The 143,574-nt window shown below is 49.1% G+C and overlaps 2 protein-coding genes and 1 long non-coding RNA gene across 4 annotated transcripts in view; 1 reads left to right on the top strand and 2 right to left on the bottom strand.

Moving 5' to 3' along the window:
- KCNE1 (potassium voltage-gated channel subfamily E regulatory subunit 1) overlaps positions 1-4,788 on the bottom strand; it is a 10,406-nt gene extending 5,618 nt beyond the window's left edge. The window contains exon 1 of the mRNA XM_058661230.1: positions 4,520-4,788. The gene's annotated coding sequence lies outside the window, so the exon portion shown is untranslated. The remainder of the gene's footprint in view (positions 1-4,519) is intronic.
- A 37,745-nt stretch (positions 4,789-42,533) lies between these two features.
- RCAN1 (regulator of calcineurin 1) lies at positions 42,534-121,456 on the bottom strand. 2 transcript variants are annotated; one of them, XM_004594122.3, is made up of 4 exons: positions 120,716-121,456; positions 48,150-48,323; positions 46,538-46,697; positions 42,534-44,284 (listed from the first exon to the last, which is right to left on the bottom strand). In XM_004594122.3, the coding sequence occupies exons 1-4, from the start codon at positions 120,953-120,955 to the stop codon at positions 44,112-44,114; spliced, it is 747 nt and encodes a 248-aa protein (XP_004594179.2). In that variant the 5' UTR covers positions 120,956-121,456; the 3' UTR covers positions 42,534-44,111. The 2 variants fall into 2 exon arrangements, with proteins under 2 accessions (XP_004594179.2, XP_012784965.1); XM_012929511.2 differs by lacking the exon at positions 120,716-121,456 and adding an exon at positions 50,336-50,624.
- Positions 121,457-123,465: 2,009 nt separating this feature from the next.
- LOC131479802 (uncharacterized) lies at positions 123,466-125,864 on the top strand. Its single transcript, XR_009245101.1, has 3 exons — positions 123,466-123,684; positions 124,302-124,380; positions 125,698-125,864. It is a non-coding gene; the product is annotated as an uncharacterized LOC131479802 (long non-coding RNA).
- Positions 125,865-143,574: the final 17,710 nt, after the last annotated feature.

Here is a 143,574-nt window from a genome sequence, read left to right as displayed (position 1 = left end):
TGAAGAGAAGCTGCAGAGAATGGTCAGACTTCTGCTGGGACCTGGGATGCCAACACCCCTAGTTAGGCGGGCAGCTCATTGTCTCTCAACTAACACTACTGCAGCTTTAAAGAACAGCAGTTTCTGACATTTAATTTATGGTGTGGTTTTTGTTAAATGCCCTGTGTGCCCCTAAGGTCTGTAGGCTAGTGTGTGTGTGTGTGTGTGTGTGTGTGTAAGTGTGTAATGAGCCTCAAAATGAACCAGCCAGTCCTCTTAATGATCAGCATAGTGAAAATGACCTTGAGTTTCATCTGCAGCTTAATTGGGAGTTCAGGGCAGACTCTAGCTGCACTCCCACTGCAATGCCCGGGGGCTGCATGCCCAGTGGCGAGGGTTTGATACTGTTGGGTTCACTTGGATTTAGGGAGCAAATGATACAGTAACCTTCAAGTACAGACCACCAACTCCCCTGAGATGAAGTCCTTTGACAAAGGGCATCTCCTATCAACAAATACACAAAAAATGTAATCTTTCAGCCACTGATTCACATTTTACTGGAAAAGAAAAGGAAATACCTAGGACTTGGTAGCAAGGCAACAATCCCTCTGTTTAAGCTGAATGACACTGAGGAACTGGTCACTTTCACCAGGTAGAATTGGGTTTATGTAAATGAGGATTGTCTTCCTACAACTTCCTGGAGCTTACCATCAAGTAGAGGGCTGGGTAAGCTGTGTCCACCTCCAAGTAAATCCAGTTGCTGATTAGCCTGAGCACAATGTTCTCCAATGAGGCTTTGCTAGATCCAGAGAGAGAAATATTTCTAGAAGTTTCCTGGGTTTGAGGCAGGGATGCTTACCCAAGTCTAGGTTGGTGTATTTTTTTTTCTCCTGTTCTTTAAAACTTGGACCTGGCATACAGAGCTCTGGGAAACTGAAATCAGCCAAGCAGCTGCAAATGGAGCCCTGTTTGAACTCTGGCACCCAAGGGTTCCATAAAACCTTGGCTAAACAAAGAGAAGAAGAGATAGTGGGTGAAGCCTGGCTGATCCCAGTGAGCACCTCTCCTCTGCATTTCACCCACTCCCTTGGGTGTGCTGTCACCACTGATAACAGCAGGGGCGCTTTCTGAACAGCAGCACGGCCAGCATTAGCAACTCCCCGTTCTTTCACAGGCACATACTTCTGGGTAAGGCTTTGGTAGGCAACTCCCAGCTTTCCTCCAAGAAGTCTGGATTCTGCAGCATGCCTATGTCAGAGCTCAGGGACCTGAACCCCCATTCAGTGCTCAGTGAAATCCCACTGCCGCCCACAGCCTCAGCTAAGCATCCAGGTGGGAATGATATTAACACTCTCAGTGTTATTACCAGCATTGCTGAAATATTTCCTCAGAAGAGCCTTCCTTAACCAAGATGCAAGAGATCCAGTCTTGAAATAGTCATCTAGGGTGCCAGCTCTGTGATATAGTAAGTAAGCCATGCCCTACGATGCAAACATCCCATATGAATGCTGGTTCCAGTCCTGGTTGCTCCACTTCTGATCCAGCTTCCTGCTAATGCATCTAAGAAAGCAGCAGAGGATGGCCCAAGTTACTTGGTATGCCACACGTGTGGATGGAGTTCCAGGCTCCTGGCTTCAGCGTGGCTCAGCCCCCAGCCTTTGAGGTACGAGCCAATGGATAGAAGATATCTCTGTCTTTTCTCTCTCTCTGTAAATTTGCCTTTCAGATAAATAAATAAGCCTTAAAGACAGAACGAGAGAGAGAGAGAGAGAGAGAGAGAGAGAGAGAGAGAAGAAATAGTTGTCTGGTCCTATCTGCTCTAGGAAGCAGAATTAGGGTAAAGGCAATGTGACTAAACTTAATTTGGGTGAATATGATCCTACAGAGTCAACAATTCTAAAACTTAATTTTCCCAGGAAGCAATTGTGTATTGGTGTCATATTTATTGCAACTCCATAGCCAAATCCTAGAAACACAACAGAAAAGAGCCCTGTGAGACCATCAGAACCTTCCAGGCAGAGAACTGGCTTTGTCTTGGTTTGCAATTCATCTCTCCTGCTTGGAGTAATTGGCCCTCTTAAGGGGACCATGGTCTTCCAAGGAGTCAGGATGTAGTCATGCAGAGCCAGAGTCAGTTTTCCCATAAAATGGGAAAAGAGCTTCTACCACCTGCCAGCTGCATGTTGGGTGTAGCCTTTGAGTCAGACACTCTTACCAGAGCTTCCCAGGAAGGTTGGTATTTGAAGAGTGGAGAGACAAAAATATTGACTGTTCAGATCATTGAGTCAGCTCAACTCAGTGTGGCAAAACGGGAAGGAGCTTTGGAAGAGAGAATGGATGACAGCTGAAGTCCCCTAGAAGGAAGGCAGAAGAAAACCTACCTTAGTGTAAGAAATAAGTCCAGGGCACCTGATGTTCTCTTCTGAGGACTGGGACAGGTGGGGCATAATATGAATGCACACTATGGGGTCTGTGCCTGAAAGAAGATCTCCACCTTCCTGGCCGTCAGCGCTCTCTGCAGCGGCAGCACCTGCTATACCTGCTTGCTGAAGTGTGGATGCTCTTTGGGAACAGGCATCTATCCTGATGGTTGAGACACCAGTATCCCACATCCAAGTAACCGATTCAGTCTCCAGCTCCAGTTCCTAAGTCCAGCTCCAACTCCTAACTCCTAACCTCCTGCTAGTGCAGATTCAGGAGGCAGTGGTGATGCCTCCAGCGTTTGGGTTTCTTCCACTCACCTGCGAGACCTGGGTTCTGGGACCTGGGAGTTCCTAGCTCCTGCCATCAGCCTGGACTAGCCTCAACCACTCAGAGATTTGGAGAGTGAACCAGCAGATGGAAGCTCTTCCTGTTTTTCTGCCCCTTAAATAAATTCAGGATTTTTTTTAAACTTATGCTGGCCCTTCAGAAACCAGATAATATTTGTCACTCAAGGGCTGTGTCTAGATTTTTTTTTTACAACAGTATTTGCCTTACAAGGGTGTGTAGAGAGGTCTGCCCATCTTCCCGAAGCTTGGGAGGGTCACCAACCACCTGGGTTTTGGTTTTGCCTCTCCTCCAGTCTCTAGAATATTTCAGTAAAAATTTGCTGAGCTCAATGAGATTGTGAAGCCATCAACTGAACTCCATATTAATGGAACTAGAGTGAATAATTGAGAAAACATGCTACATTCTGGAAAAAGGTTGTTGAATAATCAAAGGAAAGCTTCTTGCAACCTACTTGGCTTCTGTATGTTGACTTTCATCTTCTTTCTCTTCATTTATACATTAAAGCATTTTCCCCCACATACTAATGTATGTGTCTGCAGCACATTTTATTCCCTTGAAGGCAGGAGGGAGTCATTGTTAATTCCATCCCTTCCCCTGACTACCAGGAACACTTCCCTTGGCCTCCCCTTCCCTTTCTTCCGTTGGACTTACCACTTGCTAACATAATATGGCTTCCTTGCATAGCATGTTCATAGCTTCATGCTTATCTTTCCCACCAAAATGCAAGCTCCCGAGGGAGGCGAGCCCAATGTCTGTTGTTCCTGAGTGACTAGAACACTGTTGGAGATCTGGTGTGAATGCAATAAGCATGCATGGAATGTAGGCATGCATGCATAAATGCATGAGTAAGTGTTCCACCCAAGGACCAGGCGGCCGACCCGAAACTGACACTGGAATTGTCTTGCGCTCAGTGAGTCCCTGGGATGCTCTCAACACGTGTCTTATTCTTCCCCTGACAATTCCCTTCCCAGTAACCTGTGGTTCTGGAGATTTCTCCTGCCTTCCTCCGCAATCATCTCCAGCTCACCTGTGGGGGCTCATCTGTGGGGGCCAGAGAAAGTGGACAGTTTGAGGCAGCTGCTTGAAAGCCAGGGAGGGAGCTGTCTGGGATGCTTGTTGCAAATGAATTCAAAGAACTGTGAGATCAGCAGAGTCTCCACTTTCTGGCTTATCTCTAATTGGACTAAGGGTCTCCCTTCACGGGGCTGGGAACTTCTTCATCTGAAGGTAAACCCAAATGGGTGGTTTGGTCCCCAACAGAGGTGGAAAGGGGCCATGAATAGACTGGGCTTCTTAAAAGTCCCCTTTCTCCTAGGTCACCACCGAGATCAGATACCAGCAGTGTTCTTGGCATTCCATGCCCTTAACAACGAGGGACTCCAGAGTTCCAGAATTGTCCTGGTTCTCTCTCCCCAGCTCCACCCCAGAGGTTCCCTCTGGATTCGCACCCTGTGCCCAGGCTGTCTGAAAAGACTGGGGACAGGGGTGTGATTTTAATTTTGTTTGGACGCTTTCAGGTATTTCCCCAATTTCTCTAGGACCACACCCATAACTCAGAAAGAGTGCAACAATGTTTTCGTTTAACAGATTGACTCAAGATGGGCCGAGGGGAAAGAAGCGACAGATGAAGTGCCGCGTCTCTCCCTGTTAGGGCTGATGGGCTTCTCGCCTGGGGTGCCACAGATCTGCTTCCGAGAGCCCCCTCCAGCTCGCCTAAGTCGGGCACCCGCGCGGGGAGCAGTGCTTGGCGGTTGCAGCCGTGACTTACCGGATCTGGACCGCTGGGAGAGCCAGGTGTGTAGCGGAGTCCGCGCCGGTCTAGCGCTGGGGACACGGTCAGCTGAGCCCAGGGACAGTCGTTCAGCGGGCCAGCGCCGCGCAAGGCGGGCGGGGCCTGCAGCAGCCGGTAGCTGTTCTGCCCTGCTCCGCCCGAGCGCCCCGGCGGGCTCCGGGTCCCTGGGACTACCCCAACACGCCCGGAGTCCTCCTCACCCTGCACTCCAGCCCGCCGCTGGGCTCAAAGATGCTCTCCAGTGAGGCGCGGTGAGATTGTGGCTGGCAGAAAATCTGCACTAGAATCTAACAGCCCGACCTACCTGCGGACACACAAAGCTCTCTGTAGGACCGCGGGGGTGGGGCAGGGGGAAGCGGGAGGTGGCCAAGAGAAAAATCTGGGGGATCCCCTAAGTCCTTTTTCTAAAGTGTCTGGACACAGCCACCTCCAAGAGGCCCACCAGACTCCTCTAGTTTCTCCCTGCATCCCAGCACGTGCGTGGCACTCATACCTCAAATGGTTATGGAACACCTGCTCCCAGAGGTATGAATGGCGGTCAAGGCAGAAGCAAATGCCCTTCCGCACCCTATTTTCTGCTTTTCTTTGTTCTTTATGTTTTTTTCTTGCGATGGGAGGCTTGGGTCAATGCAGCATGGGCTCTGCATCTGTATGCAGGAGTCTACCCAGTACAAGCCTACAGCTAGGAAAACAGGCTTTTGGCATCCCTCCGCAGGGGCTAAGACGCTGCTCTGGGTGCCTCCCTCTTGTGTTGGAGTAACTGATTCAAGTACTGACTCTGGTCTGATTCCAGTTTCCTGCTGACGCCCTGGGAGGCAACAGGTGACAGGACCTGGGTTCTGTCAGTCAGCGGGAGACTTGGATTGAGTTCTCAGCTTGTAGCTCTACCTTGCCCAGCCTGCTTCTGGGGAGTGAAAGAGTGGGTGGGAGAGCTTCTCTTTCTCTCTCTCTCTCTCTGGCTCCCATCCTTTTAATCAAAAATGTTTTGTTGATTTACTTTTTTTTCTCCCAAATAACTGTAACATGGTGGATCCTTGTATTACAATGTTAAGTGAAAAACACATCCCAACACGAAGAAACCATGAATGTCTGAGGAGAGAGGGATACACTAGTTATCCAAATCTGATGTTTGTTTACTGTGCAAATGTATTAAAATGACAGGTTGTTCCCTGTGAATATGCATAATTACTGTGTGTTTATTTAAAAACCTGGTTACATTAAAAAAATAACTCTTAAAAAGCATTGTCAGATTGAAATAAAATTATTTCCTTTTTTAAAAGACTTTTTTATGAGAAAGGCAGATTTCTCAGAGACAAGATAGAGAGATCTTATATTGGTTAATTCCCCCAGTTACTGCAAAGCCAGAGCTGAGCCAATACAAAGCCAGGAGCCAGGAGCCTCTTCCAGGTCTTCCATGCAGGTGCAGTGTCCCAAGGCTTTGGGCCGTCCTCAACTGCTTTGCCAGGCCACAAGCAGGGAGCTGGATGGGAAGAGAGGCAGCCAGGACATGAGCTGACACCCAAATGGGATGCCAGATCTTACAGGTGGAAGATTAGCCAGTTGAGCTACTATGCTGGCCCCAATAAAATTACTTCCTTACACACACATATGCACACACACACACACACACACACACACACACACACAGAAAAACACGTGGGCCTCAATGGTGTTACCTGGACACTTTTACATTATCTCAGAAGTCTAAGGAAACACAACATAATGTTGGTAATGTTAGTGATGGGCTTCTCTGAGATTGTTTTTCTTTTTTATGCTATTCTATGTTAGCCTTAAAAAACTCAAGAACTCAGGGTCAGTGCCCTGGCGTAGTAGGCTATAACTCCCCTGGTGGCACTGGTATCCCATATGGGTGCCGGTTTGTGTCCTGGTTGCTCTGCTTCCCATCCACTTGCCTGCTTACAGGCTGGGAAAGCCCGAAGCCCAAAGCCTCGAGACCCTGCGCTCACGTGGGAGACCTGGAAGAAGCTCCTGGCTTCAGGCCAGCACAGCTCCAGCCTTTACGGCCACTTCGGGAATGAACTGGCAGATGGAAGGTTTCCTCTCTCTCTGCCTCTCCTCTGTGTATCTGTCTTTCAAATAAAAATAAATAAATCTTAAAGAAAAAAGGCAAGCATTTAATGTGCTTTGGTATTTAGGAATAGCTACATAAACACCACCTAAAACGTGCCTGGCTTCTCTTTCCTCCAAATCTTGGTTTCCCTTCAGGTCCTCTCCATCCCGGGGGGTCGGCTATCTTGCTGTCATGGGGCTCTAGTTGGCATTTCCTTTTTGCTGGAAGATGGGACTGGATTCCAGATGGGAGTAGGTGCCTGTGTGACTCTCGGGGAACTGGAGGTGGTGTCCCTCTCTTCTCCCCTCTCTCCCTGTCTGCTCTAATTCTTACATCTCCCGTCATCCAGGTATGGCTGGTCTTCTAAAGATCCTACTAACACAACCATCACAAAACCCTAGGGTCGCCCGAATCTCTCTCTCTCTCTCTCTCTCTCTCTCTCTCTCTCTCTCTCTCCCTCCTTTTCTCCTCTCTCTGTTTTTCCTTTTCTATTAGTGATCTTTTTACTAGGGTGTGGTACTGTGGCCACTGCTTTTCCTTCTTGCAAAGATTTGAAGAGCAGAGAGAGAGAGAGAAAGAGAGAGAGAGAGAGAGCTTTCATCTGCTGGCAGTTCACCTCCAAACTGGCTACAACAGCCTGGGAAAAGCCAGTCTGAAGCCAGGAGGCAGGTATTTCATCTGGGTCTCTCAGCAGTGTTAGTTGCCCAAAGACCTGAGCTGTATTCTGCTGTTTTTTCAGGCTGCATCAGCAGGGAGCTGGATCAGAGGTGGAACAACTGGACTTGAGCCAGTGCTTCCTTATGGTTAGGCTGTGGCTTAACCCCCACTGGGCCACAACACTGGACCCTTGCCCCGTCTTTTCCAGGGTTTTAGCTTCAGCTCCATGTGCTTCAACCTCAGGGCACACGACAGGCAAAGCACAGGCCCTTGTCCTTCACTCTTAGGAGAATCACATCTTTGCCATCCTGCTTATACCCTTGTCCCTGCTCACAGGACGCCTGAGAAGGTAAGAGGACCCAGGCTTGAGCACGCGATTCTTGACCCTTCCCTCTGGCTGTTCTTAGCGGGGAGGGGGATCCAGGTACTTCCGTGTCAGCCTGGGGACATTGCCTGGCCAGTTGGCCTCTGCCTTGTTGCTTTTGGCCTGTCTACCCCACAATTCCTATTCTTGCCCTTAAGCCTGGGGCTTTTGGATCTTCCATGGTACACACTTGCCTACCTGACTCCGAAGCAGCAGAGCGTGAACTAGGAGCAAAGGCACCCACAGCCACGATGCCTCATCCACGGCAGAGTCACAGAGGAGCAAGTGTCTGTGCTGCCCATCCTGCCACCTGCTGACTGGCGATAGTGGTGGATGAGAGATGAGAACCCACTCAGCCACCTGAAACCAAATTGTCTCCTGTCACTGCCCCCATACCTCCCACCGGATGGCTTGACAGCAGCAGCCGTTGGCACTCCCAAACCTCTTCCGTTTCCTTTCATGCTCCAAGATCTTCCTGCCTCAGTTGCAAGAGGCCTACGTCAGTTTCTCCTCAGGACACCCTGTCTCTGCCTTAAATTTCTACACGTAGGAGGCCTTTGTTTCCAAACACTGCAGTCCCGTGGCATGATCCCAAGACCCCCTAGAAGGTTGTTCTTTTTGTTTGTTTTCATTTTTATTTTTAATGATGTTCACATTGTTGATCAGAGTAGGAATGATTGAGGATTAGGGGAAAGTGGGTATGATCATTGTTTCCACATTTTCCATTTCTTTTTCCTGTATCTGGGGGAAAGGGAGGAGATAAGGGGAAAAGCCATACTCAGCCTCCCAACCACCAGTACCCAGGGATAAGAAAAGGCCACTGGTATCAGCTCAGGCTCCCAATGCATCACATGCTCGAGGGTTCTGCCCAAGTGTTTTTGATAGTTCTGAAATGCTCTCAATCTCACTGATCCAAGGATGAGGAAACCCTTCCCATGTCCGTTGGCTGACATAGTTGACCTTGGAGTCTCCATTTGCCCTGATTTTTTTCTGTCATTGTTTGGTAGAGGTAGTTGTCCAATTTGATCTGTTCTCCTTCTTCTGCCATGGTACCAGATGTCCTCTGCAGGCTCCAGTGGACATGTATCCAGGCCTGCTGTCCATGCCCTGCCTCCTCCACTGAGGAGGTCAAGTCGTCGCAGAAGAGCCCAATGACCCAGGCCAGGTGATCTGGCCCTGCCAAGTGCTCTGGCCCCGGGGCTCATGGACCCAGCACCCACCTTGCAGGCAGGCTCAAGGACCCAGGCCAGAAGATGCAGGCCCCACCAGACCCCTTCCCCGTGGATCTCAAGGACCCAGCACCCACAATACAGGTGGAACTAAGGATCCCTGGCCCCTGGGACTCATGGATACGGCACCAACCATGCAGGCAGGCCCAAGGAGTCAGATAGGTGACGTAGGCCCCAACAGGCTCCCTGCCTCCAGGACTCATGGACCCGGCACTTACCATGTTCAGATTGGCATGCCTGGCCTCACCTCAGAATCCACCAATGGGTGATTCAACCTGGCTCTATCCAGCCTACCTTCAGTTCCACCTCCTGCTGATGGGTGATATAGCTTAGTCCAGTCCAGCCAGTCCCCAGTCCTAGCCCTAACGTGGACTGGTTAGTGTTGTGGCCTGACCTGGCCTGTCCTTTACCCCATCCTGGTTCTCAGATCTGCCAGTGCATGTTATGAACTGGTCTAGCCTGGCCAGGTCCTAGACCTGACCCACATGTATGTTGGTGGGTATATACCTGGCATGGTCTGGGCTACTCCTTGCCTTGTTTCTTGCGCTCACCTGCAGGAACTGCGCCCTGACAAAGGAGTTCGGTTGTTCTGGTTCTACAAGAAACCACCTACCACCTGTGCAGGACCTGCCCTCTGGCATGCTCCTCGACTGACGTTCCTCCCAAGCTTTTCAGTGTGATAAGAGGTGCCTGCAGCCTCTCTGTCACCCACCATTCCCCTGTGCAGACTCTGTCAAGGAACCACCCCATTTCCAACACTGCAAACAGCTGCCCCTCCTCTACAGAGGCTCCTGGACTTTTTCAAACCCTACATCACCTGTAAAGGCCTAAAACTGTGGGTTGTTGGCCAGCTCTGAGATTCTTGGCACAGCCTATTGACTTAATTTAGGTTTTTTTTTTTTTTTTTTTTTTGGTTTGTTTGGTTTTAAAGATTTATTTAGTTGTTTATTCGAAAGGCAGAATTACACACAGCAACACCTTCCATCTATAGGTTAATTCCCCCAAGTGGCTACAATAACCAGGGCTGGAGCAGGTCAAAGCCAGGAGCCAGGAATTCCACCCAGGTCTCCCACATGGGTGGCAGGGGACCAAGAACTTAGATTGTCTTCTGCTGCTCTCCCAGGTAGTACTAACAGGCAGCTAGACAAGCAGTCTGGATTTGATTTGGTGTTTATATGAGATGCTAGCATTGCAGGTGGTGCCTTAATCCACTGAACTACTACAATGGACTCCGCTTTTTAAACTTCTGAACTCACTTTTAGGATATAAAAAAGAAAATATGCCTTACCTCTCATATAGATTTCTGATTTCTATCACAATACTAAGGAACTGGCATTGTCATGGCCACCCCTGGCAGAGCAACAAAAATGCAGACCAGAGTTGCAGTGACACTACAAGCCACAACCCCCTAAACAGTATCCTTAGCTGGCCCACCCCAGCTTGGTGCTGCAGGGACTTGGCTGGCCCCCTGTTCCAGGCCCTTCTCTTCCAGAGCTCACTCTCTGTGGAGCCCCCTGCCCGATTCTTCCTTTACTTGGTACACCTGAGAGTTTGCTTGCTCACTGAACAGCTTGGACCTTGCAGATGCTTTGGGTCTGTGTCGGATCAGTAGGGTTTGTTTCTCATTTTAGAGCAATCATGATTCATGTTTTTCAGGTTCTTCTCGAAAATCTCAGAGAAACTATGGCTCTTCTTCTCTTCCCCCAAAATGTGTCAAGCTGCAAATTTTCACAAGGGCTACCCCGAGATGCTAGGTGACTCAGGGCTGCCACTTTAGGACCTATTAATTTAGGGTAAGAACTATCTTTTCTATTGCACAAACTCAATGGTGTAGCATGGATTCTATGGGGTCTCTGCTATGTACTGTGCTCAGTAAATGCTACGTAAAATTGCCTATTGGTGGACAACAAGACTATGCACTAAAATAGCCATTGGAATTCCCCCATGCAGGACTTGGGGGCGTTGGGACCAATTCATGGTCCCTTTAAATCATTTGAGGAAGATGAGGCAGCTGGCCACAGGCCCACAACTCACTCACCACAGCCACCCTTATGTCTGACAAATAAACACAATCTTCACAGTGTTTTTGAGAAGAACACAAATCCATTAAGAAAGATTTTCCAAAATAAATAACCATGTTCCTACACCCCTGCCTCTCCCCACGCCCTTTTTTTTTTTGTCCGAGATTAAGGCAGTGCTGATAGGAACATGGATAAATTAATTACAGCATGGAATGTTATTCATGGAAAGAACACTAAATCTACTCAGACAATGTTTGACATTTGAGTACAAACATTGCTTTTGTGTTGTTTTATAAAACCTCAATCTGTCTGGTTCGTGAAGACATAGGTCTAATCCTTTTAAACACTGTGGATTTTGAAGTGCAAAGGTAACAGTGTGATGGATGGTTTCCCTGGGCAGAGAACAGGGAGACATGGGAATGAGATTAGCATCTCGGCAGTTGTTGGTGAGTGATGTGGTTTTGGTGTTCCTCCAATGACCGATAACACAGAAGCACTGTTGTGGCTGGGGCTCCCGAGTGACAAGGACATTGGCAACCCTGAATTTTCAGCAAGGGCAGGGAAGATCTCTGGGAATACGTGTGAAGGTCACTTCTTAGACAAGGGACTGTCCACAGTCACAGTCATGATTTCTATGTTCTTTCAGCAGGACAGAAGGCATGGAAAGCACCTGCATTGAGGTGGGCATGTTTGGGTCCTCAACGGCATAGAATAAGTAAGTGAATAAGACGGAGGTGGTGTCTGGTATGACTCGAAGGAAGATGAGAAGAAATAAATCCAAATAAAATCTTTAGGAAAGCAATTTTTTAAAAAGAAAGCAACACCCTAATTATAAATGTGCAAGCTGGGCCCAGCGCAATTGCCTAATGGCTACATCTTTGACTTGCAAGCCCCAACATCTCATACGGTCACTGGTTCATGTCCCAGCTGCTCCACTTCCCTTCAGCTCCCTGCTTGTGACCTGGGAAAGCAGTAGAGGACGGCCCCAAGCCTTGGGATGCTGCATTCACGTGGGAGTCCTGGTGGAGGCTCCTGGTTCCTGGCTTCAGATCAGCTGAGCTCTGGCTGTTGGGGCCACTTGAGGAGGGAACCAGCAGATGGAAGATCTTTCTCTCTGTCTCTGTCCTTCTTCTGTAAATCTGCCTTTCCAATGAAAATAAATAAATCTTTAAAAAACTTGCAAGCAATGCAAACATTTTGATATCATGACAACCTTTTCCTTAGCATTTTCCTTTTTTTGTATGTGACTTTCTCTTTTTTTGAAAGATTTATTTATTTACTTATTTGTTTATTTTTATTGGAAAGTCAGATATACAGAGAGGAGGAGAGACAGAGAGGGAGATATTCTGTCAGTTGATTCACTCTCCAAGTGGCTACAATGGCTGGAGCTGAGCCGATCTGAAACCAGGAGCCAGAAGCTTCTTCTAGGTTTCCCGCGTGGGTGCAGGATCCCAGGACTTTGGGCCATCCTTGACTGCTTTCCCAGTTCACAAGCAGGGAGCAGGGTAGGAAACGGGGCCACCGGATTTAGAACCAGTGTCCATATGGGGGGCCTGGCACCTGCAAGGTGAGGCCTGTAGCCACTAGGCACTGTGCTGAGCCCAAGTTTGCTTCTTTTTAAAAATAGTTATATTTAATTATCTGAAAGAGTGAAAGAGAAGGATAGACATGTACATGCATGAGCACACACACACACACCCACATCTTAATCTACTGGTTCATTCTCCCAAATGGCTGCAACAACCAGAGCTGCACTAGGCTGAAGTCAAGACCCAGGGTCGCTTGCATGGGTGGCAGGAGCCCGAGCATTTGGGCCATCCTCTGTTGTCTTCCCAGGGCCATTATCTAGATCAGAAATGGAGCAGCCAGGAGTCAAATCAGTGCTCATGAAGATATGGGACACCAGAATCACAGGTGGTGACTTAACCTGCTTGATGACAATGTCTGCCTTGTTAACAGGTTTTTCAGCTGATAAATCTGCTTTGATGATGAATCAGTTCACTTTAGTAAGACTGAATCCCTACACAATTAAGGTACAGGATGCTGGCTCAAATTCACACTCGGGTTTGCCCAGTTTTCTGGGTGGACTGAAATGTTCTCCCTCTCCCCTCCCTAATACCTGCACAGACTTTCTGATGGAAGTGATCTCACCTTGCTGGGCATACATTTTCAGGCTTCAGTAACCCCTTGATCGTCCACCTTTTGACCACCACTCTCTGTCCCACAATACTTTCAGGTTATTCTCCATCCCCTTGCTTAGCTATCTACTTAAGACATGGAGACATGTGTACAGAGAGAAAGATCTCACATCCACTAGTTTGCCCCTTAAATGCCTGCAATGCCAGGGCTGGGCTAGGACTGAAGCAAGGAGCCGGGAACTCAATCCAGATCTCCCGCATGGGTGGCAGTGGTCCAACATTGGAGGCATCACCTGCTGCCTCCTAGGCTCTACATTAACAGAAGGCTGGAACTTGGAGTCAGGAAGTGAACCCTGGTACTCTGATGTGGGATGCAGGTGTCCCAGGCGGCACCTCAAATGCTTACTCCTGTTTTTCTCTTTTCATTTCTGAAGCTGATATCCAAGGTCACCTTGGATCAACTTTGGCCAAGAATCTGACAAGTTTTCAAACTGATCTTTTGGCTGTCTTCCACCTGTCTGACCTTTTTCCATTTGTCTTGGTGATGAAGGGAATCCCTTTTATCAGCTATAAATCAGTTGTTGATGATCATGCCGGCTCTGACTCTACACTGTAAACCCCCGAAGGACCCAGTCTACCCGTTGGCTTGTGATTCAGTGCTCCGCTGTGCCCAGCATAAGGAACAAGGCCTGTAGCAAAACCTTCCAAATTACTTCCTAATGGATAACTATTAACTCACCTATCCATGAGCTGGGGGATGCTTCTTCCTAAACCAAATATTAACCACTTTGTAGTGACTGGTGGTGCCGGAGCGCAATAGAACCTCAGGAAATATTCACATTGCATTCCGTGGGATGTTGGGGCTTGGAAATTTGGACTAGAAATGCAAGTAGGAGGAGTAGATGTGAATGACAGTATCTAAGTGAAAATCTGTTCCTGGGATGGCACATCCTCTGCTGCTGTTCTGCTGAAAATCATGGAATGCCCGAGGACTCCTAAGTGTGGAGCAGTCTACGGCCATACCACCCTGAACGCGTCTGATCTGGTCTAAGTGTGATGCAAAGGAGCAAGAGCACTGTCTTAAATGCCACGATTTCTCAGTGTTCTGTTTCTCTTGATAGCAGAGGTGGGCCCAAAGACTGAAGTGACAGGCAAGTGGAGCCAGTGCAGGGTTCCAGGCCCCATCAGAAGAAAGCCCTCTATAAACTAGCCCTGCGCACAAGCACTTGAGCTACTGTTTCTTGTTTAGCTCACTTGTCATAGGCAGTGATAAGAATACCTGCTCTATTTGACCTAGGACCAAGGAGACACTGCATGACAGAGTGAAATTGCTTCTTTGAAGCTCTGTGCAATGAAGCAGTGATCTGGAGAGAGTGGTTGGAGCAGACTGCTCCATGACTTTGTGATTTGATCCATCTCTTGACTCTGAACACAAAGCCATGACAGATAAGGTACAAAAATAGATAGCTAAACAGGGCATCAGGCTCAAGAGAAGCACAGGACAGATTGCCTGCAGCCCTAGAACCCTCGATTGTTTGTCTAAAGCTAGGAGAGGCTTTTTCAACCTTGCTGGGCAAACCCAGTGTTTTCCCCACAAGATAGCTAATAGCAGCAAAGTAGATGGCTTTCACTCAGGATTGGGGTAGGGGACCTGAAAGAAATGGTATCCTACCACATCCTGGGGGGCCAAGAATCGAAAAGAACAGGGCGTTTGGGAAAGTGGGCCAGAGATCCAACTACCACCAAGGACTGAAATTAGTCACAGAAACCCCTGACTTCTGCTTCAAAATCTGCTCCGGGATGGAATCCCAGCAGCCAGGTGGTAGCTATCACAATATGCTGGGCTGGGCTGGGTAGGACAGAGGGAGATTGAGAAAAAAAATGGTTAAAAAACCAACATGAACAATTTGCTTTGAAATGAGTCCAAAAGCCAAAACTCTATATAAAATGACAACATGCACCTCACAACTCAGATGTAGGAATATACTACAACTTCCCGCCCTACCCTCTCTCCTGCCACCCCCTCACTCCTACCTTATTCTTTTTCTTTTCTTTTGCTTTCCCTTTTTCTTTCTTTAATTTTATTTACAATGAGACACTTTCATTTTATTTTGCAATTACAGGCTGAACACGCCATTAGATAATTTCCACACAAAACAGACTCAAAGGGGCAGAGGGTAGATGTTATCATTTGGGTGCAGTTTCCCAACAAAGGTTTCATGTTCTGGAAGCATAGTCTTCCATGTGGCAGTGCTGGGGCCTAATGAGGGGTGATTGGGGTTACCACAGCACCGTGCTTGGAAGGGATGAAGGAAGGTTCTGTAGGAGTGACTGAGTTCTGAGCATGACGGCTACGGAGTGAGGCCACCCCACGCCTCTTCATCTCACATGCACATTCCTCTTGACCGTCGTAGGCTTGCCCTGCTCCTTCTGTACCCATTTCTGCCTCAGCATGAGGCTCTCCGTAGACAGGGCTATGCAGTTTAAACGTACTGGCCTCCAGAAGTAAAAGCCAAATTAAACATCTGTCTTTATAACTTAATCAGTATATTGTGTTAAGGTAATACAAGAGAGATTTCTTAGACAATATAGGTCTAAGAAAACTAAATAGGCCAGGAAAGTTGGAGAAAGGGGATAAGAGCATGGGGAAGGGAAGGGAGGTTCCATAGTGAAACACGGGAAGTTATTGCTGTGTCTCTCAAAGTTGGCCGCTTTTGAAGACAGGTGCCTTATGGTTTCGTTTACGTTTCAATTGCTCCTCTGAGTACTAGTTTGAAAATTGACAGAAGAACCTGAAAAAGGGTGATTTTAAAGGAAGCTAAAGAGAGACTGTGGGAACCTGGACGAATGGCAAAAAAGAAGATTCTGTACCCGATTCATATAGACTTTAAGCCATGTTTATGGAAATAGAATTTGCATTTGGTGAAATTTTTCTCTGTGGGGTAAAACATTTACGGGAGTGGCAAACATAGGGTTGGGACATGCCCTGGTTTCGCCTTTTCCAGGATGCAATGTGAATAGAATAGACTTCAGAAGCCGCCTTACACGCCTGTTGTCTGTAATGTGGGAATTAGAGATAAGTGTTGGTCTAACTCAAGATCACTATTATTTTCTTCTACCTTTTTTTTTTAGCATTTTCATAATATTAGATTGCACATTTATTAAATTCCTGGGCCAAACCAAGTTAAATTTTTCTATAGAATATAAAGGTTTAGTATTATGTTTTTGCATAGGATTATACAGTAGTTCCAGTAGAATATGTTGAAAAGATCACCCTTTCTCCCTTGAGTTACTTTGGGCTTAGTATATCACAACAGGGTAACCTAGTTCAGCTAAAGCAAATGAAGAGATAATTGGAGTTTTTAGTGGGATCAGGAAGAAGATGGAAATTATTGAGGAACTAGAGACTGTAGGGAAAGAACTGAATTCGTGGCTTATTAAATATGCCAACATGTAATAATGAAAAGGAGAAAATAAGTGAAGTTGCAAAAGTGCAAAAATATATTCCATTATTTAAGTGCAAATGAGTAAAGAGAACTCTATGACAAATCAGGAAAAATGCTTTAAGAAGGGCCAGAGCTGTGGTGTAGTGGGTAAGGCCACTGCCTATGGCACCAGCATCCCTTATGGGTGACGACTTGAATACATGAATGAATCTTAAGGAACTGTATCCAATGAATTTTTAAAATGAAAAGGGATGGAAAATAAATTTAAATGTAAATAACAATGAAATAAACTAATGGAAGTAGGCTAAACAGAAAAACTGAAAAACAAAAAACTAACAAAAGTAAAAATGAAGAAAAATATAATCAAATAAATAAAAAGCCACCAAGAAAAAATTGGGTATTTGGATACATGTGTTGTTTTCCAGGAAATTTGCAAATTATGAAAAGAGATTTTTAACCATAGAATTGAAGTCCAAGGGAAGTGTCGACTCAATAAGTGAATTTAATAACGCATTGAACTCAGCTGAAGAAAGAATAAATGAAGAACAAGGGAAGTTAGCTTAAAAATATGGAAAACACAGTAGGGTAAGAGGTGCAGGAGAAGGGACAATAAGAGTGTGTTTAGAGTCTCAAAAGCAGAGAGGGAAGTGATAATATTAAATCAATATTGGAAGAGACAGAGACTGAGAATTCTGCAAAGCCTGTCTTAAAAAAGAGAAACCACCAGTTAAGAAGAATTTAAAACTTCGGGAAAAATTGCTTGAGAGTGAGTCACATCACGGCACATCATATGAAAATGCTGAAAACAAAACACAAAGAGAAAAGTCTGAAAACCATGAGGGAAAATGACATATGAGTTGGAAGAATCCTATTTCTCCCGAGAAAGGATAGAAAGCAATAAAAACAGGAGAATATTTGTGAAGCACTCCTAGAAAACACCTGCCAACTAGGACCTCCAGCTCCAGTGAAGGTAGCCTTTAAAAACCAAGCCACACTAAAGACCCGAACAACCCCAGCTGCAGGTGATCCCTGCCACTGTCACTACAATAATAAAAGAATGTACAGATATTAAATTGATTGAGAACTACGAAACGAAGTAATTCATTAATAAAAAAAGCAAAAAGAAAATACACGTGTAATAAATGAAAGCAGGTAGGATGGTGAAGAGAAATGGATGAATTCCCCATTCAACCCTTGTCCAGTAGGAACAGGCAGATATAGAATGCAAAGTCAGGGAGGACATAGTTGAACTTAATTGCACCGTTGATCAACTGGAACTAACTGACTTCTATCAGTGGCTTTATCCAACTTCAGCAAAATACACGTTGTTCTCAAGCTCACAGGGAACAGTCACCCAGATCAACCATACTCTGGCAGTAGAACACGACACATTTCAATGAGCAGAAGTCATATGAGTACAGCGAGACTAGAAACCAACAGCATCAATGACTATGGGAAATGTCACAATATTTCAGGATTAAGTAGCATTGTTTTAAACAAATAGAAGACTATTCAAAGAAGAAATATCAAGAGAAATTTTCAAATGTTTTGAAACTAGCTAATCCTCTGTCTGCAGTGACAATATCCCATAAGGGTTCAGATTCATGTCCTGGTTGCTCCACTTCCCGGTTCAGCTCCCTGTTTATGGCTTGGGAAAGAAACAGAGAACAGCCAAAGTCCTTGTGACCCTGCACCCGTGGGGGAGATGAGGCGAGGGGGAAGCTCCTGGCTCCCAGCTTCGGGTCCGTTCAACGAACTGGTCATTTGTGGCCATTTGGGGAGTGATCCAGCAGATGAATCACTTACTCTGTCTTTCCTTCTCTCTACTTGCAACTTCGACTTTCAAGTAAAATAAACAAATCTTCAAAACTATTTTGAAAAACTTTGAACTAAATAGGAGTGAAATACAGGCTGCCAACAGCAGTCAGATGCAGCAAAAGCAGAATGTACCAATGTTTACAGGGTTTAGTGCATCCACAAAAAGAAAGATCTAAAATTAAACTTCCAGCTTCAGAAACTAGAGAAAGAAAAGCAATTCAAAGAGAAGATTACCCGTAGGAAAATTAGAGCAAAAATCACTATATTAACACCTGGAAATACAGAAAATCAGCAAAATCAAATGCAGACTTGTTGAGAAAGTAAACAGCTTGAAAAACTTCTAGTTAGGTTAACTAAGAAAAAAAGAAAACCACAATTACTAAAATGATTCAAGATATTGAATCAGTCATTAACTTTCCATCAAGAAAATAGCTCTCTGGTGGATTCTACCACACATTTAAGGAAACAAAGATACTAATTCTGTAAGATCTCTTCTACAGGCAGAAAGAATATTCGGTATCAATATCAAATGAATTTGATTTCAATATCAAATAATTTCAATATCAAATGAAGACATCACAAGAAAGGAAAACTACAGGGGGATATCCTTCATGAAGGCAGGTGCAATGATTTTCAATAAAATTAACAAATTAAGACCAACAGTGTATTAAAAGAATCATACAATGCAAGTGATGAAATTCATCAGGTATGGAAGGTTGGTTCAACACTCAAAAATCCATTGATGAATTGCACTGTATTCACATGTTAAAGGAAAAAAACCTCTCATGATCATATCAACTATTCCAAAAGAAAAAGATAGGACAAAATCCAAGTTCACTGAAGGAAGAGAACACTCAGGAACGGGTGTATTGTGGTGTGGGGCATGGAGCTACCACCTATGACACCAGTGTCCCCAGCTGCAGTGTTGGTTTGACTTTTGGCGGCTTCTGCTTCTGGTCCAGCTCTTTGCTAAGGCACTTGGGATACAACAGATGATAAACCAAGAGCTTGGGCTTCCCCCACCCACACAGGGGCCCAGATGGAATTCTTAGTTTTCAGGTTCAACCTGCCAGGTCCCTGCTGTTGCAACTCTTTGAGGAGTGATCCAGTGGATGAAAGATCTCTCTCTTTCTCTTTCTCTGTCTCTTTCTCTGTCTCTCTCTCTCTCTCTCTCTCTCGGTGTCCATCACTTTGCCTTTTAAATAAGTAGATAAATACATATTTATTTTAAAAAGGAAAAGAAAACCTTTACGACAAATAGGAATTCAGCCTTATGAAGAGCTCTACCAAAATCCAGTATCATCCTTGATGGTGACAGCCTCAAGATGCCCCTCTCGACCCTAGGGTCTGACCAAAGACAAGAAAAGGAAATGATAGGTAGGCAGGTTGGAAAGGAAAAAATAAACCTATCTTTGTTCACAAAAGATATTGATATAGAAATTCTAAGAATTGAGAAGTTTTTTTGAAATAAATGATTGCATTGGCTTGCAATGACTGCCACAACAAGGCACTAAAAATAGGGTGGCTTACATAATGCGTTTTCTCATCTGGAAGTAGTTTTGTTGGTATGGAGGGCTCACTCTTAAATTTGACAGCCATCTTCCCATGGTGGTTTCACACTGTCTTGGCTTTATAAGCAGGCATTTCTGGTATTCCACTGCCCTAACCATGTCCTCTTACAAGGCTATCAGTCAGCTTGGATTAGGGCCTATCCTAATGGACTCATTTCAACTTAATTATCTATGTAAAGTCTGTATCTTTAAATACGATCATACCTTCGGGGTACTGGAGATAAGGGACATTTTGTGGGGGAAGGAGGATTAGTCTGTAACAGGGATTATAGAAAGGTTGTAATTATAAGGTTGATGCACAAAAATCAGTTTTCTGAATGCTATCAATGACTAAATGGAAATTAAAGCTTAAAAACTCTATATTGCCTACAATAGCACCACCAAAGAGAAATGTTTAGGTATAAATCTGAAGCAAAAAAAAAAGAACACAACATATATGTAAACACAATAAAGCCCTAATGAAATAAAAGAAGGTAAAAACCGATGGAAAGATATTGCAAGATCACAGTTGGGAAACTCCACATTGCTAACAAGATGATTCTTTTTCAAGCTTGATCTATAGTTTTGATAAAGCTCTTCCAAGTCTCAGCAATTTATTTTGTGCCTATCAACAACAACAACAACAAAAAGACACAGCATGGCCAAGAAAATCTTGAATAAGAAAGTTGGAGGACTGGGACCAGAAATGTGGCACATCACTTAAGCCATAGCCTGAAATGTCAGCATCCTACACCTACTTGGAAAGCAGCAGCAGCAGAAGGCTCAGGTGATTGGTCCCTTGCCATCCATGTGGGAGCCCCAGGTGGAGGGTCTGCTCTTCCCATTTGTCTGTCCTATCCCTGCCTATTCTGGCTGTTGTGGCCATTATGGGAGAGAATCTGCAGATGGAAGATTGTATGTGTGTGTGTAACTCTTTCAAATAGATGAATCATCAAAAACAGGTTAGAGGGCTGACATTACCAACTTACTGACTTTAAGACTTAACTTGAAGTCTTAACTTTAAGACAACATAGTTGACCAGTGCTGTGGCGTAGCAAGTCTCATGCCTGCAGCACCAGCATCCCATACCAGTTCCAGTCCTGGGTGCTCTGCTGCTGATTCAGTTTTCTGCTAATGTGTCTGGAATTTCAGTGGAAGATGGCTCAGTGCTTGGGACCTGACACCAACATGGGAGACCAAGGGGAAGTTCCAGGCTCCTGGCTCCGGCCTGGTCCAACCGTGGCCATTGCAGCCATGTGTGGAGTGAACCATCTAATGGAAGATTCTCTCTCTAGAGGTCTGTCCTTCTATATGCGAGTTAAACGTAGGCCAAGATCTGAACAGGCAGAGCACCGAAGAAAACACATGATGACAAACAGGCACATTGAAAGACATCTGCCATAACTTGTCTGGTGAATCCTAAGTTAAAACGAAGCAAGGCATTTATTAAAACAGTTAAATTTCTCAAACTGACAACACCAAGTTGTGACAAGTACACAGAGCAGAAGGAGCTTTAACCGATCGCCGGTGGGATTCGCAAGACTGCACAGGAGTTGGACTACCTCTAACAAAGCTTGCTACAAGCATTGTTCAAATCCATCATGTGGGTTCCCAGACATTCACCTCACTTAACTGAAAATCTGCATGTGAATTTAAAATATATATGGCTGTGTTTATTTTCAATGAAGAGCATTCTGTGGGACAAGAATAATTTTTTTCTTTCCTTTTTTAAAAGACTTGTTTATTTATTTGAAAGGCAGAAAGACAAAAAGCAGAGAGAGACAGAGTCAGGTTTCTTCCAGCCACTGGTTCAATCCCTGGATCTGAACAAAATGCCAATCTGAGCCAGGCCAAACCCAGAAGCCAGGAACCCCATTCTGATCCCCCACACATATCATTAGACCCCAAATAATACCACTCCTTCCAGTTGCATTGCAGAGAACCATAACAGAAGCCAGGTGTCTGGAACTTGAACCTGCACTCTGAGGTAGGATGCCAGCATTGCAGGTTGGACCTCCTGGGCCACAACTCCAACCCTTGAGTGTGAATGGTTATGATAGATTTATTCATAATTGCCCAAACTAGAAGCAACCAAGACATTCTTACATAGCTAAGTGAATAAGCAAACTGAGGGATAGCTCTACCATGTTCAACATGAATAAAAAGTATAAGACAGGAAGAATGTAAGTACATATTAGATTTTAAAAAATATGTACTGTATGATTCTCATTGTATGACAGTTTAGAAAATGTCAAATTATAGAGATGATAAGAGATCAGGAGGTACCAGGGTTGACGGAGGATGGATAGGTGGAGCAAAGAGGAGTTTTAGGGCCATCAATTTATTGTGACACAGCGGTTAAGCTGTTGCCTGCAACACAGGTATGCCATATGAGCACCAGTCATTGTGGTCATTTGGGAAATGAACGAGTAGAAGATTCTCTCTCTAATTCTGCCTTTCAAATGAATCAAATTAATCTTTAAAAAAGTATTGTTGTGTGCATGTTTAAGAAGTCAAATTACTGTACTGGTGGACACATGAGATTGTGGGCTTGTCAATATTCACACAACACAGAGTGAATCTCAATGGGTAGAAATTTAAAATACTGTGTATGGATTTGGAGAATACCAGGAGGGAGCGCAAAGTGACCAGAGACTGCAACGGAATTATAGATGAGAGAAGCAGTTGCCTAGGAAGGTAAGGCAGGGCTGGGGAGGAACGGCGGATGCTGACATGGGATCCTTGGATACCTTCCTTTAAGGCTAAAGGAAAAGGGAGCTATGTGAGCAGGGCACAGTGGCAGATACAACTGTTTCCCATGTGGGCACTGGAGAACAATTCTGATCCTGTGGAATGTGTAGGGGTTGGCTACAGGCTCAGCTCGAACCCAGAGAACATAGTGTTCTAGTCCCCCATATAACATGACATAGTATTTGCATATGAATATGAATCAAACCCATAATCTCCTTCTAAAACTCAAAATCATTTTTGGATTACTTAGCATAGGTATTATAGTAATGCTAGGCAATTAGTTGCTAAGTTGCATTGCTTAGGGAATACTGAAAAAAATCTGTGCCTGTTCATAACTTTTTAAAAGGTTTTCCATTTGCAATTGGTTCAATTTGCAGATACAGATCCCCTGGATAGGGAGGGTTGACTGGGTAGGTACCAGGGTCTTCGGGAAGATGAGAAATGCATTTGTTGTAAGTTTGGGGGAAGTGCATATCACAAACTGCAAGGATATCAAACGTTTTTGCAGCAAAATAAACATTTCAATATTTATTTATTTGAGAGGCAGCATGACACAGAGAGAGAAAGAGAGAGCACAACAGAGAGGAGAGACAGCAGAAAAGAGGGAAAGAATTTTTTATCCTCTGGTTCACTCCCTAAATGGCCCTCAGGGCTGTGCCATGTTGAAGCCAGGAGCCTGGAACTCCATATGGGTATCCCACATGAGTGATAGGTACCCAAGCATTTGAATCCTCTTCTGCTGCTTTCCCAGGTGTGTTAGCAGCAAGCCGGATGAGGACTCAAACCAACACTAACATGGGAGGCAGGTGTGGTCTAACCCAGTGTGCCACAATGCCGACTCCCAAAACGAACTCTTACTAACTTGTTACAGTATATCTCAACAGATCGTAGTTTGAAGCATTAAAAAGGGTAAGACATACATTTTAAGTCATGGGCCAGGCACAGTAGCCTAGCAGATAAAGTCCTCTTTTTACATGTACTGGGGTCCCATATTGGTGCTGGTTCTAATCCAAGCACTCTTGCTTCCCATTCAGCTCCCTGCTTTCAGCCTGGGAAAGCAGTTGAGGACAGCTCAAAGTTTTGGGTTCCTGCACCCACATGGGAGACCCAAAGTAGGCTACTGGCTCCTGGCTTCAGATTGGGTCAACTCCGGCCATTGCCGCTACTTAGGGAGTGAATCAGTGGATGGAAGATCTTCCTCTCTGTCTTTTCCCTTCTCTGTATATCTGCTTTTCAATAAAAATAAATGAATATTTTTTTTAAAAAGTCTTTACCAGAGCAGCACGACTTCTACTAAAATTAAAGCAAACACAAACACTCAACAGTGGTGAAGTAGGGGAGGAGGAATGGTGAACTTACTGACAATTACAAGTTTATGTGGACAATCCTCCCTTTATATCATCAGTCTACCAACTGACGACTCATCTTAAGAAGAAATGAGGTGGTGTTGAAGATGCAGCGCTCAGTGGAAGACCAACCACAAAGATCTTTGAGGAAGAAATTGATCTTGTTCATTTAAGAGCCTGACAATTAACAGCAGAAACAATAGCTAACACCAATGTCTCAGCTGGTGAAGTTTACACAATTTTGGCTAACTGAAGTGGAGCAAACGTCCTGCTTAATGGGTGCCAAATGCTTCTCCCAGAGCAGCTGCAGAGGAGGGAGCAGAGCTAATCAAGTGGAGGAATCCTGATCCTTCCTGTGAAGAACTGACACAGAAAATGAAACCTAGTGAACAGGTATGATCCTGAAGACACAACACTACCAAGAAATAGAAGTGAACCAGCGATCAAAGACAAAGATGATGGCAACGGAGTTTGAGGATGCTCAATGCATTTTGCTGCTGGCTTTCTGCAGGAGCAAAGAACCAATAATGTACTCACACTGGTTTCTTATGAGAGTGTTTGGAGAAAAGTCATCTAAAGCTGTTAACAGGAAAATGCCCAGGAAGGCTTTCATAGGATCTTGCTCCACAACAAGACCTCTGCTCATTCCTCTCATCAAAGAAGTGCCACTTGTCTAGAGTTCCAAGGTGGAATCATTACGTATTCACCTGACAGTCTGTGTTTGGCTCCTTCTGACTTATTTTGCTTCTTAAATATATATTCTTAAGATTTGCTCATTTTTAGAGAAAGAGCAAGTGTGCACCTTGGGGCTGGGGAGAGCAAGAGCAAGCAAGTGAGAGAGAGAGAGAGAGAGAGAAACAGAGAGCCCCTCCAATTGTTGGTTCATTATCCAGATGGCTACAACAATCAATGCTGAGTTAGGCCTAAAGGAGGATCCAGGAGTTTTTATAGGTCTCCCAGTCGGATGGCAGGGGCTCAAGCATGTGGGCCATCTTTTGCTGGCTTTCCCAGGCCATCATTCTGAAGCTGAATTTAGACTGGAGTCTCTGGGACCCAGATGAGCCAATATGATCTGCTGACATCACAGGTAGAGTTTTTGCCTGCTGTGTTACAATGTGGCTGCTTTCTTTTCACTTCTTAATTTTAGGAAATATTTAAAGGGCACCATTTATCCTCCTCTGTTAATAATGTAAATTTCTTATTTTTTAAAGTGCTGCATTGATATGGTTGTTTTCATGGCCCTCAGTTCTTTAAGGATGAGCTAAGTGGATAGTATTATTGCTCATAAAAATGTCCTAAACTTAACAAAGTTTGTATTGCAACATAAAGCTCATACATCTTATTTTTATCTTTTCATTAGCTTGCTGCAGACTTTTTGAAGCCTCCATCTATTCTGGAATGGAATAATTATGTAAATAGAGGACAGCTGATGGGGGCCTGATTTCTCACCATTGGCGTCGTAAGCTTTTAGGATCCATGTAGAGATGGATTTGTAGTGATGGATCTGAGGCAGGAATATCAGTTCAATATCATTTTTAGCATAATAAATGGACAGATGAGACCTATAGAAATATTTATAGATATGTATGTCATCACAACTTGGTTTATATGCATATATATGTTGTTCTGACTCTGAAAACAAACTCCCAACAACAATAGGCATGCACCACACAGCATCTGGGTTCTGCTTTTTAATCCTTTTTTTCCAATACAGGAAATCAGGGTTCCTTGGAAAAATGAGCCCAGGACTAGGGCAGGACATATGCAAGTTAAGCCTGAAACATGGATGTGTTTGTACCAGAAAGTAAAGGCACAGTAAGAAAAACACTGATGCAGGCATGTCAAAGACACACGGGAATCATTGGAAAGAGTGCCCAAGAACCCAAGGGGGGAGAAGTAGAGCAACAAATAAAGCAGTGCTGGATTAGTGTGCAATGACTTCATTCTAATGTAAATATAGGGTAATTATTAGAAATACATACTTTCTCTCTATATATGCAGAAACATGCTAAACCTGACCCCAAGCAAGTGACAAGGGCCACCATCATCCAATATTAATAGAAACTGGGTGGTTTTACATGATCTTTTAAATTTTTCTGGGAAAAAAAAAGTCTGTTGAAAAACGTGATTAATGCTGTGGCACAGTGCGGTAAGCTTCCACCTGCAATACTGGCATCCCATATGAGTGCTGGTTCAATGCTCTGTTTCTGATCCAGCACCTTGCTAATGTGTCTGCGAAGGCAGCAGAAGATGGTGCTTGGATTTCTGTTACTCACATGTGAAACCTGGACGAAGTTCCAGGTTCCTGGTTAGAGCTTGGCTCAGCCCTGACTGTTGCAGACATTTAGGAGGCCATTAGGGAATGGAGGATGTTAGAGACAGCAGTGATGGGTCACTTGGCTGGGTTTTTGCATCTAGCTCCTGGCTCCAGCTCTGGCCCAGCCCCAGACGTTACAGGCATGCAATGGGTCAGTGGGCAGGAGTGCTTACCCACTCTTTCTCCTTCTGGCCTCTGTGTCACTCAAGCTCTCACATAAATTTATTTAAAAGGTAACTGCTGCCAACTGTTTTAAATCACTTGCATGGGATTACAAATACCAAGTTGATGCTCACAGTTATCTCTGAGGAGCAGGAAGGGAAGTAGAATGATGAGCGGGAGGAATCTCTCTCTTTTACATGTAATGTTTTAAATATGAATAAGCATCTGATGCATGTACTGTAGTATGCTAAACTGTGACACAGTTAGGCTCAGCTATACAAGTAAACATCTGTTTTTCCTAGTTTTGAAGTATATATATATATATATATATATATATATATATATATATATATATTACATGAGGGCATTTGAAAAATGTGTGTAAAACAGATCTGGGTGAAAAACTTTTGAAATTCATGTAGTTTTTTCATAATCCATCTATTCCATGAACTTTTTGAAGACCTTTCCTATGCATGGATTTTGAATTACACACACACACTTACAAGGAAGAAAACACAGAGGTCTTACAAGGCCATGTAACTAACACTGCATAGAATAATAATAGTATAAGAGAACTAGTGAGCATTATGTGATCAATCTTTGTCCCTCCAAGGTTATTGATGATGAGTGGGGTCACAGACCTTCTGTAGCATGAAAGTTTGAAAACTGTCAGCCTCCTTTTCGTCAGGAGTAATTTCAGCGTAAAAATTAACGACCTCTGCATTTCACCAGCCCCTTGTTAACATCCTGTCATTGTGACATTGAATCCCAAAGTTTCCTACAAGATTTAAATAACAGTTGCTGACAAGACTCTTTCGACTGGCTGAGAACAGTTGGGTGTGTCAGATAGCAGAGTTCAATAAGAACTCAATCCAGCTGCTTAATCCTTCACTTTATTAGGTCTGTGGTGGGGTCTACATGGGGCTGGTTGCCTCAAACAAGTTGGTAAAAAGCAGAGCTATCTGAAATAGTGAAAAAGTTCTGCTTAAGACAGCAGTGTTCAAGAGGAGAGAAGAAAAATCAAGAATAGCTCAGGTGGGCTTGAGCACCATGTGTTAGAAGGCGCCATGAGCTAGAGAGAGAGTGTGTCGAGTAGAGAACCAGAACTGGTCAAGGAGTGCTCAAACCAAGAAGTGTGAACTCTGAGTCTGTGACATTTGAAATTCTTTTCTAGGCCCAAGTCCAGGAGTAGACAGCTGTGTGAGTTGCCTGGAGACAGATGTGTGACATCAGCATCTCATTGATGTTCAAAGTTGTAGGACTTGATGGGAGCCCACCTGAGAGAAAAAATGGTAAGAGAAGTCAGAGAGCCAAGTCTTGAGACATTCCAATGGTTGAAGCTTCACAGAAGAGCAGGTGGGCAAATGAATGAAGACACAAACTGAGAGAAACACACTGCTGATTCAGAGCTTGCTGGAGCAAGGCAGCCAGCCGCCATGTTGTGTCCGATAGACTTGTAGGCAGGCGGAGGAGGTTGAGAAGGCTGTGCAAGGATAAAAGGCAAAGTCTTCAGATGTGTCTCCCTTGGAGACTGCTGAGCTGGGCAAGTTGGTGGTAGGCTGCCCAGAAGTAAGGCACCACTTACAACTATATAATAATCTTCGATTTTCTCTGGTTGGTCCTATGTTGGAAGTAAGAACAAAAATTGGCTTCCCTGGCAGTTACTAACGAGATCCTGGTCATTCGAGGCCAAGAGTTTCAGGTGGCATTGTTCTGCCTTCCAAATTGTTACCAGAAATAGCAAACCTGGCTCCCTACAAGTATGCCTTAGGTTCATAGCAGGTTGACTGGCCAGGCTGTTTGCTTTGTAGATAAAAAGACTGGTGTCCCAGGAGGCTGGCTAAAGGCTGTGGGTCAGAGTTCTGTTGCATATCTGAGCTGGCCATTGTCCATGTATATTCTTTGTCACTCTGACGAACAAAGCAGAAAAGGAGAGAAGGGAGAGGAAGAGAGGAGGCCTAGGGTAGAATAAACATCAGGGAAATCAAGAAGTTGGAGTCTCAGGAGAAAGATGGGACAGTTGTTAACCATGGCAGCCATGCCAGGGAAGTGAAGGATTTACAGATGAAAAAGACATACAATCTTTTTTCTTGCTGAGCTACCCCACACTTCCCTATAGCTTCTGGAAATAATAGGAACACGAGCAGACAGGGTGGATTAAGTCAGAGAAGAAACGTTCAGTTTCTTAAGGGGACACAGTCCTCCTACTTAAGCACTGAACACACTCTGCCTATCTACTGGGAAGGAGTCATTCTCAGCCTAACACTGGATTCTGTGACGGGTTAAGACGGCGACACCAGAGGCTGCAACTGCCTGCAAAACAAGTCCCTGGTACCTGTAACTCCAACTCTGCATGTCAAATGTTTGGTTGTGTCATTTTAGGGACATCTGTTATTAACAGAATGGAAAATGGGTCTTTGTCCTTTGAAGACTACGAAGAGGAGAGAGAAAAGAAAAGAGTAAGAAAACAGTTCCTACCATGGGCCCCCAGTATGCCTTTCCAGGAACTCTGTATCAGTCACAGGAATGGTTAGCCATGGCAAAAAGTTATTTAGTGCTCATGTTTATCAATAACAACTTGGTTTTGCCTATCCAATGTATGGGATCATGCTACAAAAATACGCAAAAATCAAGAATGGGCAAAAGTCATGCAGAATCTCTCTGCCCCCACGCAGCCCTTTAGGCATTGCCTACCTGACGCTCATGGTTCATTCTGAAGTGTGATGTGAGCAGACCTTTCCATCCCTCCGTGGATGAAGGGTAGCAGGGGGACACTACCTTCGTTGATGGGTGTGAGTGCTGCCTCCTGTCCTTCTGGTGACTCCTTAAAGACAGTAGAAACTATGGGGCCAAGTGGGAAAGGATAATCTTGAGCCATGGGGAGGTTGAGTGTCCTCCTTAATCTTTCTGACTCACTCCTTGTTTCCCAGCACTTCGGCTCGCACTGTAGCCCGTATCTGGATGGCTCTCATCTGGATTAACTCAGCAATCTCCTAACAGCTTTTCCCACTTGACCCTGTTCCTCTCAACCTGCCACATAGCTAGTTGGAGGGTCTTTCAAAAACATCCCAGAAGCTTATTCTCCTTCTACTACACACAGTTTCAAAGGGTTCCCTTTCCTGGGAGGCTCCACCCAGAACTTTCCAGATACACACGCACAAAGTCTCTTAACCTTCCGCCACCCGTGGGTGGCAGATTTCCAAGTCCTTGGACCAACCTCCACTTCTTTCTCAGCATGTTAGCAGGGAGCTGGATTGGAAGCAAAGCAGCTGGAATTCAAACTGGAGTTCCAATAAGCAATGCTGGTAGTGCAGGCAGCTGTGCCACACCAGTGCCAGCCACTGGCCAGGCTGCAGATGGAGACTCTAAGAAAGGTAGTTGGACAGTTTTTTTTTGTCCATTACACCTTTCAGAACTCATGAGACAGCAGCTGCAGGACCCACCAGTAACTAAGAGGTAGAGAAGTCAGTGGACAGGAGAGGGATGGCCATTGTCCTTAAGTCATTGGAACTCTTCTAGCCCTGAATTGGGGTGCCATTCTCTGAGGCCCTGCCTCTCATGGGATGCTCACCTATTCCATAATTCTCTGAAGATCAGGGATCCCTGCAAACAAAAAGAAGTAGGATTTTAATTACTCCCTCTTTTTCTTTCAAGTTGTTACAATTAAGTCTTTAGGTGTGGGACCTATCCTGTGGCACACAGGTGAAGGGTCTGCCTATGATGCTGACATCCCATTATAGTCTCTGGTTCGAGACCCAGCTGTTCCACTTCTGGCCCAGCTCCTTGTTGAACATGCATGGGAAAACCGCAGAAAATATTCCAATTGCTTGGTTCCCTGCACCATGTGGGAGCCCCAGAAGAGACTCCTGGCTCTCAACTTTGTCCTGGCCCAGCTTGAACCAATGGACAGAAGATCTGTGTCTCTCTCTAACTCTGTTTTCAAATAAATACAGTAAATCTTAAAAGAAAGAAAGAAAAAGAGAGAAAAGAAAAAAACTGGTAGAATACACTGAATTTGAAAGACCCTCCAACTGAATTGAATAGAGTTTAACAGAGCAAGGAATAAGGCATGGATAGAGCAGCCCCCAGAACAGAGACAGGCTCAGAGCCACTCCAAGCTCTGTTGTGTGGTTAGGTCCCTTCAATAGGCAGGAAAGGGAGTGCTAGGATAGCTGCCTTGGTGACAGCATGGAGTTTGCTGGAGTGGGTGGCTGCCTGGGCTCCCGCGGTGGCCAAGCCTTTGCTACAGGTTGCAGGAGTAGGCTTCAGTCTGAACTTTCTTTCTTGGGGGGGTCTCCCAAACATCTTTGAAATGTGAATATCCATATCGGCTGGTCTCTGCAGCTTCAGCCTAGTAGGCTGGTTTCAAGTTTCTGCTTCCTGCTTATCACAGAGATACTTAAAAGTTTTCTTTTTTCCTGTGGAGGAGGTGGTTAAGACACATGTGATAGAGTGTCTCTTCCTGGCAATGCTGTTGGTCTCAGCACCCTGCTGATGTGCACCCTGGGAGGCAGCAGACCATGGCTCACGTGGGTGACTCCCTGCCACCCCTTTGGGAGAGCTGCATTGAAATCTGGGCTCCTGAGTCTGACCTGGCCCAGCCCTGGCTATTGCAAGCATTGGAGGACTGAATTCATGGGTAGGAGATCTCTTCCTTTCTCACAAATAAAATGAAAACATGAATAAAAGGATAATAATTGTCTCAAAAAAAGTTGTGCTGCCCAAGCTGCTCCTCCAGTATAAAGATCTCCCTGAGTATCACTTGAGCTCCAGCTTCTCTCCACCTAAAGCTGTAGGCTTAGTGCTGACTGCCACAGATGCCTCTGGCTTCAGCAAGGTGAAATGAAACATGTGTGTGGTGCCAGGTGTGAAGCTGCACAGGGGGCCAGACTGAATTGCCCAGTCAGGATAAAGGAGCTAATGGCCACAGCCATCCTAGATCTCAGGGTAGGCCCTGATTGTATACATTGTAGTAGAGAATAGGACCAGGTGGGTTTAGGTTGTCTGCTAGAATAAGTTACCTTCCTAAGGAAAGCCCATTTTGTTTTTGACAAATATTTAGTTTTCTTTATTTAAAGGTCAGATTGGGTATGGGAGACTGGGAGATATAGATCTTGCACTGGTTTATTCTCCCAGTGGCTGGAAGCTTTTGTTGGGTTTCCCACATGGGTATGGGAACTCAAGTACGTGGGTCTACTTTTCCAGGTGCATTAACAGGGAGCTGGACCAGAACTGGACCATCTGGGACTCGAATCGGTGCCCATATGGGATTCTGGTATCCCAGGCAAAGGCTTAACTCATTAGGCCACTACACCACCCCACTCTCCCCACTCAAAAGTTATCTTTAAAAACAGCCTCCACATTCTGAAATAGAGAAGCAGCCTGTCCAGGCAGCAGAGGAGAGCAAGTCGCCAAGTAGAGTTGGAAGAATACTCCTAGTCATACCACCAGGAATGGGGAGCGGATCGTCATGGCCCCAAGAGTGATGGGGGAGGGATTTTATGCATGGGATCAGGGACAGGGAACCTGTTGGCCTGGGAGGACACATTTGGGTTCCAACCCTTTGTATTTTTCCAATGTGGACAACCCAGTTGTCTGAGAAAGAGGATGAGGGTCATCTCTGCTGGGTTTCTGACCTACAGAGAGATGCAGGACCCTGGGTGCAGGATTGAAGTGGATGGGAGGGTACAGAATCGCGGGGCAATGGCTGATGGTCAGAAAGCAAGCAAGGGGGAGTTACTATAGAGCCAGCAGAACTGGGGACTTGAACGGTTAGTAGACAAAAGGAAATACTCAATTCTGGAGCCCCATGCCAGTGTTCACAAGCCTAACCTTAAAAACCTACCCCTGACACATGACCTCACCCTTGCCAGGTACTGACTCAGCACTTGCAATGTCCATGACTCTTGTAAGTTGAAGATGGCATCTACCAACAGGGGTCTGTAAGGCCTGAGGGAACCACTAGATCTCAATGGGCTTTGAACTTGTTATTACCAATCAGTGGCTGTACCTGGGAAAGTCCTAGACCTTAGGAGGAGTATGAATGTTGTTATGAGAGTAGAACGGTGGCCCATCTTGAATGTCTTCAGTGTAAACTTATCAGGACCCAGTCTTTCTTTCCTTAGCCTGTGGCACTGATGTCCTCACTCTGATGGTCACCAGTCAACTCTTTATTGAAGATTTAACTCACTAAATTGAGGGAGTGGTGCCTGGGTGAAGCTGGCCTGGTAATACTAGAGATTGCAAGATTCAAAACTGTTAGCACGTCTGCAGTTGATGCTGGCCTACTTCATGTCTGGGACTTTCCACAGGGATCCCAGGCTGTGACAGCAAACTAAGAACTAGTTTACCCCTGTCATCATCACAGCAGTTTCAGAAGAGAGCCGTGAGCACTGTGGATCAACCAGAGACCTGCGCGTGAGCTGACCACACATCTCCGAACCCCAACGTAACCTGGAACAGTCTGAACCATACAGGGACTACAGGAATGGAGCCACAGCAGCCTGAGTCCTTGTAAAACAAACACCTACATGCTTCCACCACCATGGTGTCAGCAACTGTCTTGCTGCATGTTGGGGGAATGATGCAAACAGATTTTGGGGTCTGCACCAGGAATGGAGGATGGAGACGATGAGCATCCCACTTCAGAGCACATCTTCGTGGTTATGACCACCATCTAAAACACCTTTCCCTTTTGGTTGTTGATGGCAGAGCACTTCCCAACTAAGAGAGCGTGTGGAAGCTTCTTCGCAGTGATGGGTAAGCTAAACGCCCCGACTTTATCACTGCACAGTGCACACAGGTACGGGAGACATTGTGCTGTGTCTCATAAATGTATGTAATCATTATGTCCCATCTGAAAGAATGTCCCAGTCCCTCCTTTGGTTCTGGTAACATCCAGTCCTGGCTGGATTACTCAGAATTTGATTCCTCTCTGTCTCTGGAACCCTCTCTGTCTCTGGGTTGGGCATTTAGTTAGTGCTCAATAACTGTCCAGAAAATGGCATTTGCTGGTGGGTGCTGTAACCTGGCACGGCTTAGTCTGCCTGCAGTTCTAGCTCATGCTGGTGGGTGCTACAGCCTAGCCAGCCTCCAGTCCTGGCCCTACTGTGAACTGGCCTGATTCTGCTTGCTCTACACCCTGTCCTGGTTCTCACATCTGCCAGTGGGTTTTATGAACTGGCCCGGCCTGGTCCACCCCCACATGTATGCTGGCAGGTACTGTAACCTAGTCTAGTCTTGGCTGCTCACAATCTTGATTCTTGCGCTCACTTGCAGGGACTGTGTCCTGACAGAGGAGTTCCCCAAACTCCTCTATTAAGTCACCTCTCAGTGGCAGATCTTGTGCGCAGCAATTGATACTTGGCCCATCTTGACTTGGCCCACCTCCTGTTCTGGCAGGTACAGTATATTTTGCCTAACTGGCTTACTCCCATTCAACCTCATACTGTTGGGTGCTAAGACCAGACCTGCCTGGTCCACCCCAGACCCAACTCTCACATGGTTCAGCTGATGCTGAGACCTAGCACAGTCAGTCCTACACCCTCCTGGCTTCCATGAGCACCAGCAGGTGCTGGAGCCTAACCCAGTCTGGCTCATCCTAGACTCAGTCCACACCCATGCCAAGGTATGCTGCATCCATGTCCAGTCCAGTTTGCCACCTCCATTTCCACTCTCGCAGTCACCAGTAGGAACCACAATCCGTCTGGGATATCCCCTTAGCACTCCAACCAGGCTGCTACAAGCCACAGATCTTGCACGTGCCGCTGGTTGCTCTGACTCATCCCAGCACAGCCGTCTTGCATCTTGGCCTTTGCCATCAGATGTGGCAGACTGACCTGGCCCAACTTTTTCCCCCTTTCCTCTACTCTCACTCACTCCAAGAAGCCATTCTATAGTAGGCATCAACAGTTGCCCTGTACCTGGAGGCAGTATCAGGTCCTGTAGTGGAGCTCCTGTGTCAGGCACTAGAAACAAGCCTCAGTTTGCAGCCTGTGTTTCTGTCTGAGAAGTTACATGCTGAGGTCCCCAACACCTGCTCCCTAGGGCTGATGAGTTTACAAGTGCACCTGGAGAACTTGGGGAGATTCCTCACTGCTGCTTACCCATTGTTATGCAACAATTATAAAGGGAGCAGATTCAGACAGATAGAAGAAATGTACCGGGCCATATATGTAGTAAGGGGACGCCCCTGCTCCCCCTAGATGTGGAACAGATTTAGGATCTGCCTCTTTACCAGGCCTTTTCTTCATACTCCCCTAAACCTCACTGTGCTACCCTATTTCTTCCATAGAAAATATTCTTCTTATGCTTTCATATTGGGTCTGATCATATGTTTTTTAAGGTTTCTGGGTTGTACGGTTGCAGAGAGAACACATGGCAGAGAAATCCAAGTCACACAACCTGTATGTATGCAGGAGAACAAATCTGGTCTGTGGAACCAGAGATAAAAATAAGACTGGGACCCACATGCCTCGGAGTTCTTTCAGAAGTGGGAGGTCAGTCGAACAAGAGAATCTTGTTGGGGGGGTGCTCATCTTACTATGCTTGATTACAAACAGGTCTGATTGTTAGCCCCTCCAACCATAGCTAGTCTTGCCAGCTACCCTCACCAAATCCATAAAATTCTTCCCATGTGGATTTTGAGTCACAGTTCCTGGTCCCCATTGCTGTCCATGGGTTTGTGTTTGTGCACAGTGGCCAAAGAAAGTACTTTATCAAGCAAAACGACCTCCCCATGTCTGCCTGTCCAGAAGCTCCCAAATTGAAGCATTTGGATCTCCAGGGAAGCTCTGAGGTGGACCATGCTTGAATACAGCACTGGCCATTGGTAGTCAACTTGCCCTCAGTTCCTCTCAACTCTATAATCAGATGAGACAAAGCTATTAGAAGGAAAACAACAGGGATTGGCACAATGACTCAACTGGCTAATCCTCCACCTGTAAGCACCAGTATCCCATATGGGTACCAGGTTGTGTCCTGGCTGCTCCACTTTCCATCCAGCTCCCTGCTTGTAAACTGGGAAAGCAGCAGAGGATGGAGCAAAGCCTTGGGATCCTGGGAGACCTGGGAGAAGCTCCTGGCTCCTGGCTTTGGATAGGCGTGGCTCTGGCTATTGCGACCATTTGAGGAGTGAACCAGTGGACGGAAGATCTCTCTGTCTGTCTCTCCTTCTCTCCGTACATCTGCCTTTCCAATAAAAACAAATAAAACTTTAAAAAAAGAAGCAAAGGAGTAGAACCAAAGATCTACTTTCTATCTTTTTTCTTTCTTGGGAGAATTGACGATAGGGCAATCCTGTGTGATCAAGAGGAGTGGGTCCTGGGAGAGGCTGGTCTTACATCATGCCCGAGGCTTCCCCTGGTTGGCAACTGTGGCTTGGAACCTTCTTACCTTGACCTTAGAACCCACTGACATTGGGTCTGACTGTGGGCATGACCTTGTGCTGTGGACTTGAGTCCTGGTGGTCCCTGCAGATTTCTCCATCTGCCCCCTCACCTGAGATAAAGCAAGTGTGTTAGGCAGGAAGTCAGAAAATAGCCTCTCTGTGAAAGGAGCCTCAGGTCAATGGTGTGTGGGGAATGAGGCCCCACTGGGAAGCAGTCCGGGGTCTCATATCTCAAAGTCCTGCCGGCACCCTGATAACCTTACAGGTAGCTCCGGTATTACCTCCAAAGGTAGGCACGCCAGGAAAACGGAGTCTGCTAACACTGGGTAACAAGCCTTGGCATGAATTTTTCACCTGCGTCATACTGAGGAAGCTCTTTGTCCAGAAGAAGGCAAAGAGAAGGAGGAATGGTAGGGTGTCCTGGACCCGGAACCAGCACAAGCTCTCATTTCTACACTGATGGCCGTTCAGCTCTTGGAGATGCCTGCCTGTCAGGAATATTTTCTCTGGTAAACTTGGTAACCTTGCTTACCATAGTCTGAATGACAGGGCTTGTTCATCTCACTGTGTCTCTCTTGGATTCATTTGACGGATGCCCTACCTCGTTACTTCTTGCTACCTTGCTGATGACGCCTCTCTGTCGCAAGCCTGAATTCTTTTGCTACTGATGACAAGACCCTCCATTCTGTGCTCTCCATGAACAAGTTCAGCTTCCCCTGCTGGGTCCAGCAGCTCCAGAGGTCAGACGGAGCCCCTGAGAAGGAGTGGGGTGGCGATGTCTTCCCTCCTCCCCGCACCAAGGGCACTCACAGCTTCCAGCTCCACACTGCCTAAGTAAGCTTTGCAGTAAGTCAGGCAATAACAAAAGGTTTTTTCACAACAGCATTCTTTTACTTAACTTTTTTTTTATAGGGTGCGATTTGGGAATCCTTTCCACATAGGCCCTTTGTCAGGTGCTTGTAGACTGCTGTACATTAAGCACACTACAATGGGGGGTTATTCCGGTCTTGCTTTCTCACTGGGAATGAATGGCTATTGTGCATTCAGAATAACTGGGTAGCAGGTCAGGACCTCAGGAAGGTCCCCTTTGTTCCAGCTCTCCAGGGCCAGCCCTGACAGACCCCAAGAGGAAAACCTTTCTGAAAAATGGCTGGATCTTCTGATCATTCACATCTTTGAACTGTTTCTCACCCCTCAGCAGCTTCCTGCTTCCATTTAACCTCACTGACCTGCGATATTGGTCAGTTACACAAAGAGCATGGCCAAAGGTGCTGAGATGGAAACCAGCCCATCCTAGCAGCACCTGGGGAGAGCCAAGCCCACGCTGCGGTCTTTGAACACATTGTCTCCAGACAGCAAACACAGCCTGTGAAAAATTTATGTGCACCAGCTACTTGGCCTTGGGGCACACCGCCTACACAAACCTGGCACTGCTCAGTAGGATTAGGGAGGGCTGTACCTATACAGACTAGGAAGAAAGAGTCCAGTTGGCTCACAGTAAATTTGTCCAGCAAATATTTACTAAATGACTGTTTCATTCCAGATGCTCTGCTAAGTGCTAAGAAATTGGAGATGGGTTGGTTGAATGTGTTGCCAAGTGGGTTGGGGAGACGGATGAGGAAGCCACATTGTAGTCAGGTGCAGCAGGTAAGAGTCACACGGCAGCGGGCAGGGGTAGCACAGGACAGGGACACAGAGGTCAGGTGGGTGGGGTGGGTAGGGGTCAGGCCAGACTTGCCAAAGGACATGATGCTTGAGAAAGGGTGTGGGGAGTGAGCGGAAGTTGGAGGGTTGGAAGAGGGCTTCACAGCCAAGGGGCAGAGGCAGGGGCAGGGAGGGGAGCAAGGAGCATCCGGAGAAGTGCAGGTGTCACTGTGGTCTCCGTGGGAGGCGGACTGGACCTGTGCCGGGAGCAGGTCATGGCCTTGCCCGTGTCCTTGAAGACTTGATGCTAGACAAGGCTTGCTCTGACACTGGAGTGGAGAATAGGTGGGGGGAGACTTTTCGAATGATGAAGTGAAAAATGATGAAGGGCTGGACTGATGAAGAGACTCTGGATATGGAGAGTCATGGTGATGACTCAAAGAGAAGGGAGAATTCCCAGTAAGGGTAGACAGACAAGGGGACACTTTTAGTTACGATCTTGAGTCACTGGGATCAGGACACATGGAGGGTACTAAGGTTTGAATGTGTTCCCCTAAGTTGTGAAAGACACCAGCCCCACCTCCCAGCACCACCCCCAGCACCACTGGAAATCAGCTGCAGCAGCCTTAGGAATGTTCCTTCTGGAGGGTTCAGTGGTGGTCAGGGGTTGGAGAGTCCAGATTTTCCCTTAGGGGGAACAGAGACAATGACAAGGACATGTTGAATGCTCACACTTAGCAGGACCATGGGAGGTGTCAAAAATGAGAGGTGGGAGGGTCCAAGAACTTGGCCACTGAGCTGTGTATCCTGTGTCAACCTGGCTTGCAGAGAGTTTTCTAGAGTTGACCCTGTACTTGATGATACCATTCGCTGGAACCACACATGGTGCATGACTGCACCTTTGGTCTCGCTTTGCCCAGCTCTTTAACTCAGGTTACTGATGTAGTAAAGAAACTGCCTGGGGCCAGTGCTGAGGCTCAGCAAGTCAGGACTCCACCTGCCACAGCAGCATCCCATACACACACCAGTTCATGTCCTGGCTTCTCTTCTTGCAATTCGTGTCCCTGCTAGTGTGCCTGCGGAAGAGGTGGAAGATGAGACCCCTGCACCCACATGCAAGACGTCAATAGAGATTCAAATTCCTGTCCAAGCCCTGGCCATTGAGGCCATCTGGGGAGTAAGCCTCTGGATAAAAGATTCATTCTCTCCCCACACAACTACCCAAGTCTGTCTTTCAGATAAATCTTAAATTTATTTAAATTTAGAAAAGAAAAAAAATCTACCTGATTTTCTCTACGAGTGAGAACACATGGTGAATCCTCGTGAACTTAAAAAAAGAGAGAGAGCCAGGGTATGGTGAAAAGAAGTTGACACCACACTGCATTTGTTTAGCCTCTCTTCACTTCTGAAGCTGCCCAAAGCTGCGGTCCCACCTGTGGCTCATAAAGGATCTTCGCAAGTTCATGGAAAACGCATAGGATGAAAAAAAAAAAAAACAACACTATGCATTTCAAATTGTTTGGCACTGAAGTAACTTCGTCTTTTTATTTCATTTTCCCAGAAATTTTTTGATCTTATGCATCTGTCCTCATTCTCAGTGCTCCTGAAGGCTTTCAAGATGGCCACTTCCGAGTTCTTCTGGAAACACCAGGAGCCTGAGCTTACTTCGTTAGTGTTCTGCCCACCACAAGCCTCAGCCCAAAGATGCAGGGTCTGTCCCACACATCCTGTCCCATCCGCAGAGCGCCTGGGCCCAGGGGTGCCTTGGTCACTGGTGAAGGAGGACACATGGCCCCTGCTGCGCCCCCTCTCGCTTCTCCTACACCTGCCCTGCCACTGCCTCTGCTGATGTCTGGCCTCCAGGCTGCGCTCAGACCCACAGGGAACCTGTGCCAGACAAAAGGTCTTCTGTTCCCTCTGCTCTGGTCACTCTCTTCCCAGACACCCAACACCTTTACCTTCCTTCCTTCCGGCTCTAGTACCTTCAAAAACCTCTTTCTGCAGCCTTCTTCCCTCCCAGCCTCTACCTGAGTGGGCAGGAGGGGGCGCTGCTGCCCTGGGTTGGGCCAGACACATCTCAGGAACAAGCGCTGGATTTCCAAGTTTTGCCATACCATGGGCTTGAGCTTAAAGGGCCCTGGTGCTGGGAGGAGCAGGCCACACAGGTGCCCTCCCTCTCTCCCTGCCAGGGGTCTCAGAAGAGGAGCCAAAACCAGCTGGGGTCGGGAGGAGGCCAGCTCTGCACTTCTCAGTGTCTGTACCTGGCTTGCCCTGGGCAGGCCATTATTGCCCCCTCCTTGCTTCCAAAGTTCCCTCAGGCACATGTGTTCATGGGAGGCTCAGGACCCTGTTGCAAATCTTAAGTGTGCTCCCAGCCTCTTCCTCCTGAACATGGTTCTCCCAAGGGGTGCTTCAGACCACATCATCCTATGCCTTTCCTGTTCCTGTAGGGGTGCGCCCCACTACAGCTTACCCAGGTCTGCAGGTGGGGCTCCCAAGACCCTTGAATTCCATTTAGCACTCTGAAGTTAGACCTGCTGGATCACCACCTGCCTGCCCTGTCCTTACCCACTGCTGGACCATAGGGCATGAGCCATGAATGAGAAGGTGCAGATTACCATGAGAGACCTAGCAGGAGTCACTGAGAATGATTCTAGGGGAAGAAGCCAACAGGTGACCTCCAGGACACATATCATGTGACAGGGGATAATTTCCATGGTCCTCATCAAGTTCTTTGTCCCAGACACTGAGATAACTGCTTGTGAGTCAGACTGCGCTGAGCAGGGCAGAGGTGGGCTGGCTCTCTTGGGGCACGCCTGATGGCTGTGGAATAAGCTGGACTGGGTGGGGCAGTGGGGTAACTGTCTACGCAGGGAGGAACATGTGTGGTGGCAGCATGGGGGCAGGAAGAACATGGAGTTGGAAATACTGAAAATTCCACTTGGCCAGAGTACGGGTGTCAGCTGGGAGTCAGCAGGGTCTGCTTCGCTCCTGTTGGCGGTGTGAACGGTCATCAGATTCCTAATCAGGCTCTGGAAGGACATAGGCACCCTATCCCAATCCCTTGCAAATAAATTCCTTTGCCTTCCAGGGATGTAAATATGATTAAAATGTCCTTTGAGCAACAATTGCAGGGAAGCAGTGCTGGAGAAAATGAGATAGGTGAGGGTAAGAATGAACCATGGTTCTACCTGGTTGCGAGTGTGTTTTGGCGAGTGGAGAGCCATGGGGGAAGAGTCCCAGGTGTGAACTGGAGTCCACCAGGAGGGGAAGGGGCAGCAGCCATGAAGGAGATTCCCCGGGGGCCCTCGTGCAGAGGGAATCTTCACGTGGCTTCCATCTGAATTGAGAACTTCAGGTGAATGGCATTTCATAGGTGCTCATCGTAGTGGGGCAGACAGTCTACAAAACACCATTAAAGCTTTGTATAAGAGGAGCTCCCCAACTGCCACTGTTTTGGGCTCTAACATGCACTGAATCCTCTGCAGTTAACTAATTCATAAACTCTATTATCTAGTGAGTTCTGGGTATTTCACCTACAAATCATGCTCTCTGAGAACCCAGCTTACCCCGGGCACTAATTCACACAGTATTCCAGAAATCTCAAATCCTGACTGCAAATGTGGTACTAAGTAAATGGCTGCAGGAGTCACTGTGCTGGTGTCCTTAGCCACCACCCCTTCTCTGGATTTAGCATCTGTTCCCAGGAGTTGCTTTCTGGTTCTTGGATGGTTCTAAGCTGCCCATGGTCAGAGTAGTCAGACCTTCTGTGGAAACCCGTTTCACAAACACTTTCATCCATGGCAACAACTGTGCTCTGTGATTCTGCCTGGTTTGTGTTTGCCATTTTGCATTTTTCAGATGAAGAGATGTGAGAGTCTTGGGCGTGCTCTAATCGGGAACCCTTTGGATTTGTCAGTCTGGTAAGGAGCAAACCCGTACCCTCAGCTGGCAACCTGGGCTGTCGTGTGTGCCTGCCATGGAGCTGCCCAGGACAGCGCATCCAAGGAGGGTGCTCTTTGACTTGGAATCCCAACTCTAGCACCCATTGGCTGCCCTGACAGTGGGACTACCAACTTGTTCCTCCTTATGCACGGGGCCCACTGGCCCTCTTCCAGTTAGGAACTAGATTCCAGCTGGACTGGCACACTTCTTAGTCCAGCAGGCTCCAAACTAATTCAAAACAATGGTAAATAATGACTGGTAGCCAATTGCTGAATCTGCTGCACATTCAGGGTCCACTGACTTCACTGAAATGTGGGGCCCTGACAGGTTTAAGCCTTGAACGGACTTTGGATACGGCTTTAGGTTACACAGACACTACTGGGAGATGATACAGGAGGGTGCTTCTCAGAAAGGCGAGAAAAAGAGAGAGGGGGAGTTGGTGTTGTGACACAGTGTGTTAAGCTGCAACTTGCGACTCTAGCTTCCCACATCAGAGCTCCAGTTCTGTGTCCTGGTTACTTTGCTCACGATCCAGATCCCTGTTAACACACCTGGGAAGGCAGCGGCCGACTATCCCGAGTGCTTGGGCCCTGCCACCCGTGTGGGAGACCCAAACCGGAGATACCGGCTTTTGGGTTTGGCCTGGCCCAGCCTTGGCTGCTGTAGCCACTTAGGTGATGAATCACTGGATGAAAGATCTCACTGTTTCTCTGCAACTTGGACTTTTAAAATAAATAAAAAACACTTCTTTAAACACACACACACAAACACAATTCCAGGGAAGAGGTTGGTGGATATTCAAACTGAGGACTTACAGGCAGACATGTGGCCTTTATAATTTGCTAATTGTCCGTGGACATGTTTTCTAAGAGAAAAGTCCTTCCTGTTGTTCAGCGGAAGTGAGAACAGGGTTTTCACGGCAGCATCAGCACCCTGCGCAAATACCCAGATGTCCCATGCCACTTTCACGCCATCCGCCCTTTCCGTAGTGAGGGTCTGTTAGTGTGGGAGACCTGTGTGAGCCAGGGCGCAGGGGTAGCAAGCACTACACTCAGACTGACACAGGCACGTGTCCTCGGCAGCTGCGGAATTCCGATATTACAGATCAGGCCTAGAAATGAGACGACCGACAGCGTTTCCCTCAGGAGCGAATTGTGCTGATTTATTAGAGAATGCAGTTAAAAAAAAATAGTTTGAGGTTCACCTCTCCAGTTTAAAAGCACTTAACTAGAAACACTTGAACAGCTATGCAACGGTCTCTTCCCATCACCGGCTCCCTCCTACTCAGGGCTGTAAACAGGGTTTTGAGAACATTCAGTGGATGTCTTGACATGAACCATCAAAGAACTCAATGCAAACGCATTTTCTTCCCAAAGAGAGAACCATCTTCCAAATTTCCAAAGCATGCATTGTTACTTGGCATTGGGCATTCAAAATGGCAAATTCTTGTTATGGTAGTGTAAGGCCAAAATATAATAGCTATTTACCAGACGTTCACATTACAACTAGAAAAGAATTACAAATGTCTATCTAGTGTAACAATTCCATCCGGAATTCATGGGAAAAGGCACTGCATCCCTCTCATGGCAACACACAGCTACGAGCCACTTGACATGCTTTGAGCTCAGACCCATTATACATTTCTATGACATACAATTCACAGGTAGGTTAATATGTCTTCTAGTCTCCCACTGCCATATATATGTATTTTTTTTCCACCCAAAGATACAACAGGCAGGAACGGATGCTCTCAGCTTTATGTACAAGTTTATATTGGTGTTTCGACTGGGGTGAAAAAAAATCAACTCTTTCAGTCAGCAGTTCCCAAGAGGGTTTTTGGCTATGATTCACGTTCACACGCCACCACATAAAAGAAACCATCAAGACTGATACCTGACCCCAAACACCTGAACTAAACTTCACACCCACTCAAAATTGGCAGTGAGACTGCTGTTGCCCTTTTACTGCAAAAGCTAAACTCTGCATGTGAATCAGATCAACTTTTTTTTTTGTTTTTGCAAAAGCACATAAATGTACTCTAGGTAGCACTCTGCATAGGAGTGCTGCTGCAAAGAGTTCAGGATCCGAAAAGGTGATGCCCTTCTCCAGTGCTTTCCCAGCTTCCCCAAAGGGTATAAAATGACAACAGCATAACTTCCTACACGGACAAGGGTTAGTCTCAAAGATCATAAAATATACATGCACAGACATTAGACCATGAGGCAGGAAATGAAACGCTACGATTCCCACATGGCATTGTGGCTGCTCTCACAACCTTTCCTGCCGAGGACACCTGGTGGTTTGGCATGGAGCTCCTTCCTGCGGGGAGGGGAGCATCTGCCCACAGGCTGCTTGGAACCAAAAGCTCCCCAGACCCAAGATCTGCCTGCCCTTGGCAAAAAACAGAACCAACCAGGAAAGAACAAGTAAAGAACACTACTGTGACCGGCTTTTTCAAGACGTCCCCAAACGTCCATGTGCGATCACCACAGACTTGGTGGGTGGCCCCAAACGCTCCTGGGTGCCACGCACACAGACTGGGGCAGCGGCACTGACACAAAGAGACAAAGCCTCGAATCTCTTCTGAGCAACATGAACTGGAATTTTCTGTGGCGGCGGTCACGGCTGCCACCTCCAAGGATGTGAGCACCGGCGACTGGCACAGTAAATGACCCTGCCCCGTTGAGTATGGCTCGGATGCATCTCTGTCCCTGCGCCGGCTCAGCCCAGGTGGATGGGCGTGTACTCGGGCCTCCTGGTCTGGATAATCTTGGGTTTGGGTCTCTTCATTCTTTCCATCTCCTCATCCTCCCCGTTCTCTTGGTCGCTCTCACATACATGGACCACCACGCTGGGGGTGGTGTCGGTGGCCGCGTGCAGTTCATACTTCCCCCCTGGGAACAGAAAAACCAGTTGCAGGGTAACTAGGACAAGCCCTGGGCAGGGAAGGAAGGGTATCCTAGCTGCCCCAAGACCTCCCCACTGTCAGCGCTTCTCAGGAGTGGAGCGTGGGCAGGCAGCTCGAGGAACAGCTGTCATGAGTGGACAAGAGTGCCTGGAGACACCTCCAGAGCCTCGCTCAGGGATGGGGTACACCCCAGGGACCTGGCGATGCCAGGAGCTCTAAGTGCAGGTGTGGTCATGGCTGCACCAATGTAGGCTGACCCCAGTGTCTCCTTTTTCTTTTTAAAACCAACTACCGACACCCTGCAAGCAGGCGCGTGCTGCTGCCCTGTGCCAGCCTTAGTTCCACCCAGTTCTGCAAGGGCGATGGGAACCATTGAGAAATCTGGCCACACTGAATGGGGGAGCTGGGCCACCACTCGGGGTGTCCCGCGTGGCTGCGGGGAGGGTTTGCCGCTTGGGTGCTGATGGGGACAGGGCAGCAGGGTGCCCAACACAGACACGTGAGCTGTGTGCCTGACCACTGGGCACCTGGTGCTCCCAGAGAGTGCTGTTTTTGCCTCCCTGGGAGCTTCAGTCTCCTATTCTGCAAAATGGTGATGACCAACAACACTGACTTCCTAGAGCTGGTCCCATGAGTGACAGGAAGCACTTGGTACCTGGCCATGGCCACGTGATCTAGAGCTATGTATTGAGACAGAAGCTGACTGATTTGAAACAGCTGGTAGAGGGATGGCTTCCGTTCTCTCCAGCTTCACAGGGGCCTGGGGTGAGTCTTAGCTCCGAGGTCCTGGGTGTGGGACTTCTGAGTTCTGGGTAAACCACCTCACTGACAACCAGATTTCATGGCAAGCGGCAGCCAGGCAGGGTCCCTAGCTCCTGCCTTGCGGGAGATCATCCCTCCTCCCAAAGGTGGAAGATACTTTGGCTTGTCAAGGTGTCTACCTTGTCCCCTGCCCATAAGACTGGAATGTTCTTGGCCTTGGATTCCCAAGGGTCAAGGAGTCTGGGCTCTTCCGAGAAAAGTCAGGTTTGGGGGTCAGGCAGGTCATTGGAAAATGCTGGCCGAGGCCTTTTTGTAAGCCCTCATCTGTCCACCCATTGGCCCTGGTCCAGACAGCTGAGGCCTCAGGGCTGTATTATCTGCACAATCTCGGCCCTGCTGCTGGCAGCGGACACAGCTGGCATGGGTACTGCCACTTGGTGCCACCAGGAAGGACAACACAGGGCAGTGTGGTTTTCAGGGCGCCTTTTATAAAGGTCTGGTGGGTGCCGGGGAGGAAGGAGTCCTCACGGACGGTGCTTCTGGGGCCTCCGGGACAGTCTGACAGCTGTGTCCACTATCCCCTTCCTCCTGCCATCTGCAGCTCTCCTCCGATTGCCATCCTCGCTTCACTAACACACCCTGCTGGGTGGGTGTGAGCAGGTGCTTCCTCAGACTGGCTGTGTCTGGAGTCTGACCTTGACACCAGGGCCAGCGGTTAAGTATCAGAATTCCCGCTTTCTACTGTAGAGGGCATTTCTGTGTGGGGTGGTATACTCAGAAACGGAACCTTTCAACAGGAAACCACTGACAAGCCGAGAAAATACACCCTCCGCCCAGCAGCGCACTCAGTAGCTTCCAAAACCGGGTGCCCAGGCCACTGTGGGAAGAGCTTCTGACTCCACAGTGACCACACCTGGGAAGACCCATTTTATGGATGAGAAGCCTGAGGCACGGGTCCCCTGCCCCTTGCTCAAACACTAACTCCTTTTCCCTGCAGAGGCTGGGACCCTTCTCCTGCCTTGGCAAGCTCTGCAGAGGACCACACATTTGGCTCTTCATTGTCCTCCTGCACCTGCTACAAAGGTCAGGTGAGAAGCTGACCAGTGGATAAAATGACTTTGAAGCAAAACAGTTCTTCTGGAAGGGAGGCCACTCTCCCTCCCTAGAGCCCAGCTGTTCATCTTCACTCTGAGTGAGGATCTGGGGCCAGGGTTTGATCCACCCACATGGGCTGGGTTCATGTGGTATCTGCCCCACAGCCTGGTGTTCACCTTGTGCACCTGTCTGGGGGACATGGGTGCCCAGCATGCATAGCAGGAAGGCAGAAGGCTGCGTGCTGAGACAAGGCACACAGAACACGCTCACACTGATGGTGTGAGAGCTAGATTCAACGATAACGACACCCCTGTTCCTGGAGGTGGATGGGGCACGCATCCCGGCCCATGGCAGAGACTCCCCACCCAGGAGAGCTGCTTACCTGGCCCCAGCTTGGAGATAGCATATAAGAGATCATAGTTTATGACTGGTGTAGCGTCCTCCACTTGCTTCCAACCGACTGGTGGAGAGGCGGGTGGAGAGATGAGGAACTGCTTGTCTGGGTTGGGCGGGGCCAGGTGTGAGCTGCCTATGTGTAGCGTCTGAGGAGAGATGAGAGAGGAGATGGTGTCAGGAGAGTCGACCTGCAGCGGAGCCGCAGCACCTTGCTGCAGCTGTAGATGCTAGCTGGGCCCAGGGCAGGGGTACCCAGGGACCATTACAGCCACGCTGGAACAGAATGAGGGACATACATAGGGCACCTGGACTTTTCCTATGGTACACACACACACACACACACACATAGCGCCCCTTACTGGGGCCCAGGACCCACAGGCACTGCCAGGAATGCTGTCTGACCCTGGGCTGAACACATGGCAGGAGCAGGTTGGGATACAACTGGAAACCACAGTTAACGGAGCTCAGAGCGGATCGCAGAACCAGTTCCTGCCAGCTCCTCACACCCCATGGGCTCAGCCCCATCTCGGAGCTGACACAGCTTTCCCCAGGCTAAAGCAGGGACAGGAGCCGGGACCCCCACTCACCCCTTCCCAGGTTTCCCTCCCCTCCAGATTTCTGGAGCAGATGCCAAATGTCAGGAAGGACCAAGTACCCACTTTCCAAAAGATTGAAAATGAAGAATGATAATATATGAAGGAGCAACAAGCTATAACCTTTGTGTGGCCTTGTGAGGCACACCAGGGCTGTCGCCAAGACCTGACCTGAAAAGCTCACCAGTTTGCATTTCCCTGAACTTTAACAGGCCCCCTACCCTGCTACCTCCCTGCGATCTTCACAATGTCCACCATCAGAAAACATCACAGGATGGCTATTTCCCTAAAGCCCCACCCACAGGGGAAGCCCTAGGGGTCCCAGTTAGGACCTACCAGCCCTGCTGCCTGAGGGTGTGCTGGGGAGACCCTACCCCAAAACAACAAGTCTGTTGACCCAGTTTGGAGGAACAACAGTCAATGGGTACTCTGTCTCTGCAAGAAGGAGCCAGGAGACTGAAGGGGAAGAACCTTGTAAAAGCTCTGTTTCCTCCCCACTGATAATCTGTCAGGTCCCTGTTACAAGGTCAAGTGGGACTTCGGGGTTGACCCTGAAGGTGGATGGGACAGCGGGATGTAGAAAAGCAACTCCATTCACAGCTTTTACTTCCTGGAGAGGGAAGGAGTCAGGATCACGCTAGGAGGTTAGCTGTCTGAGCAGCCACCTTTCCCTTTCAGGTTCTGTGTACCCACTTGTGGATGCCTGGTGCTCCACTAAGCAAGGGTGCTGCCCGCCTTGGGAACCTGCACAGGCCACGGGGCAGGCAGCTCTGTTTGGGCTGTCCAGAGCAGGCCATAACCCCACTCCCTGTGCTGCGGCCCCGCCCCTGAGCAGCCCTGCCCTCCATCACTCAAAGGAAAAATGGAAAAGGCAAATGCGCAGTCTGTCTCTCCCTCCAAAGACATTTCTCCATGTCTTCCCCCAGCGAGTGCACCATGATCAGCATGCCAACAGCTTTGGAAAGTGGGAAGAAGATGCGATGCAGCCCTATCTGCCCGACTCACCTGGGCAAAATATAGCTTCATTTCCTTCCCAAGAAACTCCGTCTTGTGCAGCTGGAGCCTGGCGTCTGCTGCCGACAAGGGGTTGCTGAAGTTTATCCGGACTCGCTTAAAGCTCTTGAAATACTGGAAGGTGATGTCCTTGTCGTAGGTCCTAAAGAGGGACTCAAATTTGGCCTGGAAGACACAAGTAGAAATTGAAGGAGTCAGCTGGTGCCTTGGCTGTGGGGTTTCTCCAGTCTCCCTCCCACGCCCCGGAGGGCAGGGTGTTTTCTCAGTCCCAGCGGAGTGCACAGGTCTCCTAGTAAGGTTAGGAGGTTGACTTGCTGAACTCATTCAATCAACAGGCCCATTACCAATACAGACGCCCACACTCAGGAAAAGCCCTGCCAAAGGACGTCCTTCCTAAAAACTCTCACCTGTTACTTTAAAAAATCCACATCTTGCCAATGGAACCTACGCTGTTGCAGGCTGGTATACAGGCTCACACACCTGGCTCTTGGGAGGAACAGCCTGCATCTGGGGGCTGGCTCAAGAAATGGCCTGTCAACCTTCCCTTGGGGGAAATATTGCTCAGAGAGTAAGGAGGGCAAGGTGGCCACTGCCCCTGGTCAGGCTTCAGTCAGAGAGGGCGCCGGAGCCCGGTGAGAGCTACCAGGTGGCTGCGCTGGCTGTAAGTGTTCCGGGAGTCTTGCTACATATTGGATGCCCTGGCCAGGTCGGGGGAACACAAGTGACCAGGAAAGAGGGGGTGGTGCAGAGCCAGGACAAGCAACTGCTGTCCCCACAGGTGAGTCCCTGGCTGTTGGTGGGAGTTGTCCCTGAGTGTCCCTGGCTGTTCTTCTGCCTGTGACTCTTGCTGTGCCCAGGAGGGGGATCTCCTGAGCCCAGTGTGCACGTGTGTGTGTGTGTGTGTGTGTGTGTGTCTGCCTGCGTGTTGGGGGACGCCTGACTAGTGGCAGTTATAAGCCCCACGACTCTTGGGTATGGTCAAGTTTCTGGCTATAGGGTACCCTGGTAAACCTGCAATTTCACATGACCTCATTGGCTGGCTCTGTGACCAATCATGTAGCTAAGAAGTTAGGATTCTGCACTGGCCAGAGATGACTTGATTGAATCGACCGAGGATATCATCAGGGCTCAGGAGACCAGAGTTGTCACAGAAATGCACGTTCCAGGTTAGATCCACAATGCTTATACACCACGTCCCTGCTAAAAGTCTTCTCTGCATTTCTAACTGGGGGCTGACTGTTAACAGCTGGTGGGCTGAAGACGACGAACCGCTTTGTACTCATAGAAGGCGAATCCAGCATTCATGGTCATGGCAGGTCATGGTCATATAGCGCCTGCCACCTGACGAGAACTGTGGCCACAGGCCACGAGGAGGGTGCAGAATTATGGACTTAAATTTTAATTTTTTTTTTAAAGACAGCTCTTTATACACCCAGCATGGCCTAGGGAACAACAGCCCAGCTGGCAAGCACAGAACCCATGTCCATTCGCTCAGTCCGAAGGTCAGCCAGACAACTGGAGAGCTCCCGGGCAGAGGTCTCATGCTTACAGTGGAGCGAAGAAGAAAAGGAGAATGAAAAAGCAACATCCATTACTGGCAGTGATGAGGGCCTGCCCCAGGAGGCACACACACTCTGTGGAAGTTAGGTACCCACTCTGTACCATATCCCCACGGCTGCACTTCCCCCGGCCAGAGAGGAAGTGTGACAACAAGCCCTGCTGTCGTTGCTAACTATGTGCAAGCACTTAGTTCTGCAGCATCTCTGTCCTGGGGTTCAAACCAAATGATTCTGAGCTGTTCATTGTTAAAAACATTCACACGGCCCACGTGTGCACGGGCAGTCAGGAGAGGTCTCCCTCTGCACAGCTAACTCACGGCGTGCACAGGAAAACAAAAATAAAAACAACCGCAAGGTGCCAAAACTCTGTCTCACTAGACCCCAGTCTCAGTTGCTGAGATGTTTACAAGTTCCTTCAGGGCTAATTCTGCAGGCAACAGCTCAGGCTGTGCGAGGCGCGGGATGCTTCAGAGGGACCTCAAAACTCAGAAAAACGAAACACTCCATGAGAGTCAACCAGATATCCACCCCCCAAGTATTTCTGTTATCAGTCTCGGTTACAATCAGCCTCTGAAAAAAAATCATGCTCCCAAATCGCGTGACATTGAGAATTCTTACCCTGGTTTCACTTTCGCTGAAGATCTCACTGTTTACCACACAGGCAACCAGGGAGCTAAAGCTGTAGTTAAAGTTTCTAAAGTGCATCTCGCTTCCTTTATGGGTAGAGACACACACACAGGTGGCTGAATGCCGGCTTCTTCCTTAGCGAGAGGGCAGTCCGTGAGTTCTTCCTGGAGCCAGCCCTTATAAAGCACCCAGGGCCAACCCCCTGGGAGGGAAGAAAAAAAAAAAAAAAACAACCGGCACAGCTTCAAGAGCATCCTGTTTGGACAGCAAATTCCTGAGTCAAGTCCCTCATGCTTGCAGGCAGACAGGGACAAAGTGTCAGCTTCTACTGGAAAGAGGTGACGTCAACACCTTAGTCATTTTCCCTATGCTAATTAACTCCCAGCTCCGGGAGGATGGAAAAAACAGCTGAGGTTGGCTTCGCAACTGCTTTATCAAGGCCTATTGCGGCATAGTTTCCATTGGTAGTAATTCCATTCAGCCAGTCAGACACCATGCTGCCTTGCTGAATGGGACAGCCCTTCCTTGAGATGGAAAATGTTACAGCAGACCAGGGACCAAGGTCCACGGCAGGAGGCGGTAAACAGCAGCTAGCGTCCCTCGGCATTCAAGGCTTTGGGAGACCTGGAAACCCAGGTCTTGGAGAGTTGCTGGGTCCCTGTGATTTCCTTGAAAACCAAAAACTTGGGGCAATGGAGGAAATATTTGGAAATCTGTTTCAGTTGATGAAGAGAGTGAAATTCATTTGAACTGTGGCACTCACACACACACACACACACACACTGAATGTCCAATTCCCACGAGGACACAGTGGTCCAGTGGGAAGAGATCCTAGGGTTTTTTCCCTTGAAAACTCCACAACTGGAATTTAAGAACCAGGACTATACAATACGTTTGATTGTTTTCTCGGGCTTCCTGAATTCAGGCAATGATAACAGAAACATTTCAGACACCTTAGCTGTGGGAACTGAGAGGAAAACGGGCAGGAAGCTCTGCTTAGCGAGCAGGGCTGTATTTAACACTGTGTGGGGTGGGCGTCTGCAGGGGCGGCTAAGACGCTGCTGGGACATCAGCACGTCCCTCTCAGAGGTAAGCTCTGGTCCTAGTGTCCTGCCTCCCCCTACACACACACACACACACACGCATTTGTGGAGTGAACCCATAAATGTGAGCTCTCTGTCCCTCTGCCTTTCAAGTTAAATGAAAATAAATACCAAGGGAGCAGCTCCTGAAACTTATTAAGTGCCTTCCCCCTTTATAGTCCCATGGAAGTCTGCTGGGAGTCCTTCTCATCAATTTAACTGACACCTAAAAGCATTCAAATTCCTTAAATATTCTTTGTTGTTGTTGTTCAGGGGCACATAGGGACAGCTCTTGGGTTTCCAAAAGTTGAATGGAACCCTATGATTTCCTTTGAGCAGGGACTTCAAAGACTCATTGAAGTCAGCCAAGAATGAGAAAAGAATATGTGCAACGGAGGAAAACGAAAAGCTGCAGCCTAGCGACGTGTTTATGCCTGCACCGAGGGAGAAGCCAGGGCAGGTGAGCATTAAGTGTTTCTTCACTTGGGCACACTGGGCCTGGCAGCCCGCTGCAGTTGTGTAAGCAACTGGCCACAAGACTTGCTTTGCTAAATTACCTGGGACCTGAAACTCGGGAAGACCTAAATGCCATGTCGGGGGAGCAGGATAAGGTCAGTCACCAACGGAGCCAATGGGGTCTCCTGCAAGGCGACTGGAGCGGGGTGGGGGGTGAGGGCGGGATGCGCTTGGAAGTGCGCATTTCCAGTGCACGCAGGTGTGGCTGGTGGTGCTGGTGGGACTGTGGTGTGGGTATGGGAGGTGGGGGCAGGTGGTGGTGGGGGCGTGGGAATGCAGCGCAGGAAGCTGGGAGTGGTTCAGGAGCACCCTCCCTCTACTCCGCTTCCCCTTTGCCTGCAGTTCCACAGGTATGAGCAGATGATTTTTGAAAAACTGTGGGTCTGAGATAACAGCATGGATTCACGGTTACCTTGATTTCATTCTATGAATGAAAGCAAAACAAAAACAAAAACAAAACAAAACAAAACAAACAAACAACAACCAAAGCAAGAGAAAGCACAGTGGCGTGTCTGGAAGCCATTGAACACTCTTTGGCGGACACGCTGCGTGGGTTTGATCTTGGCTTTGAGGTGCTGCATATGAACTGAGCCTGAGCATTTCTGATCTGAGGGCAGGGGCTGGTATCATGGGGGCTTTTGTTTGGTAGGGAGGTTGCCAAACATGGATGCTTGTCTGTCAAAAACAACAAAAAGTCATCAGGTCGCCCAAGGTGGCAGAGAGGGCCCCTGGGCTTCCCTGGCTATGGCAGGGCAGGTGTGGGGCCAGCTGGGGCTGTCAGCGTGCCACACAGAGCAGCTGGGCTCCTTCGGGGCATCCATACCCTGCTGCTGGCCCAGGACACAGGGTCTCCTGGGACCCTTGTCCCCACACTCTCAGAGGGAATGCGGCTCTGCGCTTGCCTCAGCTTCCCCTCTCCTGCTAGCGTCTGTGGTTTGAGGACAGGTCTACTGGTGTCAGACATGACCTTGGACTTGTAAAGGTCCCACGTGAAGGAACGTACACTGAGAACACAAATAGTCGATCCATGGTGCGTACCGCAAAGATGACTTTCCTACTTCCTATTCCTGATGGCTTGGAAGGCAAGGGCATTCCTGACTCATCACATGTGCTGGGGGAGCCAGGGCCCACAAAGGGCGGCCTCGCCAAGGCTCCCGTAACAAGATCACAACTCCAGGGAGGAGAACTGCAGCCACGAGTTAACAAAGAACTAAAATGCTTCCGGTCACCTGCGAGCTTTGGATGGTTTGCATTTCTTCCACTCACACCATTAAAAAGAAAAAAAAAAATCCTATAAATGAGGCTCTATAAACTGTGTCTCTTTGAACTGGCTCCCAGCAGTGAGAGAGTACATTTTCATTAAGGAGTTTCTTTACTGGGGGAGGAAAATGTGAGGTTGATGACAAATTCCATCATCGTCATTACAGGTGGAGGAGTCCCGGTGACTTCAGCATGACCAGGAGAAACCCTGGCGGCAGAGATTCATGAATGTGGTGCCAGCCAAACTTCCTGCTGAAGGAGCCCATCAGCGAGGGCTCGGCCAAGCCCAAGATGCACCCACGGCCACCTGCCTGGCATCCGGGCTGCTGGTCCTATGTCTCCCTAGGGAAGCTGATGATGGGGGCGTTCAGAGGAGTGCTGGGTGGGGGCTGGGAGCCTGATGGGGGAAGGGAGTGCTCTGGCTTTGGGACACCTTGGACATTCCTTTCTGGCTTGGGTGATGTAGCATGAGGGGTGGGGGGCACGTGGGCCTCACATGAGCACACATGGCCATGCTCAAGATCACACGTTTTCTAGCTGGGATGTTCGTGGATCTCCCATGCCCTTGTGGTGTGAGGCACACAGGGAGGACTGTAGCCCCACTACACACTTGTGTAACACAGGCCTTGGGAGGTTTTCCTGGGTCACTGCAGAGTGCTCCCACATGTCAGTTCCAGAAAGAACAAGTTCCATTTAAGACCTAAGGGGCTGGAACTGTGATGTAGTGGACATCCCGTATGGGCACTGGTTCATGTCCCCACTGCTCCACTTTGCATCCAGTTCCTTGCTTATGGCCTGGGAAAGCAGTAGAGGATGGTCCAAAGCCTTGGGACCCTGCACCTGTGCGAGAGACCTGGAAGAAATTCTTGGCTCCTGGCTTTGGATCAGCTCAGCTCTGACAGTTGTGGTCATTTGGGGGAAAAAAAATCAGTGGAAGATTCTCCCTTGTGTCTTTTCTTCTCTCTGTAAATCTGCCTTTCCAATAAAAGTAAATAACTTTTTAAAACTCAATCTACTTCTTAAAAAAAATTTATTTACTTTTATTGGAGGAGAGAGAGGAGAGACAGAGAGGAAGATCTTCCCTTCAATGATTCACTCCCCAAGTGGCTGCAACGGCCAGAGCTGCACGATCCTAAGCCAGGAGCCAGGAGCTTCTTCAGGGTCTCACACACGGATGCAAGGTCCCAAGGCTTTGGGCCGTCCTTGACTACTTTCCCATATGGGATCCTGACATGTTCAAGATGAGGACTGTAGCCGCTAGACTATGCACTGGGCCGGTAAACAAATCTTAAAAAAAAATTGCCTGTTTTGGGGCCAATGTCGTGATGTAGCAAGTTAAGCTGCTGTTTATAGCACTAGCATCCCATATGAATGCTGGTTTGAGTCCTGGCTGCTCCACTTTCAATCCAGCTCCCTGCTAATGTGCCTTGAAAAGCAGCAGAAGGCTCAAGCGCATGGGTTCCTACACGCCCATGGGAGATATGGCTGAAGCTTCAATCTTCAGCCTGGCCCCGCTCTGAATACTTTGTCTGTTTGGGGAGGGAACCAGCAGATGGAAGAACTCTGCTCTGCCTCTCCTCTCTGTAACTCTGCCTTTCAAATTAAGTAATCAAATATTTAAAAAATCAAAACAAAAAGGGTCGCGAAGCTTGACCTTGTTAATGCCCATTTTTAGGGCATGTTTGAAAAGGGTGTCCAGAGTGAAATAGAATTTAAGTAGAATTTACAAATAAAGTGCTTTGCCAGCAGATGTGTTCAAAAATTCTGTGCTTATGTGGTTGGCAGACTGTTTGCCAAGTGGCCATGTGACTGAATTCTCCACTTCCTTTAGGCTTCTTCATGAAGAACAAGTATGAGGCAGAGAACAGGGGAAAAAATATTCTTTTTGCTATTGGTAAAGGAATTGCTATTTTTTTGTCTACTTTTAGGAATAATCAGGAAACGAGTTCAAGATTGGGCTCAGGAGCTGCTGATCTTAGAACCCCAACCATGAAGAGACTGTCGGCCAGTGGATTCTGAATAGGGTTCATTGCGATTGGAACTGAGAGATTGGCAGCAATCCAGAACTGATGAACTATCAGAACTGTATGAGCAGGACCCTCAGAGCACGCCTCCCATTGGGGCTCTGGGATGGGTGGGAGGTTGGATGGGGCTTTTCCCTTTGTTTTTTTCCCTGACCCCAGATACAGGGTAAAATGATATTGATGTGGAAACAATGGTATTACCCACTTTCACCCTGTAGCCCTAATCAACTAAGTAAGATTATTAAAAAAAAAAAATTAACATTACAAAAAAAAAGAAAACCCTTTGCATGCATGGCTTTACAATTTAAGACACCAATTTAAACTTACATGTTCATTTCATTTCCCACAAACATTTTGAAATTGTTTCATTTTCTTCTCCAGGTCATGTAAACACTATCTTCCTTTGCCTGGATGCTTAAACTCTGTCCCTGGGAACTCTTCATCTGTCCATTCATTCCCGCAGGATGGGGATCTTGCGTACTAAGATCCTTAGAAGAGACACACATTCCATCGTGCAATGCTCTTCTTATTCTGACTAATGCCATCGGGTTTACTTTGTGAGAACATGAGCAGAATCTGTGTAAGCCTTTTTTGTGACTCCAGATCATATAATTGAGCTGTATGAGCGTGTTTCAAAAATTTCACAGAAATATAGAACTTAAACTTAAAAAAAAAGATTGGGCTCAGGAATTCCTATCCCTCACCTTTGTTTTATTCCAAGTAAAATTTGCTTGGCCACAGGGCAGGGCCACTATTTCAAAGGAAGTGGAAAGCAAAGCGGATGATCGCTTTCTGTATCTGACTCAAAATGGTCCGGAGCCGCATGGGGGGGTGCCTGTCTCCAAGGGCAGAGAATGAGTGTGGAGGATCCCCACCTGCAGCGAGAGACACATCCTACAAGAGCATCTGTTTTCAGTCAAGAAAGCATGTCCTCCACAGCAAGAGAGAGTTCGTGCCTAATCAGTGAGACTGACAGCCGACTTGGGCCTAGGGAAAGCAGCAGCAATGACTGGCACATGGTCGTGGCAAAATGCAAGAGCACCTGCAGGGGACACGGGCTTCTACAGGATCTGGGATTTCCGGTCCCTTCAGCCAAGGCACCAAGAGCTTAGGCGGGCAAGCCCCAGATGCAGTAGTCAGCTAGGCAATGCATATTCACACTGGGAGGGCCACAGCCCTAAACCCAGGGGTGGGCAGAAGAGCCATGGTGGGCTGTGTACTTAAGGGGTAAACAGAATGATGTCGTAATCATCCAAAAGAGAAAGCAGAGAGGGAGGGAGAAAAAAGAAGAGAAAAAGCCACCCATCTAAAGGAGGGAGAAGAGTGTGCATGTACAATACTCCTGCAGAGGTCACAGTTCACAACAGTGCATTTTGCTGGTGACACGCCATGTGTACGCAGACTTCCATGAACTTCTGCTTCCTTATTACCTCAATCTTTCCGTAGCACATAAAGGTTAACCGCCCTGCTGCTGCAACTGCTTGGAACAGGACCACTTGCAAAGCTTCAAGTGAAGAAATAGCCAGGGGCCAATCGCAGCTGCACGTACTGACCTGGAGACCAGGCTGAGGAGGATTAAGGGAGGCAACATTTATTCAGAGCTGACTGGGGCCAAAGCCACCTTCATTACTCACTCCTTCTCTGCACGATCCTTTCCAGACCCACCTTGCTTTAATCACTGGCTCTAATTTTAGCTTCAATGCCACGCCAAGCCAGGAGACAACAACCTGGGCAAGGACTGTCCCCCAGGAGCAGGCTGCGCATGGTCCCCCACCGGGGATCACACTCCTCCAACTGACCCACTGACTGAACCCCTGCCCCTAGTTGTCTCGGTTCTGGCTCTGAGAACCCTGTTTCCCCAGGTCAATCCCATTACATGCCAAAATGAGTCCTGCATCCGAGTGAGCAAACAGGAACGGCTGTGGGGGAGTCTCGTTTCTTCCATTGTCGCCTCTCAGACAGCCGGGAAGAGCTGCCGGCCACACCACACCACGCTCTGGCCTAGGAGGATGGGTCTCATTCTGGGGGGCTGGGGACAACACAAATAGCATACATGTACCTGGTGAGCCGCTGGCTCAGGTACTTGGGCAGAAGATCAAAGGTGATATGTTTCTGGGGCGGGGGTAGAGAATAGGAGAAATCTAAGTCTTTAACATTAGGCGTATCACACAGACCTCAGTCATTCTGCTAAACACTGTGTGTGTCTAAATTTATTTATCTATTTGTTTTTTCGGTGCCAAGTGCAGAGAGAAGTGCCTCCTGCACTTTTACCTCCATTTCTGTTCCCTTTCACACTGGTGCAGCTGAGAGCCAACTGCCTCTTAGCTTTCCTCCCGGACAATGAAACAAACCTTATCTACAAGGCAGTGGAGCCTAGACTCAGAAACCTACTTAAGAAGCAGCAAGCACAGGATAGGCAAGACTCCACCCTCATAGCTCAGACATGAGCAGCATTGAAAATGGGCCTGCTGGGTGTGTGGGCCTTGACCGTGCACCCCCTGCTCCAGCACTGTGCCCTAGGCTGATGAGCCCTACCTGGGCAGCTTCCTTGTTGCTCCCTCATCTCAATATGTAAAGCAAAAAAATCAGTGCCAATATTAAATATTGGTATGTTTTGCATATAAGTAAAGGTTTCTGACTTTGCCAGAGATGAGGGATAATTAACAGAAGACATGGGTAGCCGGGAGCTCTGAGTAGACATATCAAACCCCAACCACTCCATCGCTGCCTGAGGTCTCCAGCCAGCCCCTCCAAGGCTGACCGAAACTCTTGGCTGGTTGGGCTCTCAGATTATTTAGTTTTAAAATATTTTTAAATTTTTATTAGAAAGTCAGATTTATAGAGAGAAGAAGAGAAAGAGAGAAAGATCCTCCATTCTCTGGTTCGCTTCCCAAGTGGCTGTAATGGCCTGAGCTGAACCAATCTGAAGCCAAGAGCCAGAGCCTCCTTTAGGTCTTTCACATGGGTGCAAGTTCCCAAGGCTTTGGGCCATCCTCGACTGCTTTCTGAGGCCACAGGCAGGAAGCTGGATGGGAAGTGAGCAGCCGGGGCATAAACCAGAGATCATAAGGGATGCTAGCACTTGCAGGTGGAGAATTAGCCAGTTGAGCCAATGTGTCAGCCCCCTGTGCTTCCAGCCTCTTCACTTAGTGACTCATCAAATGCAGCTGTCCCCTGCTAGGTGCTGGGGTGCTTTAGGGGTGCTGCTCCATCCTGAGGGTTACACTCCCACTTCTGGCAACCGAGACATCTACAGTGCACGTCCCCTGCTCCTCACACAGCAGCTCCTACTGGGCATTTCTGCCTGGAACCACGCATTCCCACGGGCACGTGCAACACATTCTCACGCTTCTCTGAGAATTAAGGTGAAAATGCCAGGGCATGATGCCAGGCAGGCGCAGGGATGACCCCGATTCTGTCTCGATGCACATGCACATACACCATGGCTGGTTTCTTCAGTGATCACTGGTAAGAAACCATCATGGCTGACCCCGGAGGTGCACGGCAGTGCTGAGAGTCCAAACCACAACATTATTCCTGATTTCTGCAGGATTTGCATGCCATTAGTAGATGTGGGAATATTTGGTCACCAGCATCATGGGAAGAGATCCAGCTGAACTCAAAGCAAGTTTTTTGTTGTTGTTCATTCTGTTTTGATTTGCTTTTTAAAAGACCATCTTGGGAAGATAGCATTTGAAAGTGCTAACCCATCTCCCCATGGACATGTATATGTTTAGAACAGCAGGTCTAACTCTAGTCTTTCACCCTGAGCTGCCCCACACTGTGGGAGGGCATGGTAGCACTGCTGTCTCTGATGGTGGGAATGACCTGGCTTATTCAGTGTGAACAACATCCACCCCAACCGACCAGCCCCACTTGGCAGCAGTGAAAGGCCAGTGCTGGGGATGGGGAAGGGGGGGGAGGGAGTAGGCCTGGAGAGGGAGAGTGCAGCTCCACTGTGGTCCCCACAGAAGCCTCGCTGTCCCTTTGGGGAATCCTGAAGGTAGGGGTGACGCTAACTTGAATAAGAGAGTGTTAGGCTTCAGTTCTATTCCCTGGCCAGTTTGAGGGGAAGGGCTACCCAGCGAAGGTGGCAGGATCAGGGTGGGGTGTGTTTCCTTGGCTGAGCCATCACCAAAGGCCACAACTGCCTTTATCCCTGAAAGGACCTGAGGCACATCATGGCGTCCACCACCAGGCCAGCCCACTAGCCGAGCACCAACAAGACCCAAACACAAGGGGTTGAGAAAGCTCCAAAGACTCCCCACCCGAGAACAATCATCTGAAACCTCTCCCAGCAGCAAAACCGCTCCTGGGTTGGGCATAGCAAGAACATGGCTGCTTCTGCCCACAGTCACCAACTCATTAAAGAAAGTACACAAGGAAAATCAGCAGTTGGCACCACGGTCTAAACCCCCTGGATGCGTCACATCAGCCCAAACCCAGCAGCTTCATGTCTCGGCATTCATTCTAAGGAAATCCTCAGGGCTGGAGGTAAAGATGTAGCTGCAGCATGTTCCCATAGGCCTCATGGGGTATCCCATCAGCATCCAGAGAGCACTTATGCTTACAGTCCACTCAACAGCCTACAGAGCCACTCACAATGATGGGGTGAAAGTTAATGACATAAAAAGATGCTCAAGAGGAAAAAAGAAAAAAGGTATGTTACACAATCATGTTTATCTTTTAAAATGTTTCTGTTTACTTATTTTCATTTCCTTTGGAAGGTAGAGAGAGATAAGAGATTGGATAGCCAACTGGCTGAAGTCCTCGCCTTGCATGCCCAGGATCCCATATGGGTGCCAGTTCTAATCCCAGTGGCCCTGCTTCCCATCCAGCTCCCTGCTTGTGACCTCAGAAAGCAGTCGAGGACGGCCCAAAGCCTTGGGACCCTGCACTCACATGGGAGACCCAAAACAAGCTCCAGGCTCTTGGCTTCAGACTGGCTCAGCTCCAGCCATTATGGCCATTTGGGGAGTGAATCAGTAGATGGAAGATCTTCCTCTCTGTATATTTGCCTTTCCAATAAAAATTAAAAATAAATCTTTAAAAAAAGAGAGAAAGATCTTTACCCATTGGTTCAGTCCTCAAATGACTGTGACTGCTAAGGCTGGGCCGGGCTGCTTGGAACTCAGCTGGGTGGCAGGGGCCCAAGCACTGTCCTTGGGGCCATGTGTTGGCAGGGAGCTGGGAATGCAGGACAGAGCCTGGACTTGAACCAGGTACTGCTACAGGGCATGGCGCGCCAAGCCGGGGTAACCACCGTGTCAAATGCCTGGCCCTGCAGTTTACTGTTGGGACTTCATTTTGGTAAAAAGAAAGAATCTTCACTGAGAAAGATGTAAAATTTTCCTTTTTGTGTCTTTGGATTTACCAGAATTCTCCCTGTTCCATGGATGAACATCTGCTAATTTGGTTACTTTGGTAACAAAAAAAAAGGGGGGGCTTTTCTTCCTTCCCACTCCTATCTCAGTTGCTATATTTCAATGGTCAAGTACATCTGGCCCAAGGATACACTATGTAGGATTCAAAGTTAGCCAGTGAGGCAAATCTGCCCTCTTTTTTTTTTTTTTCCATGGTGTTTGGGAATCACAGCTTTCATTTGCACTGCGAATATTTGTTATGCACAATCCTCAACCTGGCATTTTTAATCCATTAATATTTAGACTGCCTAGTGTTGAAAGGGCTTCCATCTCTTGCCTCAAATGCCTCTAAATACAGATTTCACCAGAAAATATTTTTTGCTTTCCATCAACAACCTTTCTTGCCAACTGCCTTTTTCTCTAGTAGAATACCAAACTAAATGGTTGTGTTGGCTGAGCCACTCACTCTTCAGTCAGCTTGCTCCGTGCTGTGCGGGGTGGACTGAATTGCGTGTCAGCGTCAACAGAGCTCACCCACTTCCACAGGCTCCAGAATGGCCAGCAGATAGGCGATCCCCAGGCCTGTAGGAAGATTGGCAAACGTGATGCCGTCTCTGAGCAGAACTACTGAATTTGTTGTCAGCACCACATTCCTACATCTTCAGTTGTGTCTTCTTGTCTTACATTTCTTGCTGTCCTAGGTTCACACCTTGGCCTCTTCCCTTCTCCCTGGATGGGCCCCTTCTTCCGGATCTTTCTGCTAATGAGACTGGAAAGCTACCCAGCAAACTTCCCCCACTCCCATTATGGCATGAATGATGACAGCTGTTTAATGGAGGAGGCTTCCAAGGGAATTTGCATTTCATCAGCAAATTCTGTAGCTCCATCTCTCAACCCCTGAAAGGAATGCATCTCTCAAGGGAAAATTCCAGGCAGTAAGTCAGTTACAGGGGAGAATTTCCTGGGCAGGTGGGCTCTCCTGGGGCTGGGTGCTGCCTACCTACAGACACACACTGTTCAAGTACCTGTCCCGGAAATTCCTGTGTGAGCTGTTTAGGATTAGCAGCTTTCCCAAATCGAAAGGGAAATCATGAATGTGTCAGTTCATTCAACCTCCATTTATTAAGGATTTGCTGGGCCTCATGGCTGGGTCAAATTACCCCACTACCTATTCTCCTAGCACCAGGAACCTGTATTTCTTGGATTTATTGCATTTTAATTGCTTGCCTCTGTTCAAATAGGGGCAGGCCACACAAGGACCTGGAACACTCAACACCATCTATAAACATCTACGGGCCCAATGCCCACAGCTAAGCACTGTGCTCTCTCCACTGGAGACAAGAGGCCATCTTTCCAGACGCTGAAGGTCAGATCAATCATAAATTGTGCACTAAGCCATGGCCAGGTGCTGCTGCTGTGCCAGAGGCTCCAAAAGCCTAAGACTCAGTTCCTGGCGCTACATGGCTTTAGCACTGACGCTTGGTAGGCAAGACCACAACTTGAGTGGCAAGATGATATGAGTGCTGTATGTTACAGACACCCTCAACTCAGACTACTGGAGGTGGGGCGGGTATGCACAGCATGGATAAACCTGGCCAGGGATGTTCCAATCCCGACACTCAGTCAGGCACGAAGTCCTGTAGGTAAAACACTTCCGAATGGATTTAGGTGTCAAAAGAGTCAGAAGAGAATAGATCCCTGTGTTTCCCCATCTCTACCTGAGGGAGGGAAAGCGGTATCCATTCTCCACTCTCACGCAGGTCACACAGGAAGCTGCTTTCACTAAGGAATGGGCAAAATTCCTTTGACTGCTTTTATTTTTAGGCAGCAGTGGCTAAGTACTAATATTTGTTAACTGATGTAAATTTCTTAGGAAATCTTGCCTTTGCATACCTTGTTTTAAAAATAATGCATGCAAGATAAGAACATCAAAATGAATGCACTAATGAATCAGATAAAAACATTTTTATTTAAAATGTCTTTGAAAGATAGGTATCTTGTATCTGTTGGCTCACCCTCCAAATGGCCGTAACAGCCAGGGCTAAGTCGGGCCATAGCCAGGAATTGGGGACTTGGTCTGGGTCTCCCACAGGTGGAGGAGCCACTGTCGTCTGCTGCCTCGCAAGACAAACAGCAACAGGAAGTCAGGCTGGAAATGGAGGAGCCAACACTTGAGCCACGCACTCTGATATGGGATATGGGCATCCCAAGAGGTGACTTAACTGCTGTGCCAAATGCCCGCCCCTGGGCTTGAATAATGTGTCCTTCAGGAGGGCAGGATGGGGAGGACTCCGTACAGTGTGGCTGGATGCTGCAGGAAGCAGTGGTGGAGACCTTTTTAGGATGCCTGCAACACCCTCCTATGCTGCAGGCTCTGGTAGAACCTTGCCATTTCCTCATCAAGAGGCCGAGTGTGTCTCCCATCCTTGAACATGGAGTGCTTTTTGTGAATGCAACCATCCATGCCACCTTGTCTGCAAGACACTGCGTGATGCACGCACTCCTATCTGGTTCTCCTCAGGAGCCCTTCCTGTTGGGACCCTTGGGATGCAGGCACCATGGTGTCAGGAAGCCCACATGGACTGGAAAAGAAGCCCCTGGTCCAAAGCCCCCAGACGAGTCTGAGAGAGCTAGCACCGCCAGCCAGCTCTGAGCTTGACATCTGGGGTGCACAGCCTCTGGACCCAAGCAGAGTGAAACCAGCCCCTGGCTGCTTCGAACCAGTTCAGTTTGGTCATTGCAGCCATTTGGGAAGTGAAACAGCAGATGGATGATCTCTCTGCATCCCTCTCAAATAAATAAATCTTTAAAAAACAACAACAACAAAAAAGATGGGGCAGGCACCACGGAGTCTAGACCCACACTGGCTGTGGCAGTACCCAGGGTTTAGCACTAGAAAGTCCCACCCAAGTGCTATCTGTTATGACCTGTAGCAAGGTGGGCCTCAGGCTGTGAGCGGGCTGAATCGTGCCCCTCTGCCAGAAGAGGTGAGCCTGCTGTACTCCTCCAAACCCGTGAAGCTGCCACCACATACGGCAAAAGGCAATGCAGGTGCAAATTCACTGAGCAGCCTGGAACTACGTGATGATGGAGCCCCCAGAGAGGTGTGCAGGTGGAGAAGGCAGGAGGGTCAGGATCAGCAGGGGGTGGGGGTGGAGGTGGGGGAGGACAGCTGCAGACCTGCGGATCACAGAACAGAGACTCTGAGAAAGCAAGACTGGGAGGAACCAGCCTGGCGGACGCCTTGATTCAGCCCCATGGGAAATGACTGTGGCCCTCAGACCTCTGGATCCAGGAGATAACAAGCCTGCTGTTTTCAGGCCTTGCCATTGCTTTGGGATACTGTTGCAGCAACAGGAAATCAACTCTGACCAATTTTCACATGGTGAAATGTAGCATCGCAGAGCACTGGCAGATCCAACCTTCCAAAAGAAGACAGGTGTGGGTATCAACAAGCTATCGCTTTATTTCTGTCTTCTGAATTGGCCATGGCAGGAATGGCTTTTCTTTCTTTTTTTCAAATGTGGGCACTGAGAGTCTCCAGAACCCACGACCAGGGATCTGGTGCACCTCACACTGATCTGCTGTTGGCCTGTAGCTGGAATCTGTTTTTATTGGCTTGGCTGAGATCCATCCTCATTGCTCAGTACCCAAGAGCTACTGTTTATTTGGCATTTTAGATATTGCCTCTCAATACTTGGGGCCTCAGTTCCCTTCTCAGTGAACTGGCAACAATGTGTTCAGTTTGAAGGACTGATGGTGGTGTGTGTGTGGGGGGGTGGTCTTCTCACACCCACTTGCTGTGCTGGGTGGGATTCTGAGGCAGCCCCCAGGCCTGTGTCCTGCTGGTGAACAGGCTATATCCACCCGGGTCTAACCAGCACGGGATTCCACTCCCTGAGCAGGCAAGCGAGGTACTGAGAGGTGCTCTCTGTTGTGGCTGTCCAGAGGGAGGGGCCATGTGACAAGCAACCTGAGTGGCTCTGGAAACTGGTGCAGCTCCTAGCAAGGAAGCTGGGATCTGAGCATGCTTGCAAGTATAGCCTTGCCCCGAAGCTCCCATGTGGAAATCTGGCCCAGCCTTGCAGAGTCCTGAGCCCCAGCCAAACATGCAGGGCTTCTGCTCTCCAGCCCAGCCAACCAAGAAATGGTAGCTGCCATAAGCTACCAGATGTGTGGCTGTTGGAAGCACTGCACGAGTGCCCTGCCCTAAAATAATGACTGGTTCAAGGCCAGAAGGCAGCAGGAAGACAGAAGGTCACAGGTGAGGCGGATCTGCCTCCTTTCCAGGGCCTGGCCAGTCAGGTAGCACCCAGTGGACCCACGGGGATGCAGGTGATGGGAGTGAGAGCTGAAATTGCGATGGCAATAAGTATAGTTATTGTTATTTTATAGGCTAGCCTGTTTTGCAATTTTTTGGAGCATAGAAAATGTAGCTGTTTCAGCCGCTTTTATAATTTTTAGCTAGAGGAACTAAGGATGCTTTTATTAAAGAAAAATGTTTTTGATTATTGTTTTATTTATGGGGTTGCAGGGTCTATAGTTGTAGAGGGATTTAATATTTGTAATTTTTGCTTTTAGATTTATATTTTTTCCCTTGTAAACTATTTTCCCATTGAATAATGGGTAAGTTGTAGAAATAGAAATGTGGTAGGAATGTATTACTGATTAGCAGGTAATTGCATGTGCCTTGGCCTTGGAGTCCTGGCTGCTGCTCCATGGCTACTGTTGAAGAATGAATAATGGCTTGCTTTGAAGAATATGAATACAGTGTTTTAAAGAATTATCTCTGGGGACACCTGCTTAGCCTTGAAGTGCGGACAGAGTGACCGAATGTCTGTACATGCCCCCTTAGTCTTGAAGTAAAAAAATAGAACAATTAGTTGCTTGTGCAGAAGCTTGTGAGGTTTTGAGTAAATAAAAAGGACAGCTTTTTCTTGGGCTGTTGTGAGAACGCATCAAGTGTCAGTGTCTGTGTCTTTCTTTATCGCCGACTCCACGCACCCTTCCCGAGCTCCGAACTCTCGGCTGGAGCTGGACTCCGGCATGTGGCCATTTACCACCTAGTGACAGAAAGCTCAGCTGGATTCTCTGCATGAGAAGCCATGCTTTAGCAAGCCCTGCAGGTGGGCGGGAGGGACAATCCAGCTGCAGTGCAGCCGGCATGGGTACTGGCTCACCTGCATGACCGCTGCTCAGGCACCCGTGCTGGGCAGAGGGCAGCTGCTGAAGCGAAGCATTGGGCCTTACTGATCTGCAGTTTTTCACATTCAACCAGTCACGAGTCTGAGATGCCTACGCCTGCCCTGAACCAGTACACACTTCTTTCTTGTCAACTGCTCAAAATAATCCCACAGCATAACAACTGTTTACATTGCACAGGTATTGTAAGCCATCCAGGGATACCCCCAGGTGCATGGGAGGATGAGGGAGACCAGGCAAGTGCAATGCCATTTCACATGAGTGATTCAAGCACCTGTGGATTTTGGCATCCTTGGGGGTTGATTCTCTGTATTAGACATCCCTGGGGCCTTGTGCCTCCTTCATTGCACTTACAAAGGTGCTAGGATCGGACTGACCACTGGATGTTTTGGTGGACTCTGTCACAAGGGATGTCCCTGGCAACCTAAGGGTCAAGGGCAAGAGGATAAATACTGATGCATGCAGTGGTAGGAGAATGGGGTTAGCTCAAGTGGGAGGAGGGAGGGCATCTTGCAAGGTCCTGAGGCCCCCTCATGGGGCAGCACTTGACAGAGGGCACCACTTAGCACCAGTCTGGGACTCCATAAGGGCGACCCGAAGTCACCTCCCTGTCCCTTGTCTGCATCCTGTTACACCTACATCACCCAGGGCTGCTGTGAGGGTGCTCAGGGGGCAGCCTGGGTGCTGGAAGCAGCCACCCCATCTGCATCTCTGACTTGGCAATGGGACCAGGTGGGCCAGGGAACATGACAATTGGGCCCTCCTCGTTAGTAATCCAGAGAGGGTGTGAGGAACTTGGAGGGGCTTCGCCGTACTTGCAGGGGATTCGTCAGGGTCCCAGCCCCCACCCCATGCACGGCCAGCCCTGGCCACACTGCCCCAGACACAGACACTCCACTGACCCTCACTGGGCTGAGGTCTCTGCCTGGAACATCGTGGATGTCTTCTCCCAGCTCATTCCCACTCTAGGGGGATTAAAGCATCACCGCAGGTCTCTAACACGTGCAAGTCTCTGCTAAGTGCAGCTTGTCCTTCCTGGCACAGACGATGACTGCGACCATGTCTGGATGTCCCACTGGGCTCCCTAAGGTCTGGAGCCTGAGACTCATGACTTCACATCTAACTCAGTTCTGGACACCAAGGTGGGTCTGGGCTCACGCTGGCTGAATGACTGAGTGGAGCAATGATCAGGCTATTGGTACCCTCTAAACTAAGCCCCTAAAAAGAGGGCTTTGGTGGGGAAAAAAAACGATGCCACACCGATGAAATCCCTGGGAAAGGCTTAGGACAGTGCATTTCATGTGATGGGTGTCTTTTCACAGCTTTGAACACTGAAAAGACAACTTTGAATGAGCATGGGGAAAAAAATCTAAGTTTGAATGTGGTTGACTTAGCATCCTTTCCACAGGCATCTTCCAAGACTCTTCCTGGTCTCTGAGAGAGAATGAAAGATATGCACCCTGCTCTCAGTTTGTGATCACTTCAGGCGGTGTAAGAGCCGGTATATGGGGCCACTGTTCAAATCTCAGCAGACAGCATCCATGAGGCACTCCCAGGCAAGAAGTGGTGGTGGGGCAGAGGGAGATGGGAACCCGGCTGGCCTGCAGGATCTGAAGCAGGAGCAGGAGCAGCGGATGGGAGCTTTTCGGCTGACATGTGACCGCACATTTGCAAAGCTCTTATTTCAGCTGCAGCCACCCTCTGCTCCTCCCTACGGTGGGACATGCACCTCAGGGGCACTTCTGATGACCACGGCAAACTGGACAGGTCACCTTGGATTTAGTCTCCCACATGCTTATCCTGGGACGACCAAAAGACCAGCACAGAACAAAGTCACCACAGCAGGCCCCTGTCCCCTCAACTCAAAGTCATCCCAAGTTTGCTCCTTACTCTCCTGGGGAGATCATGGTGTTGCATGACAGGCAGTGAGCAATCAGTGGCACGTGACGTGTTACTCTCACTTTTACTGCCAGCCCAAGGACAATCTGACATTTTCTAACACAAAATCCTGCTGGTGTGGTAAGGGTGACTGGGTCCCCGTAAGAAACTGACTGGAACCAAGATGATGAAGGTCAAATCAGAAATGAGGAAGTGCAAGGCCCTGTTGGACTTCCTGTGGTTTCTGGTGAAAATTGCTTGAAGTGGGGCGTGTGTGAAAAAGAAGACCTAGACATGCGCATGGTACGTGGGAGGGAGGCACGGACGTGGACCCGGCGGGGGAGACGCGGATGTACACATGCAGTTGGGGGAGGGAGACATGCGTGTGCACGCCGAGTGGCCAGGGTGGGCTGGGGGCTCAGGCAGGGATCTTTGTGCTAAAGCTCCGTAGGCCAGAGACTTCTCTCAGTGTTTCTAAATGGCTGACATTGTGGATGGAGCCACTGCTCCCTGTGTGGCCTTGTCCCTTGAACCCTGCACTGTCCTCCCTGCCACCCCACTGCAGGGCCCAGGTACCAGCAACTTTCCCCCAGTCATTGCCATAGCCCCCCAAATTTCCCACAGTTCCCCTGGGAGGGTGGTGGGACCGGCTCCGTCGGGGGTTGGGGGGTGTGGAAACAGTGGGTAAGGAATGGCCCTGGGATCTAAAATTAAGCAAGTTGTTCTAAGGGCCTAAGAATAGCCCCAGCACAACAAATGCCTTCACTGAGCGTCCTGTCCCGCAGGAAAGAATGAGCTCTTTCCACACCACGCTCCTCGGAAACGCGGCATTTCCCGCAGGTCCAAGGAGGCACCCCCGCTGTCCCTGCCGGCTGGGAGAACACATGCGCAAACGCTGACGACAGACTTCGTCATGGCCCGAGTGAATGCAGTCCATGAGACGTGCTCTCGGGCCTTCTGAAAGCAGGCGCAAACGGAGCTGCTGAAATCAGGTGGACGAAAGTGAACTGTATAGTGACTTACAGCCAGAAGTCATATCAGGCCGAAGTTTTGCTTTTACTCCCTTAAATGTCGCCTCCCCCTACGTTTCTTGGCACTGGGCTGAGGATGAACTGAGCTGTGGTTCCAAGAGGAAATAGTACTGACATGCTGATGTATAGGCAGTTTCCTCCTTTCGTTAGTTTTGTTTTTTTGTTTTTGCTGTTGGTGGTGAATATGTAGATACTATTTTCTTTGTGGCAAACTGATTAGGCTCTAACTTAAAATCATTTATTGCTATCATTAAAGTATTTGAAGATTCCCAGTTGGGCTGCTGACGCACTGCTGACAGGTGTTTAACTCCCATCTGTGTAGTGACTGATGCCAAAGACAGCACGCTAGTGAACAAGCAGGGAAAATCACTGTGGATTGATGGCAGAAATGCTGCCCGAACAGCAGTACTGCTCTTCTGCACGCAGAGCTACAAGAAGTGTTCAAGAAGCGAATTTAGAAACATCTAGGCACAGTTTTCTTGCTTTCTCTCTTTTTTTTTCAATCAAAAGAAAGTTAGATTTTTTCTTTTCAAAGATTTATTTACTTAAGGGCTGGCACAGTAGCACAGCAGGCTAATACTCCACAGCAGGCCAATACTCCACTGCATAGCTCTGACATCCCATATGGGCACTGGTTCATGTCTTGGCTACTCCACTTCCCTTCCAGCTCTATGCTTATGGCTTGGGAAGGCACAGACATGAACTGAGATTTTGGGACCCTGCACCCATGTGGGAGGCCCGGGAGAAGCTCCTGGCTTTGGGTAAGCTCAGGTCTGGCTGATATGGTCATTTGGGGAGTGAACCAGTGGATAGAAGTTCTTTCTCTCTAAAGATCTGTCTTTCCAATAAAAATATGTGTCTTTTTAAGAAATAATCTTTTCCTTAAAATATTTATTTGGAAACCTGAGAGAGAGAGAGAGAGAGAGAGAGAGAGAGAGAGAGATTTTCCAACTGCTAGTTCACTCCCAAGTGGCTGCAACAGCCAGGGCTGGGTCAGATGGAAGCCAAGAGGCAGGAGCTTCACCCTAGTCTTCCATGTGGGTGGTAGGGTCCAAACACTTGGCTGTCCTAGGCCACTGGCAGGGAGACAGACTGGAAGAGGAACAGCTGGGGCATGAACCACACACCGGTGCCCCTATGAGATGCTGGTGTCAGAATGTGGCAGCTTTGCCTAATTCTTCCTCATGTTCCCACAAGCTTCCTAGAGCACTCTGTGCTGATGGTGGGATTTGCTAAGTCAGAAAGCAAGGTCCCAAAGGCACGCCCAGCAGCCACCATCCCAGGAGCACAGGATAAGAGGAAGTGGCTCAGCAGTGGGTTTTTCCTGAGAAGTAGGTTTCACAAGAAATGTTCAGTTCCACTGTAGACATGGAAAAATGATAGATTTTTCCCATTAAAAGGGGAAACAGGACAGGGATAAATAGTTTAGTACATTACTATGGCTTACCTGGGGTGGGGGGGGAAGTGGAGAAAACGATTACTCATGACTGTGTGACTTACTAAAAATGACTTTCTGGGCAGCAGGGACATACTTGCATAAATAAATATTGCCACAAACCCTATTTTGGGGTTTCTATTTTGAACGGTCCATACAGTGAGTGTCCTGGGTGGTCATTTTCAGGGGGAGACAAAGGACCACAGACCAAGTGCCTTTGAGGCTTCATCCTCCAGTGTCACCAGTGCTACCAATGAGGAACTGGGGCAGGGCTGGGACTGCCATCATATGGTGGCCCCCAGCACCCGAGTCTGGCCAGGGGCACTCATGCACCCCACCGAGGACAGTGCATTGCAATGTCCTGTCTGGCAGCCAGGTCCTCCCTGAGACCAGCTGGTCTTTCCACAGCAGCGGCTCCTCTCCCAAGCACTCCCTTGCTTGCACCTGCTCCCTGCTGCCAGTGGGGAGGATCCTGTGTTGGAGCCCTCACTCCCAGAGTGGTGGTCTGGTTTCAGATGTGTCCCCAGGAGTTCGGATGCTTAACCCTCTGGGTGATGCATTTATGAGACACAGAGGGAGCACTGCTGAGTATAGATGAGATCAGCACACAGTTAGGGACCCAGGATGTCATTGGCAACTTTGTAAAAAGAGGAAGAGGGCCCTGAGCTAGTGTACCTGCTGCCCATCACCATAGGATGCCCCACACCTAGTCGAAGCAGCCAGGAGGCCATCATTAGATGTGGGTGTCATACTGCTGGGCTTCCCAGCCTCCCCAGCAGTGACCCACACTAACATGGCTTCTGTGTAAAGCACCCAGGCCCAGGACTGGGTCCAGGACCTAGTCAAAGCAATAGGAGGTGGACTAAGATAGGTGATGGTTGGAGACGGCTGGGGAGGCCTTGAGGGCAAGGTTCTCCTGATGGTATCAGGAGAAGTGTCCTTATAAGAACTTGCTCTGTTTTTCTCTCTCTCTCTCAGTCATATGAGCAGACACTAAGAAGGCCACGCTTGTATGCCTGCAAGAGAGTCCTCACCAGGAACTAACCATGCTGGTACCCTGATCTCAGACTTCCTGACTGCCAGAGAGCCAGGAATGTTTGCTACTTAAACCACTAAGTCCAAGGCACGTTGTTATGTATGCCAAAGCTGACCCAACACGTCCACTGTCAGCTCTGGAGTGAGGACTTTGTACCACACTTACCATCTCAGGCTAAATTCTTAACAATCATAATCTATCACTGTTTGAGAAGCACTGTGCTAAGAATTCCAATGTGTCTTTATGACAGTGTACTTCTTGTTTTCAAGCTGTTGAGGAAATGTCTTTTATCTGGTCAGATACGTACCGATGATTCAGAACTCTGCAACCAACTTACATCGGCAATTACATCAGCTCTCCTGATAAGATGACATTCTTTGACTTCTGCAAGAACTCTTTTTAAAAAGGACAGATTTACTTATTTATTGGAAAAGCAGAATGATGGAAAGAGAGAAGGAAGAAAGAGAACAAGATCTTCCATTCACTGGCCCACTCTCCCCGTAGGAACACAACGGCCAACGCTGGGCCAGGCCAAAGCCAGGAGCCTGGAACTCCATCCAGAACTGCCATGTGGTTAGCTGGGGTTCAAGGCCTTGGGCCATTTTCTGCTGCTTTGCCAGGTGCATTAGCAGGGAGCAGGATGGGAAGTAGAGCAGCTGGGACTTGAACTGATATTACAATATGGGACAGTAATCGTGTTTCTAGCATTGGCATAACCCAGTCTGCCACAATGTCAGTCCCTGCAAAATAATTTCTTAAATCAAGAAAACTGGGGAAAGTGGAGCTCTCAAAGGGGTAAAACCCATAAGTAATGCTAAGGAAGTAGAAAAGAAGAACTTGAATTCTCTGAAACACTGAAAATTTTGAAATGCATGCACAGCATTTTTTAACGTAGCTAATGCTGAGATACAATCTACACACCATGTAGAACCTTGAGCATCTTTCTCTTCATGCTGTGATCAGATTAACACAGAGCTAAATTTCATGAGAATATTGTTTTCACTGAAAAAAAATAACCGCTTGATAATTTTAAAAGCTGTTATTCCCACCTACACATGTATCAGTACACCTACTAAGGTTTGATACCAATTATGCCGCAGCAGAACTTTAATTTCTATCTTAGTGCCATGTCAATAGAATCTTCTCCCTTCCAGGTCCACCTGGTAAACTCAAGCAAAGACCAGCACCACGTAGAACATGCAGACATTTCAGGCTTATTGTGGTGCACCTGCTTCATATTCACATTGATTTGATAGTTTTGTTGAACTGCTTGGCCAGTACACTAAGTTGGGGTCAGATGGTCAGAGGATTGAGGGCAGGGTTTGGTCCGACAGATACTGAGGTGTGACCAAATAATCATGTCTCAAGTCCTCCTTGGTGCCCCCCCCACCCCCCCGCCGTCACTCATGCCCTGAACTGCCTCTGGCTGGTAGGTTGAGAGAACCTGTGTCTTTGGCCCATGACTAAGGCACTGTGTCCATGCATGCTTTGCCTGGGTGTAGCAAGTCCTGACTCACACTCCTGGCGGCCCTCGAAGGCACTGAGTGAAAGCAGGAGAGAGTCTGACAGCAGTAGCCACAGCCGCGTGAAATCTGCTATGCAGGCACTTTCCAGGACGCGACCTGTGGCTTTATGTAATAAATACTTTCACTTCTTGTACAGCAGTGTTCCTTTTCCAACCTGGTGGTGGTTTAGGTGATGTTCCCATCTGCTTTGAGGTCTGAGAATGCATTCACTGGATGACTCACTTGCAGTTGTTTCAAGTCAGTATGTGGGATGAGTGTCTAAGGCCCCAAAACAGCCAGGGAAAGGTATAGTCCAGATCCAACGGGGCTCCGTAGCACCTGCACTGTGGCAGCCATGAAATGAGACAAGCTTTAACTCTCCTGGCAGCCTACAGAAACTGTTTCCAGGGACACGCCAAGGTGGACACCAAGGATGGGGGCCGGGAAGAGGTCAGCAGCCCCCAAGGCTGGCAGGAAGCAGTTTGGCCAAGGTAGTTGACCTATGCATCCATTGGATACCCACCCAAGACCAGGCACTGACTATGCCAACTGCTGGTTGGGACAGGGAGAGCCCTAAGGAGCTCCCACAGAACAGAGCTGAGAATTCCAGCTCACCCCAGAGCTACACAACTCAGATCCGAACGAGGATCTGAGGACACCTGCTGCACTGACTCCCAGATGTTCCTCTGGTGGGCGCAGTGACAAGACAGCGCATGAATGGTGAGGTGCAGCCAGAAGGGGACAGCCTCAGACCTGGCTCCCAAGGGGTAAACGTCTGTGTCATTCTCCAAGGAACATTCTGGATGATGTCTCATAGAGTGAAATCCTCTCTGGCAGCCTCAAATATAATTTAGAAGATTCTCTCAGGGCATTTTAATGTGGGCTTCTGGAGTAAAATTCCAGTTCTGTCATCTTCCCATGAAGATGAAGACAGACCATTCAGGAAAAGAAATGGGAGAACCACAAAGTAATGAATCTGAGAAACCGTTTTGCAATTTCAAAGTGGTTTCTATGAATTTGGTCATGAGTCAAATTGCAACGTCCACCCTCCCACCTCCACCAGTCTTATGCTTCAGCCTGAACCCCCAAGACCCCAGAATCTCACTGTAACTGGGGACAGGGTCCTTGAAAGGTGATGAAGTTGGGATGAGGCCATTAGAGAGGTGCTATTACAATAAGTGGCAGAGGAGACATGGGACAGGGAAGGCTACGTAAAGACAGGGCAAGGTGGTGTCACCTAGGAGCCGCAGAGCCATGGCTCAGGAGGGACCAACCCTGCTGGCCCTGTGAGTCCAGACACTAACGCCACGTGCGAGCAGGTGATGGAGCATGCCCACCTTCCCCTGGGATGAGGTCTCGACAGGAGCACACGCTCCTGGCTCTGGATCACCTGCTGCTTTCTTAAGGAGAGGTCTGTGTGAAGATGATCAGACAGGAATGTACTGCCAGAGGCAGCCCACCTCACAGGGACACACTGAGCTGCCTTCAGAGACAAAAGGACTGCCCAGGGCCTCATTACAGAACGAATGCCACTGTCCAGCGCGTGGTTGTAATATACTCAGTCACGGATGCTGAACCGCACGGGCTCACCGACACTGCCGCAGACACACAGACAGCTCTGCGATGACCACTAACTTGTCTGCAGAATCCCCGTTCCTGGCAGTCATCGGGCACGGGCCTTCCCCCTCTCAACCCGAGAGTCATGGAAAACAAACACAGGGCTTTTTATTAGTAGTAGAATTAACTGTTATTGGAAAGGCAGGTCAAATTTATGGAGAGAAAGGGAGGACAGTGAGAAAGCTCTTCCATCCACTGGTTCACTCCCCAAATGGCCACAATGGCCAGAGCTGAGCCAATCCAAAGCCAGGAGCTAGGAGCTTTTCCCAGGCCTACACATGGGTACAGGGTCCCGAAGCCTCGGGCTGCCCTCTACTGCTTTCCCAGTTCACAAGCAAGGAGCTGGATGGGAAATGGAGCAGCTGGGATGCAAACTGGTGCCCATACAGGATCTCAGTGTTTGCAAGGTGAGGACTTAGTCATTAAGCCATCCCACTGAGCTCAACAGAAAGGTTTTTAAAGGCACCCAGTCCTCTAAGAAAACACAGAGGAGGAGATCCTTGCCAATGGTCACTAGTTCTGACTCTCATGTCCTATTGCTGGTTTCTTCACAAAGGACATGCGTGAACGCCTCCTGGTTGGCCACTAGCCTGGGAAGGCACAGAGCTGCACCATTACAAAAGATATCTATGGTTGCCTCTTCCTTGGAAAAAAAGGCATGGTAAAACCCTGAATCAGATGTGCCAGGGTTTGAAAATAATGAAGTTGATTTACTGGTTGACTTGCATGGTCATAAAGTAACTGAGTGAAGACTGAATCCATTCCCAGGGCAGACAGGAGGTAGGTGATGGCTTTACCCCCTTGGCCTCACAATCTTTCCACCCTGCCCTACAACCTCAGCTCTGGCCAATGCTGCCTCGGGAACCAAGCTGCTGGCACTGGTTGGGAAGCTGGGACACCCCTGAGGCCTTTGCACCCAGATTCCCAAGCTGCTAAGATACTCCCCTGCTCCATTCAGGGCACCCTCCTTCCTGCCTACAGTGTTGAGGCTGGGCGAGAACTGCTCAGAAGGCCAACTACCAAAGAGGAGCTTGTGGATCCCCCACGAAAAGGCAGAGACCTTGTGGAAACCTTTGCCATGACCAAGGGTCCAGGCAGTGCGGAGAGGAAGAAAAGAACAGATCTCGAGGAAGCGCTGGCAGGGGTTGGTTGGGCTAGACAACCCTGCACTCGGAGGATGCATAGGGGGGTTCCAGGTACAAAGTGGGAAGATACCACTGTGCTCCTATGCTGGGCCTCCTCTCCCCAGGGTGTCCCCAGGATGGAAGTGTTTGTGTGACAGATGAAGGAAAGATAAAAGTAGTTTGAGGTTGTGGACCCAGAAGGACTGTATTAATACCAGGTTGTGTGGAGTGTGTGTTGTGGTGCAGTGAGTTAACCGACTGCCTATGACATTGACATCCTTAATGAATGCTGGTTCAAGTCCCAGCTGCTCTTTCCATCTAGCTCCCTGCTAACGCTCCTAGGAAAGCAGCGGAAGATGGTCCAAGAAGTTGGACCACCCAACATGGGAGACCCAGATGGGAGCTTTAGGCTCCTGGCTTTGGCCTAGCCCAGCCTCTGCTGGTGTGGCCACTTGGGTACTGAACCAGCAGGTGAGATCACTCTAAAAGACATGTAGTGACACAATGAGACCCTATAGAGCTGGGCTTCCTGCTAACTCTAGAGACATAGCTCCTTCTCTGGGGTGGAGTATCATTAGCTTGTCCCTAACAGGCTTCGGCATCACCTGGGAACTTGATAGGAATGCACAATCTTGTCCTCTACCCCTAGCTCTGATGAGGCAGAGTCCATATTTTAACAAGGCTTCTCCCCACGGCATAGGTCTCTGGGAGGGAGGGCAAGAAGGAACAGAACTTTCTCATTATCTGCTAAGTGAGGACGCCCTGCAAAAGGGGACCTGGAGCAGTCTGGGTGAGCTTCTGGCCTAACAATTTTCCCATGTGAAGTACGCCAGGGCACCTTGAACAGCAAACTGGGTGAAGCTAGTTCACGGCATTTCTTCAAGAGCAACTGTTGGCCAGGTTGCCACGGGCACCAGGATCAACTGGAATTCCACTGGTGTTCAGTGGAAATGAACTGCTCCCACACCCAGGCTCCAATTATAGTTGATTTGGTTATTCCCTTAGACTTGGTGGTCCAACAAAAATCACTCACACACACACACACACACACACACACACACACACATCAAGCTGCCGCCATGGAAAGGCTTACACAGCTATCAATCATAAGAGACAGGGAAGAAGCCAACTTGACTGCATTTTAACAGACCGATTTTACCAATAAAGCCATAAACCTGTTTCCTTCCATGAGCTAATTTGAGCACTTGAAAGGATTTTCAGTATTTTCTCCTAGAACTGTGGTTTCATGGACTTTATATGACTCACACATGTTTAAGTGCTTATTAGAAAGGCAGAGAACGGGGCGGGGAATGGGGGACTGGTGTGATGGTGCATCAGGCTAATCTTCTACCTTGCAGTGCCAACATCCCATATGAGCACCAGTTCTAGTCTCAGCTACTCCACTTCTGATCCAGCTCTCTGTTTATAGATTGGGAAAGCTTGGGAGAATGGCCCAAGAGCTTGGGACCCTGAATCCGAGTGGGGAAACCCAGAAAGAAGCTCCTGGATCCCAGCTTTAGAACAGCTTCAGTCATTGCAGCCATTTGGGAAGCAAACCATGGGTAATCTCTCTCTCAGAAATTAAAAGAAAAGAAAAAAAAGGTAAAAAGCAGAGATAGATAAAAAGACAGAGACCTTCCATCCACTGGTTCACTCCCCAAATGCTAATAAACAGCCTAGGCTGGACCAGGCTGAAGCCAGGAGCCTATAGCTCCATCCAGGTCATGAGGATGGACAGATTGAAGCACTCAAGCCATCCTTTGCCACCTCTTAGAACGTGTTAGTAGGAAGGCTGTATTGGAAGCGTAGAGTTGCTGGGGTTTGCATCAGCATTGCCAATAAGGGACGTAGGTGTCCCAATGTCCCGAGGGGAGGTTTGACCTGTCACACGACAATGCCCACTTCAACTCCCAACTTCTCATGAGTCTTTTCCTGCAAGTTCCTCCAGTAAGCAGCTGGTGGGAGATGGGATGGAACCTGAGTCTTGGGAGTCTCCAGCCCCGTTCCTGAAGCCCGGCGTGACACAGCATGATGCACTTCTTTCTGCAGCGTCCATGGCATGGCTTTATCAGCAGGCACATCTGGGCATGAGAAAGTGTGGGGAACTAAGGAAGGGATGTCTGGCAGAACGACGTCCGTGGCTTCGGAGGCCAGACCCAAAGGCAGAGTGAAGGACTCCTTCAGTGGTGACCAATAACTCCCCAGAGGGCTTTTGGACCCCTCCTCCAACAGCACTTGTCCATTCTCTCTTAAGAATTATAACTGGGGGCCAGCGCAGTAGCCTACCGGCTAAAGTCCTTGCCTCACATACACCAGAATCCCATGTGGACGCCGGTTCTAATCCTGGCAATCCTGCTTCCCACCCAGCTCCCTGCTTGTGGCCTGGGAAAACAGTCAAGGACAGCTCGAAGCCTTGGGATCCTGCACCCATGTGGGAGACCTGGAAGAAGCTCCTGGCTCCTGGCTTCAGATCGGCATAGCTCCAGCCGTTGCAGTCACTTGGGGGGTGAAGTAGGGGATGGAAGATCTTCCTCTCTGTCTCTCCTCCTTTCTTTTTATCTGACTTTGCAATAAAAATAAATAAATCTTAAACAAACAAACAAACAAACAAACAAAAGAATTGTAACTGGGAGGCTGATGTGATGGTTCAATGGGCTAAGCCTCCACCTTCAAGCGCCAGCATCTCATATGGGTGCTGGTTCGTGTCTCGGTGGCTCCATTTCCCATCCAGCTCCCTGACTGTGGCCTGGGGAAGCAGTGCAGGTTACGCCAAGTCCTTGGGCCCCCGCACCCACATGGGAGACCCAGAAGAAGCCCCTGGCTGTTTCGAAGCAGCTCAGCTCTAGTCATTGCAGCCATTTGGGGAATAAACCAGCAGACGGAAGAACTCTGTCTTTCTTTCTCTCTGTAAATCTGCCTTTCCAATAAAATAAATAAATCCTTTAAAAAAAGAATTATTGGAAAAGAAGAAAGTCCCAAGGAGTGTGATGCCACATGAGTTACAGTCCATAAAATCATGGAGAGTCGTACCACTTCCTGACAGCGCACGGCTTGCCTGGCGACCGGGCCCTGCTTCTGACTAATTCCTTCCAAGCTGTATTTTTCCATGGCTGACTCACAACCTTCTCCTATTTTTCTCATTTCCTGAAACGATTCTAAGAAGGTTATTCCACATGAAAAGGGGGAGTGATAGAGAAAACCCAGAAGCCTAAGCACTACTTAAATAGTCCCAAATAAACTGATTTTTTTTGGGGGGGGGTAGGCATTCCCAAGACAAACCAATGCATTTTTTTTTTTGATGGGGCGGTTAATGATGGACACACACCATTCTCCAGAGCATGAACCTGCAGCCTGGAGCTGGGCTGCCAGTCAAAACTCAGTACATTCAACAGAAGAGCCAGAGTTTTTGTGCAATGAGATGAGGAAGCTGGCAAGCGAAACTCCACTCACACTCAGAGGGACACTGGGCTGCAGACATGGCAGTCTGAGCAGGTGCATTCCCACAGCCAAGCACTGGCTGTTTTCACACTGCTTCCTAGAGGAACAGGGAGTACTCAAAGTTACTCCGTCTGTTTACTTTTTTAAAAAGTTACTTTGTGAGTTCTTTAGTTACAGAAAAAAAAAAAAAGAAAAATCTCTTGGAAAGAACATTCAATGCAAACTTTGGCTGGAATTCAGGATTAGGCAGCAAAGCGCTAACTCCTTGTGGTTATTTCTCATTCTCCTTTCTTCAGATGTAGAATTGTTTTTAGTTCTCTAGTTAACATCATGAAAAGTGTGTTTCTGTGTAGAAAAAAAGTGAAAACATTTAAAATTATGCTTTCACTTTCACCTAGGAATCATCACTTTATCAGAATCACTGTAGCTACTTCAAATGAATTTTGTTTTAATTTTAAAGAAATCTTTCTGTTAAATAGGGTGAAATAAGGGGGAGTTCTTCAAAAGGTCTGTGGAAAATATGTATCATGAAAACAATTAAGACGTGGATTTCACAAATACTCTGGCAACATCTTCTTGATTCGGCTTGGGGAGAACCTTTGTGAAGAGTGCTGGCTGCGGAAGGCTCCCATGCAGGTGTTTAGCCTCAGGCTGGGGGCAGAGCTCAGCAACAGCGGCCATACTGCAGGTGAAACAGCACATGGGGAATTCTACAAGGAGAATGAGGCTGCATCTACCAGGGGATGGCTGGATCCGAACACCAGGCCAGGAGACACAACCCGTCTTGCTGTGCGTCTCCCTGAACACCAGCGGTCAGGTCCACGTGGGCCTCTCATGTAAGGCAGTTCCTCACCAACACAGAATCTGCTGCTGACCACGCTCCCAGACCTGCAGGTTTACGCAAATCTACCAGGAATAAGAGGCTAACATGGGGCACAGGTGAAACTCCATCTTCAAATACCAACGACTAGGGCTAGAGACCTCAGGGATGAAGAGGAAGGATCAACCAGATGCAAGGCATGCATCTTCCTCCAATTCGAATTCAAACACTCATTATAAAAAGATGCTCTTGGTCCAATCAGGGGAAGGAATGCATTTTTGATGTGAAGAAATGCATGGTTCTTTTAAAAATTTCATTTTCCTTTCATTTTAAAGACAAGGAGTGAGAGGAACAGTGTTAATGGACGCTGCTGGTGCTCCAGACACAACAAGAGAACATGGGAGCTTGCCTGGGTCAGGTGAGAAGGGTATCACGGCTCTACTGACGCCGACACTGGACACGCTGAGCACCACTACACAAAGTCATGGGCCAAGGCCATGTCCACTGCGCGGGAGATGTCAGTGACACAGGGATGGCTCAGAAACACAGCTGCACAGCCCAGAACTGCTCGGGTTGGCGGAGGGTCAAAGGACAGGCCAGGAGTCTGCGCCAAGGCTGCACAGTTAGTGCCCAGCTGTCATCTGGTACTGTGTGACCTAGCCCGGGGTGAGGGGTGGGGAAGCATGAAAGCCAGTCTCATGGCAGGGTGTATGGGCCAAGAGTCTGAGATGATTTTTCAGGATGGGAACCGTGCAAACTTGACCTTGAGACATTCCACACACTTGGAGGAACAGTGTGTGATGAGGTCGGGGGCCAGAGCTGCAACGACTGACGCCTCAGATCTAGCCGCTCTAAGGCAAGTACCCGCCTGCCCATGCCTTCTCTGCCATAGTCCTAAACAGCTGCCCTGGGCAGGCACTGCTTCCTTTTGGAAGAACAAAGCCACGTGCTTTGTGCTTCGTCCCCTCAGGATGTTTGGCTTCAAACTGGGATTTGAAGCAAAGTGACAATGACACTGTACCCAGCCCAACACAGATTCTTAAAATAGTGAAGTATGATCTGTCAACCCCGTGACAAACCATGTTGGCATGTGCAAGCGGCCCCAGGAGGTGTCTGTGCTCAAATGTGCTCTGGATGGTAACAGTGCCGTGCTTCTGATGTGCCTACAGATGACACCTGGCTTCCCTGGAGTAGAGCTCAGATGGGAGAGGCTGCTCCCGGCTGTACCATGGAACCTCTGCAGGCCGGGAAGGGGCCCCTCCTCTGGGTGGTAGCCCTGCATGTGAAGAGGTGTGCATGAGAAAACCGAGGGAGGGAGGGAGTGTCTGCCTGGAGAGCAAGCCTCAGGCCCGGGCCCCACGGCACCTCCTAGCCCACACTGCCTCCACACGTGGCAGAGTACACTGACAAAGACATGGGAGGATGAAGGAGATGGAACTGTCACCAAAAGCATGTCTAAGACTCATTAAGAACAAAATTTTCACCTGAAAATTTAAAAACAAAAATGTATTTGAAATTCAAAGTCACAGAGGGCCAGAGCAAGATAAGGGTGAGTTTCCATCCACTGTTGGCACCCAAAAGGCTGCAACAGTCGGGGCCGCTAAGCCAGGAGCCAGGGACCCTATCCAAGCTTCCCATGAGGGTGGCCAATGCTTTCCCACATGGGTCAGCAGGAAGTTGGACAGGAAGTGGAACATCAGGCACTCAAACCAATGTACAATGTGGGATGCTGGCATTGAAAGAGGCTGCTTGTCCCTCTGCTCCCCAAAGCCAGTCAGAAATTTTTACCTATATTCAAACAAACAGAGGTGGGATGTCTAGTTTAGACACAATTCCAAAGGGTCAGATACTCATTTCTAACAACTGGAAGGACACTGCTCTGCAGGTCTGAAGTCCTAGTTTCAGGCCTGGGTTTTGCAATAGAAGCTGTGCTGCACTGGGCAGAAATTATGCCTCCTTGGAGGTCAGTCGCAACTGTTGCAAAATCAATGACTAAGGCCCCTTCAGCTCTAATGCTCTGAACCCAAAAAATACACAGGGATGTGACCAGGAGACACATGATCCTGTCCAATATGATTCAGCGTAGGTAACTGAACAATGTGCAGGAAAGCAAGGCAGAGCTATTAATACCGGAGTGCTTCAATATCCATGCTAATAGAGCACTATAAAAATGTTTTACCTGAACACTAAAAATACACTTCCAAGCAATAATACAAAAAAAAAAAATCCATAAATCACTGTCACTCGGAGCTGCATGAAATTCCCATTAGGCTCACTGGAAATTATGAGAATGCAAAGAGGGAAGAATGTAGCCTATTCACTCCATGAATAGCTGGAACATTCCAAACAAAGCCAGGGTTAAGGGGGGAGGGGAACCACCTCGCCTGGTGAATGAAGCTGAATCTGATTGATAGCATGGGAGTCTTCCTGTGAGATACTCCCTTGTGGATCCTGCTTCATCTGGCCCACATGTCTTTCACAGGCAAGAAGGAAGATAAAGAACTCATGTGGGGCCTGGCGGCGTAGCCTAGCGGCTAAAGTCCTTGCCTCGAACGCCCCGGGATCCCATATGGGTGCCGGTTCTAATCCCGGCAGCTCCACTTCCCATCCAGCTCCCTGCTTGTGGCGTGAGAAAAGCAGTCGAGGACGGCCCAATGCATTGGGACACTGCACCCGTGTGGGAGACCTGGAGGAGGTTCCTGGTTCCCGGCATCGGATCGGCGCGCATCGGCCCGTTGCGGCTCACTTGGGGAGTGAAACATCGGACGGAAGATCTTCCTCTCTGTCTCTCCTCCTCTCTCTGTATATCTGACTTTGTAATAAAAATAAATCTTTAAAAAAAAAAAAGTACTCATGTGTAGGGTGCTGGGACGGGTGTGATAAGCCTAGCGCATTCAGTGCCACCCCCTGAAATACCCCCGTGTGGCAGTGGATTAAGTCAGCCGAAATCCCCCTGAACCGGGTCCGTGACATTCTTTTGAATGGAGCTCATATTTTCCAGCTCACTCTGCAGGCTCTGACTGACAGTGATTCCAAGTTACAGTCCACCTACGCTTCCCAGTTCTCAAGGTCGTTCCGCATGTATTAACTCAACGGAAGGCATTCCAACAGCCACAGAGAGCCAGAGAGCTGTCTGTGAGAGAGCTCTAAGTGAGCTCAGAGAGCGCCTAGGTGAGCAGAGGCGGATTCGGGCAGCAAGCCCATGGAGTTCATCCACCTGTCCCCCCAGAACGATACCTTTTAACCACGGTTGAGTACCTCCAGCACAGACCCAGGATCTGTCTCAACCATCAGCAGAGTTTCCAAGAGTCACAAACACTGAAGGTGTTGCTGATCACCGGACCCTGCTGGCAACCCTGCCCACCAGAACCCTCCCAGGGAATGCCTGGAAGTTTTTGTGCAAAATCTCAGGACAAAGCTCCACCTGTGGACTGCTTTCCCTAAGGACACCATCTGAGCAGGCTTTGTGTTGCTGAAACAGAATCCCAGAGACCGGCTAGTGCATAGCGGAGGGACCTTTTTCAGTTCAATACTCTACAGGCGTCAGCTCAGAGTGCGTGTCTCCGGTCAGGGCCGTTGGCCGCTGAGTAGAGGGCCAGCAGGTGCAAGTGCAGGACCCCAAGCCTGAGGGGTGGCCTGGCTTCCTGCCAGTCTGCTCTCTGGTAACTAAACCCCTCTTGCAAGAATTAACTCAGCCCTCTCTGGTGACTAGTGGAGAATTAACTCAGCCCTGTGAGAAGGGTTTTAATCCTTCTCCACATTTCTTACCATCTGCAACACCATTATGCTGTGTACTAAATTCCAACCTGAGTTGTAGGAGGGACAAACTACGTCCAGATCAGAGCAGGTGCCAGCCTAGTCCTCCCAGAAGAACCCAAAGGGAAAGACTCCTTTGTCATTTCTCCATCCTTAGAGAATACAAATAATAAAAGTCGAAGAAAAAAAAAAAGAAAAATCCCAGAAGCCAACAGTGCATACCCACACTGATATTCATCTCAAGGTTGTTGACTTTGCTGGGACATCCGTTTCCTGGAAAACATGTTAATACAAGGAGGATCGCTGTAAAGCTTGAAAACAGGGCATTGGAATGGAAACTGTTTTGCAACTACTTAATAATTTTAGCACTTAATATGATTTAGGGCATACCAGAATTGGTTGAAGTGACAACAAAAGAAAATTATGTGTTAAAGGTCGGAAATATAGACATGATTTCACAAAGACATCAGAAGGACAACACATCTATTTGGGAAAGTACATTGGGAGCCCCGGGGGGAAGTTAACTGGAGAATTAGTGGTTGAATAAAGAAACAACAGAGGGCAATGCCCAGGAAAGCCGGGGTGAGCCTACTGGTTACGGAGGCAGGGAGTGTTGAAATCGTGAGTGGTGTAAAAAGATCAAAGTCCCCAATCTATGTAGTTTACTCTAGTACCAGGAAACATGTCATTTTGTTTTTCTTTTTTGGAAAGTAGTTACTTTAAAGCTCTTATTTTTAGATTCCAAAGTCTATTTGCAAGCAACAGTTGGGCAGCTTTGCATGCCAGGAACAGCGATCTGGCCTGCATTTCCTGTTGATGGTAAATATCACACGAACACTTCTCCATGTAAACTGAACGTGCGTGAGGTGCCTCTGCCCTCCTCCAAGAGCTAAACGCAATGTGGCTGGCTTTACGTGGCTGGCTTGCAACTGGAAAAGAGAAGGCGAGAAGGAACTCTCTGGAAAAGGATGCCCTCTTTCTGGATTCTTTGGCATAGAAATGAGTTTACCCTGGGAACTGGTTCATGAAAGCAAGGGAAGCAAAAAAAGGAATCCACATTCCCTTGCCAGCAATGATAAAACCTGAAGTTGGCATCGGTTTGGGTCCCATCTGAGCCACAATAGCTCCACTGAGGCACACTGGGCAGGCTCCTGCAGGCTGTACTTTCCACAGGTGCACCAAGTTCAGGCATAGGAGCCCTTGGAGCCTCAAGGAGCTTATCCCTTCTAACCCAAGGACTATCCCAGAGGGAAATTCCAGGTGCACAAGAGCCACACTCAGCTGTATGTTCTGAAATGGGGCTGCAGGAACAGTAGCAGGGATACTGCCATTCCTGCTTCCTATCTTTGGTGAGGTCATGCCGGGTAAGCCCTGCCAGAAAATCAGACCCCACGCTCTGGGCATTTCACTGTGAGAATTGGCCAGCTCCGCCTCTATCAGGAGCGATCTCATCAGCGCCGCACTTTGACTAAGTATCCAGAAAACTTCAGGTAGGACATGTTTGCCCTACAGCATCACTTTCATTCCTAGACCCCTGGGAAATCAGACCACAGTTGGTACTCTTATCTGCAGGTTCCACATCTGTGGATTCATCCAAAGGTCATAAATATTTGGGTGAGAAAAATGTTGTCTGAGACGAGTATATGCAGACACAAATTTTGTGGGAGGGTCATTATTCACTAAGAATGCAGAATAACCGCCACCTACACAGTGCCCACATCTTCCAGGCACTGAGTCGGCTGCAGGGGTGTGTGTGGGTCTGTTTCATCCCAGCAGTGCGTTTTCCCTGCAGTATGTGTCTTAGTAGTTGGTGTGCGAGCACAATGAAAACAAAAGATGGGTCCTTTCTTGTGAGCGCGTGGTTGGAGAAGCTTGGGTGGGAAGTGGGAGGGTCCACAGGTCAGGACACACAGCAGGCCTGCTGGACTCAGGCTGGGGGACTGCCCAGAGCAGCTGCCCAGGGCTGCAGCTCCATCCTTTACCCCAGCACACACTGGCGTGGGTGCTGTAGCCTGGCCGTGGGAGAAAGGAGGTTCCTGTGACACTGCTGTGTCAAGACACTGCCACACGAGACAGGGGACAATCAACTACCCTAGCCCTCCACCTGACCAACACCTGGCTTTTTGTTTTGTTTTGTTTTGTTTTGTTATTTTTTGGTCATTGTAAAGGGACAGTGTTGCGTCAATTAAAAGACCTTCTTTCTACATTCTTTCTCCAAAACCTGCAACTTACAGTAAAGAAATACTAACCACAGAGGGATACGCCTTAGGACATAACAGTATCCCAGAGATCCCTGCACCAGTGACTGTACATTGGATCAAGGCCTTGAAAGGGTGGTGCTCACACTGTGTGTATGCATGTGTGTGTGTGTGTGTGTGTGTGTGTGTGTGTGTGTGTGAGAGAGAGAGAGAGAGAGAGAGAGAGAGAGAAAGGAAGAGCGCGAGCAGGCATAGAACTGACTGGGTCACAGAACGAGTGCCTCCATCTCATGCCTGCATGACGTGTGTCTGGCTCTGGCCTTCCTTGCACAGTCTCACCTTGGCCACATCCCACCTGTGGGTCAACACGTGCTATCATGATGCTCATCCAGGAATACCTACTACCTCTCCAGAATGCATGAGGTAACAGCACGGTACAACTAGGTACATTTCTGGCTGAGGGGAAGAGGGTACTGTTTCAGAGCCAGATCAGAATGAAATGACCTATCTAGGGACAGGGGAGGCCATCTGTCCAGTGTAGGCAGGGGTCAGGTCACCATGGGCATGGGCCTAGATGGGCTGCACAGCACCAGAGGCCTCTGGGTAAAGTCTTTTTCCAATTTGGGGGCGGGGGTCTCAATTCCGCATGAAGAGCCCCGGTTGTATTCCGTCTCATGGGACACAGGTGTGCAGCCACCTGTCCTGCGTGACCAAACACAGCACCAGTCCAAGTGCTTCCGTTTCAGCACAAGACACTGCAGATAAGACACGCTCTACCTTCTGACACTGAAAAAGACATGATGACGGTGACCTGAAGGCTAGCTTCAAGTTCAGCATTCTCAAACCTCCAGGAATCTTGCTGCCCGGAAAGTAATGGAGAAGGTGCCTTCTCAGCACGCCTGCTGCACACACACGTGCAGAGGATGCTGATCTGCTTCCATGGTGTGGAGCAAGGGTCAGCCAGTGCCACTGCCCGAGGCGGCTCACAGGGCCAGTGCGACTCAGACCACATCAGAGAAGGGGGCCCGCAGAGGGCAGGCCATGCCAACAACCTCACTTTGCTTTGTTCTTTGTTATGAAGGCCTCAAGCCATGAATCTAACAACACCACAGCTTTCTCTCCCAGCTCCTCATAATCCCCACTTTGCCAGGCAAAACTTACAACCTAAGAGGCCTCTGACAACGGGGCTTCTTGAGAATGTTCAACTTGTTGGCAAAGAAACAAGTCTAACATAAGGGGGAAGGGGGAGAAGCCACCTGTCTCACTTCATATTCCAGAGTTGGTTCTCCATGTGAACAGAAGACGATCAGGGTGAAACAGGAGGTTTTCTGTGTCTCTCATGTACTCGCTGGGTCAATTTCAGACTCGGGTCCAAATTGTACCTGATGGATAAACTCACAGAACAGGTTCATCTCTGAGAAGGGCAGCTGTCGGCAGCTCTGGGTGGCAACATACCAGCCTCTGCCAGGATGCGATCTCCCATACTCCCAACTGAGCTGCAGCTTGGAGAGCACACAGCGCCCCACAGGGGGACATCACAGACACACGTATCCCAGACGGGAATGTCACAGGCAGGTCAGATGTCTGCATCTGCCTGGACTCACGCCCGTTGGCTGCATAGTCAGAGCTCAGCCTTGAGATCCATACTTTCCTGCGTTCACATTAGAATGGTGAACTACAGGCATTCCATGCTTCTGCTCCCCGACAACTCCAACCCAACCAGGCTTTGCTACAGAATCAGCTGGGTTCTTGGGGGCCCAACGCAGTATCCTAGTGGCTCGTTCTCACCTTGCACATGCTGGGATCCCACATGGGTGCCAGTTTGTGTCCCAGCAGCCCCCCTTCCCATCCAGCTTCCTGCTTATGGCCTAGAGAAGCAGTTGAGGATGGCCCAAAGCCTTAGGACTCTGTACCTGCATTGGGAGACCCAGGAAGAGGCTTCTGACTTCGGATTGGTTCAGTTCTCGCTGTTGAGGCCACTTTAGGAGTGAAGTGAAGGATGAAAGATCTTTCTCTCTGTTTCTCTTCCTCTCTGTATATCCGTCTTTCCAATAAAAATAAAATAAATCTTCAAAAAGAAGAATCAGCCAGGCTCTTGGAGCTGGAACTCAAATGTGTTGACTTTTTGGCTGACTTGAGCACGGCGGAATAGAATACTAAGTTGCTGTCCGGGACGGGGGAGTTGTGTTTGCTCATGAGGCACAGTGACAGTGTCCTGACCATGGGGTGCTGGTGTCCACATAGAACCGGAAGCACCGATGAGCATCTTATGCCAGTGGGATGCTAAATCCAGAAAGTCGGAGCCTCAAACACACAGCCTGTTTGCTTTAAGTTACTGCCAAGTCATGCAGCACAGACATTAAGGAAGCAACGCCACCTCTGTCCTGCGGCTCCTCCCAGTTATTGTAGTCCAGATGAGATCCCATGGGAAAGAACACGGTGAGCCTGGCGAGGAGCCAAGGTACAGGGCCTCTTCCTCACTCTGGCTCTGAGTTGGGGACACCCCACTGGCAGAGCTTCCGGGCGACAGCAAGCATGGAAGGCAGGCCAGGCTAGCTGGGTAGGGCCACTCATGTGAGGTGCCAGCAGCTGTGCCGAGTGTCCACACACAAAGGGGCTTCAGTGAGTTCACGGCACGTGGAACAGAAAACAAATCCATGCATAACAGAGGCCCTCAATATGTCAGTGGAAGATACCCACTGTGATACAAGGCTCAATTCCAAATGCTGTTCACACCAAAATCACTCTTCAAATGGCATCTGTGCTGTCTCTCTCTCTCTCTGTCTAACTTGAAAGGCAGAAGTTCAGAAAGGTCTTCTATCCACTGGCTCATCATTCCCCAGATGGCTGTAATGCTCAGAGATGAGCCAGGCCAAAACCAGGAACCAGCAGCTTCTCCCGGGTCTCCCACATGGGTACAGGGCCCAAGGGCTGGAACCACCCTCTGCTGCTTTCCTAAGCCATAAACAGGAAACTGGAAGTGGAACAGCTGGGACACAAACCAGTGCCGATAAAGGATGCAGATGCTGTAGGAGATGGCTGTGTTACCTGTCACAGCTCTGGCTCCATTTCTGATGTGTTAAATCAGAAACTGCAGCTAAACAGAATGTGCTGTGCACCTGCCCTGCGCTGGAGGACACCCTTCCCGCCACCTTCACCTCCAGCACATTTTCTGATGAAGAATGTCTTTTCATGATGGTGAATTTTTTTTAATACTTCTTAAAACATTTACTTATTTGAAAGGCAGAATTACAGAGAGGAGAGACAAAAAGAGAAGGATCTCCTATTTGCCATTTCACTCCCCAGATAGCTACAACATCCAGAGCTGGACCAGGCTGAAGCCAAGAACCTGAAACTTCATCTGCGTCTCCCACATGGATGGCAGGTACCCAAGTGTTTGGAGCATCTTCTGATGCTTTCCTGGGCACACTAGCGGGGAACTGGATGGGAGCAAGGAAACTGTTCAATGGCAGCTCCTTATTGAACACTTGAAACCACAGTGTCTCACACAGAGCTATGGTGAACCCAAGAACACTACTGTAAACCAGAAACAGAACGTTACCACACCCAATTTCCTCCTGTTACACTTGATGAACTTGTCCTCAGCACTGTGCGAGAAGAGTTGCAAACTGCTCTCAACCTAACATTAGAATATGCTTTTGTGTGAGGACTTATGTGACTCTGTGTGAAGCACCTGCCGCAGGATCCTCTGCCCGCCATGGATGTAGGAGGACCTCTGCTGATGGGCAAACAGTGTCTCGGCCACAGGCAGCACGAAGCAACACGTTCTGTGCTTTTCTGACACAGTTGCTACAGTACCCTAGGTAAAACAAACAAACAAAATTGCCACTTTAAAATCCACCGAGTCTATTCTGTTAAAAATAATTAAGCTCCATCCACTTCCCTAAAGCAGGTATTGTATTAAAACACGTGTATTCCTTTCACAAAAAGAACTCATGTTTTCCTAACAGTGCTGATCAATCCTCTTTAAATTAGAACTACACAGAGAACTGCAGACAGCAATTTTTAGTGCCTTTAAAATGAATCATTAAGGCAATTTGCCAGATTTGGCAAATTACAACAAACTGATTCTACTCTTGGGCCTGTCGGGGGAATCTAATGCAATCATTGCTTACATAATTAGTTGGTGACTAAGAAAAGGCAGAGAATGATTATCCTGTTGCGTGAATGGCCTTTTGTCATCACCATGGAAACAGGAATGCCCACAGGGATTGGCTTCAGGAACCTCCTCGGATGCCGAAGTCCATGGATGCTCAGGTGCCTTCGATGGTGATGTGCACTGCAAGCATCCTCCTCCACACTGTACAGAATTCCTGGATTACTTACAGTAAATAATCAATGTAAATGCCATGTGAACTGGATGTTTAGGGGATAATGACAAGAAGGATAAGTTTGTATCAATCCAGGGGCTGGCATTGTGGCATAGCACATAAAGCCACAACCTGTGATGCTGACATTCCATTGGGTACAGGTTTATGTCCACAGCCATCCCATTTCTGATCCAGCTCCCTGATAGTGGCTTGGAAAAAGCAGCTAAGACAGCCCAAATGCTTGGGCCCCTGCACCCACATGGGAGGCCCAGATGAGTCTTCTGGCTCCCAGCTTTTGCTCGGCTCAGTTCTGGCTATTGTGGTCACTCTAGTAGTGAACCAGTAGATGGAGAGCTCTCTCTCTCTGTGTAGCTCCTTCAAGCAAATGAAATATTTTTTTAAGGCATTTGACACAGTAGGCTGTAAAACCTACAGAACTCGCCTGAACTTTTATCTGTAGGGCACACCACAATGGGACAGAGACACTAGCAGGGGACCTGACAGATGTCTTAAAGCCCAAGCGGAAAAGGCCTCAGTTGGAACATCCCAAGGCTGCTCTGTGTACGGATTTGGTCCTACACCTGCCAGGCCCAGTAGCCGGGTGAGAGGATTACAGTCGCTGGCTGCGGCTCCAACCCTCCACGCCTTCTGACTTGCCCCATTTTTTCCAAAAGAAAACTGGGAGAACTTCCAGGGGTTGGGGCAGATGGCACAGTGGTGGAGGTGAGCTCTTGGGGGACTCCAAGGCTACTCTCTGCCCTCATAGCAGGGTAGCTCAGATGCAGTTCTTCCTGTATGTCTTAAGTCAGCCAAAGAATTCCTCTTCAATTGATACTTCATCCGGAATAACAACAGGAAGCAAAAAGGGAACCCATCATTTTCCAAACTACCAACTTGATGACTGCTAAGGTCTCTTCCAGCCCCAACGTCGTCGTAGGCTCAGCGAGCGTGGGCGACTTGGGCTTGTCTGCACTCTGCTACAAGACCCAAGCACACGTCAGTGGGGAACTCTGCCTGTGAGACTAAGGCACTCTCTGGGGACAGGGCTTGGTTTTACAACACTGATCCAAAGGTGCTTTGAGAAAACTGGCTGGACTGGCATGGACAGAGTTTCAGCAAACTGTCCAATGACCTCTCATTTTTCTCAGGGGATAAAATCAGCGAGACTATCACATTAACCACCAAGGGATAGCAACGGTCTGGTCTACCATGGCTGTATCCCCTCGTCCACATCCTTGCTACCATGGCTTTGCGGTGATGATTCAGTCTTCTTGGCAACAGGTTCTGACTATTTAATATCATGAAACCAAGCCAAAAACACGCCCTGTAAACCCCTGGCTGGTGAGCACAGCCCCTGTTCAAACACCCCTTCCTGGGGTTCTCCCAGCAGGCAAGTCCAGCCAGCCTCCCTCTCATCACAAAGCTCAGGTCTAAGTCAGCAACCCCACTTCTACCTGGGTCCCCTTCTCTTTGTACGCCGCTTGACTCAGACTGGCTCCCTCTTTATTGTGCCAATGAGATGTGCTCTTTCTCCTCCTCCTCTTCCCCAAAGACAAAGCCTCCTTCTGTTCTCTCAGTTGCTTACTTCATCCTGTAGTTTCTGGTACTGCTACCCCAAGACACACAGCTCTTGGAATTTTGTCAACAGAAAATTGATAAAATGATCGGCGTCACAAAAATACATAAGGCAGAAATGATAAGATAAACAGATTCCAGACTAGCAAATTCACAAACCCAGAGAGAATGTAAATGATTTTTTTTTTTTTTTAAAAAAGAGAAAAGCTTAAAGAAGGTCGCAAAGACACAAGTAGGTGAATAAAACCCCTTGGGTATAAGACGATGTGGGAGGTTAGAGTACCCTGGATAAAGACCATGGGCAGACAGCTAGTGATCATCTCAAAACACTGAAGATGAAGCTAATGTTTTAAGAGAGAGAGAGAGAGAGAAATGACTAAAAGAGGCACCTGTCCTAGCAGCAGCCAGACTGGAAGCTAGACAAGAGCTTTCCCTAAAGCAGTCCTGAGAAAACAATGCTCACTGGATGATTCCCCAGGCAGACAGCCAGGTGTGAAGGTGAACTACACATCATAGGGCAAGACGATGGGCACTGTGGCACTGTGGGTTAAACTGCTGCTTAGGATGCCCACCTCCCACATCAGCAGTACTTTGTTTCCATCCTGGCTATTCTGCCTCTGGTTCAACTTCAAGCTAACAGTGAACCAATAGACGCAAGATTCTCTCTCTCCCCCCACTCCCTCCCTCCCTAGCTCCCTGTTAACACTCTCAAATAAATAAAAACCTTTTGAAACTATTTTCAAGAAATCAGACAACAAAACTCATTCTCCTTTTTGGAAGTTGAGGTAAACACAGTCCAGAGAAATGAAGGCCTATCCACAGCTGGGGAATGTCAGGCTTATGGGCTGTCCAAAAGCCAGTGAGACCACTGAACCTGGCCCAACCAAGGCAACCACAGACAGGACTTGAAACCCAATCAATCTGTAGCAGGATCATTTTCACACTGACGATTCTGTGTGGCCCTTGGCAGGAAAAAGGTTCCCTACCATTATGCCTAAACTACAAGGAAAAGACATGGGCTTGAGGACAATTGACCTACCTGACGGCCAGATGGACAGGCCCAGAAGAAAGCTTTTCTTGTTTTTCTTAGATTTTTTTAAAAGGTTTATTTTATTTTGATTGGAAAGGCAGATTTACAGAGAGACAAATATCTTCGGTCTGCTGATTCATTCCCCAAGTGGCTGCAAAGGCTGGAGCTGAGCTGATCCGAAGCCAGGAGCCAGGAACTTATTCCAGGTCTCCCACGCAGATAGCAAGGACCCAAGTACTTGGACCATTCTCCACTTCTTTCCCAGGTACAGTAGCAGGGAACTGGATTGGAAGTGGAGCAACCAAGACTCAAACAGGTGCCCATATGGGATGGTGGTATCTCTACCTACATTGCCACAAATACCAGCCCCAGGAGATGGCTGTTGAGAAAAGGCAGTCCTGAGCAGGAACGTGACTGTGATAAAACACACAACAAAAACTCCAGGTAAAACAATAAATAAAAATGCCGTTCCCGAACATCAGATCCAGCCACAAAGTAAAGCAGTCGTGGTACAGCTGTGAGCAAAGGTGTGGCCAAACACAGAAGCGTTGTTCACTGCTGATGCCAAGGATGCCTTCTGACAGTGTCTCCTGGGCAGGGCTGGACCTGCTCAGGAGGAACCTGGGCCTCGGCAGCTGCTTGGCCCATTGTCACGGTCAGCTTTGACAGTGACCAGAGCACAAGTCTCGGGCTGGAGGGTCAAATTATGATAAAGCGTGGGCAGTGTTTACAACATGGAGTGCAGATGCTAAGCCCATCCACAGAAAAGCCCAGTGGGCAGAGGGGGGACTGGCAGGGCCCAGGGCACTGAGAAGAAAGGCAGAAGCTCCCAATTCCTGGGTCTGAGGTCTCCTGCTTGCATCCGTCCACTCAAATGAAACAGGCTTTCAGATTCTTGGGTCCCTCTTCCGCACAGGAGTTCAATATCCCCATGCTTCCCTGCGCGAGGACTTCATCCTCTCTATGAAGCAGGAGGAGGACGGAGACTTCAACGTGGTGCTTGATGTTTCAAGCAGGAGCTTGGAGGCAAGGCTGGTGCTTTTCTAAGGCACGGGGGAGGGGAAGCAGCAGCAGGGGGGTGGGGAGGCAGACTGGGCAGAAGCGATGCAGGTGTATGCATGTGCACTAAGTGGCTCTGCCACGTGGTACTCTGCACACCTCAGGATGGATGAGGCCTCAAACCTTGCACCTCCAGAATTGCGAAACCAAATAAACTTCCTCTGGTGATCAGAGATTGTATTAGAGTAACAAGAGCCGGACTGCAACAGCTGGTGGAGCTCCATGGGAGAGCAGACTCCCTGTTCTTTGCCTTTTCCCCGTCTGCAGCGGCTACACCCAACTCCTGCACTCCACATCCCTGCCACCTCCTGCTCCCTGTGGCTTCTCGCATAGACCGGGCCAGTCTTGCTTGTGTGGTGGGGGCCCCCCACAAGGAAGTTGAGCCTGAACCCAAGGATCCGTGCCTGGGAGCGGGAGAGGAAGGATCACATGTGATTGTGAAAGGCACGGAAAGAGCGGTGACCGAGATTTCCTGAGCATGATTCCATTTGTCGGAAAGACACACGGAAAAAGTCTCTATCTGACCCCCCGCAAACAGCCGGGTCAGCTGGGTTAGTGACAAACATGGGCTTCTGCATAATCCTCAGGTCAACTCTGAGCTGGGGCTTAGTTTACCTTTGAACAAACAAACTCACAAACAACTGGAGCACTACCCCCCAGGCTGGGCTCATAGCACACACCCAATGGGATCATTAATTCCCAGTTACACCAAGTAAACATACATGGAGCCTACAGCAGTCACCTGACCTGCCACGCCCCACGGGTGAGCGATCTTGGGGAGCTCACCCATGCTCATGACCTGACCCCATGATGAGAGTCTGATTCCATCTCCACAACTGTCCCTCCGGTTCTTCCGTCCTTTTCCCAGTGCTAGCACAGGGTTCTGCAGCATCCCTGTTGGGCCATGTAACAGCTGAGTCCCAGGCCCTGAGGGTTCACAACTGAACCACCCCACACTGGCCACAGGGACTTGCCAGGAGCCTCAGGTCCACCCTGAGCGTTAGCACCTGGCATACAGTGGGTATAGGGCCTCGGAGACTGCTCGCCTTCCAGCCATCTTCTCACTGATGAGTGATCCAGACTGGGTGACTGGGTGACCCCCGGCAAGGTCGTTCAGCCTTTGGGCTCCTGGTTCGTTCCTGAATAACACCAAGTACAAAAAACAGACTGACCAACAGATCAACCAAGCCAACACAAAACGAAGAGCTTTACGTGTGGATTCTTAGGTGTGGGCTGGCTGTTCAGGCACCATCTGGGGAGTTCATCAAAAATGCATTGTTAAAGCTATAGTGCCAAGGGTTGGCTCTGTGGAGCAGTGAGTAAAGGTGATGCCTGTAGTGCTAGCATCTCATATGGTACCAGTTGGAGCCCTCGCTGTTCCACTTCCGGTCCAGTTCCCTGCTATTGACCTGGAAAAAAGCAACAGAAGATGGGCCCAATGCATGGGGCCCTGCATCCACCTGAGAGACCTAGAAGCTGCTGTGGGCTCCTGGTCTTGGGCCAGCCTAGCTCCTGCTGTTGTGGCCATCAGGGGAAGGTACAGTGCTCAGATCTTTGACCCCGGACCTGGGACAGGACCAGTGTATGGGACCTTTAGTGAGCTCTCTAAGTGATTCTGATGAACGCCAGATTTGGGAACCCCTGGATTAAAGGATTATTTTAGTCCCTTCCGGGTCTTAGAACAAATGGCTAATGCACACTTTCAACAAAGGCTCACCACCGATTCTATGTGACCGTGACCCAAAACCCAGCAGGGCCCAGATGTCCTCCTCAGACATCATGTATGCCCACAGAGCAGTAATTCTTTGTGCTTTGTAGAAACAGAACCAAATCAACCAGTCAGAGGTCCTAAAATAGACCCATTGCCTATACCCTAAGTAGGTTTCCTAAAACTTCTAAAATGCCCACCTGCCTGCACTCAGGAGAGGGCAGGTCCAGGGCCACAGGCTGTAGTTCACCAGGCCCCTGGTTTGCAACTGGGGCCCAGGATGGAAGAATTTCCCCTGATCTCTTTTCAACTGCCCTCTCACTCTACAGACTGAAATCAACACCACCAACTCTCTCCCAGAGCCGTACAAAGAATTCACATAGGGTATGCTATCATTCTGGCTGGTTCCCACTGACACCAAGGGGTCAGCACACAGGGGGAGACTGTCACCTGCTTCCCCATGGGACCCCCAAATGTCTGTGCGACGAGGAGCTCAAATGCTCAACAGAAATGGTTCCCAAAAAGAACAAGGAGGAGAAAGAGAAGGGGGAGCAGAGGGGGAGCAGAGGGGAAGAAGGAGAAAGGAGGGAAGCAGTGCATTTTGCTTCCAGGCCCAAAGCAAGTGCAGCCGGAGGGCATCAAGAGCCATCTTATCTGCCCTGGCTATGGAGACAGCCCACACCACTGGCCAGCACTTGCCACTTCCTTCAGCTAAACCTGCTGGCACTCGGGCCTGACAGCAAACAGGGTCAGAGCAGTGGAAAGAATGACAGGGCATCCTTCCACCTTCCTGAGGCTCTGATGATATGGAAACTGGCTGGCGCAGGCGGCCATGGAAAGTATGAATCCTTCCTCACTCAGGCTGCATGACCAAGGAATAATGAGAGCCATGCTAAAGCACCCCTGGGCTCACTTGCATGTAGGCATGGCCTGCAAGCTCCAGCTGGGATGTGCTATGGCCAGAGGCAGCTGCAGCCACTGTGTTTGAAAAGGCAGGCATGGAATGGGCTTTGGCAGCTGCAGTTAGGAAGACAGCCAGGAGCAGGAGCTGCCACAAGCATGCCCAGCCTGGCTCCTAGGGCTATTCCTGTGCCTCCTCACCTTTATGCATGCACGCCGCGACTCTCTGAGGTGTGTAGTGTCCACCTCCCTGTGGCGGTGATGATGTCCAGTGCCAGAGAGCTCGTGGGATGGACTGGAGGCTGTACAGAGCAGGGACCTGACCACCAGGCCATATGAGTCCAACTGCATGTCCTGTGTGCACACAGATGCACGTGCTGGAAGTCAGGACAAAGCACAGAAAGCAGGCTTGAGAACAGGGACTCGGAGGCAGGAAGGAGGAAGGGCGTTTGGGGCAAAAACTTTGAAAGTGCCCTTTAGACACGTTTGGGGCAAAAACCTTGGAAGTGTCCTTTCAACAAGTACTAGAAGAGCCCAAAAAACACTCAAGCACCGAGCAGTGTGATCCAGGACCCAGAACTGCCCTAAACACACTTGGTCAGTATGGAAAGCAGCACCTTCCAGGCTAGAGAATTTAAGGACCAGGGAGTGTATACCTCCCTAATGGCTGCCTTGGTCTTTGAAATGAGATTGGGGTTTAGGGGTTGGGATGGGTCTCATGCTAAAATCTCACTGTGGCTCATGTGACCAGCTGTCCTGCAGAGTTCTGGCTGGTCAAGACGCTAACCTGCAGCAGAGGGCAACCCAGCACCTGCTGTTTGAGGGACACCTGTCCCAAGATCCTGGCTACATCAAGATGCTCACCAAGGACCCCCAACAGGGAATGGATGGGGCCCTTCAAGGTCTTTTCATTTGGAAAATCATTCCTTGTACATGAAAGGCTTGTTAAATTCAAAGAGCAGGAATAAGAGGAAGACAGGGGTGTAATGGGGAGAAAGGAGAAGGGATGGGAAGAGAAAAAAGTAGAGGAGGAAATTTTCCATCCCCAACTCTCTCTTCTCCCTTTGTTAAATGCAGGTCAGGTGCAAGAGTAAAACAGCCACCACCTGGGAAGTCAAGGAAAAAGTCGAAAAATGAAAGGTCTCTGCAGCTTTCGGGCCCTAAGAATTGCCAGATCCAGTCGTAGTCTCACTATGACAGGAGGTGACCTTGGACAGGTGTGTTTCAGGCAGGCCGTCGCCCCTGCCCCTTGGGTTGCAAATCCAAGAGCCAGCCTGCCAGGGAGCCCCAGCACTGCCCTTGCTATATCAGAGTGCCACAAGGGTGGTCCCCTTCCAGCCAGGGACCTTCACCCTCGCAAGGAGGGTCTCTTTATCCCAGGCAAGGTGTATGTGGGTGCAGGATGAGGGGTGTGGCAGGTGTCCCTTGCTCTGGACCAGATGAGGGCAGTCTGTACTTGTTCAGAAAGGTACTGCAAACTTCAGACTCACCCAGGTCACTCATCAGTTGAGCATGTATTTAGGGAGCAGTTGTTGTTCCGGGTGCTGGGAACTCGAGGGGTCTGTGGTCCAGAAGGGGACTGCCTCTCCAGAGCCAACATTGCCGCAGACAGGAAGCAACCACACACTGCGTTGTCAGCAGTGCTGTGTGTGTGTTAGTCGGGGGAGGGGACACAGGAAGGGCCTCATGAGCACTTGGCAGAACCAGGGAGACCACACGGAGTAAGCAGTGTGTGTCTGGGGCAAAGATGTTTCAGGTCTCCAGGTCCAGACAAGAGGCCCATGCTCGGCACACTGGAGCAACAGCAGGAGGCCGAGTGGAGGAGGAGACAGACCTGCAGAGGCAGGCAGGTTGGCTCATGGGTCCCCGTGTGTGAGCATCAGAGTTTGTGTTCTGTGTGCTGGGCAGCCCTGAGCCAGAAATGCCACGGGCTGCTCTGCCAGGGTCCGAGTCCCAGGGCAGTCATGGTACCCGAAGATCAGATGGCGACTTCCAGGATGGGTCTGGGTGGCAGGGGGCGCTGGCCTGGGAGAGACGAGCAAGGCTGAGGCCCAGTGACCAGAGGATGTTGTGAAGATGTGGCTCATAACCTTGCTGCTGGGCTGGACATGGGGGTTCCGGCAGGAAGTCATGCTACACCTGTGCAGCCTGGGAACAAGCTGACTTCCCAAGGAACGCCCGCAGACATTCCCCCTGCGCCTCCTGGGCTCCGACTGCCCTGGGGATGCTCCTGTGTTTGCATCCCTGCAGCTCCTGTCCATGTCCTAACCATAAAATCTGATTGTATCTGCTGTTAGAGAGGCAACTAAGTGAAAATTAAGGTCAGTGGGGTGGACACCCACCCAATCTGTCAGCTGGTTCTGAGATCTAGGACGCAGAGGGACACAGGACACATAGCCCAGAGTGCTGGCTACGTGAGATCGCGGAGAGGAGCCACCACCTGCAGCCTTGGAGCAAGGGCTCCCCGGAAGCCAGGCCTGTAGAAGCCCTGCTCCTGTACTCCCAGCTCCCAGGCCGTGAGACGACAGGCTTCTGCTGTCCACACCTTCAGCTCTGCTCTCTTCTGTCTTGGCAGGGGCAACAGATGGACACTCACAGCCACCAGCAGCGCCTGGCTTTGATCTCTCTAGGTGGATAAAATGAACCTCAGCTTACCCAGACAAGTGACCAGAGTGGTCAGCACCCAGACCTGAGGTTAATCACTGTGCTCTCTCACATGCACACACACAGCGTTCATACTGACCATAACAAAGTCTAATCAAGCGTTCACATTCACTCCCAATTACCCATTATAACTTCTTCCTTTTTTAATTTTCAAAAAGGGTATTTATTTTCTTTATTTGAAAGACAGTGAAAGAGACACGGATTCTCATTTGCTGGTTCACTCCCCACACGCCGACATCCTGAAGCTGGGGCAGGCCAAAGCCAAGAGCCTGGGACTCACTCAGTCTGGTCTCCCCTGTGAGTGGTGGGGCCCAACACTTACACTATCACTGCTGCCCCCGACTGGGGCGAGTATGAGTGGGAAGCTAGAAAGGAGGGGGGCTCCACTACGGCACGATGGCATCCCTCAAGGAGCTTCCTAACCACTGTGCCAGGATGTCTGCCTGGGACTTCTCTTTGGCCCTCTTGCTGTTGCCCCCTACTGGGCTCCTGAAGACAGGGTGGATGGAAGACCACTGGATGGGGCACTTTGGAGTCCCAGTTTTCTGTGCTGCCCCACCCTAACCCCATGTTCTAGGGGCAGAAAATCCCATCCCTTTTTCATGTCATCGCTCTCAATGCTCCCCACGTTGGCTCTCAGAAGACAGTAAGAATCCAAAGGGAAACTAGGAAATCAGTGATGCTAGAAATATGCAAATCTTCCCCTTCAGAATGAACTCACCAAGCAATCATCAAGAAAGACGCTGATGAAAACCCCACCTTCCAAGACCACACATGTCTCTTTCCCAAGGTCTCCTCCAGAAACTAAGACGTCAGAAAAAAAATAAAAATTATACCTTATAAAAAATAAAACTTGGTAATTATGGTTTGCCCTTGCAAGCACCTGCTTAAGCACTTCCTCCATACACAGGGTTTTCTCTGACCGACCTGCTCTTCCTTCACTGCTGACTGCAGGGAAAATGACATTCCGCCACGCAACACGAGCCTGGTGAGGTCCACACCTATAATGGCCCTCACCAAACTGCCAGGTGAGCTGGTATAATTAGGGACGGCCAGGAGGAAAATGACAGAGGATGCTGGTGACCGCAGTCCAGGGAGGCAAACACAGAGAAGATCTCAAGCTCCTTTCCGCCCTGGGCCAGGTGCTGACAAACCAGAAAGAGCTGATGGGTAGGGCTGCCAACCACCACAGCGCCTGTGCCCGCTCGCCTGGCGACAGTCTCTGTGGAAATAGAGGGCAGCCTCATGCATGCCCTTGCTGGGGCTGACTCCAACTCAGGAGGCATGGAGAACATGCACAGTAAGACACACACACACACACACACACAGAGTGAGACACGTGCACAGTGAGACACATGCACAGTGAGACACGCGCACAGGGACATGCACACCCAGCACTGGCTGCTGAGAGCCTCAGGTGTAGGGGACCAGCAAAGCCAGGAGCAAGAAGCAGCCAGGGACTCCCTGCGCTATGTATTTAACACACACTCTTCTCCATCTTGAAAGGATAGTTTACTTTAGTGTGCCCTCATGATGAAAATAATCTGTGGGACTGGCGTTCTGGCATAGCCAGTAAAACTGCTGCCTGCAATGCCAGCATTCCATATGGGTGCCAGTTGGAACCCCAAGCTGATTCACTTCCTATCCAGCTCCTTACTAATGTGTCTGGGAAAGCAGCAGAAGATGGCTCAAATCCTTAGTTCCCTGCACCCATGTATAACACCTGGATGAAGCTCCTGGCTCCTGGCTTCAGCCTGGCTCAGCCCCTGCACTTATGGTCATTTGTGGAGTGAAGCAGAGATCGAAGACTTCTCTCTCCCTCTCTAACTCTGTCTTTCAAATAAATAAATGTTCTTTTTTTTTTAAAAGAAAATAATGCATAAAGTTTTTTTTCCCAAAATGAAAAGTTTCTATTTTTCTAGGGAAACTAATAATGGAATTTCAAAGGAAGTTTAATACTTTCTAGGAATTCCTGGACAGTTCTGCTTCACCCTTTTAATTCACTGTGAAGGCTGTTTATAACAGCAGCTCTCAGGGTTCAGGGATCCTACAAATAAACATAAAAGAAGGATATTTATAGGCCATAGAAGCAGCACCTGCTGAGATGTCACCCCCACTTTCAACTCACATTGGATCTTAGTAAGTCAAGGACATACACTGTAATCTCCAGAATAACAGCTCAAGAAGCTTGGAAAGGAATGTCGAACAGACGAGTGAGTAGAGAGGCTCTGAAATCATTCTTAAAAATGCATCATTAACTCAAAAGACGGCATGAAAGGCAACAAAGGGGAATACGGAACGAGCGGAACAGGCAGTAAGGTGACAGAAGGCCTGAGAGTGGAAAAAGGTACACTGTTTAAATACTCAGCAGGAAAGAGAGGGCTAGCTGGTAGAGCTACCTTCCTCGCAAGCAGGATGAAAAGGTGAGAAGCATTCACTGAGGCAGTCTTAAGACACCATTCAGGATGCCTAGGTCCCATGCCGGCTTGGAGCTCTACCCTCAAGACAGCTTCCTGCTAAGCCACACCCTGGGAGGTTCAAATATTGGGGTCCCTGTCACCCACACAGGAGAACTGCATTGAGTTCCAAGTTCCTGGCTCAGCCCCCACTGTGACATGCATTTGTCACAGTGATGGAAGATTTTTGTCTAACCAAGAAAGATTTAATTAAAAAATAAAAGATATTTCCTATATAGTCATCTCTCAGTGCCCACAGGGATGGGTTTCAAGCTTCCCTAAGGGGTAGGGGTGGCTGTACAGAAGGGCACCTGCCAGTAGGTGTGCGGGCTGGAAGGTAGGTTGGTTGGGTTGAGCTGGGCTTCAATGCCCATCAAGTGTGAGAGCTAAACAGGATGTGGGACAGACTTGACAAGCCTGCGGCGTGTACTGGCAACCATGGGAACCAGGGTAGGAGGCAGAACTGGTGGGGGTTATGGGGAGCCGCCCCAACTAGGCTGCAGCTCCAACCGGTTTGCATGAGGACCAAGTATGAAGTAGGCAGGATCGAACTGTACTACAACACCCATTGGTTCACGAGGAAGACAGGGCTGGAAACAGAACGAACCCAGCAATCCCAACGACCAGCATGAGCATAAGCTGATTGGTGTGACGGATGGTGTAGGACTCTGTACTAGCAAACTCGCGCAAGAATCAGGCTTGGGATCTCTCAGATGAAGTTTCTTTGGAGATCCCTCCAACTGAACTGCTGATCTTAGAACCCCAAACATGAAGAGACTGTTAGCCAGTGGATTCTGAATAGGGTTCATTGCGATTGGAACTGAGATATTGGCAGCAATCCAGAACTGATGAACTATCAAAACTGTATGAGCAGGACCCTCAGAGCACACCTCCCGTTGGGGATCTGGGATGGGTGGGAGGTTGGGTGGGGCTTTTCCCTTTGTTTTTTTCCCTGACCCCAGATACAGGGTAAAATGATATTGATGTGGAAACAATGGTATTACCCACTTTCACCCTGTAGCCCTTGACACTTTGTTCCCTAATAGACTAAGTAAGATTAAAAAAAAAAAAAAAAAAAGAACTCTTAAAAAAAAAAAAAGATTCCCTAAGGATATCATGGTCTGTGAATACGCAAGTCCCTTATATGCAATGCTGTGGTACTGCACAGAATCCACACACACCCTCCCACACATACCAAATCATCTCCAAAACCTAACAGAGGGTCAAGGCAAAGTGTTACACTGTATCATTCTGGGATCACAAGAGAGCCTGCAGGTGTTCAATGCAGATGTAACTTTTTATGACACCTTTTTCAACCCGCAGGGCATGGAATCCCCAATATGGAGCACAAGAAAAAGGAGTGCCATCTGTGTTTAAGAAGCTTGCAATCTCACAGACACGAAAAACAATGTCACTATTGAAACACAAGGTTGATCAATTCCCACCACAGGTGACTGTCAGAGCAAGCAGAACAAGATTTGGGTGATCTGGGAGCTTCTAAGGCACCATAATCATCTATGTGTTGATGTGGGAGGTCACAGCCTTCACAGTGAATTAAAAGGGTGAATAAAGACCTCGAGACCCAGGCACAGTGGGGCCTTTAGGGTCTGGATTAGAAGTGTGCCAGGGCACACAGAGGCTACTTTCCTTAGAAAAGGCATGGGATCAAGACAAAACCAGGATCCAGCCCTCACATCTGGATGTGGCTCAGCCCCTGCCAGAGACGCATTTATGTACCTGCTGAATACCACTACTTCTAGGAGCTAGAATGTGTAAAACAGAACATGTCTGTCCACACGCTATTCACATTTCAACAGTAAAGAGACAGTCAGCAAGTAACATGAAAAACACGTGGGGTGCTTTGGAGAGAGCGGAACAGAGACCAAGTGGGCCCAGGCACAGCAAAGCGGCTCCAACTGAAACACAAAGCCAGGGCAGGCCACACCTTTGGGTCACACTTGAGCCAAGACTAGAAGGAGGTGAACCCATGAGCTGGGGTTTCCTGTGTGGAAGTGATTCCCCCGGGACAGAGGAGTGGGCACAGGATCCAAGGTACTCAAAGCACAAATGCAAGCTGCTACGGGGACAGCTCCTTACTAGAAGGGTCGGAGTGAGACACAGGGACACTGACACTGAGCCTCAAGCATAGCCCTCTGAAGACTTTTTAAAAGTTTTTACTTGAAAGGCAGAGTTACAGAAAGAAGGAGAAATGAGAAAGGTCTTCCATTGGCTGATCCACTTCTCAAATATCCATAATGACTAGAGCTGAGCTGATCTGAGGGCAGGAGCCAGGAGCCTTCTCCAGGTCTCCTACACAGGCGCAGGGGTCCAAGGACTTGAGCCACTCTCCTCTGTCTTCCCAGACCACAGAGAACTGGCCTGAAAGTGGGACAGCTGGGACGCAAACCTGGACCACTGAGCCACAGTGCTGGCCCTAGAGCTCTCTGAAGACCAGGGAGCCTGTGTCTTTAAATCAAGTCCAGCTCCAGTATCCATCTACCTAGATAAAGGGTGTTGAGATGCCACGTGGTGGAGCCTGCGACTGCTGTCCTAATAACCAAATGCCCATTACTGTGGACAGGGTCCACAGAATGTAAACAACATCCAACTGAATCATTCCTCTTCACTCAAACTACCACCTCAGTGGTTGCATGGTAAACCACAGTGTGCCTGATATTTGAGCAATAAAGAGTAACATTGAGGTGCTGTGGTAATTACCGGGGCTGTGCCAGTCACTCCCGGTGCCTGCACCCTGCAGGTGCGCCCTCAGGAGGTGGGGAGAACCACGCAAACAGAGAGGGACAAGGACGGGACACTCCTCCTCGCCGCAGCCAGAACGTCAACTCCATCTTCATCAACCCTTCTGCCACTGTGTTTAGACAGATCTGGGTTTGGGGAGGCTTGGCCTGGGGAATCACCTGCTATGGACCTGGCAGGCAACCATAAGCAAAACTTGAAATTTAGTCAATCTATGTAACAGGCCAGTTTTTAAAATGAGAACTTTGCATGGCCTGCAAATGATGTTATAAATATTCAAACAGCTTCGCCACTCCTAAGATAGGTGAAGGAAAAATGTTAGTGAGCCAGAAACATCTTGCGAAAGAAAACCCCTCAAAATTCATCCAAATGCCGGAACCTCCACTCTGAAGGGAAGCCAGCCACCTGGGCTGTCTGCACGCTCTGCTGGCGCCCCTGACCCTCACCCTCAGCTCCTAGAGACACTGTCCAGCCACATGCCCACATGATTCAGAGACTGTCCTCTGGTTGACAGCGCTAAAAACAGAAGGTTTGCTAAAATACAAGGCTGGGTGCTGAGCCGCTGCTCTTTAGAGGTCACTCACGTTCAAGGTGGGAATCCCGTCTTCCCCATGAGGGTCAGACAATGGGACAATCAGCATAGCTCTCAGCCTCCTGGATCTTCACACAAGCCAGGTTCCAAGGGGCCTTCTGGGTGCTTGCTGTCATCCTATACCAGGATTCCGAGTACAACAGAAAACTGGTCACCAAGAAGCCCATTTCAGTCTCTGCAGCCTTTGGAAATGGACACAACTCAAACACCTGCTACCAGTGTTTTCTGCTTCCTGTCAGAGCTTGGCGGGTCTCTGAGTAGACTTCCCCATAGGCCGCCTGGGTCCTCTTGTGATTAATTTGGAGACATCAAATCTACAATGGCAGGGAGATGTCTGTGGCTTTGACCCAGATGGAGCACTTGGAGGCCACACATGGCAACAGTCAGACAGTGACCTGTGTCTTCAGGTACATCTGGGGACAGGAAGGCAGAGGCTAGGGCCTGGCTCTTGGTATTAATAGAGGCTCCAGAACACAGAAGCCCCTCATAGTCAAGGCTGCAAGATATGTTTTATGTGGGTGAAGCCGCTGAGTGATGTCTCAGCCCTGTCTCCACACCGACATGCTCCTTTGGAACTGATCTCCCACAAGCATCCCAATCAGGGACAGGCCTGGCAGATGAGCCTGCGAGCTTAGGGTCAAAAACACTCAACCACGCGCCGTTCCACGTGTTAGCCGAAGCATCCATCTTCCCTCATCTAACCACCACGTGTTCTCAGAGTCCCCGTAACTGTGATGTCAGCAGGTATGGCTACTGCCTAGGCCCGCCCTTTGGATTAAAGTAAATTTTCCACTTCCTGAATCTTGAGGAACCAGCCATGGCTGTGCTACTGGCTGAGGTGCCAGTCTCGGGCATGACCTTCCTTTTGGCATTGATCCGGAGGACTGCCAAGTGAGGCTTGAGCCTCTGCTCTGGTGGTAATTTAGACAACACCCAGAGCTGTTCCCTGGGGCAGTGGGAGGGCCCAGGGCAGCCAGAACTGTCCAACTGGGTCTGCTTTCTGGGTAAAGGACAAGACTAGGGGGCTGAGGAACTGGCCCTGAGCATTCACAGGTGCAGCTGGGAGCTTGCCTCAATGTCAGAGGAGAAAACGGGTTCCTGTAAATAAGCAGAGGGACAACCAAGCCAGAACCCGTCCCTGCCTTCAAAGAATGGGTGGGTGCTCAAACCAGAGAAAGATTATGGAGTAGAAAAACTGCTGTTTTTCACTCTTGTTTTTTTTTCTTTGTTTATAATTGGGCTGGAGGGGAGAGGTGGGCATGAACTCAGTGTTACCATCCTATTTGACATGATGGAATTGTTGCCAAACAAAAAGGGACACCAATGGTCACTACTGATGCATGCTGTTAGAGGGATCTCTGTCCTGATGTCTGTGTTGGAAAGCAGCCCGAGGTGACCCACTCAGCCCCGCCACCCCAAGCACAAGGGATAGGAACCGCTGGCTCACGGGAAGTGGCAGAAACAGCAAACAGTCCAGGGAGGACACGGTGACCCCGGAGTCCAGGACAGCCACACATGTAAGAATGCAAGGCATTCCCTTAGTGGAGCCCCAAACCCCCAAAGCCAGCAAGCAGCACACCAGGCATATCATTACAGTAGAAGGGGTATGGGCTGTCGGGGGCAGGTCTGGGTGCTTGGAAATGGGTGAGAAAAGCATTTGGAATCACACCCACTAGGGTTTGTCAGGCTCCAGGGTCCTCACGGAGCGCACCTTCCAGGAAGCGTGGGTGTCCACACAGGGAGGCAGCAGGGGTGGTAGGCAGAATGCAAGTTACTCCTTCCCCCAACTTGGCCCTGCAACTCTGAGCAAGTGACATTCACCTCTGGGTGCCTCCATTACTCCATCTGGAGAATGGGAGCACAGGGAGGATGAAAGGCAGTCACATCTCTGGCACACGACAGATACTGCAACAGCATTTACAGGGTGAGCACCTGGCTCGGCAGTGGGGATACACTATTAGGCATACCCACCCCTAGACCTGAAGCCCTGGGTTCAAGGGCTCACTGTTCCACTTTCAATTCAGTTTCCTACAAAGCTGAACCCTGGGGGGCAGTAGGTCATGGCTCAAGGACTTGGGTCCCCAGCAGGTGGGAGGCCCAGCTGGACTGCCCAGCCTCTGGCTCCATCTTGGCCCAGTTCCAGCTGTTGGAGACATTTGAGAAACAAACCAGAAGATGAGATCCCTATCTGCTGTGCCTCTCAAATAAACAAAACACATTTTTAAGATGTTTTCCTTTTTTTTTTCTTTTTTCCCCAAGCACATACCCTGCCAGGAGCCGCTTGCTGTAGTGAGTGGCACACAGCAGGGCTGAATCAATGGCTGGAGAACTCGAGTGTGGCCATCTGCCCTCTCAGGCTGTGCTGGGGGCCAGGAAACGAGAGTCATCAGAGGGGGAAGACAAATGAGCTTGTTTCAGCATAGCCAGTACTTCAAGTCTTGTCCCTGACCATGAAAATCAAAGAGGGAAGGGATGGACAACGCCTGCAGGAAGAACAGAATCCTGGGCACTTAGGTTTGGATCAGCTGGCTGTGACCTTCCAGCTGATCACAGTCTCCGGAAGGAGCGCTGCAATCTGCTGGTCTCTAACCCCAGCCGTGGGGATCCTGAAGTCCAGGCCCTCACAGGTGCTGGCCGCTGGCTCAGCTGCCGTGAAGAGTGCCAGGACAGGAAACTGCAGGGTTCTTGTCCCACCAGAGGAGCCACCTGTGCACCTGCAGTTATGGTGGCTGCAAGAATGAGTAGTCTTGCTGCCCGGCCCTCGCTGACCTGCTGTCTGCCCAGCTGCTATGGAGCTCCAGCTGGGGATATGTGGTACCAGGAGCCGGGCCGCTGCAGTGTCTGACAAACCAACCAACACCCGTGATCCCTCCCAAGGCTCATGTGACCTCATTGGCCCCATCTCACAGGTGGGCAAACAGAGAAACAGAGGTGGGGGTGGGCAGGGGTGGTAGACAAGTGGCCTGTTTTCCTGACTAAGCTCTGACACATGAACCTTTGGACATGAGTAGAGAGGGGAAGGGTCTGCTAGAAAAGGCCATGATTTCTTACAGGGTCCTTCTGTCCTGCCTCATCAGAGCCAGTGGCCAGAGGTGGACCACGGGGTCCCAAGTGACTAAGCCAGGAAACCCCTGGGGGACAGAAGCAAAGCTGGCTAAAGTAGGAAGATCTGTGAGACAGGCTACAGCTTTTTTGTGAGGCAAAGATCTTGTGTCTACACTGTACACTGGTGGGACTTCCAGAAGGTTCTCTGCTCTCTTTCTTCCTGGCCTCAGATTCACAGTAATCACAACTGGATTCTCTTATGGATCAGACTGGTCATGGGAACAGGACCACAGGCCCCTGTTGCCTCACAGGTAGCAGGAAGTCACTGAGACCAAGGACTACCACTCCCCAAGGGTGAGGCACTCAAGCCCAGAATGCTAGCGCTAGAGGGTTGGGGGTGAGGGTATCTTCTCCATCTTCAGGGCTGGATGTGGGTCACTGACCAAAGGCTGGGAACTTTGCCTCCTGCTCTTACCTCAAGCAAACCCCTGCACCCTGGGACAAAGTAACTCAGTGGAAAACTCCATCATTCTTTTAATTAATGACCCTTCGGATCACCCATTAACATGGGCAAACATAACCATCTGAGCCAGCACTCAGCCAAGGGGGTTTGCATGTATTTGTCCCTGGTGCACTGAGCAGCCTTGCCCCAGTGCGGTGAGGGACTCACACAGCTGAGGGGCCTGAGTGGCTGGGACGGGGTGGGGTGCATTCTGCCTGCGAGAGCCATGTTCCCTGGCTGGAAGGGTGGGTGGCCGATGAGCCACTAGGATGAAGACACAGGGAACTGGTCCCCAGGACCTAGCTGACAGGATGCACAAGCACCCTCACTCCCACCACACACACAACACACACACTACCTCTCTGTGCCAGTCACTCCCAGGACTGGAGACAGACTGCTGTGCATGTCAACGCTGCAAGGCTAAGAATCCAGGTTTCAAAGATTGCTCATTTAATTAAAAGCACAGCAGGGTCACGCATACTAAACAGCATGCCTTTCATCAAAGGAGGTCATCTGCCCTGGGCCCCAGAGAATGGAAAACAGGGTAGCGTCTGAGATGAGAAGGCTGATTTTGCGTGCGAAGGAGGAGATTTGGCAAAGGACGTGTCATGTGTGGCCACCTTCCATCAGGGTGCCAGAGGAGATGGAGCGGGTGATGGCGTCTTCCTGAGGAGATCTGTTCCCTTAACACATTCTAAGAAAAAGGAGAAGGGAGGGAGGGGGAAGGAGAAAGGAGAAATGTGGGGGAAAGGTAGAATGAGGGGAGGGGGGTGGGAGGAGGGTGGTGAGACAGAAGAGAGGTGGAGGAGGAAGGCAGAGGGAGGAAGAAAAGATCCCACACCAAATATTACCAGTTATTGCTGAAGCACAAGTGTCTGAATTACATGAGGACACAGGTCTGAGACTTCCTGCCCTCAACAGTAAGGATCGGATGCACTACAGTCCGTGGAATTTTCACATTCATTATGTTACTCAGGGTTTTTTTTTTTTTTTTAAAGTTATCTAGGTTAGCAAATTCTCAACTTCATAGTAAAGCTCATCAAGTCAAAGCACCCTCCAAATAAAGTCCCAGCTGTGCCGTGCTGGGATTTCAGCTCCTGCTATGGACTCCCCGGGATGAAACTCCATGCTGGCCTGCTAGGACAAGGCATCCACCGCAGCATTCGCCATACTAGCATCTCCCCAGGCTGCTGGCTTCATACAACCCTCGCCCCACCTCCACCACCACCATTTCAAAGCTGCACGCCCTAATGGTCTGAAACAATTTACTCAAGTTCTTTTTTTTTTCTTAACTTATTTATTTGAAAGGCAGAGTTACAGAGAGAGAGAGAGAGATCTTTCATCTGTCCTGCTGGTTCACTCCCCAACAGGCAGGGGCAGTCTAGGTCAAAGCCAGGAACCTAGAACTTTGTCTCGTCTCCCACATGGATATCAGAAGCAAGGACTTTGGCCATTTTCTGCCATCTTCCCAGGGGCATTAGCAGGGAGCTGGATTGAGGTGGAACAGCCTGGACATAAACAGGAGCCCATGGGGGATGCCCACGTCACAGGCAGTGGCTTAACCTGCTGTGTCACAACACCGACTCCTAATCTATACAGTTTCTTCAAATGAACAAACAGGGTGTACTATTTAATGGACTTAAGGGGAAATATTTTCATTTTCTTCGGTGATGATTCATTTTCTCTGTACCACAAATGTTTAAGTGTCTGCTACTGGGGCTGACCTTGTTCTAAGCACAAGGAAATAAGCAGCATGCGACTGACATGGTGATCTTTGGATCTTAGTGATCATTTCAATAAAAATCGCTACCTGGTCTTAAAGACCATTTAGCCTCACAGACACAAGACAGATATATTTATTATCCCACTTCTATCACCAGGAGGCCAAAGAGCAGGCAAGTTACTTGTCCAAGACGCCCCAGGGCTGGCAGTCCAGCCAGGCTGAGTTGACTTGTGGGTTCCCTCCTAACAACTGACTGGCATCTCCTTGTAACAGGTGCAACTCTAAAGAACAGCAGGTGTTCTCCATAAGCAAGGCTCAGCAAGCACAGGGATGCATGTGACTGGGGGGAGGGATGGTCTTCAGAAAGTCCACAGAAAAAGCAAACCACGAGGAAACTGAATGTGGTCTTCAAACGGTGCTTTTGCACACGTGCGCGCACACACACAATAAACCTATCTTGTCATTGTATTCTTCCATACGACTTTGTGAAGCACCCTTACCCTTACATACACTTAGGAACACTAACAAATAATAAGGAAGTCTGTGAGTTGTGGTCCCTGCCCATACCACCCATGTCCCACCAGGGATGAACTGGAGGAGAGAGATTAGAAGCAAAAATCAGACATTAAACAGTTAGCCAAGCCCAAAACCTCTAACCACACATTCACCAACACAGAAATGAGACCCTTGTGGAAGACAGATCACTTTCTGAGTAGTCCCTGTTTTCAGACACTGCCACCAATGCAGCAGGGTCACGGGTAACTTGGGCCAGTGTCCCAGCGAGGCACTGGCACCCAGGGTACTTATCTTTAGCCTGAAATCTGATACCCACTGAGCACCACATGAGAGAATATCTGATTCCAGCTTTCTGGATCAGGGATGCTCAACCGGCAGAATATGTGCCAATTTTCCAAAAACCCTTAGAAACTCTGGCATCGGAAAACAATGAGGTCCCCCAGCATTTTGACTGGGACAGCCAGCCAGTACAGAGAAGGCTGGGCACAGCTCCTGAGCAGGACATGTTCATGTTGAGCCACCTGTGATGCCCTGAGCTGGAGTCTGCACTGCTGGCCCCTCCCCCAAAGATATGGAGTCACCCCCAACAGCCTCCCCCCGACCACCCAGCACAGACTCGGCCACTCTGGGAAGAAACCCTAACACCAATGAACCACAAATCCATCTGTAAACAGCAACAGAGGGCTGGTGAGCGGAAACCCAGGGGATTTTTGCAGCAAACAGTCTGTTGGTGCTGCAGCCATGGCCACAGACCACGGACCCAGACCTTGGCAAGGATACACGAGGGGACAACACAGATCTCCCAGTGCGGCCACACAATGGGGATCATCCCAGGGCAGGGGCTCTGAGAGCAATTCCCACCAGTCTCTGAAATAAAGCACCTGCTACAGGGGAGTGGGTCCTTTCTTCAGAGTGCCTTATGCTGAACATTTGAGTCAATCCCAAAGAAATTACAACCCCTCTGTCTGTGGGTGAGGCACAACAGCCAGGGTGGGGTGGGGGGCATTTCTCTAAGGATCTCCCCTCACAGACAGGGGCTCCCCTTCCCCCTACTCTCTCCCAAAAGGGCAGGAAGTCCTTTATTCCCACCAGGGGTAGAGGGTTTCTCTCCACTTCCAAGCATCAATGACAAACTCATCTTTGTGACGTGTGACTTCTCCCACCTCTGATTCCTGCAGCGAGGTCCCTGCAAGAAGCAGTCTCTGCCCCACACACAGGAAGTGACCTCCCCCTGGTGGTAACTGTTGATCTCCTGCTTAGCATCTGACTGGCTTAGGGCACCACCTCCCTGCTCTGGGGAACTCTAACAGTGGTAGGGCTGTTTCTTCTGGCTGGCTCTCCATTGATCTACATCCTCTGGGTCCTTGTGGGTGGCATAGGCAAGGGAGGGCATGATCTGACACAGAATTCAGCCATCAGAATAGAAATCAGGTTGTGGAAGAAATAACTGTTCACGTTCTCGATCTGCGGCTATCTAGCAAGCATGCCCGAGTCCCTCGCTGACCCTGGACTTCAGTTCCTCCTGGAAGACAGGAATGGTAAAGCCCTGAGCGGCCCATGTCTCCATGGGGTGCTGAGAACTCCAGAGCCAGAACCCAGGCACTCATTGCTCTGGGAGAGAGAGAAGTCTCCTTCAAATGCAGCATTCATCTTAGCAAGTGTAAGAGGAAACCAGGGAGGGTGAACAGATGTCTGGCACAGGGGTGAGGGGCGTCACAAGCTGGGTACTCACGATTAACTGTACAGTTGCTGAGTATCACCCAAACCTAAGAGTGCGAAGGGGCGCCTTCTAGTGATCTCCCTGCACAAACTAGCAGCACACGCTGGGATCTGCTGCCAACCCCACCGACAGGCAAGAACTGAATGAGATTTGGGAATGACTCCCGCAATTGATGGGCTTTCAGGCTGACAGCTCATTCGAGTGTTCTGGCACCAGCCAGGCTCTCTCTGGCAAACCTCTGAGTGACAACTGAACAACATCAGCCCTCTGCCCACATGGGAGACCTGAACGGAGCGCATGGCTGCTGGCTTTGGCCTGGTCCAACCCCTAGCTGTTGCAGGCATCCAGGGAATGCAACGGTGGATTGAAGATCTCTGTCTCTCTGCTTGCTTAGGTGTTTGAAATGTACCTGCTCTCTGGCTGCCAGCCAGCTCAGGCATCAATGCAGGACCAGGAAAGGGTGTGGTGTGGCCAGGAGGCCAGAGAAGTGGGATGGAAGGGAATTAGGCTCACATCGAATAGCAAATTCAGATTTGGAAAAATCTGGTAGGAACCTGATGGTGTTGGGGGAGCAAGGGGCAGGTAGACTGTGCTCCTGAGAGGAAAGCCCAGAGTCACACACTTCGGGAGGCAGAGAAGCCTGGAGAAAATGGAGTCTGAGTACCAAGACAACCTGTTCATTTGCATATGAAGCAATAACCAGGTCTGCCCGTGGAAATTGGCCTGCCCCAGCAGTAAGGCTGATAACTGACCTGCTAAGTCCTGCAGTGATATTTACATGATATACACAGTATTCAGAAATGCAATTCTATGCCTCCCTTGCTAGCTTGTTCACCAAGGACTGACCGTTTTGGGGGCGTCCTCTTGACACTACCCTCTCTATGCCTGTGCAGTGGCCATCACCGCCTCTTGGGGCAATCAAGGAAGCTGAGACTTGGGGAGGGTGACTGATTGGCTGGGGGTTTCCATGCTGGTCTTGCAACCAGTACAGAGCTCAAAATGTCTTTGGCGCACAATAAGTATTTGCTGAGAAAAATGAAGGAAGAAAGGACTCAACAGGGCTGAAGCAAAGTGTGTAGGGCTTGTGGATTCTGCAGGTCCCACCACTGCTCGCAGCGACGGGAGGAGCGGAACAGGCACCTGGGTCGGCCAAAGCCGGCGTGGAGTCCAGGCTCCAATGCTTCCTGGTAACATGGCCTGGGGCAGTCTCCCTGGGCAACATGTGGCCTTGCAGGCTGCACACCTGCAGAGTGAGAGTGACAACAGTCCCTACCTCACAGGGTCCTTGTGAAGACAGAATGACGCAGATATGACACAAATGGGGTACTTACAGGCCTAACACGCACTCCACATTAACGAAGACAAACTACTTCATTGTCCTTAAAACAAAGCACAAAGATGAGCAGAAAATACAGAATAAGCACAGATGGGACATCTGTGTCCTCCCGCTGCCCCAGATTCACTCATGGGGCTCCAACTGCATCGCGACTGTGACCGGAGGTGGGTCGTCTAAGGGAGTCGTAAGGTTAAGTAAGCGCAAAGGGCGTGGGCCTGCTCCACCAGGAGTCTTGCTCACACCTGAGAACTTGTGCACTCACACCACATGGCCTGAACAGTTTCACATGAGTGCACAGTGGAAAAGGGGAACCTCTGCAAGCCAGGGATGGAAACTCACCAAAACCTGAGCCCGCTGGCACCCCATCTCACACTCCCAGACTCCTCAACTCGGAGAAAAATCAACTCCAGCCACCTAAGCCAGCATGTCTGTGGAATCGTTATGATACCCCAGACTGACGAGTACAGTGATAAAGCAACACAAGCTGTCATTATGTTAAGGGTGAAAAAAAAAAGCTAAAATAAGCTACCCAAATTAACTAACATTTTTGTCTTTTAATTCTGAATTCAGGCCAACCTGAACGTTCTTTCTCTTGTTGTTGCTTACAAGTGCACATGGGAATTTCACAGTGCACCTGCTGAAACTGGCAGGAAAAGGACTGGCTTTCCAGGTGGCAAAGGGCTTAGCTTCCGGGGCTCATGTCTGCGACATGCGGTCACAGCTTCCGAAACTCCAGAAACTTAATGTCCAAATTGTCATCCCATCTGTGCAGTGCTGGCTGCTAAACTGTGCAGACTTCGACTATATTCTTTCTATAGAGTTAAGATCAAAAGAAAAAAAAATCAGATGAGAAAAGAACATTGATACACTTCACCACAAAAGGTACAGAACTTTACAAAGAAAAAATGCTCTGATAAATGGGGACAGCCTGTGAGCCAGTGGCCCCAGGTTACCCCTCTGCCCATGTACGTACCCTCTCTGTGATCCCCTTGCATTGAAAGAGGGGGTACAGCACTGGGAGACTGTGTACTGCATCCTGCGCACCCCCAGAAGTCAGTACTGGGGGGATTGGGGTGCCCCATGTTCAAGTCCATGTGCCAGGGCTCAAGAAGGTCGTAGCCAGCAGCCAGGCAGGAGTGGACACTGGGGTCCCAAAAAGCCCCAGTGCGGCCTACAGCTGAATGGCAGCTTGTGGCTCAGGTGCCAAGCCTGGCTGCCTTGGGACTCATGACTGTAGATCCTATGAGACACCAAGCATCCGCTGCTTAGGTTCCCAAGGGCCGGGTCAGTTTGTCACCCGACGGCAGACAGCCGATGCTCTCTGTATCTGTAGGTTGACCACAGCCAGCCACTGAGTGCTTTATGAGCTTCTCAGAGGGACGCACCAGCAGCAGGCCCATGTTCATGGGCAGACAACTGAGGCAGGGTCAGGGAAGGCGCTCCCTCGAGTCACACTGCATGCATGGCAAGTAGGAGGGTAATGTGGAAAGTTTCTGGGAAAATAAGATGAAATGATGGCACACACGTGAACATACACACACACGACAGGAACGCCATCTCTAGTTTTCACAGTGCATCTTTCCCAGGGAGGCCCCTTGTAAAGCTGAAGGCATTCGCCTTTAACCATTCCAGTGCACTGCCCCTCACTGGGAAGACCTCACTGGGGAACGTCAGCACAGCAAACTCCATCAATAAATAAAACTCCACATCCCAACGCAAGGATTTCTACAGAGACTGAACCACGTGCAAGAAGTCACTCCCTCACAATGTCGAGATCTGAGTTAAGGGGCTCAGCAGTATCCTGACGCGTCACTCTGACATCACTTTTGCCCCCAAGAAGGACAAAGGGCCTCTAAGTGCTTGGAAACACAGCTGCAGCAGCTCTGTCTGCGCAGTGACTAACATCCACACGGGGACACCGCTCTCAGGACCCACACGTATTTCAAAGGATGGCCCTGACTACGGCCCTGGAGATGGCTCCCCAATGATTATGCCCAGAATATGTACACACACACACAGAGTGGTACTGTAAGGCGAGGGGTGTAGTCACAGAACTGGGCAAACAGGCTCCTCCTGAGGCCCAGAGGCCGCAATGAATTGTGTGTCTGGTTACATGTTTTTTTGTTTTTGTTTTTAAGAAAAAGACAGGCAGTGAAGTCCACATTCCATGTAGGTGCTGGTTCGAGTCCTAGCAGCTCTGCTTCCAGAGCATCTACTACAGCTCCCTACTAAAGCACCTGGGAAAGCAGTGGAGGCTGGCCCAAGTACTTGCGACCCTGTACCCAGGTGGAAGACCAGGAAGGGACTCCTGGCTCCTTGCTTGAGCCTGATTCAGCATTTAGGGAGTGAATCAGCAGGTACAAGACTTATCTCTATCTCTCTCTCTGTCACTCTGTCCTTCAAAGACATCTTTAAAACGAGAAATAGACAGGATACAGTCTGTAATTCAAACAGGGGACACTGAATTCACAGTGTCCCCTGCAACTTTCTGGTGTGCCTGCAAGTCTTTTGGGGTCCTTTATGTCACTGTCATAAGGCTTGCAAAGTCTGCACGTGCAGCCAGTAACTTGGAAAACTATGGCCAACGGATGGGGGAGGGGATACATGCCTTGAGCAACTTGTGGCCCAGCCAGACTGAGACAAAAGAGACCCAAACGCTTTTAGGGAATAGATAGTACGGAGGCATAAAAAGAATATGTGAATGTTTAAAAACAAAGATCAAAAACACTAATGTAAGAGTCAGAAATTGTAAAATCGGGTAAACAGTGGAGAACCTCTAATATAATGTTGCACATTTGTAACAAGTGATTTTCAAAAACACAACATTGTGAACATTCTCCAACAAATTAAATCCACCACCCTGGAGATGAGATTAAGAGGCAACTGTGGCTGCCATTTGTATCAGGAAACCGCAACTGAGAAGGCTAAAGGTCCCCAGGTGCCTGCATCTCCAGGGGTGGCAGAATCTGTGACTCCCCTGCCAGGACCTCACAGCAGACAGGCTGAGCAGAATGACTTGGGAAGCAGCCAGGCACAACCTCAGTTCAGGGGAGGGAAGGGACCATCACCTGGGGAGCATAAACCATGTGTGGCAGCTAGGTCATGCCCACCCTGGGCTCAGAGAACTCTTATGAAGTGACTGGCACCTGGGCAGGTGATCTGCCATCCTGGTAGACAAAGTGTGGCTGTCAGGGTGAAATGCTCTTATTTCTGCCGCCCCTGGCATTTGGGCTGCACTTGGGCTGTGAGGTCCAAAGCAACATGCGGACACAGAGCTGGGGGCTCTCTCCTTCAGGCTCCAAAATGTTTAGACACAGGCACGCTGTCATATCCTGAGTCCGGTGGCTCCATTCCCTTTACAGGAATCTCCAAGAAAGTCAAATGCCTTCTAAGGCAGATGGGACACCCTGTCCTTGCAAGAAAGTCATGAAGGGACCTGTCACCAACCTTCAGTGGGCTTTTCTTAGAGACCAGCTGAGTCACTGGGCAGTTTTAGGGTTTCTGACTTAACTTTTCAGTCCAACCTCTCCCCCTCAAATCCACATTACACTAGCGAATGGAGCCAAATTATCTGCCCCAAAGCTAACTGAATCCTGCTTGGGGAAGCCTAAATCCCTGGTAAGACTGGTGAAGACTGAAGAAACTTTTATTCTAGGGAAGTGACTGGCTGCTGCCAGCAATGTGTGATGACTGGATCATAGCACCACAAAATTAAAAAGAAAAATACACCATCGAGTGTGCTAGGCAAATATTGATACACGCAAAAATAAGCTACTTTTGATAGCAATTGTAGTTCCTTTGAAATGGGCTAAGTCCCTCTAGCACTGTTATTTTAGGTTAAGCGACACGGTTTCAATTGCTTTTTATTCACACCTGCCTCACACGGTCCTTAGAGATGATTTAGCTTCCTGAAGCCAACCTAGTGAACACAGACATCTCAGAGGGACGGTCACAGTTACAAAACAGCTTCCAGTGTCACAGGTCCTCAGAGGAAATCAGCAGTTAGGCTATTCTTTGCTCTGTGAGGAAGGTTGCGGAATTACACGAACATCTACAGTGACATTCGCCACTGTCTCTCTTCACATCGTCCCTCTCCAGGCAGGCCTCCGACAGACGCACTAGAGGGCTCGGCCAGCTTGCCAGGACTTTTTATTTTTAACTGACTCATGGCAACTGGACCTATTTTTGGGGTGCAGTATGACATTTCAATATGTGTGTGAATGGGTTCAGATCAGACCAGGACAACTGGTATACCTGTTATCCCAGCCCTACATCATATCAGGGTTAACACTGTGATCAGATGAAGCCTCCACCTGCACCCCGGCATCCCATTGGAGTGCTGGTTCAAGTCCCCACTGCTCCACTTCTGATCCAGCTGCCTGCCAATGAACCTGGAAGGCAGTGGCAGATGGCCCACACGCTTGGGCCCCTGCATTCATGTGGGAGACCTGGATGAAGCTCCCAGCTTCTGCCTCTCATTGTGGCCATTACAGAATAGATTGAGGACTTCTCTATCACTCCACGCCTTCTCCCTCACCATAAATATGCCTTTCAAATAAAAGTTTTAAAAGAAATGTATCACTTCTTTGTGTTGGGACCACAAGAATGCCTGAGTGACCTTTTCACTGAAGGACAGATACCACTGAGCTAAGCAGACTTGCGAGTTCACAACAATCACTCCATGGCCCACTGGAAAGGTGGCCTTTAAAATACTAACACGGGCATTGTGGGGATGCTATACCACCAAGCCCTGGCCCGGCCAAGGATGTCGGAGCTGTCTTCCTGGGCTCATCTTAAATCTACCACCCCCTGATATAAATAAATAGAAGGATAGAGTGGACAGGCCAGACCCAGAAACCACTAGTTACTCCCAGGACATTTTAGCCTACAGACTATTGGGAAGGCTGACCCATCATTCAGCCGGGTGGACAGACCACCTGCCTTCATCCCACTGCACATCTGCCATGTCCCTCTGCATCCTTCCTGTCCCCTCTGGACCATGGTAACATCCTCCAAGCCTGCCCCCCCTCCTCCTCTGCTATCCACCCCACCCTCTCTTCCTGCAAGCCAGTCTTGGTCCAACACTCACCACCGCCCCCCAGGTCCTTCGTGAGCTGGCCCAGGGCACAGCAGCGGCAGTCACAGCCCCACCCACCTGTCATTCATCATACTGCTTCTTCCTACCCTTCCCGCAGACAACTTCATTGCCACACTGGGAATTTTGGCACTCGCTCTGGCCCTGCCTGGATGCCAGCCGCAGGCAAGCCTCCCTAAGGAGCTCCTTCCTGTCAGTCCACATGGTGCTGCACCTGCGTGCGTATCCAAGACCACTCCCTTCCGGAGTACTAGAAGGCCGACTTCACACATCAGCTCCCTTGCTCGGGTCCCCGTGTTTTTGTCTGCCTGGTAGCTGACTCTGCCAATGGGAGCAGAAGGCTGGGGCATTGCTCCCCTACACCTCAATGCTGCTGTCCCCTGATGCCCACAGCTTCCAGCAGGTGCTCTCCTGGGATTCCCGCTTCCTCCTGTTGCCCATGGCTGTGGACTTGGGCATCCCTAGGAGGGTCCCTCAGGCCTGTCCCCACTACCCAGATCTTCATGACCACCTCCTGAACCATTCCTGGAATGGCCTCTGGCTTGTTCCTTTCAGGAGCTGACCACAGCCACCCCAGTGGCCCTTGTCACTCTCTGTCACATGATCGGGCTCCAGGTTCTCCATCACACTTCTCCCAACTGAGAAAGCATCTTGGTCTTCACACCCACCAACACCTAATTGTGAAAGGAGAGAGCATCACACTCACCACTCCACCCTGTGAGCCTAACACCATGCCTGGAACAAACTCCGCAGCCAATCAAGTGAAGAACAAATGAAGGAGCAGCTGTTAGCTCTAGCAGGATCCTCCAGCAAATAGCCAAGCCCTCTCCTCTCCTCCGTGGACCAGCACTCCCACCCATCCCCCAGCATCACCCCAAAGAGTTCATATTTGTGTGTCTAGAGACTGTGTCCCCAGGCAAAAAAAAAGGATAAAAAAGGTCTTTTGCTTGCCATCCAACCCCACAGTGACTTAGTAGGACCTGACTCATTGCAGGGTCTCAATAAACACTGCTGAAACGGGTAGCAGTATGCCCATGACAAACACAGAGTGGCCCTCAGTACCTGGAGGAACCAACAAGTGGCCAGGTGCACACGCAGGTGAGTGAGTTAAGGAAAGAGCAGTAAGCCGGCGTGGGGCCCCTCCGGAGGCAGAGGCCAGGCATCCAAGGCCGCTGGGGCTCAGCCTGCTCTGCCAAGACAGGAAGACCCCTGGGGGTCTGACAGTTGTCGCTCTAGCAGGCGTGCCTGGAAGCTTCCTGAGCACACCTCCGCTCTGCTGCCCACTGCTGCCCATGCAAGTGCTAAGAGTAAACGTGGCGCACAGACACACAGCACACCACTCACTCCTGAGAACAGCCTGCAAGTTTACGGACAGCACAAGACCCTCCCCCCCCCCACCCCCCGGTCAGGCGAGCACTGCTTGTCTGGGGGAGGGGGAGGCAGGCTTCATTCTCCAACACCCACACGGTGCACCTTTATTCTGCACAGTTAACTGAAGCTTTGGAAAAAATTCCTCCCTCCCCACTACCCCATTACTCACATCCCTGCCTCCTCACCCTCCCACAGCGGGGGATCCACTCCCACTATGCTCCGTGTCCCTATTTCAAGGCAGCAGCCTTCTGATGAAACTCCCAGCAAGCCCAGAACACCGCCCCCTCTCTCCACAGTCCGACTCCCCCCAGGAGCACTGGTCCGGGTAAGGAGCCACGGCCACCACAGGTCCGCGCTCCTGACACAGACGGACCCCCAGGGCGGTGACCTCGTCTGCATCGCGGCCTCCCCCTCCTCCACGTCTACTGTGATCTTGTGCCTGGGGTCTCCCCTGCCCGCACCCCGTTAACCATTCAGGGCACAAGAGCTTTGTGGGGAAGCCGTGTGGGACTCGGGTCAAAGGCCAGCAGCCCAAATGCACCTCAGCCCAGAGCTGCGCGCGCCCAGCAGGTGCTGCGGGAACGCGGACGGACGCGGGATGCTGCCCACCCGACCCTTGCATCGCTCCCGACCCCCGGAGGAGGAGTCGTCTTCCCGCATCGCCGGCTCCCGCAACAGGTGTTCGCCCTCCGCGCGACGGCCTCACCCGACACAGGCCGTCCACGAACACGCGCGGGTCCAGGTGGCAGGCGATGGTGGCGCTGGGCAGGTCCTGCAGGTCCACCTCCTCCATCTCGCAGTCGATGAAGCTCCAGTCGCCGCCGCCCTCGTCGCTCTCGGTGGCCCCCGAGAAGGGCGCGAAGGGCCGCAGCGTCACCACCCCGGGCCGCGCCTCGGCCGCCGCGGCTGCCACTCCGAGCCGGGGCCCGGCCAGGCCGTCCTCCATCCCCGCGCTCGCGCCCGCGCGCCCCAGTGCGCCCTCGAGCCCGCGCCGCGGCCCGCCGCCTCAGCGGTGCTTCCCTCGGGGCGCGCGGCTGCCGGCGCCCTGGCGGCTTCCCGGCGCCCGCCCCCTGCCCGCCTCCGTGACGCGCGGGCGGGGCCCAAGCTCCGCGCAGCTCCCCTTCCGCCCAGCGCGGGGGCGGGCCTCCGGAGGATTTCGCCCTGGTTCCTTTAAACCTGGTCCCCGCTTGGTCGTTCTTCCCCGCCCTTCTCAGAGAAGAGACCAATAAGAGGACAGGAGTTTCATCACGTGATGCTCGCTTTGCCGCCCGAAGCCTGAAGCCTCACAACGGCCATGAAGGTTAGGGGCAAAGGCCTCCTGGGCTCAATTCTTTTTTTTTTTTTTTCTTTTTGACAGCTGGTAGGGCTCCAGGTGGCGCTTGGGATAATAGCTAGGAAGACAGCACTTCGGTGGTGCCCGGGTGGTGACATTTGGAGGCACATCGCACCACAGTGGGAGATTTAAGCGAAAACTAGTCCTGGTGGGCCCGACGGCGTGGCCTAGCGGCTAAAGTCCTCGCCTTGAAAGCCCCGGGATCCCATATGGGCACCTGTTCTAATCCCGGCAGCTCCACTTCCCATCCAGCTCCCTGCTTGTGGCCTGGGAAAGCAGTCGAGGGAGACCCGGAAGAGGTTCCAGGTTCCCGGCTTCGGATTGGCGCGCATCGGCCCGGCCCGTTGCAGCTCACTTGGGGAGTGAATCATCAGACGGAAGATCTTCCTCTCTGTCTCTCCTCCTCTGTGTATATCTGGCTGTAATAAAATGAATAAAAATCTTAAAAAAAAAAAAAAACTAGTACTGGTTAGGACTGTCATTGTGGCCATTTGGCAAGCAGTTAGCTGCTGGCTTAACCCAATGTTGTCACAGGCAGTCATAATAAGGATTGAAAGTGACCAGGATGCCAGTAACTTTCTTCCCTAGTTCAGTGTATTAGTCTTCATGTCATTGTCCAAAATGTGTATAATGATGTCATTTTGCATCTCCTCTGAGGAGCTGTTTCCATGGTGATTCCAAGCCACACACGTCTAAATGGGATATCAGCTGAGGATGTCGCATCCTCTATTTTTTCCTGTTTTTGTTTTCTGAAGATTGTTTATTTTTGTTGAGAGGGCAGGTTTACAGAGAAGGAGAGACAGAAATATCCCCCTAAATGGCTGTATCAGCCAAAGCTGAGCTGATCCAAAGCCAGGAGTCGGGGTCTCCCACGTGGTGCAAAGGCCTAAGGACTTTGTTCATGCTCTTGCTGCTTCCCTAGTCCATAAGCAGGGAGCTGGATGCGAAGTGGAGCAGCCAGGACTTAAGCTGGTGCTCAGATGGGATGCCAGCACTTGCATGCAGAGGATTACTCAATTGAGCCATTGAACCAGCTTCTCTGTTTTGTTTCTTTTTTTAAGTGTTGTTTATTTATTTGAAAGTGAGAGAAACATACCAACGAAAAGATTTCCCATCTACTGGTTCACTCCCTACCTCCCCCCAATACTTTTAACTGCTAGTTTTGGGCCAAGCCACAGCTGGGAACTCGGAGCATTCTGCAAGGGTGTCAGGTACCTGGAAGCTAGAGCCATCGTGTGCTGCCTCCCAGTTTGTCCATTAGCAAGGAGCTAGAACTGGCAGCAGAGTCAGGACTGCACCCAGATATGCCAGTCTGGGATGTGGGTGCCCCAAGCAGTGGCCTCACCACTATGCCAATTGTCTGGCCACACTGCTTCCTATAAAGTGTCCACTACAAAATCCACCTTGTGTCTACAGTTGGGATCATTAGTAACGCGTCCCTAGTGAGGGCGACATAATGTACATAAACCAGGAATGCGAAACTGTAGAGCTGCTTTAGAAAATGAGTGTAGAGTTAGCCTTTGAGGAAGCAGTTCTTTTCCTAAATGTCTGCCCCAAAGAAATGAAAGCCTGTACCTGCACAAGCCTGTACTCGGGTCCAGTGTTGAGGTGCAGCTGGGTATGCCACCATCCCGTGGCAGAATGCCAATTAGAATCCCAGCAACTCTGCTTCCGCTCCGGCTTTCTGCTAGTACATTCTGGCAACACCAGGTGATGGCCAAGGACTTGAATCCTTGTTACACTCACAGGAGACCCAACCCAAGTTCTCACTTTCTGGCTCCGGCCTGCCCCCTCCTCGCTGTTGTGGCCATTTGGAGAGTGACTCAGCAGATGGAAGATCTCTTTATTTCTGTTTCTCCCTCTCTCTGTGTCACTATGGCTTTTGAATAATTTTTTTTCTGAAATAGAGGTTGTACATGAAGGTCCATAGCTTTGTTACTGAAAAAAGAAACAGTTCACAAGTTCATCATCTGATAAATGCATACACCAGGATCAGACCAAACACCGGAATCACATGACCTGTCAACATAAATGATGACATACTGATTCAGACCACAACACCTCTGCGCCTTGGAAACCTCACGCTGGGTGAAAGAAACCAGTCACAAAAGGTCATGAAAGGTCACCTCTTATCTCATTTCTATCAAATGCCCAGCATGTGCAAATCCAATAGAGTCAGAAGGAGATTGAGGCCAAGGAGTAAGAACTATGGAGCGACGGCAGAGAAGGTAGAGGTTTCTCTCTAGCCTTGTCTGTGGTGGTGTTTGCACAGCTCCGTAAATATACAACGAGTCACCGATGATGGCTTATGGGTCCTAGCTCATAAAAGCTGGCACTGTAAGGTGAGAGTTCTGATAAAAGCCCAAGAAATGAGGTGAGCACAGCAGAGTGGATCACAATGCAGGGCTAGGCCTGCAGAACCCTCAGGACATTCTGGGAAGGCTGACAAAGGGGATGAGATGGCCATTTGGGAACAACAATGGCAAGGCAGCTGGTTGCTGGGTGGGTTTGTGCTGTCGCTGTCCTGCGGACTCTGCCAGGGCTGGCTTACCGTGAGCCACCCACAGCCCACAGACTGGTGGGGACAAATTGAGCAAGGAGGAAAGTGCACATCAACAAAACAGAAACCCCGACTGCACCCAGTGTGAACCGATTTGGCTGGCACTCGGTACTGTCCGGGAAGAAGGGATAATCTTAGACAAGCAGGAAAGACCAAGTTCCTAGGAACTAGCTTTGACCTGCAACCTGCCACTGCTCAGCCACAGGCCACATCAAACATTGCCTGGTGGCATGGACTCCCACCTCCCCAAGCAGTGAAGAGCGTGACATGTCTGTGCTTACCATTCAGACCAGTTATGTGTCTGTATGTCGCAGTGAGAATATCAGCTTCTTTGGCTGATATTGGTGGGTGGGCACCAAGCTTTCTCCTATCATTCTCACCCAGTGGTTCTTCCTGCAGATTCCAAGGACTGAGGTTCAAGGATATGGGGTGGCCACCAACAAACAGGTGGAAGTTGGCAAAGCAGGGCCTAACCCAAGTGCCAAGCAAGTGCTGCCTCCGCCCCTTGTGGCAACCAGAAACAGGGAAATGGAAAGGAATGAAAGAAAGAAAAAGGAGAAGAGTGAAAATAAGACAGAGGCAAAGAGGAGGGAAGAGAGGCAGGAAGGGGGACTGAGAGCCACAGGTCAGGTGTTCAAGTTCCCAGTAAGAAGCAGTGATGACAACCCCCTAGCATGGAGGCTGCTGAGGATGTTAGAGTGTGGGTAAAATGTTATTGTTGGGCAGTGTGAGATTCCTTTGTACTGAACAACTGCTACTTTGCTAGGCTAGGAGGTGCCTGGACTTTGGGAGGATTCCGCTTTAGCAATAAATCTGTTCTTTGCTGCCTTGCAACTTTGTGAAGGCAAGGGCACAGTTCTTCTCCAGTCCCAAAAACAGGAGGAAGATAAGAGTGTGAGAATGGGATGAGCCATAAAGATAGTGGGTATGGGAATGGAACAGGCTCCCTGTGCCTGAAGGCCCTAAAACAATGAACATGTCTAAGGTTGTTACTTTTGATGTATTTCCCAGCCCCAAAGGGCTACATAAGCTACTGTCTTGGGCTGTTCGGGTTCTGACCACCTGGCTTGGCTGGCCTACGTGCCCCAAGTGCGGTCCGACCCCAGCATGCTGGCGCAATAAACTCTGTTTGCTGTTTGCATTACCAGTGAGACTCTTTGTCACTCTCTGGGGGTTGACTAGCTCGCACCCTGACGTCCGAGGGCTTTGGCCCGGACTCCAACATTGACACACTCAGACTCCAGGGCCACACTGGGGAGAGTGCTGGGAGAAGCATGGGAAACAGAGATCTCAAACTATCTGAGCAGAATGACAGAAAGCTTTTAGATACACGGGCTCAGAGTCAAGCCTTCCCCCTGGGTGCCCGGGATTCTTGCCTTATTGCTGGTGACACATTGTACCATAAACTGCCATCTTGTTTTTTTTCCACTTAGAAAGTATGATGCTATAGTAACTGGCATGTTTGTCCTACTTTGTAAGTTTAAGGAAATATATCACAATGCCCCATGCTCTTTTTGTCACACTAACCATTACCACCAACCTACGCTAGTTACTCCCAGGAGAGGAGTACAGAGGCTAGGTGAGCTGTCAATAGCACAGGCAGAAACTAGCACAACATACCAGAGGACTCCAGAAAGTCGGTGGAGAATGGAATGGAAAGATAGGTTTTCTTTCATGCAACGGCTTTTTGCATTTATTTGAAGGAGATGGAGAGAGAAAGATTGGGTCAGCTGAAGCCAGGAGCACGAAATTCCATCTAGGTCTCCTAGGTAAGTCATCACCTTCTGTCTTGCAGGTGCACGTGCGCGGGAAGCTGGAATTGACAGCAGATCCAGGACTTTACCAGGCACTGATACAGGGTGCAGGTGGCTCAAGTGGCATCAATAGTAACAACACTGAAATCCATGCATATGGGGGAGTTTCAGAAAACGTATAGGGAATATATATTGTGAAGGAACAATGGATGGATTTCTGAAAGCGTCTTGAGTCCAAATCTACCCACACTGAATTCTGTTTTCGAAGTACCCTTGTACTCCTTGGATATAAAGGCAGATACTCAAAAGGATGAAGTCAGCCCAACTTGAGAGGCGTCTTTCAGAGGCTGTCCCACTGCAGGCTATCCCCAGATGTCTCAAGAGGTTTAGGGGATAGCTCTTTTGCTCTTGGATGGGGCAATTGAATCAAAGATGTATGCATACTTTCTAATTATAGAATCTCCCTTTTTCATTGGCTCAGAGGAATTGTTTTGATCCAGCTCTCTTAGACACCCAAAATGCAAAGTGAACCAAAGCAGGTAAAGGATACTTCTTAGAGGTTTTATTTTTCTAAACAGGCAAGGGGTACAAACTTATTCATCTGTCCCACCACTTTTCATTCATTTCCTCCTCATATTCTTTCTTCAGGTAGCCATGGCAACTATGGAATATAAGAGAAGATGCATTCCAAACACGATGTTGCATGGTTTTTGTTCTTGGGACCTGCTGCTTTCATTTACTCCAGGTCAGATTGCACCAATTTGCCCATGTGCGGAAAACCTCACTCTGATAACTTGCAATTGCATCCTGCTTGGTCTTGAAGATTGGAAGGGGCTGAACCAACCCCTCAAATAGCTCTATCAAAATTTCTATTTTGTCACTGCCCACAACATAGAAATAAAAATTCAGTGCTATTTTCTTTGCTTGAGTTTCAGAGCAAGGAATTTCCTTCCCCACTCCACGTTCATTTTTTAAAATTATTTATTTTTTACTTATTACATTGCATTATGTGACACAGTTTTATAGGCACTGGGTCCCCCCCCCCCCATGGTCCACGTTCATTCTTAAAAACCCACTCTTAGAAACCTTGGTTATTTTTGATGGTCTTCTGGGGCTTTTTTTTTTTAATTTCAAAAAGTAGTTACAAATTTGGTTTTGGGGCACCAGTGGGCGGGGAAGCAGAATATTGGAATTGGGAATTCCAAGTTTGGAAAAGAAGATTTACTGACTCTTGATTTCGCCAAGTCCTCCAGTGAGTTGACATTTGTGTGGCTTTTGTGTGAGTATGATTCTTTTGCTTGCAAAGAACCCAAAACCTCTGGAACTCGTTCATGCAAGAAAGTTTGGATGTCAGACAGCTCAGAGACAGCTTGAGAAAGCTGTCTGGCCTCAGGAACCTTCATGAGCGAAGCTGAGGTCGCTAATCCTCCACCTGCAGTGCCAGCATGCCATATGGCCACTGGTTCAAATCCCAGCCACTTCAATCACACACCAGTTCCCTGCTTATGGCCTGAGGAGGCAGTGGAGGATGGCTCAAGTCCTTCAGCCCCTGTGCCCATGTGGAGACCTAGAGGAAGCTCGTGGCTCCTGACTTCGGATCAGTTCAGCTCTGGACGTTGCAGCCATTTGGGGAGTGCATCTCTCTCTGTATTGCCTTCTCTCTGTAACTCCACCTTGAAAATATAAGCAATCAAAAATAAATCTGAAAAACAAATTTTTACCATCCTAAAGTCTTTTTTCTGTGATAACAGTGGGAAAGAAGAGGAAATAGATAAACAAAATAAGCAAATGCTATATGTAGTTGTAGATGATATTAAGGAGGAAAAAAAGGCATGCACCAGGAAGAATGAGAAATGGGGAGGGCAAGGGAGAGAGGGCACCAGCATAGACCATGACAAGGGTCTCACAGCATGGGCCGTCTGCTTCCATCGTCAAATCTCCTCCCACTCCGACCCCGGCCCCTATCCAACCAGAGCCTCATGATTTCACTGATGTCTTGGATAATTCACCTTCCCTCCCAGTTTCAAGATGCTCAACTCAATTCCACCTGCACAGCCCTTTTTGCCACGTCTGAAAGTAACATCGTCACAGATTCTGTGGATGAGGGCATGAACATCTCTGGGAGTTGGGGGACAATTACTCTATCTGCCACACTTAAACAAAGAGTGATTGAGATTGACTCTAAGTTTGGCCCTGAGCATACAGCCAGGAAGGGGCTTCCTCTAATCTGGATGAAGTAAACTGTGGATGGATGGGGTGGGAGCAGTTATCAGGAGCTCGTTTCAGGTGAGTCAAGATTTATAAGGCTCCTTGGATTTTACAAGCAAGTTGCCAAGAAGGCAGTTTGCTGGAGAGGGTGGAGTGCAGGGGAGAAGGCTGGAGAGACACGTCTGGGGGGGTTTAACTCTAGACAGTTTCTAGAACCATGAAGTTGTTGAAATATCCTGTAGCCTAGAGACAAAAACAGAGCCTAAGGACTTAGATGAGGCACAGCAAGGCTCGGACATCACTCAGCAGAAGGGCTGGAAAGGAGGCACAGAGAACCTACAAATCCATCAAGGAAGTCCCTGCAAGACATGGCTTACTGCAGGACCGAAGGATCTTCCATGTCCAAGGCTGTGGAAAGCTCAATTGCATATCTCTCTTTGGAAGTCATCATGGACCTTAAAGATAAAAACTGCAGGGTGTATGGGATGTGCAAGTCCAGATGGGAGAAAAAAAAGTTGGAGATAATGAGTTTGAGCAAGTCTTCCAAGAAGCTGTGCTGTACAGAGAAATGGCTCAGCCACCAGAAGAAGAAACAAGAATTGGGGAAGAGATGGTTTGCATACAGATGCAAGAAGGAACACCAGTCTGAAAGCAGGTGGATGTGATCCAGTCTACAGGCAAAGCTTGGGAATGGGTGGAGGGTTAGATGCCTCTAAGCAGATGGAGGGTCCCTGATGGAAAAAGGGAAAACATTCATTGTCGTGGGAAGAGAGCAGCACTGCCTTCAGTGGGGTGATGGGATATTGGGGGTGGGGATGTGCACAGTTCCCTGTGGCTCCTTTTACCTCCTCAGTAAAATGGGAAGTGGAGAGTGAGCACAAGGAAAGCAGTCTTGTGTTTAAGGCAAGAGAAGAAAACTGTCTACAAATGTAGCTACTGGACTAGAGATTTACAGGAGAGTTTCACATGCACACATGTAGCACAAGTACAATATGCCACATGGCTTTGTATATTTAATCTGAAAATGCATGCATGTGCTATGCAAATATATGCACAAAATATTCACATAGAATTATATTTGTATGCCTATACTAATGGATATAAGAAAATATACTATCCATATGGCATGTGTATAATATTATAACACATGTTAATGCTAACATATACTGTATACTATGTCGAATATTATTTCAAAAGAACCCAGAGAAGACCCAGCTACCAAAAGCAAAAGATGCATTGAAACTACAGAAAGAGGCAGGTTAATCTGGCAGCACAGTGTGCTTTGTTAGGGACGTAAGACATAAGTGTGGTCTTGGGCAGCCACAAAGCAAGAAGATCCACACACCACGCAGTAGAAGAAGAGGGGTTTTGTGAAGAGAAGGTGGCCCTTGAGTAAGTAGAATGCACTGGGGCTTTCTCAGGAAATTCCAACACTTCAGGTAATAGTGGGAGGGGATGGTAAGGATTCGTAGGGCTGCAGATGACAGCCAGCACCATCCCATGGCAAGACAGGAGCTATGGCCAGGATAGCTGCCGTCATGCCAGGTAGGATGCCTGCACACATGGCGCATACATTTCATATTGCCTAGACTACATGATGTACACTTAAAACACTCGACTTTGTAATAATATATGTGACTTGCCGCATTAAGCATGAATAGGCTGGGGAATTTAAAAGTAGGAGGGATTGAAGATAAACGTAAGTGCAAATGGGCTTCCTTCCTTCTTTCATCTTGACTTGAAGCTTAGGGAAGGCCAGGTTCTTATCCCGCTCACTGCTCAAACCAGTATACAACATCTTGGCCATGGAGGGTGCCCTTGGAGATAAACGCAGTCTAATTCAGCCCAGCCAGTCTCTAGTCCCAGCCCTAGTGTGAACTGGCTGATGCTGCAGCCCAACCCAGCTTGTCCTGTACTCCATCCTGGTTCTCACATCTGCCAGGGGGTGTTATGAACTAGCCCAGCCTGGCCAGCCCCCAGACCTGACCCGCTCATATGCCGATAGGTACTGTAATCTTGTCTGGTCTTGGCTGCTCCCAGCCTTGGTTTTTGCGCTTACCTGTAGGGACTGTATCCTGACAGAGATTGGGGACAGATAGGGCATAACCATGCTTTAGCACCCACCAATGAATGCTGAGGTGAGGTGAGTTTAGACATGCCAGACTGGGCCACAATATCCACCAGCACACATATTATCCGAGGGCAAGGAGAGGGAGCCTGGTAGGGGGCTGTGAGGACTCCCCTGTTGGACCATTGCTCCTGCTGTTAAGTGTGAAAACTGGGACTGAGGGCAGACAAGGCTGGGCAGGGCTATAAAACCTGCTGCCTTGCATGTGAGCTGGGTTAGGGGGAAAGCCAGGCTGGACTGTTACTGTATTCACTGGTTAAAGCATTGAGCCAGAGTTAAGTGTAGGCTGGCTGGGCTTTGCTGCAGCTCAATTAGCAGATGCTGGGACTGGGGGCAAGTTCTGTCAGGCTAGACTTCAGAACCACCTGGAAAGTGCAAGATCTGGGGCTGAGAGTGGGCCTCATAGGGAAATTGTGGGCATCTCTCTGATTGAAGCTCCCACAGGTGGGATCCAGGGCTGGGAGTGGGCGTGGCTGGGCAGGCACGGGCACTGCTGGTAGAAGTGTTGGTTAGATACTAGGGGTTGGCCCAGTTGAGCTAGGCTCCAACACCCATTGATGCATGCAAGAGCTGAATGAGATGTGGGATGCACTGAATTTGTCTGCTGCACACACTGTCATGTGCAGGAAGCATGACTGGGGGTGAGACTGGTGGGGGTTGCCTGAGGTTGCTCCAACTGGACTATTCAATTCCTGCTGGTGTGTGTGAGGGCTGAGTTTGTGGTGGGCAAGGTTAGGCTGGTCTGCAGGATCCATTGGTTTGCATATGAAATGAGGCTAAGGACAGAACTAATCAGGTGACTACAACCACCAGTGTGTGAATAGACTGATGTGGGTAATGGACTGGCTAGCATACACAGAGTCAGGTCTGGAGCCACATCTGGTGAGGTTTCTCAGGGGACCCTCCAACTGGACCACTGGACTCAGAACTCCAACTGTGGTGAAAATCACATGATATGTGGTCTAACCGTGGAGTGCATGTGTCAGAACTGGGTCTCCTCAGTTGTTAAAGCCTATGCAGTGTACAGTGTGGCTGGGTGCACACGGAGGATGAGACAACTCATGCATTGAAGCCATGGAAGGCAGAATAAGTTGGACAGTTCTCCCAGCCAAGCTTTGACAGAGAGTATCTGGGCAAGTGGAGGCTTTCTAAGGTAGACTGTATCAGCCGGTGGGCCTTGAAAGGATCTCCTCAACTTTGGGGCAAGGAGGTCAATGGCATCCCAGGACTATCAAAACCACTTTAGCAATACCCTTGAAACATGCTTCACTTTGGGGACACTGTCCCCCATCCCCAGGCACTGATGCATTTGAGTTGCTGGGAGTGGCCCTCTCCCTATCTCTCCCCCATTTTCTCCAGATACAGGAAGAAAAAAGGAGATTGAAAGAAGTTGTTTCATCCACTTTCCCCTATTCCTTGAACCTCCTCATCCTAACAGTTGGTCCATGTAGACACGCCTCCTTCTTAACTATGTGAACATCATTGAAGATAAAATGAATTTATAAAAATATATGTAAAAGATAAGTGAATATCTTTGATTCACCAAAAAAAGTTTTATTTCTCAAAACTCACGTGCAACTCTCGATTATTTATTAGCAATATCTTTGTGTGTAAGATGAATAGGATTAAGCAAGTGTCACCCTTGGGGAAGATGGTGGTGAATCATGCTGCAGCTCTGTGTGCTGTGCTGACTAAACTCACACTATTCACCTTTCAATCCCATCCACCCAACAGACCAGTGTGACACATTATTTTTACTCTTGGTGTTGCTGTGTGGTTAGTGAATTTCCATGCTGCATGATGTCAATGAGACGTTCTTGCAAATTCATCGACAGCTGTTCGTCTTATGAGTTTCACAGTGGGTTTAAAAACCCACAGAGTCCCTTAAAAACCTTTTGGCGTCTGAGAGAATGGTGCTTCCAAGTTTCAAAGTTGATATATGAGGGTTTTTATAGATGTCACAAGCCAGTTTTTGTCAATAAAATCTCTTAATGGCAGAAAGCTTTCCAAACTTCTGTTTGCAAAATTTACTTATCATAGGACATGTTTCTGGCAGAGGCCAGCTGCTCTCTTACTCACTGGGAAGTGTCATCCAGAGCTGAGAGGGCAGGCTAGGTTTGTTGATTTATTTTAACCACCAAGGCTAAAATCGTATAACCCAGCTGGTAGATGTTCTAGCCACGGTGGAGAGGTGTGGCTCCACCCTATTCTTGTCCAGCTCAACTTTTTCTTTCTTTTAAAAAATACTTATTTATTTTAAAGACAGAGTTAGAGAGCGACAGAGAGAGAGAGAGATCTAGCTGTTGGTCCAGCTGTCAAATGACCATCAAAGCCATATCAGGGCCAGGTTTAAGCCAGGAGCCAGGAGCTTCTTCCAGGTCTCGCACATGAGTGCAGGGGCCCAGGCACTTGTGCCATCCTCTGTTGCTTTCTCAGGCGCATTAATAGTGAGCTTGACTGGAAATGGAGCAGCCAGGACGTGGACCAACACCCATTTTGGATACCAACATCAAAGAGGGTGGCTTAATCCGCGACATAATAGCAACACCTTCTACGTTTTCTTTAGAAATATCTATCATTTCTTAGCAGGCAGCTCTGTAGAGCACTTACAAATTTTAGTGAGGATTAGTTTAGTTCTAAACTAGGTCATACAATATGGAGGTCCTTTTTCTGGAGTTTTGGAATCCATAATAACAATTTTTTTTTCTAGAAGCAGAAAAGGTAAGGGGAGTCGTGTTAACCTACATCTCCCAGAGCTGCAGGTGTTGCTCTAGGGGCCTCTGTGCACCTGGTGACATCTTCCTGTCCAGCTCTGGTGGGAAGGCTGCCTCCACCAGGTCTTCCCTGAGTCCTGGGTGGTGCCTTCTGGTTGTAGGGCTTCCTGGGCTCGACTGGGCTCAGGAACACGGGCTAATATCTCAAGAACACTTCCCAATTCAAAAGGCTGAAGTGCCTATCAGATCTGTTGATCCGCTGTGTTCTGACATATAATCATCACCTGTTAATTCCTGGAGAAGAAGCCCGGAAGCCCTGGGACTGTTCCCAAAGACCCACCTGCTCCAGACACACAGTCACCAAGTCCTGTCAGGCTAAACCAGTGCTTGTGATATGGTAAGCCATGTTGGAGTGCAAAATTTGAGTCCCTGGGGAATTCAGCTTGGGATCCAGCTCCCTGCAAACATGTCCGAGAACATAGCATTTGAAACATTTGGACCTCTGCCACCCATGTGGGAATCTCATGAAATGACCGACTCCTGCCCTCTGCCTGGCCCAGACCTGGCTGCTGTGACCATCGGGGGAGTGGGCCTGTGAATGGAGACTGTCTCTCTTCCCACCAGTCACTTTGCCATTTGAATAAATTGTAAACAAAGGAAACAATATAATATGTAAGCTTAGGCCCATGGCCAACCACATCAAGTGAGGGTACATCCACCTCACTCCTTGCTAATTCCTCCCACCCCATCCCAACCCCAAACCTGCATACACCTCAACTTCCTGTCTGCTTTGATGAGTAGAGTAATCATGTATTCACTCTTTAAGAACTTCTTTGTTCTCTCTTCCAGTTCTGAGAGTTTTCTTAAATTATTACTGTATCGTTCTGTATCTCTTTGCAGTCTTAATTTGGTAAAAAAAAAAAAAATTTTTTTTAATTTCCTGAGTTGTCTCTGTGGCCCCCAAATAGTTCTGCTGGTTGGCCATAGTCACTCCATTTTTAGCCGTTTTGTCCTTGGACCCTGTCTGATGAGCCTTTATTTATTTGCTTACAAAAGAAGGACTCAAAGACAAAATATCATATGTTGTCCCTCCTCTGTGGAGGTCTATAGATCTATAAACTGAATTTAAATTATGATGGTGGCTTTACTTTTATTAATCAACACACTGTAACTATAATAAATTAGAATAATGAATAATTATTTGACTTAGGAAGGATGAGGTTGGGAGATGAAGGGGTGGGAAAACAAGCATTAAATCAAAGTTGAGTGGAAGTCACAGCATTGGGAGGTGACCACAGATCCTGATGACAGAAAGTTCCTGCAGGAAGAATCGCAAGAGAGCTGCTTGCATGCTTCAAGCATTAAGAAAAGGGCAGGAAACAGGAAGGCTGAGTGTCAGACACTGCCTGGGTGTTGAAAAGTTGTGTGGTACCCCTTCAAAATGTGCAAAGTATTAATCCAGCTTGTAAACAGAAAACTTTTTAGAAGAACACAGGGACTGGTACCCAGCGTGTACTTCTTTTCGTTGTTAAATGGCAGTGTTCCCAAGAGAGGTTATTGTCTGGCTCCTGGAGACAGAATGAAGCAGCAGAGTCTGGGAGGGGTCTGGGCCTTGGAGTTGGGGGTGGCTTGCGGCTCCCCGCAGTGTGGTGGCTGTGGGGGTGCCCCTGCCGGGCCGGATCCAAGGCTAGGGACTCAGGCCAAAGCCACTGCCTAAAGGCAGGGACCAAGTCTTTGGCTTTGGGTGGCCAGTGCACCAAATGGTGCCAGGCTCTGCCTGCTGACTGCGCAGTGGTGAGCTCTGGGGTTTTTACGAGATGAAATTGCTGCTCAGATACACCCATGAATAAGGCCAGCTTTTGTGTAGGTGAGAGATGAATTCTGGGCGATTCCCAGTAACAGGGTCATGAAACTTCAGGCAAGCGTGGGGACTGAGACCTAAAGGTTTGGAGGGGAGTGTCCATAAGATCTATTTGTGCCAGACTGCATCACCAGCCAAATTACAAATCCTGAGATGGGTTGTTAGCATTGAGCTGACTGCCACACACCAGTCCACACCAAAGCTAAGGATGGGGGCCTGTCTGACAGGGTTAGGTACCATTAGTTGACTAGGTGGTGGAATAGTGGACTGGTCACATTTGGCAGGGTCAAGACACTAACCAGCATGCGAAAGAACTTGGTCTGGGGGTAAACTCTGTGGGGGAAGTGTGGGCCCAACCCTGTGGAAATACAAGTCCTGCAGGTTAGTTCGTGAGCTGGGGTGGTGATTGTCTAAGCTAGGAGTGACCATGGCACCTGCCATCACTTAAGGGTAAAGGAACCGATGGCAATCCAGGCAGGTCAAGGCAGCACCACCCAAAGGTGCATCCTAAATAGGATGTGTTGTGGGCTGAGCTGCAACTGGAAGGGGGCGGACCAGGCAGGGCCAAACAAACTTCAACTCACAAAAAAGAATAGAAATCAGGATGGAGGGCCCGGCGGTGTGGCCTAGCGGCTAAAGTCCTCGCCTTGAAAGCCCCGGGATCCCATATGGGCACCGGTTCTAATCCCGGTAGCTCCACTTCCCATCCAGCTCCCTGCTTGTGGCCTGGGAAAGCAGTCGAGGACGGCCCAATGCATTGGGACCCTGCACCCGCGTGGGAGACCCGGAAGAGGTTCCAGGTTCCCGGCATCGGATCAGCGCACACCGGCTCGTTGCGGCTCACTTGGAGAGTGAATCATCTGACGGACGATCTTCCTCTCTGTCTCTCCTCCTCTGTGTATATCTGGCTGTAATAAAATGAATAAATCTTTAAAAAAAAAAAAAAAGAAAAAAAAAAAAGAAATCAGGATGGAGCACAGGTCATTCTGACCTAGGCTCTTACCCCAACTGGTCTGCATGAGGCAGGGATACTATGCCACAGCATCTAAGGCAAAAGCTGAGACAGGTGAGGGGCTAAGCCAACTGGGTCAGAGCACCCACTGGCACATGCACAATCTAGGGCTGGGAATAGACTTGGTTGGGGCACAGTGAGAGAACACCCTTGCTGGGTTGAGATTCCCAAGGGAGGGAGCGGGGGCTGCGTTCTTTTCTGGATACGGCTGTAATCTCCCTAGGCACAAATGTGGACTGGGGTTGGGCGCACCAAGGTGGGCTAGACGCTTTCACCATCTGGCGCTCTAGAGAACCTGGGTAGATGTAGGATGGACTAGGCTGGGTCTCTGCCCTTACTGAGCCATTTGTGAGCAGTGTCTGGGTATGGACAAGCCTTGGCTGGGATGAAACAACCAACAACAAGAACTGGAATGGATTGAAGGCCAGCAATGAGGGCTGGCCCATGGAACCACCAGTATGCGCAAAACCTGGCAAAGGGAGAAGTTCTGAAGGGGAGCTTGGGAAACTCCTCTGTCGGAGCACAGCCTCTACAGCTGAGCGCAAGAACCATGATATGGAGTAACCCAGACCTGGCAAGAGGAAGATACTCATCATCATACATATGGCATAGGTGGGGGTGCAGACCAGGCTGAACCCGTTGGCGAATCCAAGCACCAGCATAGAGTGTGGGTCAGGCCAGTTTCGGTTGCAACTCATACCAGTGCACATTAAGGAATGCCAATGCCAAGGTGAGGTGAGCCATACCAAAAGTGGTTGCAGCACCCAAACAGCACACGTGAGAACTGGGGGTAGGCAGGGGGAGGAGGCAAAGCTGGCAGGGGAATGTGGGCTCCCCTGCTGGACAACCTCTCCCACTGGAGAGCATGAGTTGGGATAGGGGCAGACCAGACTAAGCAGGACTACAACACCTGAGCGCCTCATGTGAGCTAGAGTGGGGAAAGGTCAGATTGGGCTGACTGTTCTGACTGGTGCAAGCAGAAATTAGAGCAGGTGAGGGTTGGTTGGGCTTTGCCACATCATCAGATAGCAGAGGCTGGCACTGGGGGCCAATTCTGTTAAGTTAAATGCCAGAACCACCTGGAGAGTGCACAATCCAGAAGTTGGAGTGGCCTAGTAGGGAAGTAGTGGGCACCTCCCTCTTGGGTTACCACTCCCACTGGAGAGCACAAAAACCAGGACAGGGGCAGGGGTGGCTAGACAGAAAGGCACCTGCCAGTATGTGTGTGGGCTCGATAGTAGGGCTGGTTGGGATGAGCTAGGTTTCAATGCCCATTGACAAGTATCAGAGCTAAATGGGATGTGGGACAGACTGAACAAGTCTGCGGTACATACTGGCATGCATGGGAACCAGGGTAGGGAGCAGGCCTGGTGGGGATTATGGGGAGTTGCCTCAACTGCGCTGCAGCTCCCACTGGTTTGCATGAGGACCGTGTATGAAGTGGGTAGGATCGAACTGGACTCCAACACCCATTGGTTCAAGTGGATGACAGGGCTGGAAACAGAACTGACCCAGCACTTGTAATGACCAGCATGTGCATAAGCTGATTGGGGTGACGGACTGTGCCAGACCCTGTACTGGCAAATTCACACAAGAACCAGGTTTGGGATCATCTCAGATGAAGTTTCTTTGGAGATCCCTCCAACTGAACTGCTGATCTCAGAACCCCAACCATGAAGAGACTATGTTAACCAGTGGATTCTAAATAGGTTTCATCGCGATTGGAATGGCGAGGTTAGCAGCAATTCAGACCTGTTAAAATGTCAAAACTGTTTGAGTAGGACTCTCAGAGCATACCTCACATTGAGGACCTGGGATGGGTGGGAGGCTGGGTGGGGCTTTTCCCTTTGTTTCTCTCCTGACCCCAAATGCAGGGAAAAAATGATATTAGTGTGGAAACAATGGTATTACCCACTTTCCAGTAGCCATTGACCCTTTGTATCCTAATCAACTGAGTAAGATCATTTAAAAATAAATAAATTAATTTAAAAAAGAACGAAGCAGCAACAAACCTGTATATACCCTCAAGATGTCCAACGAAAATGGGGCTACTTGGGGTGCTATGGGAGCAGAACATCCCAGCTCTCCAGACAGAGTTGGTCCCATTGTTTGGAAGAACCATTTGTGATTTCTCTGCATTCTGTGTGCTGTTTGGATGTGTGTATGAGTGTACATGCATGAGTGCATTGTGTGTCTACATGTATACAGAATATGCATAGACTATATACCTACAGTGTCCATATGTAATGTGTATGCTCACATGTATGACGGGCATGGATCTATGTGCATGTATGTGGGCCTCTGTGTATACATGTGTTCATGTAGATGCACGCATGTGTGTTGTATATGCCTTTGTGTGTGTATGTAGGTGTGTTGTGTGCACATACACAGACGGGGACCACTACATCAGCTGCTGTCTACACAGAGTTTTTTTTAAGATTTATTTATTTTTATTACAAAGTCAGATATACAGCGAGGAGGAGAGACAGAGAGGAAGATCTTCCGTCCGATGATTCACTCCCCAAGTGAGCCGCAACGGCCGGTGCTGCGCCAATTGGAAGCCAGGAACCTGGAACCTCTTCCAGGTCTCCCATGTGGGTTGCTGGTGTTGTAGGCAGTGTCTTAACCAGCTGCACCGTGACACCAGCCCTATCATCAAGCATTTTCCAGCACTCATCGAATGTACAGTGCAAAGAATGAACCCGAGTGAAGTACAGGCTCCGGTTGACAACCACATGTTGCTTATCTGTTGTAACAAAGGCAAGATACTGCTGCACACTGTTTATAATGGAAAATTTTATGGGGGAGATAAAAATACATGGAAAATCCACATCTTTGGGGCCTGGCATGATGGCTCAGTCGTTAATCCTCATCTTCCCTGTGCTGCAATCCCATGTGGGCACCAGTTGGTGTCCCTGCTGTTTCACTTCCCATCCAGCTCCCTGCTTGTGGCCTGGGAAAGTAATAGAGGATGGCCCAAAGCCTTGGGACCCTGCTCCCACGTGGGAGACCCGGAAGAAGCTCCTGGCTCTTGGTTTTCGATAAGTTCAGTTCTGGTTGTTGCGGCTACTTGGGGAGTGAATCGGTAGACGTAATACCTTTATCTCTCCTTTCTATAAATCCACCTTTCTAAAAAAAAAAAAACACTCAAGAATTCCAAATATTTTCAGTTCCATTTTTCTGTTATACTCAAACTGTTCTGAAAAATGTTAATATTTCTTAAATTGTCCAATAATTGTTCTCCAAAACATTTGATTTGAAGCCATACAGCAAAGCAGCCCAGAGCCAGCTGGTTGATGATCAGACCGCTTCGGGATATCAGAGGACATGAGTCAAAGGACGATTTTAGTTTGAAACTAGCACCTGTGAGGATTTTTTCTTCTTCAATAGAGAATACAACAGTCTTGGGGCCACTCTCGGTCAATTGCCAGGATCTGTGGGAACACTGCCACCTAGTGGTACAAGGCAGATTTGGAAAAAATGTGCCGTGGCATGGCAGGATCTTTGTTTCTTCACGTTTAAAACGCTGGGGGGATGTGCCCACATTCCATTTTGAAGCCTGGAAAAGAAGGAGCGGGGAAAGAGGAGGAGCTGTGTGGGAAGGAGAAAAACAGCAAGGCTATCAAGGGGCCTGTGATTTTCTGCCAGGGCAGCTCTAGGTCTCTGGGAGGGACTCCAGGGTTCCTGAAAACAAGGCAACGTTTAAAGGGACAGCATCTCCTGCACCTTTCCTGTCCCGAGATGTGACCACTCAGGTGGCTGTGTAGGGGCCCGTATTAATATCCCAGGGCTGCCCTGCCAAGGCAGTAGAAAAATGAGCTGCTGTGGTTGTGGAGGGTGAAGCGTGGAAGCCAGGTGTCAGCTAGGCCGCGCTTCCTCTGACATCTGGGAGGATGACTGCTGGCCTCTCTCCTACCTGCTGACAACTCCCAGCATTCCTTAGCTTGTGGCCAATCATTCCCATTGCTGCCTTGGTCCTCATGGCCTCCTTCATGTCTGTGTACCTCCATATTTAATCTCGCTGTCTCCCACTGTTTTTTGTTTTGTTTTGTTTTTCTTTTAAGATTTATTCACTTACACAAAAAAAGTCAGAGAGAAAGAGAAAAGACAGAGACAGGAAGATTACTCCGCAAAGGCCCAGATGGCTAAATAGCCAGAGCAGGGGCAGACTGAAGCCAGGAGCTTCATCTGGTCTTGTGTGTGGGTAGCCAGGGACCCAAGCACTTGGACCCATCTTCCACTGCTTTTCCTAGGTGCATTAACAGGAGGCTGGATCAGAGGTGGAACAGCCAGGACTTGAACTGGTGGCCATACGGAGTATCAGTAAAGCAGGCAGCATTTTTACCTGATACACCACAATACCGGCCGAGGGTCTAGGGGAGAGGTGGGAAGGAGAACCCGAGAGAGGGAGAGAGAGAGAGGGAGAGAGAGAGAGAAAAGAAGAGAAGAGAAGAGAAGAGAAGAGAAGAGAAGAGAAGAGAAGAGAAGAGAAGAGAAAAGAAGAGAAGAGAAGAGGCAAGCCATGTTCCAGAGGGGGCCATCCCCACAAGGAAGGACATTGTGCATTTGGGCGGCAGGATGAAACAGCACGCCGGTGTCTCCCTCAACCACTCAGACCGTGACTCTCATTACCCATGCTGTGGGAAGGGTTTTTCACTTATAAGGTTCCATGAAATGTTTAGATTCTTGTGCTTTGCCTTAATCCCTACTGTCATCAATCACTGCAGATGCTGTGGTTGGAAGCACAATCTTGATTTGATGAAAGCCTGCGTCAGGCTCCTGGGATCTCTCTTTAGTGGCGTTGTGCTCCACTTTGGGGCCGGATCATGGCTTTCCTCGGTCTGCTCCTACATGCTGCCCCAGTTCTTGGGCTTACTTTTTTTTTCCACCCTCAATGCCAGCACACTCATCCCTCTGACCCCTCCACTCATCATCCCATCTCCTTTGCAGACTGAAAATGCTTCTGGGTGTCCTGCCTTGTGACAGGTGAGTTAAGCTCCTGCTTACAGCACCACCATTCCCTGTGGGGGTTCCAGATCCATCCCAGCTGCTCTGCTTCCTGTCCAGCTCCCTGCTAATGCGCCTGGGAAAGCAGTGGAGGACGGCCCTGCCACTCATGTGGGAGATGTGAATAGCTTCTGCTATTGTGGTCCTTTGGAGGAATGAACCAGTGGATGGAAGATCTCTTTGTCTCTCTCTCTCTCTTCCTCTCTTTCAAATACATAACTATCTCTTTAAAAAGAAAGAGTATGTGTCTGCCTCCTGTTTCCCGTCTTTTTAAGGATATTTATGATTATGCTGGCCCTTGCTCTATCTTCCAGGATAATTGATTCTAAAGCCAGCTGATAAGCAACCTGAATTTCATATGCGACTTTGATTCCCTTTTGCCAAGTAGAATGGTCTCAGAGCCCAAGAATCAGGGGTCTTACCATGACCCATTACAGCCTCCTGCCAGATATAGGCCTCACAAAGGCAGGAGTTCCTGTCTATACAACACTGGGATGGGATGGTGTCATTTGCCTGCTGGCTCTCCTCCACTGATTGCACGGTCACACGTCCTCATCAGCATGTATCTGTCTGCATTCCCCCAGTAAAGCCCTGGAAGGGCAAGGAAGGTGGTCCCAGGAATCACAGGGTGGGGTGGAGTGGGCACGTGAGACAGGGATGCAGCCAGGATGACCTCTGTGGGCTCCACATCGAGGGCTCATTGACAGGTGTGTGGAACGCATGAGGGCTGCCCACTCCTGGGGGGAAAACTGGTGCTGCCCTAGAACAGTACTGGAAGGGCCAAGGGTGCTTCCAACCTAAAGCTTGGCTGAAGGCATAGAGCTTCTGGGGTTGTGCACCATGCTCACAGCACAACTTTGATAAGCACAGAGAAGATTCTGGGTAAACATCAGTGGGGCACCCATAAGCTCTCCATGGATTCCCCAACTAGACTGCTATGTTTGATTCCCAACCTCAGGAAAAATCACATAGACAAGTGGTCCAACCCCCAGAGCATACCCAGATGCACATGAAAGACAAGACATCAAGTTCCTCTAAGCCAACTTTGAGCATCTCTTCAATGTATGAAAAGGACAGGTTTAACAACACACCAGGGCAGGTGTTACAGTGAACACCTATGTCTGTGGGCACATTGAGGAAGACGTGGACAGCCAAGAGGCTTCAGAAAGAACTTTTCACCTCTAGCACAATGAAGCTGACAACTTTTAGAACAACCAAGATCACTCAAGGAACACCCTCAGAACATTTTTCCCCTCTTCAAGGTCTCTAAGGTGAGACATCTGTCCTCTGACGCTCACATAGTTGGACAGCAAGGAACAAGGCAGGTTCTCTCTCCTACCTCCTGTGGACACAGGATGAGGAAGGGGGCTGGTGGGAGTGTGGCTACAAAGTGGTGTGGCTACCAAGGACATGAGGAAGAGCAGGTGAGTGAGGGTGTGGGAGGTAGACAATGTAGGGCAGGGAACACTGGTAGATTGATGACCACAGGGCTTGCAGGTGAGCAAGTTGGCAAGAGAGCTCAGAGTGCAGCCTGGGCCAGGCAAAACCTTCAGTTTCAGCAAGAGGTCTGTTAGGATGTGTGTGCTGAGTTTTAGGTGGGATGCTGATATGAAGTTGTGTTTGTGTTTCTGAAAATGCCCAGGAGCAGGTCCAGGATGGGGATGGTGTGGGCCTGGTGGAACCTGGTGGCTGGCAGCCATCACTCAGATAGACAGGGTTTGGGAACTCCAAGTGGCCAGCAGCACCAGCCTCTCCCCATGTAGCGCCTGTAAGTTCAAGGATCTAGATGATGGACTTTTTTCGTTTCCTTGGATTTATTTCAGAGCAGACTTACCTTTAGAGTAGGAGAGAAAAAGAGATCCGTGCCCTGGTTTACATCAATGGCTGCAACAACCAGTACTTGGCCAGGATGAAGCCTTCATCTTGGTCTCCATCAATGAGTGGAAGGACTCAAGCGCTTGGACCGTAAGCTGTTGCTTTCCCAGGCTGTACGCAGGGAGCTGGATCAGAAATGGAGCAGCCAAGACTTGAACCGCTGCCCATGTGGAGAGTAGGGCTGCTGTGAAGGCAGTGACAAATGGGCAGCAGACATCAGCAGTCTCCTGATGCAGGTGAGGACTTGGGTGGCCTCTGTTGGTCCCAGGTCACTTCACAGTGGGTTCACACTGGACTCAGAGGGCAATGAGGACAGAGCAAACAGGGCAGAGGGTGGCAGTGCCATCCTCACAGTGGGTCAAGGGTAACCTGGCACAACACTGTGCTGGCTCAGTATCATTTACCAGGTGATCGCAGTGCCAGTGCTGATCAAACCCATACTGCTGTTTAGCTTGCAACAACCAAACTGATACTCTCAACAACCTAGCATGGGGTTTTCAATTAGGAAGTTGGCATCTGAGGCAGGAAATTTAAAACGGGATCCAGTGGCTGCATCCATCTGACTCATCAGGAATACCTGTTGAGCATTCAGATTCCTGAGTCCATTCCAAATGAACTGGATTGCCATTTTGGAGGATGCTGCCTGGAAATATGAATGTTTCAATGCACATTGAAATCTTAAGTTGCTTTTTTTGTAGATATTTCTGTAATCAGAATATTAGGAGAACCATATTTTTTTTAAAAAAAAGATTTATTTGTTTTTTATTGGAAAGTCAGCTTTACAGAGAGAAGGAGAGACAGAGAGAAAGATCTTCTGTCTGCTGATTCACTCCCCAAGTAGCTGCAATGGTCAGAGCTGAGCTGTTCCGAAGCCAGGAGCTTCCTCCAGGTCTCCCACACGGGTGCAGCGTTCCAAAGCTTTGGGCCGTCCTTGACTGCTTTCGCAGGCCACAAGCAGGGAGCTGGATGGGAAGTGGAGGAGCCGAGACATGAACTGACACCCATATGGGATCCTGGCTCATGTACGGTGAGGACTTCAGTCACTAGGCTACCACGCTGGGCCCAGGAGAGCTATATTTTTAATGTATCTATTTGAAAGAGAAAGAGAGAGAG

Source organism: Ochotona princeps, chromosome 3 (genome assembly GCF_030435755.1).
Source record: "Ochotona princeps isolate mOchPri1 chromosome 3, mOchPri1.hap1, whole genome shotgun sequence".
NCBI lineage: Eukaryota > Metazoa > Chordata > Mammalia > Lagomorpha > Ochotonidae > Ochotona > Ochotona princeps.
Note: the sequence above shows the minus strand (reverse complement) of the source record. Positions and strands in the feature narration are given on the sequence as shown.

What these genes read in the sequence shown, in the direction of transcription:
- RCAN1 (XM_004594122.3), bottom strand. Translation starts at nt 120,955, where the DNA reads ATGGAGGACGGCCTGGCCGGGCCCCGGCTCGGAGTGGCAGCCGCGGCG. An exon ending in TCGTGGACGGCCTGTGTCGG is followed by an intron (nt 48,324 to 120,715) that starts GTGAGGCCGTCG and finishes TGTGTCTTCCAG; the next exon opens with GCCAAATTTGAGTCCCTCTT. An exon ending in TGAAGCTATATTTTGCCCAG is followed by an intron (nt 46,698 to 48,149) that starts GTGAGTCGGGCA and finishes ATCTCTCCTCAG; the next exon opens with ACGCTACACATAGGCAGCTC.